Source organism: Aricia agestis, chromosome 5 (genome assembly GCF_905147365.1).
Source record: "Aricia agestis chromosome 5, ilAriAges1.1, whole genome shotgun sequence".
Taxonomy (NCBI): Eukaryota; Metazoa; Arthropoda; class Insecta; order Lepidoptera; family Lycaenidae; genus Aricia; species Aricia agestis.
The window spans coordinates 8,500,271-8,616,681 of NC_056410.1; the positions used below are offsets into that span (position 1 = coordinate 8,500,271).

The 116,411-nt window shown below is 37.9% G+C and overlaps 5 protein-coding genes and 1 long non-coding RNA gene across 6 annotated transcripts; 2 read left to right on the forward strand and 4 right to left on the reverse strand.

The window, feature by feature from the left end:
- Positions 1 to 1,490: 1,490 nt before the first annotated feature.
- LOC121727077 (geranylgeranyl pyrophosphate synthase-like) lies at positions 1,491 to 26,473 on the reverse strand. The gene is made up of 7 exons (XM_042114755.1): positions 26,429 to 26,473; positions 23,871 to 23,991; positions 23,440 to 23,579; positions 2,524 to 2,559; positions 2,244 to 2,343; positions 1,990 to 2,117; positions 1,491 to 1,568 (listed from the first exon to the last, which is right to left on the reverse strand). The coding sequence occupies exons 1-7, from the start codon at positions 26,471 to 26,473 to the stop codon at positions 1,491 to 1,493; spliced, it is 648 nt and encodes a 215-aa protein (XP_041970689.1).
- Positions 16,768 to 18,340, reverse strand: LOC121726848 (geranylgeranyl pyrophosphate synthase-like). Its single transcript, XM_042114449.1, has 2 exons — positions 18,218 to 18,340; positions 16,768 to 16,903 (listed from the first exon to the last, which is right to left on the reverse strand). Exons 1-2 carry the CDS (start codon positions 18,332 to 18,334, stop codon positions 16,781 to 16,783), a joined length of 240 nt encoding a protein of 79 aa, XP_041970383.1. The 5' UTR covers positions 18,335 to 18,340; the 3' UTR covers positions 16,768 to 16,780.
- A 6,121-nt stretch (positions 26,474 to 32,594) lies between the features above and the next one.
- LOC121727078 (geranylgeranyl pyrophosphate synthase-like) lies at positions 32,595 to 43,267 on the forward strand. Its single transcript, XM_042114756.1, has 9 exons — positions 32,595 to 32,642; positions 34,769 to 34,926; positions 36,106 to 36,250; positions 38,262 to 38,382; positions 40,340 to 40,479; positions 40,574 to 40,609; positions 40,845 to 40,944; positions 41,327 to 41,454; positions 43,181 to 43,267. The coding sequence occupies exons 1-9, from the start codon at positions 32,595 to 32,597 to the stop codon at positions 43,265 to 43,267; spliced, it is 963 nt and encodes a 320-aa protein (XP_041970690.1).
- Positions 43,268 to 49,527: 6,260 nt separating this feature from the next.
- LOC121726846 (geranylgeranyl pyrophosphate synthase-like) lies at positions 49,528 to 61,678 on the reverse strand. Its single transcript, XM_042114447.1, has 9 exons — positions 61,534 to 61,678; positions 60,848 to 61,005; positions 58,384 to 58,528; positions 55,238 to 55,361; positions 54,080 to 54,225; positions 53,925 to 53,960; positions 52,301 to 52,400; positions 51,390 to 51,517; positions 49,528 to 49,617 (listed from the first exon to the last, which is right to left on the reverse strand). The coding sequence occupies exons 1-9, from the start codon at positions 61,579 to 61,581 to the stop codon at positions 49,540 to 49,542; spliced, it is 963 nt and encodes a 320-aa protein (XP_041970381.1). The 5' UTR covers positions 61,582 to 61,678; the 3' UTR covers positions 49,528 to 49,539.
- On the forward strand, positions 58,597 to 78,441 carry LOC121726850. The gene is made up of 3 exons (XR_006035585.1): positions 58,597 to 58,669; positions 69,085 to 69,089; positions 78,429 to 78,441. It is a non-coding gene; the product is annotated as an uncharacterized LOC121726850 (long non-coding RNA).
- Positions 78,442 to 94,671: 16,230 nt separating this feature from the next.
- LOC121727079 (geranylgeranyl pyrophosphate synthase-like) lies at positions 94,672 to 103,171 on the reverse strand. The gene is made up of 8 exons (XM_042114757.1): positions 103,124 to 103,171; positions 102,314 to 102,471; positions 101,256 to 101,400; positions 100,836 to 100,956; positions 96,493 to 96,632; positions 96,064 to 96,099; positions 94,975 to 95,111; positions 94,672 to 94,720 (listed from the first exon to the last, which is right to left on the reverse strand). The coding sequence occupies exons 1-8, from the start codon at positions 103,169 to 103,171 to the stop codon at positions 94,672 to 94,674; spliced, it is 834 nt and encodes a 277-aa protein (XP_041970691.1).
- Between the last annotated feature and the right edge of the window lie 13,240 nt (positions 103,172 to 116,411).

Genomic DNA, 116,411 nt, shown 5'->3' on the forward strand with positions numbered 1-116,411 from the left:
GAATAGAGAAGCTCAGACAGCATTTTTGGAGTCGCTACTCTCAAGAATACATCTATCAACTTCAACAAAAACAGAAATGGCACACTTCTTTTGGGAAACTACAAATTGGAGATATGGTGCTCATCAAGGAGTCCAACGTGCCACCTTTGCTTTGGCTCTTGGGTAGAGTCACAAGGCTAACAAAGGGTAGCGACGAAGACGGTCGAGTTGCCGAAATACAAACAAAAAAGGGCACTTTAATTTGGAGCTTCAATAACCTGTGCCCTCTTCCGATTCATCAATAACCAAGACAACATTGAAGATCATACTTCAAGGCCCGGGAGTATGTACGCGATTCCGCGATTAGAATAACCATACACGGTTATTCCCTTTTTAACGGTCAAAACACACAAGCAGTCCAGCATCTGTCAAGACGTAGCAACCTGCAACACAGGACTTCCGTCAACTTAGTAATCTGTGCTTCAACTTGACAGTTGACACTTGCTTCAATGAAACCACCCCGGCTGGGGTGCAACAGTTTCTTTTCTTCAACGTAATAACCTTTTTTATATTATCTTCTATTTTTACATCTTAACGTCGAATACAGTCCACAAGTTATTAACACAAAAAAAAACCTAATACCACGACGACGCGTTCTGGCAATCACAAAAATACCATAACGCGAAATTCGTGTCGTGGCTGATATTATGCTATTCGTTTTTCTTGATATTTTGTTCTTGATTGATTAATCGTCCATAGGTAAGTATAGAAGATTATATTAATTTGTATTACTACGCGTACTACAAAATATTTTTTCTTTTATAAAATATCCATAGTTATATCCATTATTAATTTATAAAATATCCATAGTTCCATACTATCATACTAATATTATTACTGTCTGTCTGTCTGGCCGCTCTGGCGCAACACAGTTGCGGGCATCAACTAGTAGTATTATATTGTGTAAGTGATTATGTAAAAGAAAAAATATTATGTAGTACGCGTGGTAATTCAAATATAATCTTCCATACCTATGAACGATTAATCAATCAAGAACAAATCAAGAAAAACGAATAGCATATATCAGCCACGACACGAATTTCGCGTTATGGTCTTTTTGTTATTGCCAGAACGCGTCGTGGCCGTTTTCATTAGAGCCACGACGCGAATTTCGCGTCGTGGCTGTTTCACTGTGACCACAACGCGTTGTGAGCTATTTTTTCGCTCACTGAGCGATTTCGGTTTCTGAGTGTAACATATATATATATATATATATATATATATATATATAGATGAATAATCAGCATAACGATGTGAAATATTTTAATACAGGTAAGCAAGTACCTATAGTACTTAATACGGAATAAGCCATAGAATAAATAAACAGAATTTTCTGAAATAATTTTATTTTAAAATATAAAATACGAGATTGTACCGATACTCCATTTTTTAATTATTTTGATAATACCCACGTGTTTTTCTTTTTCTTTTAAATATCAGCGTACTTCAACCTACATAGTACGTTCATCCCAAGTTTGTAGATCACGAATTAAATCCATTAACATCGGGTTGCCGCCAAGACGCTCAATCTGTAAAAACACATTACATCAAGACGTTTTCCCTCAAGTATTGCATGAAACCTTACTTAGAAAACCAATGACTGGTTGACTGTTAACTGTTAAGCAATGAATAAGTTTTAAAGTTCACAGTTGAAATGTTTTAATCTCTAAAGTCCAGTTACCAAAAAGGGAGGAATTTGGAAAAGACTTCAGTTTTTTTCTTAGGAGCTTTTGAAGGGACAGCTACAGTTGAAAATTTTTACGCCTGGTTGCCCATAAAAATTACAAATTTACTATGACAGACACAAAGACGCCCAAATACAAGAACATCAAACCGTCGCGACTTCCCTCGCGCAAGGACCTTTGCAGAGATAATCTAATGCGGAGCTAAGAAACGACCAATAGGTCTTTTTAGGACCAAAAAGACATCAAATATCATAGTATCTCGCACCTCAGTGAACATTTCAGTTTCCAGCTGGTGCATCAGCTCCCTGGTCTTCTGTATACCGCCGCCCTCCTCCACTAACGACAGCAGGTACTCCTTGGTCTTGATGTCGCGGGTCCGCATTTTCAAGATACCTGGTGATATTAAAATACGTACGTACTTTATTAACAAGATCTCTGTGCAATATTTTCGTTTTTCTTTTTAGAATTGATTGTCTGAATGGTGTTATCATAATGTAAACTTTTCTTAAAATAAATTACCCAAAATGACATCGCGATGTCGGCTGTTCAGCGCCTGTAGGACGGGCGTACTTATCTTGCCCTCAGAGAAATCTTCGCAAAACGATACTTTGGGGAGATCCTATAACAGTTACAAGAATTGTTGTATACAAATAGCGAACTATTTCTTACCAACTTCCGAAAACGGAGGAGGTTCAATTTTCGATATTTTATTATTATTGAAATTATAATATTTTTGCTAAGCTGTTAATTTAAAATACATATGCAAATTGTGAGATATTTTGCAGTATAAATTTCATACCTTCCACTCTGTAATACGCTCCCCCTCTTCTACAGCCTAAAATAGGAAATATGTTTTAAAAACAAATCGAAAATAATAACGTAATGTAAAAATATTTCCAAATTACCTCCGGTTTCTTGAGGTTAACATACTCGTCACGAATTTGATAATAAATCGAGAAAGTTTTCAAAAAATTGTTGAAATCGACCTTACTATCGCTAAATAACATCATAAGATTCACCATCAATGAGATAAAGGCCCCGGTTTCTGAAAAATAATCATTCTTAATGCTGCACTCAGAGACGAACATTCATTACTTAATTGTAATGGAGATTAGCCCATATATTATCTGTCAAATTCTTCATTAAATTGAAGTTTAATCATTATTGAATGTCACTGAGTGCGGTCGATACAATTGAAGCTTCGGTTTTCATTAGTAAAAATAGTTTAGTTGCGCCTATGAAATAATTTAAACATTGTTACATTAAGTTGAACTTACGTTTAAGGGTCATTTGATTGTACTCCTCCTGAGTGACGCGATATTGCATATTTCTCCAGTGTATATTCGTTCCAATACCTCTTAGGCATGTCAAGATATATTTGCAGTAGACCTCAGCGGCCTGAAATGTATGCATATAAATAATTAAAATGTACAGTATAATATTATTTTCATATCAGTATCTATTCCAGCCACGAAAAATGCAGATAACCGCTTGGCTTTTTTAACTGACATCGTAAACAGCGTTTTATAAAGGGGTCATTCTTAATTTTATCTTCTTTACAATATTATTTACGTTTGGATGACCCAACTCTAATACCTCTTCAAGTGCAAGAAACTGCGCTAGCCAAGACGTATTGAGGGTCATCGCTAGGTGTACGCGATTAGAATAACCATACACGGTTATTCCCTTTTTAACGGGCAAAACACACAAGCAATCCAGCATCTGTCAAGACGTGTCGTCTGGCAACACAGAAGGGCTGGCAACACCGGACTTCCTTCGACTTAGTAATCTGTGCTTCAACTTCACTTCCTTCAATGAAACCACCCCAGCTGGGGTGCAACAGTTTCTTTTCTTCAACGTAATAACCTTTTTTATATTATCTTATATTTTTACATCTTAACTTCGAATACAGTCCACAAGTTATTAACACTAGGCCGAACACGTTATGAGTCACCGGAAAAGTGAATCGTCTAAGACATCATCAAACCTGAAAATGGATTTAAACATCTCCTAAAATTTCCTTCCATTGTATCAATACCATATACGAGGTAGAGCTATGCTTCGGCACGAATGGGCCGGGCTGTGTTTCGCCGAGTGAGTGAGTTTACCGGAGGCCCAAACCCCTACCCTATTCCCTTCTCTACCCTCCCCTATTCCCTTCCCATTCCTACCCTCCCCGATTACCCTATTCCCTCTTAAATGGGCGGCAACGCACCTGCAGCTCTTCTGATGATGCTAGTGTCCATGGGCGACGGAAGTTGCTTTCCATCAGGTGATTTCAGGTTCCGTTTGCTCGTTTGCCCCCTTATATCATAAAAAAAATTAGGCAATAGGTGTACAATTTTGTAAACTAAACAATGAAATCTTTTGTTAATAGGTTTAGTATAAACAGAGTAGGTATAATATGTATAATTATATACGAGTATTGTGGTAGAATGAAGCAGTAGTATCAGCTTTAAAATTTAATTTGTTATTATTTTTAGCAATATTCCGCGAAATAAACTTCCACCTTTAAGTAAGTAAGAGACTTAACGGACGTTGTTCGTACTCGTAGAGTCCACATCCTGAGGATGCTCCGGTGTTGGGGCGAAACGCGCGTCGAGGTTTTCAACCTGCGTGGTGGTGAGGGGCCTTGCACGGATTTGCCAACATATTGCTTGTGTGGTGGTGGTGTTTGCAGGTTCTTGCATGCGAGTGTACGCATAGGCAGTGTGGGAGGAGGGAGGTGCTGTATGCATGCTTATGCGTACACTCACTCATTTACTTAAAATTATTATTTTTAGCAATATTCCGCGAAATAAAATTAACAAATTAAATTTTAAGCTATGGATTTCCGCAAAGTAACGCCTGATTTCATTAACTAGTATCAGCTTTGTAAAATGAAATTGAGTACTTACATGGCAAAGGAGTGGTTGATCCTTCTCATAATTTTCTTTATTTTTTCCAGCTTTTCCCTCGGTACATGTAGCCAATTGTTCAAGCATTCACTTAACTTCGTCGGCACAAAATCATACGCAAGTACTTGGAGTATGTAATCGTATGGTTTGAGCAAAATCTTTAAAAAATGCATAGAAAATATTATAATAGATTGGCAACGGCAATAAATTATTAAAAACATTATTAAGTATGTCAACGAATTCTAGGTAAGTACTTTTTCGGAGGAAAAAATTCTTCTTCATTTCCGCTTCGTCGTAAGCGGGCTTAACGCAGGTCGAGACATTCATTGCGTAAGTTCCTGAAAAACTAGAAAACTGAACTTTTATTAGCTTGTAACTGGGCGTTATTAAGCATTGGTACACTATCCCACCAAAAAATTACGTATTGAGTTATGAATGCACTCATGTTCTTAAGATGATTTAGAACAAGACTTCATTCATAACTCAACAAATAAAATGTGGGTTAGTAAACAATTATGCTTAACGGCGACCAACTAAGTTGACTTTTTTGGAAATATTTTTAAGAATATAAGTACCTACTTACTCGTCCCGCGCCGGATGTACCTACTCGAGCTTGCTGTAATAAGACAGTTCCTCACTTGTTGCATTTATATACAACAGTCTTAAGCAATTTACTTGATTTTTAATCATTATTTTTAAAGCACTTAAATATTATGATTACTTAAATAAGTATTTGTATGTACTTTAAACAAATTTAACCAGGAGTAATGTACGCTACACTCGTCATCTTCGAATGCATAAAAACGCATAATGCTACGGACATTCTTTTAATGCAATTTGTTTATTTTTGTAATATTTATTTTTGTATTATAAATTATAAACTCCTATGCGATCCTTAAATTTATGTAAGAGGTAGATACTAATACTAAACACAGAACAGAACAGGTAAAAATAAGAATAGGCGCAGAATTAATAAATACATTTTTATTCAGGATATACTTAAGGTAATTCCACTACCACATTATTGAATCCTTAACTTATTAATGTACGATCAAATAAATTTTTCACAGGCCGATGGTGGACCTACGTCTTTTAGTCGGATAACGGTTTATATCATTTCAATGTCAATCGTGATCTGTCGGCAGTCGGCACGTTGGTCAGGTTTGACGCATATATACTTAAGATACCTCGCTAGGTATATTAATAATATACTTAATAATAATATCTATGGACACTTCACACCACGTCAGTCTGGCCCCGTGCTAAGTACCTGAAGGACTTGTGTTACGGGTACCAGACAACGGAAATATATTTAATACTTTTATACTATACATATATTTAAGATTTTTATTATATTATACACATAATATTTAATACACATCCACGACCCAGGAACTTTGAAAAATTTTTGTTCCGTTGGCGGGATTCGAACCCGCGACCCCCGGCTTGAGCTACCGATAGCCCACCAACTGAGCCACAGAGGTCGTCAAACTTTATGGTTTGACGTAACGCAACCGAATTATGTTGGTTTAACATATTATGTCAATTCAGTCCACGGAGCTAATATGTAGGTTTAACATAGTATGTCAATCCAGTCCACGGAGCTAATATGTTGTCAATCCAGTCCACGGAGCTAATATGTTGTCAATCCAGTCCATGGAGGTAATATGTTGGTTTAACATAGTATGTCAATCCAGTCCACGGAGCTAATATGTTGGTTTAACATAGTATGTCAATCCAGTCCACGGAGCTAATATGTTGGTTTAACATAGTATGTCAATCGAGTCCACGGAGTTAATATGTTGGTTTAACATAGTATGTCAATCCAGTCCACGGAGCTAATATGTTGTCAATCCAGTCCACGGAGCTAATATGTTGGCTTAACATAGTATGTCAATCCAGTCCACGGAGCTAATAAGTTGGTTTAACATAATATTATGCCAATCCAGTCCACGGAGATAATATTTTGGTTTGACATAGTATGTCAATCCAGTCCACGGAGCTAATATTATGTTGGTTTAACATAGAATGTCAATCCAGTCCACGGAGCTAATATGTTGGTTTAACATAGTAGGTATGTCAATCCGGTCCCCGGAGCTAATTGTATTAGCTCCGTGATCCGGTCACATCACATTGAATTGACATAGCCCGACCAAATGACGTTGGTCCGCTATCACCTGTAAAACAATTTCTCTGATGGCTCATTTCTTTTCTATACTCGTTCATTCCAAGTTTGTAGATCACGAATCAACTCCACCAACATCGGGTTGCCGCCGAGACGCTCGATCTGTGAAAAACACATTGTGGCTAAGGGACTTTGCCATAAAGTACGTCACATGATTTTCATGATTTTTAGACCCCGTCACAGGTGGTCCGCCCTAGTGTGACGTCACAAATTTGCAATTTTACGTCATCTAAAAATTAAAAACACCTCACACTTTTGAATTTTGCTATTTTTATTAAATTTAAAATGTGATGTCACATAACTTAGGAATTAGGACCCTCCCCCTCCTTGTCACACGATGTCACACTTCGTCGACATCCTTTAGATGTGACATACTTTATAGAATGACCTCTAATCTGATTTTATTTTACGTTTCAAACAAACAAATCATTATTTTTAACTTAAATTTTACAGGATTATCTTAAACAATCACTGATCTCCACACTAGGATTCCCTGTATCGTGGAGACTAGTCTCTTCCATCATGCACAAAATACATTAGATATAAGATATAATAATTATTATACACTGATGAGAGTAAGTCAACATTATCGAGTGGTCCATGTTAAAAAAATACGTCGCGTTGCGGTCTGAATTGACCCTAACCCTATTTGTTTTAAGTTCACTCAAATTTGACGCTATCTTGTTTCCATGCTAAGTGAATGAGACAGCGTATTTATAAATAAAAAAATAATAATTTTATGTTTAAAAAAATATTAAAATTGTAATAAAATAAATTAATAAAGTGGAATAAGTGCATGAGAAGTGTATATTAAATATTTATTACTGTGAAAAAATCGTTTATCGCGTAGGAATCGTACATTTTACCGGTATATAATCCTTTGCCCTTTTCCCGGGACTAAAAGTCCCGTCTCCATACCAAATTTGTTTTTGTTTTGCCGTGTTTGGCCGTGAAGAGGTAACAAACAGACAGACACACTTTCGCATTTATAATATTAGTATGGATGTCTCACCTCAGTGAACATGTCAGTTTCGAGTTGCTGCAGCAGCTCCCTGGTCTTCTGTATGCCGCCGCCCTCCTCCACCAGACACAAGAGATACCTCTTGACTTTGTCATCGCGAGACCGCATTCTCAAAATACCTAATCAAAAGATACAATAAGATATAAAACACTTTATTGTCAACCAAGTAGTAATAATAATAATAAAAAATCAATAAAGTACAATATTGTATTTCAGTTTAAGTTTTCTGCGTATTTACTCGTAAGTACAGTATTTTCTTGCTTCATTTAAGAATTGATTGATTGATTATTAAGGAAGGTAAGTTTTAGTTAAAAATATTACCTTATTACCTTTTATACTAAAACTTACCTCATTTAACAATATTTAATCGATCAATTCTTAAATGTTTAGGCTCAATATCACCAACGATTGTTAAAGCGCTCGAATTTGTATCACGGTATCTCTTTCGTTTTTCATATGAATGAAAGACATGACATTTAAACAAGCTGTCAACACTAATACAGACGTTGGTGATTAAACATTTCAAAGGATTTGTACCTAAGATGACATCGCGATGTCGGCTGTTCAGCGCCTGCAGGACGGGCGTACTTATCCTGCCCTCAGAGAAATCTTCGCAAATCGATACTTTTGGAAGATCCTGCAGCGACAACAATGAAAGTTATATTTAGTATATTTAATTATTAGCAAGTCTAAATAAGTAATGTGTGAAATCATTTTTGTAAATTTTACTGTGATTATTTTTCCGACCCAAATATCGACCAATAGAATTGCACCATTCGACGTCACGTGGTACAACCTACATGGTATTATACTGATAATTTTTTGAAAATTTTCTCTGGTAGTTGCTATATATAAAAAACAAATTCTAATTCTATTGGCCGACATTTGGGACGGAAAAATAATCTCCCGAATACCACACGAGCTTCAAAATTATCTGGCATTTCCCTCAAGGTTCCCTGCAAACAAATAAAGTCGTCAAGTTTTTCAGGAAAAATCACTCGCGCTTCGCGCTCGTGATTTTTTAACCTGAAGAACTTGACTCCTTCATTTGTTTGCAACGAACCTATCGGGAAATACCCGATAATTTTGAAGCTCTTGTGGTATTATAAGTGAAAGTTCCATACCTGCCATTCTGTAATTCGTTCTCCCTCTTCCACAGCCTAAAACATAAAATATAATATAAGTAACGTACAAAATAAGAAATTATACAACTTTTACAAAATAACAAAAAAAATCAAAAAATAAATTGTATAATAGACTCCAAAGTTACCTCCGGTTTCTTGAGGTTAACATATTCGTCACGAATTTGATAATAAATGGAGAAAATATCCAAAAAAAATTTAAAATCCACCTTGCTGTCGCCAAATAACTTCATCAGATTCACTAGCACTGAGATAACACCGCCAGTTTCTGAAAAACAATAATTCATTTGAGCAACAGTTACTACAGGGAATGTTACGCTTAGGTCGGATCAGCGATCTCTACTAGCTCTAAATACTAATCCTATGTTGCATACTTCATATCAGAATATTGACAGAAATGTTGTCAAATGTAGAAAAGAGCTTTTTGTTTAATGTCTATACTGTAGTACGGGAGCCCTAGCACAATTTTTTTTATTACTAACAGGTAAATATTTTTTTGTGAGTAACTTTATTTTGAACCCGAAGCAAAAGCGAGTTTAATCAACAAAACTTGGTTGACTACGGTACCCTAAAACGGAACCCTAACCAGCAGATTTTTTGTATATTGGTAGGTTAATTATAGTTATATAATTGTATAATTTAAGAGTAACACTGTCCTACAAATAGAACAATCCATATTTTAGGACCATCAAATCAAAGTATGAAATCCCTTCTATCTCTGTTAGCTACCACTTTCAAAATTTTGCGCAGACAAAAATGTTGTTTGTCTTATTAAAATAAAGCTACTCACAAAAAAATTGCTTGTTAGTAATAAAAAAAAAATTGTTCTAGGGCTCCCTGACTACTAGTGCTGCGACAAAATATTGCTAATAAAAATGTTTTGAAATTAATAAAAACATTTAGAAGAACCTACGGTTGATTATCATCTGATTGTATTCCTGCTGAGTGACGTCACATTGTGTGGCCCTCCAGTGTATACTAGTTCCACTGCCCCTCAAGTACGTCAAGATACCTTTACAGTAAACTTCTGCAGCCTGAAATGTAAGGTTATAAATACCAGCGTCACGGCCGGCACTCAGAGGCATTTAATAATCACTTAACTTGAGTATAATGAAGAAATTACAAAATGGATGGAGATTTATTTCAAAACTTTCAATAAATAAAAATACTTTTATTTATTGAAAGTTTTGAAATATACCCATACGGGTAAGGATACATTTGTGAAAGCTTAGAGAGTAGACATTACTACAGTTAAAATGAAATATGATGGCACCAACGGTCATTAACCTTTCTATAATCTAAGAGTGCTGAGTAAAATTCCAGCGCTTATAAAACGAGTTGTATATTAAAAAAATAAAACCAACTTTAAAATTATTGTACATACAATTCCTTATCTCAAAAAGTACTGAACCGATTATGATGAAACTTGAAATATTCTTCCAGTTGAACAATACCTAGTACAACAAAAAAAGAATTACTTAAATCGGACTATAAGTGGTCCCGGAGATATGCGAACATATTACACTTTTAAAATTTGGCACATTTGTTCAGGCGCTGATTTAGAGTAACATAATATACCATAACTGGGCATTTCTGGTAATATTGAATACATACGGTTCGAATCAATAACCTCCTCTTTTGAAGTTGGTTAAAAAAGTAACGTATCTGCAATGGTTAATTAGTTACTAGTTAGGTACCTTAGGATGCCCTAGTTCCAGTATTTCTTCCAATACTAGAAATTGCACATACCAAGACGCATTGAGGGTCATTGCTAGACCGAATACGTTATGGGCTACAGGTTGATTGCGCCGGAACTGTGTGTCGTCTAATACATCATCAAACCTGAAAAAAATAACGTTTGGCACTCGGGGACTGCCGCGGTAAAGCTATTGTATTTTTTTAATAACTTATGCAATTAAAATCCGCATACGATTATTCGCACGCACACAAATTGTGCCGAAGCCTGGCAACGGCGCACCGACCGGCACAGCGTGCGGCAGTCGGAGTGGGGCGTGTTAGGTTTTTTCGTTACGAAATTTCTTGATTCAGGATTCGGTCGCTGCGCCATCCGCGATAAATGCTATGCGATAGCTTAAACATGTTCTATTTAAAATATGTATAGGTAGACTTAAAATACATAAAAATTGGCAAAACATGTAAGTTTTTATTAGGAAGTTCTGCATTATAAACAGTGAAGTAGCTAATCGCTTCTAAAAACATAAAATTAGAGTGAAAAAAGAAAGATTTGAAGGCCTTGATTAAGTGCGATTCCACCAACGAAACTGAACGCGGTTAATGCACATTGAACCGGTTTTAAAGGTATAAAGTATAAATGTTTATAGCACTGAATTGCATTTCACCAAAATAAACTTAATGCGTTTATAGCAAAACCGAGTTTTATCGGGGTCAAAAATTACTTTTTTAGACCACAAAATTAAAAAATAACAAGTGCAGTTTATGAAATCAAGTAACATGCGAGCCAATTTAGATTAAGTAGGTGTGAGTACTTACATAGCAATTGAATGGTTTAACTTTCTCATAATATTCTTTATTTTGTTCATCTTTTCCCTCGGTACATTGAGCCAAAAGTTCAAACATTCACTAAATTTTGATACCACAAAATCATACACACGTACTTCGAGTATGTAATCGTATGGTTTTAGTAACACCTTTAAAGCAAGTAAAATAAAAAATAAAAGCAATTTGTTAAATACTAAGGTAGCCCGTAACCTGAGCCGTAACCGCAGCATTTTTCAGTGAGGGTTAAATCAGACCGAAACGTGACGCGTAGATGCTTTAATTCTAAAGTATGGATTTGACAGATTTGCAAGAATTGCAAGACGTCTTACGCAATTGAGATGTGATCAGTACAAGAAAAAAGAAATTCATCTACGTGTCGCGTTGCGGTCTGAATTGACCCTAGGATGTTTAATGCGACGGTTGCGGAGCTTACGGTGTGGCCAAAGTCCAAACTATAATAAAGTAACTAAAAATATCCGCTTTAACTAATAAAAGATGCACACCATATAACTTACTAGACGTTCCGCGCGGCTTCGCCCGCGTAAATTAGATGTTTCACAGACAAATTATTAGTCCTCAAAAAATAGCCTATGATATCCTTCACATGGAGACTTCTTATCTGTGCCAAATAACAGAAAAATTGCTCCACTAGTTCGTGAGATAAGCCCTTTCAAATAATTTCCCTTAATTTTTCCACATTTTCCTCTATTTCTTCGCTTCTATTAGTCTTAACGTGATAAAATATAGCCTATAGCCTTCTTCGATAAAATTGGGCTATCTAACACTGAAATAATTTTTCAAATCGGACCAGTAGTTCCTTAGATTAGCGCGTTCAAATAAGCCCTTTTCAATATTTTTCCCCCGTTTTTTCCACATTTTCCTCTATTTCTACGCTCCTATTAGTCTAAGCGTAATAAAATATAGCCTATAGCCTTCCTCGATAAATGGGCTATCTAACACTGGAAGAATTTTTCAAATCGGACCAGTAGTTCCTGAGATTAGCGCGTTCAAACAAACAAACAAACTCTTCCGTTTTATAATATTATATATAGTAAAGTATACTCGTAGATAGGTAATGTACAGGAGTTTCACTTCGTTCACAGTTTTGCCTGCACGTTCGAAAAGTCTAGTTGCTATACCGTGTAACAAAACAAAGATGAAAGAGATAATATTTTAGGATTAATTTGTACCTATATTGTGTCACGTAAATAGAGTTCACTTTGAAAGTACCAGCACTGAAAGAGCAAATTTTTTTAAGTGAAAACTTCTTTAGCGGCGTTGAGGCGACGTTTTATACGTGGGAGAGCCATGCTTCGGCACGAATGGGCCGGCTCGACCGGATAAATACCACGTTCTCACAGAAAACCGGCGTGAAACAGCGCTTGCGCTGTGTTTCGCCGAGTGAGTGAGTTTACCGGAGGCCCAATCCCCTACCCTATTCCCTTTCCTACCCTCCCCTATTCCCTTCCCTTCCCTACCCTCCCCTATTACCCTATTCCCTCTTAAAAAGCCGGCAACGCACATGCAGTTCTTCTGATGCTGCGAGTGTCCATGGGCGACGAAAGTTGCTTTCCATCAGGTGACCCGTTTGCTCGTTTGCGCCCTTATTTCATAAAAAAAAAAAAAAAGTTGAGCACTTTTGTGGGATGGGTAAAAACTGTGAAACTCGCGTCAGATTCTCGTGCTGATCGAAAAACCGTAAGACGGTTGGACAGTAGTGTTGTAACATCGAAATCGATTAATCGAACAATCGATTGTCGATATTTTTTAATCGATTGTAATATTAATTAAAAAAATCGATTTTTTTTAAAATTGATTTTCATAAAAAATGGGTTAAAAATTTAATCGATTGTAAGGGTTTCGATTAATTAAAAAAAAACGATTTTTTAAAAATCGATTTTCATAAAAAATGGGTTAAAAATAATGCACAACGTTAATAATCAAGTTTTCACTTCTGCCGGCACTCCCGGAGTGCAACCCGTCTTTTTTTTGGATTTGTACGGGGCCGAGCGTCATGACTCATGACATATTCAAAAGTTTTATAAAAAGTTACTCTTGCAGCGCTGCTACTTTCACTGCAAAATCTACATAGAGGAGCTGTGGGGACCCATACACATTACACACCCTTATTATCTATTATTATCACTGCCGCACTCAGAGTGGAACATTAATAATAATTATTATACTATGTACTTAATAAATTTAAAATTTTGACATTTACGCCTCATACATTATTAATTGTCAAAGTCTTCATTAAATTGAAGGTTTATCATAATTAAATATCTCTGAGTACGGCAATAATTAGTTTTGTTACATCCAGTATACACAAGCAAAAACGTTGTTAAAGTTTCTCGCAGATTGTGACGGAGCGCAGTAGGTCGGGTCGCATTATTCATTCAAGTTCCAATCCATCGCCCAAACGGAAACACAAACATGACCGTAGCCTGTGGCCAAGACGTTTTCTTTATAGCTTTTTTATACAATCGCTGATCGAAATGGGAATTGATATAACGTCAACGTCATATTAACGAACGCTTTAAATGTCAACTCCATATATTTTGATCAGCGATTTTAGAACGATGAGATAAAGAAAAAGTCTTGGCTACTTGATGGGCCTCGTCTTGGGCCTTATCCTGTTAAGCTAAGTACTCGCATACGGTTTTGCTCGATAGTTTTACTCCAAATCGAGCAATAACCACCGTGTGGACCGCAAAACTGACAGCTCGAAGGCTCGCTTCGAGTCGGCTCGATGGAATTAAATATGTCAAATATGTTATTTCCTTCGATTCGGAGTAAATATATCGAGCAAAACCGTATGTGAGTACTTAGCATTACTTTAGCGCGTGAATAATTTTCTATTTACGATGGGGGTAAACACTTGTTTACCGTTAAGTCACCAAAAAATTATGTACCTTCTCCATTTCCGCTTCTACGTAAGCAGTTTTAGCAAAGGTCGAGACAGCCATTATTTTTCTTCTCAAAAACAAAACTTTTGTTAATAACTATGTTGACACTTGACTTATTTTGGAAAGATATTCTCCGGAAAATACCTTATTTAGAGGTGTCGGAAATAAGACTTACCTTACCTCAGAAGTCAGTTCAATTTATGCAACCTTTATAAGAAAATTGTTTGGACCTTTGGAATTTTTTGTAAAACAGTCAATAATTATGATTATTATATTTTCAAATGAGGTCGAAATGGAATGAGGATAATACTTTATAATATTATGTACATAAATTATAGAAGTAATTACGTTTGGCAGAAAGAGCGTTTGGTTAAGCTCGTAAGCAAAATGGCGAGCGCTGGTTCTGTTGTAAATTATGGTCAAAATAGTGGACTGTCGTGCTATAATACGTGGGAGAGCCATGCTTCGGCACGAATGGGCCGGCTGGGCCGGCCCGAAGGGAATAGGGCCTCCGGTAAACTCACTCACTCGGCGCAACACAGCGCAAGCGCTGTTTCTCGCCGGTTTTCTGTGAGAACGTGGTATTTCTCCGGTCGAGCCGGCCCATTCGTGCCGAAGCATGGCTCTCCCACCATGGGTATTTCTATACCATACCATACCATACCATAATATTATCTATTTAGGTAGCTTTATACATATAAACTAAATTTCGATTAAGTAACGATTCAGGGTTGTTTTTAAAACTAGCATTTCTTAAGGTCCAGATGCAGAAAAATGTATAAATTAGTAAACCAAAAATGGGTCTTCACACGTTAACTACAACCGTCACGCGTCGGTTAAAACAGCTGACTTTGCAAAAAGTTTCCTAAAATCAACCCTTCTCAAATGTATCAAATTTTTTTGAAAACTTTGATGGCACCCAACCCAAAACGTTTAAAGATTTTAGATTAAAATTACTTATTAGAAATTTAAAAAAAAACTTTTATTTAATAATTAATTGTACTTTGAAATATGACAAAATTTCTTAAAATTTCCATATTTAGTAAAATAACAATTTTAACTAAGTATAATATTTAAATTAGATTATTTTTTCGGATGCGTGTCTTTTTACTAACTTGTGTATCTACCTAACTATATTTAATCATGAAGTTTTACGAGTTACGAGTTAGGTTTCAACAATTACTCAATTAAAAATGTTAATTACTAAAGTATTTTTCTTGCATTAAATATAAATTATTTAGGTATTTCTGGTATAAATATATGCATTTGGAATGTTTGCACCAGCCACCACAAATACTTTGAACAGATATGAGGGTAATTTAGAGGTAAAAATACATTTAAAAGATATATTTTCCTAACATTGGCATGTAAGAAAGAAATAAAAGAAAAACGAGAAAACACAATAATTTATAATTTAAGTATTTTTATTTTAGATTTCGCCCTGAACCTTATCCACTATAGGGTTGCTGAGGATTCCTCTTCCTCTTCCTCATAATGAGGAAGTTCCGCAATAATTTGGGTTCTTCAACCGTTACCGCATCCTCATAAATAAAAATACAAAAATCCTCTTCCGCTATCGCTTCCTCAAAATTTAGGAGGAATTTATGAGGAATTTCACTGCGCATGCGCGTCGCGTATCCAATCATGGCAATGCACACGCCAGAGCGCGATGCCGGACCGAACGGGCGCTGCTGTTCCTTGTTCCTTGTCTCTCTTGCCACCCGCGCTGTTCCTTGCTTGTTTGTTTTAATTTTATTGACATAATATAGCAAGCGTTGTTTTGTTTACGCGTGTACGCACTACGCAGCTACGTACGCAGTGCGAATAATCTAATAATTTGATTTCTATCGAAAACCGAAATGATACCGAAGTGTAGTGCTATATCAGGGGTTCCCAGACATTTTTGTCCACTGCCCACTTTGAGAACAAAATATGTTTTAGTGCCCCCATTGTTTCACCTACTTTCTTTTCCTAATTTAAATTAAGGGGCTTTTGCCCCTTAATTTGTCGGTAATATTAGCCCCCACAGCATCTACAAAACGCCGCCATTTTTTCTGAGTCCCACACTGCCCCCCTTTAGATCTTCAGCGCCCACAAGGCGGCGTAATCACCCACATTGGGAAACGCTGTACTATATGGACGTACTTCCTCTTCCGCTTCCTCATCCGCATCCTCTTCCTCAAAAAAATATCCTCTTCCTCATCCGCATCCTCTAAATTTGCGCGTGACAATTCCTCTTCCTCCTCCTCTTCCTCATAATCACTTCCTCAACAACCCTAATCCACTACAGCTACACCAACAGCATGTTTTAAATATACTTACTAATAAAATACATTTTTTATATCGATAGATTGATCCCTTTAAACCTGTCCTAAAATAACATATTTAGTTAGAAGTTTGGTTAGTATTATAACATCCTGTCAATGATGTCTTCTGTTCACGTTCGTCCCATGTTTGAAGATCGCGAATCAGCGCCACCATTTGCGGGTTTCCTCCTAAACGTTCAATCTGTAAAATATTGTATTTATCAATAAATTAATATTATATAATATGCAAAGAGTATAAAATAAGTAAATTTTCTCTTTAAATATTATAATACTAGCTGTCCCGGTGAACTTCGTGTCACTTTAAAACCTTCCCTGGACTTCTACGAATATTTTAAGACTAAAATTAGCCCAACCCGTTCAGCCGTTTTCGAGTTTTAGCGTTACTAACATAATTGAAAATCCATTTTATATATTTGACTTTTAAGTATTATCACAAATCTTTTGTATAGGAGTATAGAAAAGTGTTGTTTTTAGACTTTTTCAGGAAATTTAAAATTTATTTTTTTAGAATTTTTCTCTCCGTAAGAACCATCCTAGTACTTCAAGGAATATTAAAAAAAAAGAATTAGCGAAATCGGTCCAACCGTTCTCGAGTTTTGCGCTTAGCAACACATTCAGCGACTCATTTTTATATTATAGATTATGCAGAATGTAGATAAAAGGTAGGTGAAAATAATAACCAAAAGGTAAGGAAAATATGGCCCGTCGATTAAGTATTATTGAAGTAGCCGGACGTATTATAGTCTGTAAAGAAAGTCATGACAGGCGGTAATTTTTTTTAAATGAAATAAAAAATATGAGAACTTTATTAATTCGAGATAAAAATGTGCAAGGTGACAATATTTAAAATGTAATAAGCGTTCTCTGTGAAAATACAAAGAAAAAAATACACCTTAAGAGGAGTCCACACCGCCGTTTTTCCATACAAACGTTGTCCCTTGTTTCCTCCCTGGATAATGCCGGTAGAGTTTAAATGATTTTTTTCCTGAATATCTATGGCCACTATTAGCATGTCCCTATGTTTTCTTTTTTTTCATAATTTTATAATTAAAAAAGATAAGAACGTCCAAAAACCCAAAAAATGGCCAGATTTTCCTCTGTGTTCAAACAGCCAGAAAACAAAACTGGCTAAAATATACAAAAAAAAAATAAAACATAGGAACACAGCTCAAGCCTTGCTTTAATTCTTAATGAAAAAAGTACTTAAATCGGTTAAGTTTTGGAGAAGGAATCAGCGGACAACGAATAGAAGATTTTCTGTTCTTTTATTAAAACTTCTCTCTATCGCGCTCTGCGGTGGGAGACTTGAGATTGGTGAGACAGCAATACATTTTCAAATACCTATTTTCAATTTCTCTCGCCCCTGGTGTATCCTCTTAACCGTGATTACGTTTAGAAAATTTTCCCGCCTGTCATGACTTTCTTGACAGACTATAATGCTACGAGTATATTATAGCGTACGAAGGTTCTAACGAAGAAGGAGTGGTCTCTTTACCTCACGGAACATTTCAGTTTCCAGCTGGTGCAGCAGCTCCCTGGTCATCTGTATACCACCGCCCTCCTCCACCAGCGACAGCAGATACTCCTTGGTCTTAATGTCGCGGGTCCGCATTTTCAAGATACCTGGAATATCATGCCTTGGTTATTAAAATATTTAGGCAGCGGTTTTTCGAAGTAAAACTTGTTTACGCTCGCTTGACTTGGGGAGTAAGGCTGGCAAATGCATGAGTCGTGACGAGTCACGAGAGTGTGATCGATTGAGGCGAACGGAGAGGTGCGCGTGCACATTTTCCCAAACTTACGTACGCATGCTTGACTTGGGGAGTAAGGCTGGCAAATGCGTGACGAGAGTGTGATCGAGTGAGGCGAACGGAGATGTGCGCGTGCACATTTCCCCAAACTTACGTACGCATGCTTGACTTGGGGAGTAAGGCTGGCAAATGCGTGACGAGAGTGTGATCGAGTGAGGCGAACGGAGAGGTGCGCGTGCACATTTTCCCAAACTTACGTACGCATGCTTGACTTGGAGAGTAAGGCTGGCAAATGCGTGACGAGAGTGTGATCGAGTGAGGCGAACGGAGAGGTGCGCGTGCACATTTTCCCAAACTTACGTACGCACGCTTGACTTGGGGAGTAAGGCTGGCAAATGCGTGACGATAGTGTGATCGAGTGAGGCAAACGGAGAGGTGCGCGTGCACATTTTCCCAAACTTACGTACGCATGCTTGACTTGGGGAGTAAGGCTGGCAAATGCGTGACGAGATTGTGATCGAGTGAGGCGAACGCAGAGGTGCGCGTGCACATTTTCCCAAACTTACGTACGCATGCTTGACTTGGGGAGTAAGGCTGGCAAATGCGTGACGAGAGTGTGATCGAGTGAGGCGAACGGAGAGGTGCGCGTGCACATTTTCCCAAACTTACGTACGCATGCTTGACTTGGGGAGTAAGGCTGGCAAATGCATGACGAGAGTGTGATCGAGTGAGGCGAACGGAGAGGTGCGCGTGCACATTTTCCCAAACTTACGTACGCATGCTTGACTTGGGGAGTAAGCGTGTAAATGCGTGACGAGTACGCTTAGTATTAGCTCCGTGCGAGTACGTTACGAAAGTGTGATCGAACGAGGCGAACGGAGAGGTGCCCCCGCACAACTGACCTCTATAATACACTGGACAGGCTATGCCGTACAAAATGACAGCTATTTTTTGTGCCGATTTGAAGCGCCGCGGTGAGCGTACTGTTTTTTTAACCGCCATTTGCAAAATAGTAGTTCCAAGTACACTCACTACTGCTTTCACATAGCAATCAGCGCCAATATGGCGATTTTCAAATAGGAACATTTTATTGATAGCGATCGCCTGTCCAGTGTATTATAGAGGTCAGTGGCCCGCTCATCTTCTTCTTCTTCTTTCAATATACATACACTAGCTGACCCGACGTTGTCCTGTCTTAACGGTGATTATTTAATTAGAATTAATTATTATTTAAAGCACACGCGGTTTTTTTTTAAATTAAATAAGGGGGCAAACGGGTCACCTGATGGTAAGCAACTACCGTCGCCCATGGACACTCACAACATCAGAAGAGCTGCAGGTGCGTTGCCGGCCTTTTAAGACGGAATACGCTCTTTTCTTGAAGGTTTGCAGGTCCTATCGGTCCGGAAATACTGCTGGTGACAGTTCATTCCAGAGTTTTACAGTGCGCGGCAGAAAGTTACGCGAAAAACGCACTGTGGAAGACTGCCACTCATCAAGGTGATGAGAATGGTATGTTTTTCGCGTGGGACGATAGCGAAAAGTTGCAGGTGGTATGATTCCGAACAATTCCTCAGAGCACTCCCCGTGATACAACCGATAGAGGATGCAGAGTGAAGCTACATCTCGGCGTAATTCCAGGGGGTCCAAGCTGTTTGAAACACTATGGCAGTCAACAATTCGAGCGGCCCTTCGTTGGATACGATCCAGCGGGAGCAGTTGGTATTTTGGCGCCCCTGCCCAGGGATGAGAACAATATTCCATATGAGGCCGAACCTGCGCCTTGTAGAGTTGTAGGCGTTGGTCCGAACTGAAGTACTGTCTCGCTCTGTTAAGAACACCAAGCTTCTTCGAGGCTAATTTGGCCTTACCCTCTAGATGATATCGGAACTGGACTTCACTCGATAATATGTAGACGCCAAGTATCTCAATGCTAGTGGAGATGGTTAGAGATGTGCCCTCGAAACGAGGATAAACGACCATTGGTGACTTTTTAGTGGTGAACGCGCAGACCTGAGTCTTGACGGGGTTGAATTGGACTAAGTTACGTCTACCGTATTCAGAGACCTTCTTCAATGAATTCTCCACCTTAGACACAAGTTCGTTTCGACTCTCAGTGATATTTTGCCGAGAAATATTAGGGGAGCCAGTATATACAGCATCACCTGTACTATCATCCGCATAGCAATGAATGCCGTTGGTTTGTAACATGTCATTGATATGCAGTATGAATAGAGTAGGCGATAGCACACAGCCCTGAGGGACACCAGCATTAACAGACTGAGTTTCCGAGCATTCGCCGTCAACTACGACCTTTATGCTTCTGTCTGCTAAGAAACTAGTGACCCACTTACATAATTTCTCGGGCAGCCTGTATGAAGGCGCTTTATGCCAAACCCGATCAAAGGCCTTCGCAATGTCCCAAAGCCCAACGATGAGTCAGGTATGCCAAGAGATCACCAGCCGAGTGACCCTTACGGAACCCGTATTGTTTGTCGCTTAGCAATCCCTGGCCGTCCAAGTATCGAAGAAGCTGGCTATTGATAATGCATTCCATTATCTTCGAGAAGAGAGAGGTTATAGCGATTGGTCTGTAGTTAGAAGGATTTGAGCGATCACCTTTTTTGGGGATCGGGTGCACCAAGGCTGTCTTCCAGGAAGCCGGGACGATGCTAGTGGAATAGGAGAGCCGAAAAAGACGCGTCAAGACCGGAACCAACTCTGGGGCACACTTTTTCAACACAATAGGCGGGATTCCGTCAGGCCCACTCGACTTTTGGATATCAAGGGAACAGAGGACACAAAGGGCTTTTCGCACTGAGCGCTGATGAAACCGAACATCCGACATGATGCTCATGCATCGCGGTATGGTCGGCGGTTTCTGCCCCCCGTCATCCAGGGTCGAGTTTGACGCAAAGAGCTTGCCCAGAAGATCTTGGAAGGCTTTGTCTTTTGCGTCCTGGGCCAACGATCCACTTCCTACGTGAAGGGATGGTAGGGTTGGCTTGCAGAAATTTCCTTCAATAGCTTTGGCCAGAGACCAGAATGCACGGGTTCCCGAGGGGAGGCGCTCAAGTCTTTTGCCAATTCTATTGACGTGCTGTTGCTTTGCCCGAGTAATCTCTTTCTTGAGGGACCTAGAGGCAAGGTTGTACTCCTTTTTATATGTGCTGGTATTTAAATTCCGAGCAGACACTGCGTTGGTCCAGGATTGGTAAGCCTCCTGCTTCCGGCGAGAAGCTTTTTTGGGGGATGAACCAAACCAGGGACGAAATCTGCCGTCAGTTGGCACTACAGAGGTCGGAATGAAAAGTTCCATCCCCTGCATCACCACATCGGCAACAGAGTTGGCAGTGTTGTCGGGATCATCCGGCGAGAAGCACACGTGCCCCCAAGGATAGGATGCAAAAAACGACCGCATCCACACACGACGGTATTTAACAGCGCGCTGTCTTAACACCGTCGTAAGTGGCACAAAACTCCTAACAAGGCAATGACCCAAAGAACCTAGTGGTGCGGTTACGGATATTTGGTAGCCGTCAGGATTTGAAGTCAGTAGGAGGTCCAACAAGGAAGGATTCTGACCATCCACATCTGGGATTCGCGTAGGTGTAGTAACCAGTTGTGTCAAGTCGTTTGCAAGGGCAAAGTTGCAGACAGATCTCCCCGCATGATCAGTTTTACTGGAATTGAGCCAGTCGGCGTGGTGGGCATTAAAGTCGCCAAGTATTATGATCTCTGCGGATGGGATCTACTGCTGCACAAAATCTGAAGCAGCTTGCAGGTGCTCCAAGAGTCGGTCCGTCTCGGGGTCACCACTATGGGACCTATACAGGCACGCATAGACGCGAGGGTGGTCGTCGCAATCTATGCGGAGCCATAATTTGATATTGACAACAAGCACATACACATTACACTATGCATTACACCACATTACAACAGATGACAGCAAGACAGCAGTGTCAAAACACACTAGGCTGAAGTTACGCGGCGGAAATTCCGCATAATTACGCCCGCAATGTATTTTAAATTACCGATGACACACTATTCCGTCGCGTTCCGTCCGTATATTGTATGCGTTTGACATTGCGGGCGTAATCATACGGAATTTCCGCCGCGTAACTTCGGCGTGTGTTTTGACACTGTTGTCTTGCTGTCATGTGTAGTAATGTGGTGTGATGCATAGTGTAATGTGAATGTGCTTGTTGAATAAATGTCTATTATAAATAATTATAACTAGCTATTTGGCCGAGCTTTGCTCGGTATTCGATAAAACACGAATAAAAATATGACATTTTCTAAAAATGATTCTTAGCTAGATCGATTTATCGCCCCCGAAATCACCTATATACTAAATTTCATGAAAATCGTTGGAGCCGATTCCGAGATTCCAATTATATATATACAAGAATTGCTCGTTTAAAGATATAAGATACTCGATGTCCTTTTAACGTGACTGTACGCTACGCACTCAAGATAACACTGGTTTCTATAAACGGCTTATTACCTACTGATGGAACGGAAAATAGTGTCATAATAATTTACCCAAAATGACATCACGGTATCGGCTGTTCAGCGCCTGCAGGACGGGCGTACTTATCTTGCCCTCAGAGAAATCTTTGCAAAACGATACTTTGGGAAGATCCTGAAAAAGTTGCACAGGCGTTCGTTAATGGCTCGTAGTGAAATATAATTTTACAATATCCGTTTAAATATACCTTTAATTCTGGAATACGTTCTCCTTCTTCTACAGCCTAAAAGACAAAATTTCTTGGTTACATTTTTGCACGAATATATTTTCAAAATACTAAGGGTAGGTTGCACCAGAGGCGTAGTTATAGTTAAGGTTAAGGTTATCGTCAAATAAGGCGTCCATTATGGGCTTTTACTAGGGATTTGACATTTTGCAAAAGCACGTTGGTGCAACCCACCCTTAAAGTTATAAGACCACAAATTCAAAAATTACCTCTGGTTTCTTGAGGTTAACATATTCGTCTCGAATCTGATAATAAATTGAGAAAATGTTTACAAAATAGTCCAAATCAATCTTGGTGCTACTGAATAACTCCATGAATTTAGACAGCAGAAAAATAACACCACCAGTTTCTGAAAATAAAAAAAATGTATGGGATCGGCTTGCTATTTTATATTTATCTATTACTCACAAAAAGAGCATGTCAGCCACGACACGAATTTCGCTATTTGGTCTTTCTGTGATTGCCACAACGCTTCGTGCCCAATTTCATTGGAGCCATAACACGAATTTCGCGATGTGGATATTTTACTGCGACCACATCGCGTTGTGAGCAATTTTTCTGCACACTAAGCGTTTTCGATCTTTGAGTGTAACATAATTATATAAAAATTATTGTTATTTTTTTAAATTTGTAAACTTACGGTTGATAATCATCTGATTGTATTCCTCCTGTGTGACGTCACATTGCGTGTTTCGCCAGAGTACGTTAGCTCCGCAGCCTCTCAGGTACATTAACATGTATTTACAATAAATTTCTACAACCTGAAATATGTTAAATATTGAGGAAAGTCTGTACATCACCGACAAAGATTCAACTAACATGCCACTTACTAACCTAGGCCAGGTTTCATTTAGCTCTACGCCACTACAAAGCAGTGGCGGCATGTAAAACGTAGTGATTATATTCTCTTTGGCGGCATGGGTCGCCTAACCAATGTCGGTATAAAATGAAACCTATAGCCTAGGTCAGCATTTCCCAAAGTGTGGATCGCGACCCACTGGTGGGTCGCGGGTAGATTTTGGGTGGGCCCTGAAACTATAGGACGATTGTTGTACTTATGAACTGTACGTTTTGAAATGGGTGTGGTGAGGAGCTTTAGAAAAGTTCCAAGTCCAGCAGTGAACGTCAGTAGGCTGACGATGATGATATGGTCAGCGGCAGCAACATACCGCTTTTTGTCTTAATGACACAAGGTGGGCCGCGAACTTTCAACTTTCTTGTAGATCGGTCGCGGTCCCGACTCCCGACAAGTTTGGGAAACACTGGCCTAGGTCATGAAATGACCTAGGCCATGATTTTTGTCGGTGACGTCCCGTTGACGACGACAGTGGACAAACGGCCAGGGTGATCGTACCGAAAACGAGGCGCGACTAAGCGGTGCACGAGAGCAATATAAAATGGGGCGATTTCACCATAGACATTAAACGCGTTCAAAGCACCCTGAACCGGTTCAAAACGTATAAACGCGATTAAAACATCGAATTGCATTTCACCAACATAAACTGAACGCGTTCATAGCAGTAGAGGAGGGGAGGGTGCTATTTTTGTAGTCACTCGAGCGTCATGGAAACCTAGTAGTTTTTGTACATTAGGTAAGGCTGATAAAAAAAAAAATAAGAGCGTTTTTTTTTATTTTAGCGGTGGGTTCAGAAACTGCAGCCATTTTAAAGTTTTGAAAAAGAAAATATATTCAGAAAATTGCTTTTTTAGGTAAATTATTATAAATATATTTTAGACAACAAGGACTAAATCATTTAGTTTAGAGCAAAATAAAATATCTGCGAATCTTAGTCAAGAAAATATGAAGCTTTATTTTTTATATTTTAAAATGTCCCTAGTCCCTACAGGCTTACCTAACCTTTGAATCGTCAGTGCTTTATATTAAAGCTTCTTTGGGGTATACTAAACATCCCCTATCTTAATCTGACCGATCCGACGATATTTCGATATTAAAAAAAATATTTTTTTTACCCACCACGTGGGAAATCTGATGTCTATACCATCATAAGTTATGATTCATAACTAGACACATGTTGGAAGCCTATGCAAGCTTAATCTGACACGCTCGAGCTACTCCCGAAATCCCCTTTTCCCCGTTCTCAACTCGATTTTCGACTCAACTTCTTATTGATTTTATGAGTACCGTACTGATCCTAATTTTTTAAACGATGTTACCTTTGGGTGGTCCAGCTGTAGTATTTCCTCTAACACAATGAATTGACCATGCCAAATCGTATTAAGAGTCATTGCTATTCCGAATACGCTTTGAGCTGCAGGGCGAGTGCGGCGAAAGAGGGTATCGTCCTGTAGATCATCGAACCTGAATGGACAAAATTAAATATTAATGATCTATATCACACAAATAACATAAAATAAAACGTTTAAAGGTGGACATTTGGACCACTTTAGTTTATTTTCTTTTGTACGAAATTCCGGGCTTCGCCATGTTGATTGTCGTGTATTCATACTTAATATTATATCCATTAACCTAATATTATAAGGAAATAGGCCTGTCTCTCTGTTTCTACGTCTTCTAGTTTATTTCTTTCCTGCTTTCCTCTTAAAGTTTATTCTGATTTTTTTTCTATAGACCTCACGGAGCCCGATACCTTTCCAACGAATGTAAAACCGTGGAAATCGGTTCGTGCGTTCTGGAGGTATAGAGTCAGGAAGGAAAACCCGACTTATTTTTTATATATTAGATTAAAAGGTCGGAAGGTTACAACTTACATTCACATGTTCCGTTCCGGATATAAATTTTGAATACTCACATAGCTATTGTAGTGTTAAGTCTTTTCATGATGTGCTTTATTTTGTCAAGTTTTTCCCTCGGTATATTAAGCCAATAGTTCAAACATTCGCTAAATTTCATCGATATAAAATCATACGGTCTCGCCTCATCTATGTAATGATATGGCTTAAGCAATATCTATGGAGCAGAAAAAGAATTATTATATCACAAGATGAGCCGGTGAATTTCGTATTACTTTCTTCGTAATAATATGATCCCTCCCTGGACTTCAACGAATAATTATTTCGAGACGAAAATCAGCCAAATCGGTTCAGCCATTCTCGAGTTTTAATGATTATAATTATCATAAAAAGAAGGCTTACCTACTGCCTTCTAGTGTATCGTTAGAGGGTGAAAGGTAAACGCAAACAATAATATTAATAACAATATTATTACTAGTTACTTACCTTCTCCATTTTTTCCTCGTCGTAGGCTGTTTTTGTCCAATTCATCATGTCGTCGGTAAAAAAATCTTCTAATACTATCAAATAAAATTAAAGAAAAGAATTAAATTAAAATAGGTAAGTATATTAAGTTTATGAAATATTTTACAAGAAGTTGTACCAATGATACAACTTACCCTTTCCAAATCAAGAATTTCTAAATCCTGGTTTAACTTAAAAATATGAATGTATGATTACTATATTATACTAGTATTTATATACGATAGCTCAAAACGATTTCCATACCAATTAATTTTCGGAATAAAAACACAATAATTTAAATATACTAAAGTATATTTAAAATAATTTCAAAACTCATAAAAAGTACTGTAATTGGATATAATTATTGAAGTTACATCAAAATATCTAATTCGAATTTATTAAAAAATAATTTCAAACACATAAAAAGTACTGTAATTGGATATTTAAATTGAAGTTACATCAAAATATCTAATTCGAATTTATAAAAAAATAATTTCAAACACATAAAAAGTACTGTAATTGGATGTAATTGAAGTTACATCAAATCAAAATATCTAATACGAATTTAACAGGCAATGTAATTAAAATATCTGAATTATATTGTTTGTAGGTGTAGCGTTTGCGTAGCGTAAAAAGCATAATAGATGCTTTTTACGCTACGCTAAATAGCGATGCCTAATCGGCCAAGTGCGAGTCGGACTCGCGCACGAATGGTAGTCCGTAGGCACAGCCTAGGCCCTAGAGACAGACGGACAGACATCTAAGTCTCAGCAATACATAGTCCCGTTTTTAGGGTTCCTTAGTCAACCTTGTTGACTAAGGAACCCTTATAGTTTCGGTCTGTCGGACGGAGTCCGTCGTCTGTCCGCGGTTTTGCTCAAAGGCGGACCTACTACTAAGCTGTAATTCGGCATAAATTCACATATTAATCATGCCGACAAAATGTATATAAGATCTTTAAAAAATTTTTTTGAGGTCTGCCCTACACATCATGATGGGGATGATTTTATTTTCGCGCCTACCCCACCGTGTGGGATGTCGTTGGATAGACAGGTTTTTAAAAACATTACGAGTATTCATAGATCATTTTCCGATTTAGGGATCCATTTGTGAAATATGAAGTTTTAAAGTAGAAAAAATCGTTATAGTCAAGTGTCCCCCCCTTCTATCAGCTAAACGGTTGCTTCTAGAAATGTGCAAAAATTCACGAGAGTAGGAAATATGCTAAATTTAAAAGGAATATTATCACGGCTTAAGAATACTTCATAAGTTTTTGAGTAGATTAATAGTCGATCAACTAAAAAAAATGTATTCGACGAAGTATAATGGAACTTTTCGTTCAAATTTCTTTGAACGTAACTGAGATGATGTTGTTAGTAGGGACCGTGCAGAGCGATGACACTGCCACTAGTGACGAGTAGCCGAAACTTTTACGAAAATTTTATCGTCAAGCTCTAGTCAAGCTACGGAAAATTATAAGATTTCTTGAGAAATTTGAGTATTTTCAAGAATTATTTCAGTGATTGTTGTATATACAGAAAATAAAGGCAAATCGAACGATGTAAGATTTTACTATTTTCCTGCCAAAAGTATTCACATGCCTTGACTTATTGAAAAACGAAAGAAATGGATAAAATCCGGTAAAAACATACGTAAGCATTTAAAAAGTTCCATGAATGTTATGTGTAGACTTGTAAAAACACTGAATTTTGTAGATTATAAACGTAAATTCATTTTTGATGAACATAATATGAACATAACCTCGATGCTTCTTTCAGTAAACATCCAAACTGGCTTCCATCTAAATTGATATAGGTACATACATAAGCACCGCTTATTTAACCCTAGAAGCCCAAACATATTTTTCCAGCTATAAAGCCCAATCATACGTCATAACGACGTGTATATAGTGAAGTCACTCGATTTCACCTTTTTTTTTTAGATTATTTATTTAAAGTATGTTAAAATGGAATGAAAAAATGCAATTTTAAAAATATATAATTTTTATTAATACTACAATAGACAAAAGAACAAAAAAAAATAAGAAAAATGAGATCCTCTCAGGTTTTTTTCTTATAATAATAAAATTTGTGTATAAATAAACTTTTTAAATGTTTCTCCTAAAAATTAAATCATCTCCTATCAATAATAAATAAGAAAATGTATGTAATTCAGTCTCTAAATACATTATTCACAAATGTCAATATTATGTTCTCCGCATACCGCTTATTTGCATTTCAAGCACTGCGATTTGGTCATCCGCCTTTTTTATAGGAACAAAACCCACGATATCGTCGATTTATTTGGTTCAGGCTCACACATGATGTCCCTGGTGTTGTCTGTGGTGCAGGTTTTATTATATTCGTTAAATTTTGTCGTAAATTCTTCTGCAAAGTAGGTGTCTCCAAATGTTTTGCCATCCACGGTTCCGTCAACTGTGTGCTCAATATCTTCATAAGATTAGGTTAAGTTAGTCTTTACGACTAACTGGTTTTTCCCTTTGGCTTACTTTGTTATGACAATATTTAATATAGGAATTCACAAAAGCCATGTTAAAATACCATAGAAGACCGCTATTGGCTACCTATAAGTTTTCCTATAAGAACTAAACTAATTCCGGAAAAGATGCAGGATTTTGTGGGTTTTCTGGTCCATTTTCTGGACTTGTATTTTCCACGTAGTCCACCACTTCATCTTCTACGTCACTCATAACATCTTCATGAGTAACACAATCTTCATCTTCAGATTCTGTATCAAGTGTCTCATCATCATCTTCATTTGCCAAAATAGCAGCAATTTCATCTTGATTGAGCTGCCGACTGGACGTCATGGTATGGTGTGAATATCGAATGGAAAACCACTCAAAACAAAATATAATTAAATAAAAATCAGAATAATAAATCATCAAAGCTATTACCAAAACTTACAAAAAGCCCAAACATACGTCGAATCGACGTGCAACATGTGTGTAACAACAAAATGGCGGAGCTTACCGAAGCGAAACTTCCGTCCCCTGTTTCGTCTCGGCGGCTACTAAGTTGGTTCGGGAGTTTGCGGCGATCCGATCTTGCGCGAGAAAGAGAGAGCAGATTTTCGTCGGAGTATACGTCGAAACGACGTAGATTGGGCTTCTAGGGTTAATTGGCATAAATTTGCATCAAAAGTAAGGATAATTTGGAGAAGTCCTGCCAGGAATTCAACACTGAGGATAGTATTGACCTTGAACCATCTTGTCAAAGTGTTGGTTCTCAAAAGGATGATTCTTCAAGTAGGAAAAAGATTAATAGTGCAGTCTTTGTGTGTTTTTTAAATAATACTTATATAGTGTTGGCACTGATGAGGTACACTAGTTAATAACCCTCCCGGCAGTCGGGTGAAAATAGTGACAGACAAAAGTTGTAAAGATGGTATCGGGCGAATCACAGAAGGTTGATGAAATAAAAGCATTTATTTTAGTGAACTTGTTTTATTTTATTAATCCACAAGCATTTTCAGTAATTATTATAAGTATTTTTGCATCTTCATTATTTTATTGCAATATTTGTCAAGTTTTTACTTTCTATGCTGATGGATGATACTAATTACTTTTTCAGATATTTTCTTAGATAACTAGATAAGCCTTATACATTTTTATTCACGCTTTCGTTCTTTGTTTACGGTTAGAAACTCATCCATACTCAATATTATAAATGCGAAAGTGTTTCTGTCTGTTAGCACTTCACGCCCAAACCGCTGAACCAATTTTGCTGAAATTTGGTATGGATTTACTTTGAGCCCCGGGAAAGGACATAGGATACTTTTTATTCCGGGAAAATGTACGGTTCTTGCGCGATAAATGATTTTTGGCGCAACGGAGTTGCGGGCGTCATCTAGTCTTTTACTTTAATCCTTCGATCGCGGATTCTTGGAAATACCGCGGCCGCATGTGGCAACTTGGGAGTGTAAGTATTAAATCATTCTATAGTCTAAAACATAAAAAAACACTTATAAACTAGCCGGGGTCAAAGAGAATGCGAAGCCAAAGTCACTCAAAAGTTACTTCTTTTACTCGCATCGTGTCGCTGCTGTCGAATTACGACGCCCTCTATAGTTTCTGCACGGTCCCTGTAGTGTAAGGACGTTATAAATGTCCTGTCATTGACCAATCAAAAATTATCGGTACTATGGAACCCTATATCGCGCGTGGCCCGACACGCACTTGGCCGGTTTTTTACCCTTTGGGTACGGAACCCTAAAAATAATTACAATGTTTAAATAAGAACGATTAATTTTATTAAGTGTTTAAAAACCACGCCAAATAATATAATATACTCAATGAAATTAAATAATATCTTGGAAATCTATTCATAATTTAATTGAGCTAGTTTTTCCGTAACAATTTATTAGTAGCTAGATAATGCCCGCAGCTCCGTTGCGCATAAATTTGCTTATGCGCGGGAACCGTACATTTTTCCGGTATAATAGTCTATGTCCTTTCCCGGGACTCAAAGTATCTCCATACCAACTTCCAGCAAAGTCGGTTCAGCGGTTTGGGCGTGAAGAGGTAACAGACAGACAGACACACTTTCGCATTTATCATAATATTAGTATGAAACAATATGACATTTGTTAGCAAATTGTCCGGGATCGACCGTTTCCGGCGGGACCCGTAGATCGCACAGGGCAACGGCTTCTGTCTATTTCCAGCGCCTTCGACCTGCCCTCGGTGAGAGCATTAGAGCGATGATGATGATGGATGGGTTTTGATAAAAACACTCGTTACTTCTCCTTGCAGGAGGTGAGCAGGGATATTTCCATTGCTGGGCGCAGTTGGCGAGTGAGTTAGGACTTAGGATATATTATGGCGGCCGCCAGTTTTAGCTTTTAGAAGTTTCCATTCCTCACCCCAAAAGTTTAACATGACGTGTAGAATAGTCCTATGAGCGGAATTAGTGTTTGGGCTCCTGCAGGTAATTGATATAAACCGTGAAAAGTAGCAAAAATGCAATGTTTAAGTAAGTAGCAAATGTAATTTAAATTTTAAGGGCTACTAAAATAAAATATACTTTTTGTGGTATTTTGTTAGTATCAAATATAATTATTAACTAGCTATTTCACCGAGCTTTGCTCGGTAGGTATTCGATAAAACACGAATAAAATTACATTTTCTAAAAATGATTCCTAGCTAGATCGATATATCGCCCCCGAAAGCCCTATATACTAACTTTCATGAAAATCGTTGGAGCCGATTCCGATATTCCAATTATCTATATCTATATCTATATCTATATCTATATCTATATCTATATCTATATCTATATCTATATCTATATCTATATCTATATCTATATCTATATCTATATCTATATCTATATCTATATCTATATCTATATCTATATCTATATCTATATCTATATCTATATCTATATCTATATATAATTATATAAAACTTAAAGGTGACTGACTGATTGACATAGTCACATCAACGCACAACCCAAACCACTGGACGGATCGGGCTGAAATTTGGCATGCAGGTAGATGTTATAACGTAGGCATCCACTAAGAAAGGATTTTGATAAATTTCAACCCCAAGGGGTTCAAATAGGGGATGAAAGTTTGTATATAATAATAGTTCTTAACGCGAGCGAAGCCGCGGGACAAAGCTCGTATATATACAGAATTGCTCGATTAAAGATACAAGATTAGGTATAATAAAAACCCATGAGTTGTAATAGTTAAAGCGAGTACTTATCGAATAGTTTTTGAGAATCACAAACATGTAACATTTCTTTACAAAATTTTGGAATCACTTTTTGTATTAAAATATCATCATCAAATTAAAATTCTGAAATTATGAGCAATTTAATGCAAGTATTGCTAGTAATGCACATTTTGCTTCAAAGAAGTATGTAATTAATTTTAATAGTTTTGTGTAATTGCACAAATTTAATGAATAAGTACCAATTTTATGCAAATTGACCACTCGCTTTTGCGCCCGTCAAATTGCCGTTTGCCATTTAAATAGATTACAACATAAAAGGAGGACAGAACAGGCAGTACTGCGTGAGATACAGCTCATATTGTGTCTCCCGAGAAAAAAAGAGAAAATAGTGGCGTTGGAACGACATACAGCATCAGTTGGTCTTGTCATTAGTAGAGTCTCAGAGGAATGACTAAGTGGACCAAAAAATCTTACGATGAGGAGGAGATGGAGAAGGTAAGAATTTTTAAGCAGTAGTTGGATTTTTAACGACTTCCAAAAAACGAGGAGGTTATACAGGGTGTAACAAAAACAAGTGATAATACTTTAGGGTGTGTACGTGTTCCCTGTAGAGATTTCACTGTGAAAGTAGCAGCGATGAAAGACCAAAATTTTTTTTCACTTTTGTATGGGCAAGGGCCCGAGCGTCACGAGTTTCCCCATACAAAAGTGAAAAAAATTTTTGGTCTTTCAGCGCTGCTACTTTCACAGTGAACTCTCTACACGGAACACGTACACACCCTAAATTATTATCACTTGTTTTTGTTACACCCTGTATATTCGGCTGTGGATATTTATTTTTTTTGTATGTTCGACCACTACTCCGCCGTTTGTGAACCTATTTTCAAAATTTTTGTTTTGTTATATTAGATTTCACTCATATTTGGTCCCATTTTCACTTTGTTTGGAAATATATGGTGATTTTGGTTTTATGAGAAGCATCCTAAGCATATGCTACCAAAACGCAAGATTATACCTTATACTATGGTTCCGAAGATACTAAGAGAACTCCGGATTCCTTATAGATACAAGTTTGGGGGTTTAGGCGTTGTTTTAAGAACTGAAAGCATATGTTACTATGCAAATTACATTCATAATCATCATCATCATCATCATCATCACTACCATGTCAGGGTCACCAATGTCACAACTCACATGGTTGTATATGAATACAAAATACACACAACACCATAAAATATCATCAGTCATCACTTTATGTCCTTATCCTAAAATACGTGGGAGAGCCATGCTTCGGCACGAATGGGCTCGACCGGAGAAATACCACGTTCTCACAGAAAGCCGGCGTGAAACAGCGCTTGCGCTGTGTTTCGCCGAGTGAGTGAGTTTACCGGAGGCCCAATCCCCTATTCATTTCCCTACTCTCCCCTATTCCCTTCCCTTCCCAACCCTCCCCTATTATCCTGTTCCCTATTAAAAGGCCGGCAACGCACTTGCAGCTCTTCTGATGCTGCGAGTGTCCATGGGCGACGGAAGTTGCTTTCCATCAGGTGACCCGTTTGCTCGTTTGTCCCCTTATTTCATAAAAAAATCTATTTGGTACCTTTCAAAGCGATTTTAATACAAAAAAAATATACATAATGTTGTTTCAAAATACATAATATTTCAAGTACCACAAAATTGAACATAAGTAACAAATTCAACCTTTACTTCAGAGCGTAAGGCACACATTTGGGTTGGACTAAAGGAAACGGGGCACTATGGAAAAAAGACAAAAATTTTCTCGGGAGGCGCAGCCCCCCGCCAAAACAAAAACAAACACAATCCAGAAAGTCCAAAAATAGGTTAGGTTAGGTTGGAACTTAGACCACAACACCTAGAAATAGGAGCCCCGCGTAGCGGGCTCCGTCGACTTTCTTTTGTAGTAGTTTGTCGAATAAATATAGGTACATAGTTTATAGGTACAATAATTGCCTAGCGGCTAGCACGTGTTTACTGTTCACTTCGATTTGTTTAAATGTATTGTTTAAAATTATCTACCTGATATTTGTGAGCACGACGTCTGACTCTTAACAAATTGTAATAAGAATTAAGATACGTAGAATATTAAATATACGCGATGGTTTACTAGGTAACTAAAAAGAGTGAAATTATTATTTTTAACAAAAAATTAAAACCGACTTCCAAGGTAAAAAAAACAATAATAACACCCTTATAATATGAACTAAAAAGTATTAAATAATTTTTCCTATCTAATAGTGCCTTTTTCCGAATTCGGCTAAACCTCAACTATTTCTGTACTCAATCTTCATAATTTTGAAGTCGGTGCCAGTTCCAAAAGTTTCAAATATTCTGTCAGAGAACTAAAGATTCAGCTATCTGGTACCGACTTCAAAATGATGAAGATTGAGTACAGAAATAGTTGAGGTTTAGCCGAATTCGGAAAAAGGCACTATTAAATAGGAAAAATTATTTAATACTTTTTAGTTCATATTATAAAGATGTTATTATTGTTTTTACCTTGGAAGTCGGTTTTAATTTTTTGTTAATTATAAGATTTGTTTTTATGTCACGTTTAACTCTTCAGTTATTTACCACAGTATATCTATTAATTAATATTTCAGAAGCTGCTCGAACCGTATGAATATTTAGTTCCGTTACGTATCTATGGATTTGTAGTTTCTAAGCTGCCCGAGGCATACAATTATTGGCTAAAAATACCGGAGGACAAACTACAACCGATACAGAAAATTTTGGTCAAGCTAAACAACTCATTCGCTATGTAAGTATAACACACTAACTAGACGCACGGTTTGATGACGTCATTTCGGAGCTCGCATGTTATTGCATTCCAGCGATGCGTCAAGTTAATGTGACCGTGTTGTAAACTTTTAACGATTAAAGGTAGCCTTTCGAAGCGAGCGTTTTTTCAGTGACGCCGCGACTGTGCCGCCGCGACAAAGTGACAAAAAGATGCAGATGTATGAAATTCAATGCATATAAGTAGATGCTCGCTATGAAATCCTACGTTTAAGGCCGCGCTACACGGAATGGCAGCGGCGAGGCGAGCACTTTCAGCGTCATAATATGATTTTAAACTTTATCTTCATTATTGTAATACATAGTATCGCTTGAGAAGTCTAAGTCATCTTAAGGTGACGCCGCGTTAAAGTAAAAAACCGTGTTGGATATGTTTTAGATTGCTTGTTTTCTATGAGGAGCCTGTCGTTGCACGTTGAGCGGGTCAGCCGTGCCCGTCGCACTATTTAAGAGGAGTCCACACCGCCCTTTTTTCCATACAAACGTTGTCCCCTGTTTCCTCCCTGGATAATGCTAGTAGAGTTATAATTTTTTTCCTGAATATCTACGGCCACTAGTACAATACTTTTGAAAAATATTGTAAAAATGTTATGTTATGTAATGGTTCAGAAAATAAAGAAAGATTCGAAGATTCGTAGTACAATGTCCCTATGTTTTCTTTTTTTTCATAATTTAATTATTAAATAAGATATGAACGTTCAAAAACCCAAAAAAATGGCAAGATTTTCCGCTGTGTTCAAACGTCCAGAAAATAGATTTGGCTAGATTATACAAAAAAAAGCAAAACATAGGAACACAGCTCAACCCTTTTTTTAATCTTTGAGGAAAGAACTACTTAAATCGGTTAAGTTTTGGAGAAGGAATCAGGGGACAACGAATCGTTGATTTTCTGCAGTTGTCTCTATCGCGTTCTGCGGTATAGGCTTGAGGTAAGGGAGACAGCTATAGATATTACACGTACTCTTTTTTCATTTCTCTAGCCCCTGGTGTATCCTCTTAACTATGGCGAGCGCACGGCGCGGGCGCCCGCGACGGACAGCAGCGGCGGGCACACGCTCAACGCCCTTAAAGAGCGGAAGTGGGCCGTTTAGATAAGTATTTTTTGAAAGATATTTATTAAAGTTTTTATTTTTATTTTCAGGCAAGATGACGTTCAAGACGAGTCGCTGTACAGACGCTCGCGGCCCACCGCACACAGGGTGTTCGGGAAAGCGCTTACTATCAACACCAGTATACATCTGCAGTTCCTAGCTCTGAAGGACATCACACAACTAGGTCACCCCAAGGTATTCTTTACCACCATAATAAAAAAAATCGGCCAAGTGCGAGTCGGACTCGCGCATGAAGGGTTCCGTACTATTATAGAGCAAAAATATACCAAAATTTGTATTTTTGTATGGGAGCCCCCTTTAAATTTTTATTTTATTTTAATATTATTATTAATTATTGAAGTAGACATATATAATTAATAGTCTGAGCGATAAGTTGCGAATGGCGAAATATAGAGATAAGGGTCATAAAAATACGTGCGATAGCTCATTAGATTCGGGAAGACGTCTAGAAAAATGTATCGGAAGTGTGTATTAGCATACAAAAATTGCAAAAGTTATAATCAAATTAGGTTGCAAAAAAGGTATTAAGTTTTTTGTTAAAAACTCCAAAACTATTAACATTTAAGAAATTTAAAAATAAAGATTCTTAAAGAGGAGGAAATTTTCATAAGAAAACTCCAGACTCCCGGAATTCTATCTCTATTATTTATAATTCTAATTTAACGCTGAAAGTAAGCCTCCGCGTGGCATTTTTAAGTAGCGCACGCGGCTTCAAAACCGAGAACGTCACACTGATTACCTATTTTTTTAAAGGTATTAAATATTAATTTAAAAATTTCAAAAACTTGTGGTGTATTCCGAAAACTTCAAAGAATTTGCTCCCGTTGGAAATTTAACTTAAAGTTAATTTTTCAACAAATAAGACAAAATATGTTAACTAACGAAATTTTTTCGAACTTCCGTCCTCATTGCACTTAAAAAAAATGTTTAAATAATTTTCACTTATAATACCACAAGAGCTTCAAAATTATCGGGTATTTCCCGATAGGTTCCCTGCAAACAAATGAAGGAGTCAAGTTTTTCAGGTTAAAAAATCACGAGCGCGAAGCGCGAGTGATTTTTCCTGAAAAACTTGACGACTTTATTTGTTTGCAGGGAACCTTGAGGGAAATGCCAGATAATTTTGAAGCTCGTGTGGTATTCGGGGGATTATTTTTCCGTCCCAAATGTCGGCCAATAGAATTAGAATTTGTTTTTTATATATAGCAACTACCAGAGAAAATTTTCAAAAAATTATCAGTATAATACCATGTAGGTTGTACCACGTGACGTCGAATGGTGCAATTCTATTGGTCGATATTTGGGTCGGAAAAATAATCGTTAAAATTTTTCACATCGTGGAGCCCTTGATATAAACATACTTAACAAGATCACGCCATAAAAGTTAGAATTTTTTTTTTATGAAATAAACGAGCAAACGGGTCACCTGATGGAAAGCAACTTCCGTCGCCCATGGACACTCGCAGCATCAGAAGAGTTGCAAATGCGTTGCCGGCCTTTTAAGAGGGCATAGGGTAATAGGGGAGGGTAGGGAAGGGAAGGGAATAGTTGAGGGTAGGGAAGGGAATAGGGTAGGGGTTAGGGGATTGGGCCTCCGGTAAACTCACTCACTCGGCGAAACACAGCGCAAGCGTTGTTTCACGCCGGTTTTCTGTGAGAACGTGGTATTTATCCGATCGAGCCGGCCCATTCGTGCCAAAGCATGGCTCTCCCACGTATGAAATAATATACCTAATCATTTTTTAATTTGAACAAAAAACTGGAAATCCAAGTAATATTGTCAAAAAAAATTTGTTTCATTTATTATCACGTAATAGCTTTAATATCAATGAAGAACATGTATTAACTAAAAAAAAAAATTTCCGCCATTTGCTAATAAAAAAATTATACTTAAACCAATGGACTATTTCGATGCTTTAAAAAAATACCTTTAATCTCTTGAAAATATTATGATTTTTACAAATGACGATGGCGACGAAAACGAATGAAAAACGATGACGAAATTCGTTATCAAAATGTATTGACATAAGTCATCACTAAATAACATTTCGCTTGCGAAGACTAATGTCAAATCCCATACATTTTGATACCGAATTTCTTTATCGTTTTTAACGAAAGGGACTTTGGCTACGGCCCAAGATCTAAAAGTTCTAAAAGTTTGACACTACGATCATATTCATTTCAGTGTGTGGAAGTTTTCTGTAACGCTTATCTCAGACTGGTCCGAGGAGCCGGAGCGGCGATCTACTGGAGAGACCATCAATGTGACGTCACACTCGACGACTATTTCCAAATGGCCATCAACCGTAAGGGCGTTTGTGCACTACACGGAATTTTACCATCCGGCGCGGCGCGGCGTCCCGATTTCTTACGTTTTGATATGGCAAATGTGAAAGTTATGAACGCTGGACGGTAAAATTCCATATAGTGCACAAACGCCCTAAGTTAGATTTCTAAATTCTGAGTTAAATTTCTGATAGATGAGCGGGGTCTAGTACAAAATGTATAGTGCGCGGTTCGAATTTCTGATCAAAAAAAATTCTACCATCCGATCGACGGCATCTGAGACTCATCGGAACCGGACCTCAGACACGTGAAAATTCTGATAGAATATGGAGTAATAAAACATATGAGCAGAGTACGGTTCCGGCGGGGCGTCTGAATTTTTCTGATCAGTAATTCTTATAATCCCCTGTGAGTTGTGACCAAAACCCCGCCTCCCTCTTTCTGAATGTGCTTTAAGGGGGCGACTAACCCTAAAGTGTCGATTTTATAGTTCATTTTTATACTTGAAAATAAGCTCCGAATTGTTTTATTTTCTAAAATAAGATACTACATTATATTTCTGAGAATTCGATCTGAGCAAAAACACGATATCTTAAAATTTTCTCGATAGAAAAAAATCACAAAGATGCATCTAATTTTCACGAATTTTTCATTTATTGCCATAACCGTGCATTGAACTAAGTTAATATTTTAACACATTGTATAAAATTCTATCATTGAGAGATCGACCTAGCAGATTTTTAAAATGTTGTATATTTATCGAGTTATTGAGAAAAAACTAATTTGGCGATGAATCCGCGTCGTTCTTTTTCACCTGGTATATGAAAGACGGGCGTGAGTGTGAAGAGAGAAGGACGTTGTTAAATTTTAGGGGTTAGTCGCCCTCTTAATTTAACTCTACTTACTGTATTAATAATAGGTAGAAAAGTATCCAATAATGTCGAATGAGCTTTTCATGCACAATGTAAAGCAAACTGATTTCAAGATCTAGACAAAGAAAATTACGTTACATCACTGCAAAACTTACGCCAGGATGTGATTTCTTTGGCGCACACGATGTAGCAATTGGTTAACTAATTAAAATTCCTGCATAGTAAGTATGTAATTTATTAAAGGAAATTAGAGTCGTTGTCATGGTCGCGTCTCTCAAATGCTGCCTCCGTCCACTCCGACTCGGTCCAGTAGTTTAGAGCGTGGCTCTTGACTTGGAGGTCGTGGGTTCGATTTCCGCGTTGGAAACATGTTATTTCCAAGTTTGGTTAGGACAATGAAGGCCGATCACATTGGGCACTATAAAATTACTCCTGCGTAACTGGCCCCCCGGTTTACAATAAAACCGGCCACCATCACCGAAATCGGTGTGGGAGTTATTATTATTTTCAAATTGTTTTATTATATATTACCTCTACGATATTTTCAAATTGTATTGTAAAAAAATTTGTGACGTGGGAGAGCCATGCTTCGGCACGAATGGGCCGCCTCGACCGGAGAAATACCACGGGTTCACAGAAAACCGGCGTGAAACACCGTTTCGCTGTGTTTCGGCGAGTGAGTGAGTTTACCGGAGGCCCAATCCCCTTATCCTACCCTTATCCCTTCTCTACCCTCTCCTACCTCCATCCCTACCCTCCCCTATTCTCTTCCCTACCCTCCCCTATTACCCTATTCCCTTCCCTACCCTCCCCTATTCCCTTCCCTACCCTCCCCTTATACCCTATTCCCTCTTAAAAGGCCGGCAACGCACCTGCAGCTCTTCTGATGCTGCTAGACGTGTCCATGGGCATTGCTTTCCATCAGGTGACCCGTTTGCTCGTTTGCCCCCTTATTTAAAAAAAAATAAAACTCTGATTATTATGTTTTTGTCCCTATACGTACTTTATATTAGGTAAAAGGTATGTTTGTTTATATTACGGCTATGCCGCAGTGTAAGTTGAATCTTAATAATAATCTGAAATATTGTAACGTTTATTATTTCAGAATCAGGGAGTGAATTGATTTTTTTACCTGAGCTCATGCAACTGTTTAGCGAGAACAAAACAAGTTACGAATATTTGGCGAAAATGTTCTCAATTTACTATCAGTTGCGGGATGAGTATGTGGACTTGAAGAAACCGGAGGTAACAATTATTATTATTATTATACTGTCAAAGCTTTTTACCTGATTATTCCACTAAGGTAATTCATTAATTAGTCAAAAACATTTTATTGTAGGCTGTTGAAGAGGGAGCGCGAATATCGGAGCTTACGGTAACTAATAAATAATATTTATTTCCTTTCTACATTTTATATTATGTACTATCAGAAAAATTGATTTATAGGTAAGTAGATCAGATAGGGTAGAACTACATAATTTGGTCGGGTTTTTCGACAACTTGACTTGACTTGACTAGGGATAAGCAGTAAAACGAGCAAATATCGTAGGTGCCTGCCTTTGAATTTATTTACCGATGATATATTTTATAATCTAATTTCCACATTTCAGGGACTTTCCACGCTGACGTTCTGCGACGACTTCACTGAGGGTAAATTTAGCGCACCCGTCATACACGCGCTGAAGGGGCCACATCGAGAAGTCATCTTAGGTAAAATATATACTATCAATGTGACCACTGTACAATTAGAGCATCATCTAAAAAAATACACAAATCAACAAAAATAAAAAGGTATAGTCACGTGGTCGAAAAGGTACTTCTATGAAAAGTCCGAAACAATTTTGCTATTATCGTTATAACATCATGCAGATCTATTTTAATGCAGATATTTTTTCTTGACCTCGTGCCAGCCTCAGCACCGGTATTGTTAGAGCGCTTATAGACGAACGGCACTTGTCGACGCGTGCCGTCGACAAGTGCAGCCGTTCGTCTGTAAGTAGCCTTAGTCACCCTGTCAGGAAGAGTAAAACGTACGACATGTAAATTTGTAATTGTTTTTTGCTTAAGAAGATAGTAAGTATTTTTGTCACAGGTATACTGAAGATGCGCACACGCGACATTCAAGTAAAGAAGTACCTGTTGTCGCTCCTGGAGGCCAGCGGTAGTATCGCCAAGACGAGGGAGCTGCTGCACGAGCTGGAGGCTGATATTTTGACCGAGGTACCATCGAAGAAATTGACTTATAGGCAGTTGACGGGTCTACGTCATTTGGTCCGACTATGTCAATCCAATGTTAGCTGTTAGTGTCTTATCACACTGGCGATTAGCGAGCGATTTGAAAGCGACGCGACTGCGCAGTGCACACGCCGCGATTGCGCCGCGTGCATGTCGCGACAGCGCAGCGTCGTCGCGGCGTGGTGTGGACGCCATTTTGTACACTCGTCTACACAGATTATTATTATATATAGTATACTCGTCTAGGGAGTGACGTCAGAATCCATTTTGCTGCTGAGTGTCCAAAACGCCTAAGGCAAGCTGCGTGCACGCCGCGCAATCGCGGCGTCATCGCGGCGGCGTGTGCGCTGCGCAGTCACGTCGCTTTCAAATCGCTCGCGAATAATTACTTAAAATTGCTATATGAGACAATTTTATGGTTAATTCAAACGAAAATCGCCGTCAGCTGAATATTTGCAGGTGGAAATGTCGTCTACGCGACGCCCTAGGATACATTGAGCGCGAAGTAGGGCTATATTGGTTATAGCTTATATCGCTGGCTGACGGGCTTTCCACCCGCATATTAACAACTGACGGTGGTCTTTATTATTAAAAAGGTATCAAGATTCACCTGTATAAATTTTGTACGGTATGAAATGACTTTATATTTAATTTTTTTTAAGATAGTTCAGTAACGCGACTGACGTTGAATCCCCCGTCTGCGATACAGCTGATGGTGCATTTTTGGTTAAGCATGGCCTCAATAATCATCCATAAAATTTTCATTCGGTATAAAATCACTTTTCGCAATTATTTTTTTTACAACTTTGAAATACTCTCCGTTAACATCCCACCACGGGTGCGGCGACTGACGCTGATTATATTGATTGATAAATATTAAGCTACCGCTGGATAAAAATTTCGTCGGTATAAAATGACTTAGCAAACGATAGCACTACCTCCCCTACTATTAGTGTCTAAACACTAACAGCAAACTAGGCCGAAGTTACGTGGCGTAAATTCCGCATTATTACGCCCGCAATTTATTTTAAATTAGGTACCGATGACGCACTATTCCATCGCGTTCCGTCCGTATTTTGTATTCGTTTGTCATTGCGAACGTAATCATGTGTGTTTAGACACTTACCTATCGGTTGTGTTTGCAATAACGCAACCAACTTACGCAGGTCCGCCAGTTGCCTATGAATAAATTTCTCTAACAGTATATAGCAATCGTAATGCTGTCGGACACAGGCAGTACTTGTCTCTTTCTTTGTCGCAAAAAATATGTAACGTTACCGCACAAGTGTAACGTTAGCTTGTTTAATTCCACAGGATTACATAGCAATGCAGGAATAAGAGAGACGAAATATTTATCCCCTTTATCAAAATCATTAATTCCACAGTCTACTGTTAGGGCTTATTAGCAGCACAGGGTGGGGAAACGGAATTTAAATATATTTTTTTATACTTCCTAATTTTCCTTTCTGTTTTAAAATTCCTTCCTGTGGCCAAATACAGCGAAGAATAGAGACACGTGGAAGGAGGCAGGGGAGGCCTTTGCCCAGCAGTGGGACACTAACGGCTGTTAATAATAATACTTCCTAAACTTATATAAAATTTTCCCTCCAAAACGGCTGGACTGAATTTAATTGAAATTGTGAGCGGTAGGTTTGAAAATCGGCATTTTATAATTTTTTTCTTTAAATGTCTGTCTTTTTATGTGTTTCAGATTCGAAGATTGGGTGGAAATCCGGTTTTTGAGGCATTGATGTGCGATCTGCAAAGTTGGGATGAACGTACATACTATAGCAAATGAATAATAATATGAAGATGAAAATTATTATTATTGTTATAAAGTATACGTTGTTAAAAATAGTAGAAAATTTAAGAAAATGTAACATAATATCTATATATATATATATATATATATATATATATATATATATATATATATATATATATATATATATATATATATATATATATATATATATATATATATATATATATATATATATATTTTTTTTTTTTTTTTTTTTTTTCAAATGTGTTAGTCGCACTAAAACTCGAAAACGACTGGACGGATTGGGCTGATTTTAGTCTTAAAATATTCGTAGAAGTCCAGGGAAGGTTTTAAAGTGACACGAAGTTCACCGGGACAGCTAGTACTTAATATTTATTTATAAGCTTATAAATTCTAAATAAATGTAACGCATTTTAATTTATTATTTTGTTGTATCCTCAATTTATAAACCTCGATCATTTCTTGTTTGGCTATTAAAACTTTCGATCTATAATCCTATCGAACTATTTTTGCTGACATGCTAGCTTTAATAAAAAGGATGTATGCATGAGTCAGTTCCACCTCTGCGATGTATTAACAGGGTGCAATTAAACCTTTCGGCCATATTTCGATTTATTGATCCTTATTGAAAATCAAAACACACGATTTTTTTCTTTTATAATCACTTAGTACTAAAATGTTAAGAAATAGCATCCGAAAGTTATCCTAAATCAGTTTTTGCCATTTGGCTGCGAAACCCTAAAAACACCACAATTAGTAATGGACACTACGCGCCGGCGCGTGCGCCACCCCCTGCGTCACCCCCGCTCTACCCACCGCCGCGAAGTGACCGTTCTGCAACAATTTTAAGGAGGCTCGGTCCTCCTCCCCCGCGGCCCCCGAACGGTTAACATCGCCTGACGTGCGCTCCGGGATTAAAAATATTTTTTAGTGGTTTAAATCGATAAATGCGTACTGAGTGTGTGTAAATAGCTAGGTAAAGGTGCAATCTACATTTACTGTAAGTTTTTGAAACACATTTGCCCGTATTTTGTTGGATTTAACTTGGTAAGTAAATTTCATTGTTCTTTTTTTGTTGGCGGCTGAAGGTAGACAAAATATTGTGAGTGTCGGTAGCGCGCGCGCAGCGCAGCGCCGGCCGAACAGGTTGAACAGCTGATTAATATTATCACCTATTGCGGATTACCTATATTATATTTAACTTCGATAAATAGTGTAATTGCCGTTTTCAACTTCAACTTTACACAATGTCGCGCCATAACAATATTCCACCAGATAAGAACACTAATCCATTTAGTAAAAGTGACATAATTTCTCGCTCACCACCCACTTTGTCTAGCAAACGTTTATTGTCAGACTTATCACCTTCTTCGCTATCACCTGTCGAGAAGCGACACCAACCCACTAGGGACGAGCCACTATCCCCCGTAATATCACTGCTAGACACAAGCCGCGTATCCGATGATTCATGCAATTATTATGAATTAGTTAGGGAAGCTTCCTCGTACCTAGCTAAAATAAACGAGTTTGCCAACGACACCATATCGCGTCGCAACAACTCCACTAATAAAGCTGAAATAATGAATATGACACAAAAATTAACTACCATTATTTCACTTTTGGCACTTAAAAATTCGTCACTGGAGAACAAAGTCGCAAATATTGAGCGAGACTTGATAGCAACTAAAAATGCATCTCACGCCGTACAATCAGCCCCCGCAGCACAAAATGCCTCTTATGCCGACGCGTTAAAGTTCAAACTTGCTAAGTCGGTACCGCCAGTCGAGATGCGCAAACCGCTCCCGTGCGTCATAGCATATCCGACGCAGGAAAAATCTGCCGAATTAAAATCGTCAACTGAAACGAAACAGGCATTAATGAAAGCTATTAATCCCTCGGACGGCTTCCAAATTCACGGCGTAAAGAAAACCGCAAACTCGGGTGTTATTTTAAGGTTAACTAGTGAGTCACAAATTAAAAAACTAAAATCTGTCGACGCACTAAAATCAGCCGGCCTGCGCCTGGAAACACCTAAAGGTGTTTTATTTAAAGATATACCCGCGTATTTTAATTAAAGATGTACCGCAACATATTTCGGACGAAAATTTTCTAATGGCATTATATAATCAGAATATTAAGGATGAAATCAATGTGTCTGAAGAGGAATTTAAGAGTACGACAAAAATTATTAGGCGCCGTCTTATCAATAATAATTATAACAGAAAATGGATGGGCCTCGAATTGCAACCTAAAGTTCGTAAGCATTTAATCGAAACGAAAGAAAAAATTTTTAAAGATTGGGCCATGTGTCGTTTTGTAGATGACGTCGAACTAGTGCGCTGTCTCAATTGTCAACAGTTCGGTCACATTTCAAAATTCTGCCGCGAGTCTGACCCGTGCTGCCGTCATTGCGCAAAAAAACATAAATCGAGCGACTGCTTAATAATAAAGACCTAAAAGATTTTAAGCCGGTGTGCGGCAGCTGCATCCGTTACAAGAAGCCTAGCGACCACCCCACGGGCTCCCCCGACTGTCCAACTTACAAGGCAAAAATGGAACAATTAATTTTAACAACTCACTATGAATAGACTAGTCATAGGACAGCTGAACCTTCATAACAACAAGCACGCGACGTTAGAACTGGAAACATTGGTGTCGGATTATAATTTAGGCTTGGTTCTCATACAAGAACAATATCAATGTAAGTCACTACGGCCGAAAGTCATACAAACTGACAACCTAGCGCGAGCCGGCATATACACACCTCAGTCTAAATTCTCAATTACGGCCCTAACACACCTTTTGACGTCTCACTGTGCGGTGGCGGAGGTCTCGTGTCGATACTTCAGACTGTACGTAGTTAGTTGTTATTTCCAATATTCCGACCCAGTAGGTCCCCACTTACACCAGCTACGACGCGTCATACAATCTCTCGATGGAAATAAGATAGTCATAGGTGCCGACGTGAATGCCTCGTCGCCCTTATGGCATGGCAAACTTAGGTATATTGACCGCGACCGACGTAGTGCGGTAGAAGATTTCATTGCAGAGTTTAATCTGCAAGTCCATAACACCCCTGATGCACCACCTACTTTTAGCAGCCCTTCAGACGAATCTTCCATCGACGTCACGCTTTCTAGCGCGTACGTCCATTGTAATAATATTATTAACTGGCGTGTCATTCCAGACGCGTCGTGCAGTGATTCTGTGATTGAGTCGAACGATTTTAAATATAATGTAAAAAAATTTAATTGGAATTTATTTAAGAACCTTGTGGCCGCCAATTCCAGAGACTTCACTCGACCCGACCTAAATTCTAATGATAGTGCTGAAATAATGACCAACACCTTTATTTACTGCGCCGATATTGCCCTAGGTCGGAAACCGATTAAGACGGACAAAAGTTGTAAATGGTGGCACGATAATTTATACAGCTTACGCAGGGAGTTTAGAAAAGCCAGACGTAAAATTAAAATCATTCGTAGACAGGGACTCGGTCCATCAGACGTTTACTACATTTCTTGTTTAGCCGACCTTAGGGCCTCAAGGTCGCGTTATCGTGCCGCCGTCGTGTTGGCGAAAAATAATATGTTACGTAACGCCGCCAACAGACTAGATAGGGAGGGCCCGTGGTCCTCTTTATATCGAGAATTAAAACCGAATAATACGACAGCTCCACACTTTATCTCGAATATAAAAATTAATAACACCTTTACTCATAGCTTAGAAGACACCGCTAAGGCCTACATAGACGTACTGATTCCTGACGACGAGCCGGACTTGGACGACGATCATCACCGTGTAATTCGACATCGACTATCTGACCCCGTAAACTCCCCGGTTTCTGACTTACCTACTCTCGATGAGTTTAATAAAGCCGTAAATTTATTACCTACAAAAAAGTCCGCCGGCGAGGACAAAATCTCTAATATTATGATTAAGCAGGCTTGTCGAACGGCTGGACCAGCGATTTTAGAAGTTTACAATAAATGTATTGCGGAAGGCACGTTCCCAAAAATTTGGAGAATCGTCACAATTAAATTAATTCCAAAAGCCGGTGATAAGCCACCTGACGACCCGAAATCTTACCGACCTATAACACTTCTACCATGTTTAGGTAAATTATTAGAACGTCTGGTTGTGCCCCGCCTCCTACCTGGCGGGCTGAAATTTAATAACCACCAATTTGGATTTACCGCCGGAAAATCGACGATCGATGCGGCAATCGAAGTCAGAAAAATAGTGAACTCATCGGAATGTAATTAGGTGGTAGGTATATCTTTGGATATCGCAGGGGCTTTTGATAATGCCTGGTGGCCGATGATACTACTAAAGCTACGGAACAGAGGTTGCTACCGCAATATTTATTACTTACTACAATCGTATTTCCGTTACGGCATAATTAAACTACGATTTGGTCACTACATCTATGTCAAAGATCTAACCCGCGGCTGCCCACAGGGGTCGGTGCTATCGTCATACCTGTGGAACATAAGTTTTGACGATTTACTGTGTATTCCTTTACCGCCTCTCTGTTATCTGGTAGGCTATGCTGACGACGGGTTCCTCCTTGTTGAAGGCAATACGCGAACGGAAATAGAGAATAAGGCTAACAAGTGCCTAAGCGTAATTGCGAGTTGGGGTCATAGAAATCGTCTGGAATTTGCGGCGCATAAAACTTATCAAATTCTTTTAGAAGGCTCTCTTATATCAACTCCCCGCATTAAACTTAACGAAACAAACATCAAACGTACACAATCACTCTGTTATCTTGGACTGATTTTAGAAAATACATTCACATTCTTAGAACATATTATACAAACGTCTGAGAAAGCAAAAAGAAATTTCTATAGTTTTACTAAAATATCGACGTCTACATGGGGTCTCTCGTTCAAAACGTTAAAAATTATATATACAGCCACGTACTTGGGCAGAATATGCTACGGCTCACCGGTCTGGGCAGATAGGCCTACGATAGGCGCAGCCCGGCGTAAACTTTTACAAAGCCAACGTCTCGCATTGATATACTTATGTAAGGCATATAGAACAGTCAGTACTGAAGCACTCCCTGTCCTTTCGGGTGTTTTGCCTGTAGATTTAGAAATACAAAGCCGAGCTGCGTTATATTACAAAAATAAAAAAAATTACGACCCCAGATTTCTTAAGCATAAGAGACAGAAATAAAGTGAATAGATTATTTGAAACACTAGACGTTACACTACAAAATCTTATATCCGAGTGGCAGGATCGGTGGGACACCTCGATCAAAGGTCGTCACCTGTACAATTTCTTCGCTTCGGTTCGTGAACGACTCGCTATGCATTGGATAGAAATAGATCACTGCGTTGCGCAATTCCTAACTGGTCACGGCAATTTTAAAGCTAAACTTCATGGATTCAAGCTAGTTCCATCTCCTCTTTGCGAGTGCTCGACCGAAGGCAGTCCACAAGAACAAACTGCTCATCACATACTCTGGGAATGCGATCTCTGGCATGAGGAAAGAACCGATTTGCTAAACAGCATCCAATGTATTTCCGGAGCCGTATACTACGATGATCTCGTAGGCAGCGCAAAGAATTTCCGTGCTTTCAAACGTTTTTGTCATAAATACTATTGGAAACAATCGAACACAAGTTTGCCATTATAAATATATTATATAATTTTTATGAAGTAGGCATATTGTATTAAGTATATTTTTTTCCCGTGGTGCTTCCCCCTCTTATTCGGACATTAATTGTCATTACAAATTGGCTGTCTCCCGCTTTGCTTGGGGAGGGAAATTGGATATCTCCTACTCCTCCTACCTTTAAGGTCAAATTGAAAAATTTCAAAATCTTGCCAAATAATAATCCTATAACAGCGATAAATTTTTAATGTAGTGACTAGTGAGTGACCCCCTCCAAAAATTCAGGCTGCGACCGCGCCTGATTTTAAGTGGAATAAAATATAACGTTATTGTAAAAAACACCCTATTTTTTTGGTTAAATGGACTCTCCTAATGATAACTAAGGCCTTAAAAAATTGTCAGGTAGGTTTAATTGCACCCTATGACCCTTTATCATAATTATTGTATACAATACCTGACTACCTTACGACTTATTTTATTTCTCTCGATATCAATAATGGATAAAGAATAACACGGACTTAATAGTATAGAAAATCTTTATTAAAATACCCTCATAAAATAATATACTTACTAAAAAAGGAAAAACAACAAAATCCTTTCTCACAAAATTACAAAACCCAATCTAATCTTTAATTTTTACACATTTTTCATTTTCTTTTCATTCGTCCTGTTCATCCCAACTGCGCAGATCGCGCATCATTTCTTCAAACACTGGATTATCGCCTAAGCGCCGAACCTGCAATAAAATTTTCAGCTGACATTCCGACACACTGCAGGTGCTTGGTCTATCTGCCCGCTTAGCATAGCCTTTGAAGATTTGTTTCCGGCCTTCGTAGAGAAGAAATAACTAAGTATAGTTTCTTCCATAAAAGTTCCTGCTTCAAAGTAAATAAGGTCGTAGATGTAACGAAAACAGAAATCATTTTTAATGTAAGTTTTACGAGCATCTCTTACGACCTATCGTTTAGCGAACTCGGATTCATAAAATATATTTTATAAAATGTTACACATTTTGTCTAGCACTTTGGCGGTGTAGGCTAATCGAGGGTGGAATTATTAATTTTCCCACGTTAAACAATGGGTAGTGAAAATGGTTTACAAAATGCACTTATAAATTAAATTACGTTGACGATGAATCTGCGAATTTTTTGCATTTTTTTCCGAGAAATTAATAATATGGTTATTTATTCTCTACGAAGACCGGAAAAAAATCTTGAAACGTCATGCTAATCGGGCAAGCATTGTTTGGTGCTACCATACCGTAAGGTACACAACAACACGCTCCTTAGTACCATATTATCGTCACAACAAAAATAAATTTAAACAAAAAAGTTTTTGAAAAAAAGTTTTTATTTAAATAAGAAGAAGGAAATAAATTCTCCTTAAAATTTTTAACTATTAAGTTATAATCCTGACACAAAAATATAGTAATTTAAATTCTGAAAAAAATGTGTGTTAGTTAAGGATCTAACACAGTGGAATTTATATTCCATTACACAATATCATGAACTTCACTAGATAGAAAAAAATCCCAAAGTTGGTCACCTTATAACTTACATAGGACTACGATGCGGCTAAACGTGGGCCGCCTTATTGAAGAACGTATCGCAATTACAATCCGGCTAAACGTCGACACGCCGCATTACAAAACGGCGCCGTTTTTTAAAACGACTAGCCGTAATGTAATACGGCTAAATATACAATGTGCCTCCGACACATATATTTGTTTCAGAATTTAAATTACTATATTTTTGTGTCTACTGTCACTTTTAAATCTTGAAAATCGTCCGTTTCTGGGAATACAGGCCCTTAACAATCTATCACTTGATAAATTAATAAAAATAAAAATATAATATCAATTTACTCAGTTAAATTAGTGCTAGTTTATTTACAAATCGCGCGACAAGCTTTTATTATCATGCAAATTATATAATATATTGAGGATTATAACTTACTAGCGACCCGCCCCGGCTTCGCACGGGTAAAAAATATAATATAGCCTATGTCACTCACTGAAAAAATGATTATAATCGATTCAGTAGATTTTAATCTTAGATACTAATATTATAAAGAGGTAAACTTTGTTTGTTTACTCATGGATCTTCTACTACTACTCGACTAAGAGCTGACGACCAAATCAGTCATGTAGCTTCAGCTGTGTTAAAACTCCGTTAGCTACTTCCCTGAACAACCCTTTCTAATAATCTGCGTGCTGGCAAGCCGTGGGCGGTGGGTGTGGGAGTGGTGGGGTGGGAAAAAATGAAAAAAATATGACTGTCTGTCTGACTGTATGACTCCAGGCTGTATCACAAGGACCGCTATAGATAGACTTCTGTATTTTATATCTATAGATAGACTTCTGAAATACGGAACCCTTATATAGATATGTAGTTGTCATAACAAAAAATGTAACTCTGAGAGTTAATATTTTTGATTAAAATACAATATGCTTAATGCTTATTCAAATAAATCAACAGCAACTGTTTTTTTACAAGGTGCTCCAAATACCTCAGCGAGTATATCAGCTTCTATCTCTCGCAGGATCTCTTTGGTCTTCTGAATGCCGCCGGCCTCCTTAAGCAGTGACAGAAGGTATTTTTTCGCCTTCAAATCGTGTGTGCGCATCTTTAGAATACCTAAAATATAAATAGCTAATTAGATTTCAAAATCTTAAAATCACATTTTTGCCATCAAGCATTGCCGTCATTCTGTATGTACGCAAAATGGCACAATTTTCTTGGAAATGTTACTTCTTTCTTGCCTGTTTAAATGCTTATTATAACTCCTATAAAATGCATAATATAGGGGGCGTCTATTTATTGTGTGCTTTGCGCTGCAGCTAATAGTGAACTATATCGCGTAACAACGGTTTCCGCATTATGGCACGAAAGTAATAGTCGTAAGTCCCAAAAATGTTTTTGATGATTACTTAAAAATTTAATACAATACTAATATTTCCTTTAGCCATTATTTTATAACGCGTGTGATTTCAGTAGTGCAAGTTATTTAATTATAGTAACTCAAAAAGTATAATAGATATTTGTTGAAATACCCAGAAAGATTCATAATTTCGAAAAATATAACTATCGAGTCAAAATAAGTGAGTCGTGTTTTCCGTTAGGCAAATATCAGATAAATATACAATGATTAAATAAATTTACTTTCATTTAAGTCATTCGTCTACCAGAATCATAATACTTATTGGAAAACACAGCAAAATTTGGCAGCCCGCTCTTAATTTGTTTTGCTGCTGCTCAAACTTGCTGGAAAAAAAAACCTTTCCCCTAAGTGAGATTTGGAAAGATTTAGCTTGATGACACACGTTAATAATATTATTATGAAGTTTCGTATCAATTATTTAAGTTTTTGTACGATCTTTTAATGTAAATTGTAGGTAGTGAGTTAAATAAAATAAATACCGAGAATGACGTCGCGGTGTGGGCTCTTCAGCGCGTGTATGACGGGTGCGCTCATCTTGCCCTCAGTGAAGTCTTTGCAGAAAGTCATGGTGGACAGTTCCTGGAATGCCCAAATTTCATAATATTATTTTTACAACTATAGTCAAAATAATTTAAGGCGGCACCAGCGATCGTTGACCTATTTAGTCTAGGTCCTAGGAACTATGTTGAAAATGTTCGCACTGCTTTATATTGTTATGAAAAAAATTGAACTCTTATAAAGACACAGACCTTCATTGGAAAACCTCATGGTAGCTCTTAGAATGATAGTCTTCAAATATTTATTAGTTCAAAGTGATATATTTCATACTCAATTCACACCAATGGAGAAGTTGTATATGTTACGAGTTACGACGATCTCGAATACTTGTATAGCGCGATTCAGGAATGAAATGAATCAGGAATTAATGAACATTAGATGTTGGCCGATTTAAGACCCACACAGGGTAATCATACAATCGGTCCAGACGTTTCAGTGGAGTTTGGCAACGAACAACGAGACACGAGAATTTTATATATAAAATTAAATTTTAAATTATAAAACAACAGCTAATCTCCATGCTCGTAAACACGACATGTCACGTATCACGACAGCTGAGAGACGGCCAGTCCACACGGCGCGTTGCGTTAGGGTCAAAGCAGACCGCAACGTGACGAGGGGAGGCGCGAAGCGACGCGACCTAAATTTGTATGGATTTGACAGACGTCGTCAGCGTGAGACGTCTTGCGAATCTGTCAAATCCATACTAATTTAGAAATGCATCTACGCGTCACGTTGCGGTCTGAATTGACCCTTAGCGTTACGTCGACGCAGCGCTGCCGTTGCATTGTTTTACATACAAATAACCAAGGTGTTCACACGGCGCGCTGCGTCCACACATGATGGACAGTAGCCCCCGAGACGATGCGGACGTTAAGGCTGCTTCGTAATAACGCCGCGCTGCGATGACGCAGCGCCCGTTTGGCCGGCTATGCGTCAAACGGCAGTGCTGCGTCGACGCAACGCTGACGCAATGCCCGTGTGCTTCACGGCATTTTGTCGTTGCAACGTGGTGTGGTTGTGGTAAGCGTGGGTTGACCCTTAGGCCTCAGCTTCGAAATCATGCGGGGCGCGAGCGGTGGCGGCAGCGCGGGTAGCCGTCTAGTACGCCGCGCGCCGCTGTCTGAATCAATTCAGACGGCAACGTGACGTTCAGATGGATATTTAAATTTGTATGGATTTGACAGATTTGCATCTGAAATCTATCAATTTAGTACTTTAGAAATGCACCTACGCGTCGCATTGCGGTCTGAATTTACCCTGAGGGTTAAATTAGACCACAACGCAACGCGTAGATGCATTTATAAATATGTACTGAATTGACAGATTTTAATTGCGTGAGACGTCTTGCTAATCTGTCAAATTCATATAAATTTAGAAATGCATCTACGCGTCACGTTGTGGTCTGAATTTACCCTAGCGACCTCCATATAAATTGGAACGCGTTTCTCCTGCGCCGCCGCCGCCACCGCCCCCGCTGCCCGCTGATTTTGAGACTGAGGCCTAAAGCATAAATATCAGAACAAACAAACAAGAATATCATACCTGTAGCCCCGACATATGCGTTCCGATTTCCACAGCCTAAAAATAAATAAAATTTATTCTGGTTACCATGTTAATATTATAGTAAATAACTAGATACTTTGAAGACGATAATTATCTAGGTGTTTTTTTTTGTAAAATCTTATTAAAATATATACCTCAGGCTTCATTAAGTCCACATACTCATCTCTTAACTGCACATAAACTGCGAACATTTTCGACAAACATTCATAATCTCTTTGGTCTTTGTTGTCACTGAACAGTTGCATTAGTTCTTGCATCATTAAAATTTCGCTTCCTGTTTCTGAAATATAAATAAAATAATCAGTCAGTCATTTAACACGTTTTAAATGAATTTCAGCAAAAAAAATCTACATTAAGTGGCACAGAATACGGAATATTTGTTTTTTTAGGTAAGTATTTAGGTTACAATAATAAAGACCGGATTGATAAAAAATATCAGTCCGGTGTCTATAAGATCGATTGTCCTGAATGCTATAGTGTATACGTGGGTCAAACTGGACGCAGCTTTGAGACTCGGTATAAAGAACATATCGTGGCGTATAGGAATGGTCATCCTGATAAGTCACATTTTGCTAAACATCTTTTAGATAGTAATCATACTGTGCCCGATGGCCATTCCTATAAAGTTTTACATAAATGCGATAAAGGTTTTCGGCTGAGCGTGTTGGAACAATTAGAAATCATAAAAGAAAAGAAAAATAATAGATTTGCATTGTTGAAACTTGAATTACCAAACTTGCTTGACTACGTCACCGCTTATTAATATGTTCGGGGGTACTGGGGAGGGTAGTGGGGGCAGTGGGGACAGTAGTAGTAGCGGGGCTCGATATGGTATAAAAGTCGGTGATTTGGCCGGTGGAGGTCCTTGGCGGACGTTGTTTGTACTTCGTAGAGTCCACATTCTGAAGATGATCCGGTGTTGGGGCGAAACGCGCGTCGAGGTTTTCAACCTGGATGGTGGTGAGGGGCCTTGCACGGATTTGTCAACGTTATTGCTTGTGTGGTGGTGGTGTTTACAGGTTCTTGCATGCAAGTATACGCATAGGCAGTGGGAGGGAGGTGCTGTACGCATGTCTATGCGTACACTCACTCATTTATAGTCCGTCAAGAAAGTGAAGAAATTAAAAAGTGGCAACATCGTAGTGTATTCCTTTCAAATCAATGTAAGAAAAAATACCATGACACTACGATGTTGCCACTTTTTAATTTCTTCACTTTCTTGACGGACTATACTGAAGGTTGAGTCTAATTGTTTGATTTTTTTGAAGTTGCATAGTGTGAGCTTTACATACGGTTGAACATCATTTGGTAGTGGTCTTCGGGTTTGACGTCCCACTCGTGATGCTCCTGCCAGTACAAAGCTGCGCCGGTGCCTCGAATATACTTCAGATAGTTTCTACAGTAGATATCTGCACCCTAAAATGTACATAATATTCTGAGTGACAAATATTTTCAAAAATAACAATGTATTACAAAATATAAATCAAGCATCAGAGTCCAGAGTCATACGATCAAAAACTTTCTATTGTTTAGTCGTTAGAATTAAATGGATTTTATGTTTAAAAAAATACTACAGTCGAATAAGATTTTTTCTGAAATTAATTATAATCAGATTTTATTTAGAGGGGGTCATAAATATAGTCTGTCAAGAAAGTGAAGAAATTAAAAAGTGGCAACATCGTAGTGTCATCCCTTTCAAATCAATCTAAAGAAAAAAGGGATGACGCTACGATGTTGCCACTTTTTAATTTCTTCACTTTCTTGACAGATTAGCATAAATTCAAAAACTCGACCAAATCCGACAGGTGTGCTAGCCGGCAGCCGCCATATTGGTTTGAAGGTCAAATCTTTTTTTAGCCATATCTCCTTTATTATTTATTTTTTTAAGAAAATGAAAAGGATCCAAAGTGATCAAATTTGATTCTCTACAACTTTATAATTTTTATTGTGAAATCAATATTTACGAAAATAACTGCAAAAAACAAGTCAAATTATACTTTCGCCTGTTCGAACTGTATCGCGATTATTGTCAAAATATACATAAATAAACTTGTAGATCATTAAATTAACCTCAATTAAAATTAAGGCTTCGCTGTATGTCTCCAGGCTTTAAGAACGGTGATATACAGGGTGCAATTAAACCTACCTAAATTTTTTTTGGGCTTAGGTATCATTAGGTGAGTCCATTAAACCAAAAAAAATAGGGTGTTAATTTTTTTACAATAACATATTTTATCCCAAAAAAAAATCGATGCACAATGGTCACTTCATAAGTTAATAATAATTGCAATATTGCGACCGAGCTAGTACATCGCGCCGCACAGATATCCAGTTGAGACCGGCGGGGCTAAAATGGTCACATTTAGCAATTCCTCTCAATCGATTCAGCAAATGAATTGTCAAAACTGTCAAACTGACAAATATGTCAAATCAGTACAAAAATACAGAAATGAATTGCAAGTAGAGTTGCATTTTGCGATTTTAGAAAAATGAATCGTATTGTGATTTTTTATTCTTTATAAACACCTAGCTTATGAAAAATCTGATTTGCCCCCCCCTGGCCCAGAACCTGGGTGATTTGCTCCCCCCTGGCACCAGAACCTGGGTAATTTGCCCCCCCCTGGCCCAGAACCTGGGAACGCCCATGGATCCAAGCAAAAATGTGTCTAAAATAAGGCTTTTTGTAAAAAAGAAACTATCGAGCATTTTTTGAGTAATCGTGTTTTCGTCTTGAGCATTTAATCCTTATGAACTGAAGTTACTTTTGTCAAAAAATCCGTTTTCTAATCCTTACACATTTTGAGATCTAGGTTAAAGTATGTAGTCAAGTTAGGTTAGGTTATATCCAAATGTGGCAGGATGGTTAAATTGCATCCTGTATAATTTATATGACTTGAAATTTTCAGATATTATATACTTATTTCGTTTCCTGCTATAACAACGGTAGGTTTGAGAATCAGCTACTGGCTACTTTTTATATTGATAAGTGCATTTGTTGAATAAATAATAGTAAATTATTAAAACTCGAGACTGACGGCGACCATTGTTAGTGCGACGGGAAAGCGATGGACGTTGCCATGGTGTCTTACTTATTTAGTCACTTCCATAAAATAATATGGATGAAATACTTTATATGGCAAAACAACGTTTGCCGGGACAGCTAGTATAATATAATATAATAAAATATACTGATAAAGATAATAACAAATACTAGGCATACGTGATACGATATATTATCCTACTTCCTACTATCCTACTAATATTATAAAGGCGAAAGTTTGTTTGGATGTATCGATGTATGGATGTTTGTTATTCTTTGACTAAAAAACTACCAAACGGATTTTAATGAAACTTTACGAAAATACAGCTTACACATCGGAATAACACATAGGCTACAATTTTAACCGACTTTCAAAAGGTGTTATGTTCGTTTTTTTTATGTTCAACGATTACTCCGCCGTTTGTACATCGATTTTCAAAATTTTTCTTTTGGTATATAGGGTATTGAGATGATACCCTATATACCAAATTTGTATTATATTCACAAAAGTGGTGATCTGATGAAGGATCCATAAGTAATCGAGGGAACTCCTCAAAATTTATAGGGAAACATGTGGTGACTTCAGTTTCGTGAGAAGTATTCTCTAAGCTAAGCATATGCTACCAATGCGGCTAACGCACCCGTTGGATTTGGTCGAGTTTTTGAATTTAAACTATTCATGATCCCTTATAATATATTTCAGATAATTAATTTCAGGTTTCCATACACGGCTGAACTAACTCTACTGGACTAAAACCGACTTCAAAATTGTACGTAATAATTGAGGAATATGATTCTCCCTCTCAAAAACTACTGAACCGATTTTGATGAAACTTGCTGTATTGTATTTCCTAAGTTGAACAATACCTAGTAAAAAAAGAGTAACTTAAATTTCCGGAGATATGCGAACACAAACATAAAAACATACATACACTTGGCACATTTGTTCAGATGCTGATATTATAGACTAACATATCTAATATTATACGAAAAACTAAGCAGTTTTGAAAATATTACACACATACGGGTCGAATTGGTAACCTATCTTGATATATATCTGTGTTAACGTCCTTTTTTAAGTCAGTTAGAAATGTGATGTATCCATTGTCTGTCACTCTCATGATTAAGACGAGACTGAGTTCTAATCATAAAGTTAATATTACCGATAGGTAATATTAACTCTATGGTTCTAATAGGAGTTCTAGCTCAAATGTGACGAGCTGAAACATACACAAATACTATGTACTATGTTACATTTTGATAAATGAATAACATAAAAAAATCAGTAAAATTTCTGAAAATTGTCCTCTCCCATCTTTGCATCCGCGTCACATCGAACAAGAGGCGGTAGTATATAATATTAGAGTTTTTAACTATAAGAAATAATTATTAAGGTACCTTGGGATGTCCAAGTTTATTGATGTCTTCTAGAACTAGCAACAGCAGATGCATGCCGGTGTTGCTCGCAAACGGCTTCCCAAACACCCTGTGGGCAGTAGGCTGCGTTCGCCGGTAAAGAGAATCATCCTGTATGTCGTCCAAGCTGTAAGTATTTTACATAAAAAGTAAAAAAAAAAGTTATTACTTAATCAAGTTTCATGAACTTTATAAACCGGCTATGCGTCAAACGGCAGCGCTGCGACGACGCAACGCTGACGCAACGGCCGTTTGGACAGGCTCTAACGTTGCTGGATGCCCGTAAATGCAAAACTTATTATTATTAACGACCTCTGTGGCTCAGTTGGTGGGCTGTTGGTAGCTCAAGCCGGGGGTCGCGGCTTCGAATCCCGCCGACGGGACAAAAAGTTTTCTAAGTTCCTGGGTCATGGATGTGTATTAAATATGTGCTTATATTATATAATAAAAATCTTAAATATATTATGTATAGTATAAAAGTATTAAATACATATAATATTTCCGTTGTCTATTACCCGTAACACAAGTCCTTCAGGTACTTACGACGGGGCCACACTGACGTGGTGTGAAGCGTTCATAGATATTATAATTATTATAATTATTAATAGTGATTTTAATTGGACTCTATTGTGCCAGTCTGGACTATTGCTAATGTTCTTCGTTTCTGAAAATATTATCATACCTTCTCTTTTTCAAATACGAAGATGAAGTGTGACAGTGCAATCAGGGGCGTTGCTACCGCCGTATAAGCCGTATCAATTATACGGGGCCCTCGGGCTACAGGGGCCCCCGACGTGCGCAAGCAAAAATTAATGAACTCTTTAAATTTTTAAATTAAGGTCAATGTGTCGAAGTCCGTCTAGGAGGTAAGTCCGTCTAGCGGCAATAACTTCCACATTTGAACGACTAGTTTCATATGGCTCAGTGGGTAAAACGATATTGCAAAGTTAGTTTGACCTAAGAAACAGACATGTCGCTACCAACTACCTGTTACGAAAAAAAATATCTCAAAATTCGCAGTCGGAGTGTAAGTCTCTGCCAAAACAATAAAAAAAAGTGGAAATACGAAGGAGTTTTTGGGGTATCTTGGATTACATAAGTAACTTAGTGATCCTTTTACTTATTACTGGTGTTCGATTCGTTAATATCCCTTTAATTTCGTTATTATCACCTGCAACATGTGTCTAACCTAAAATTGCAATAATTGGGAAGTCCGTCTAGTTTTCATAAGGAAAGGCCGTCATACGCCGGTCTTGCCTCGAATCAGATATTGTCAACCTTTTCAAATATACATGTCTTTATTGTAAATTTGCATTTAAACTTAGGACTACTAAATCATAGCATTGCCCAAATTTTACTGCTCGAAAAGAGCATACAAGAGGGGCTGATAAAAATTGCAAAAGGTATAAACAATAAAGTAAAAAAAGAAGGGTATGGTTTTTTTAATATTCCAAAAACAAAAATTATTTGAGATAATTAAAATTTGAAAAAAGATCCTTAAAGAGCAGGAAATTTCCTTAAAAAAATCCTACCTCCCAGACCAACCCTTATAATTTTAATTGAGCGGCGAAAATAATGTTAAAAACGCGTAACTTTCGCGTGCATGGCCCGAATCTGCCACGTAAACTAAAAAGTTATTTTAACTAACTAAATATTAATATGACGGAATAAAAAAAATGGTACTAAGTATACATATCAATAACAATAATCAAATCAAAATTAAGTAGGGGAGTATGTTGAAAAATGTCTTATCCCATAAATGATGATGAAGCAAAGTTGTAGATTTTACCGGCACTAGTTATTATATTTTTGTTGTAATAAGCATTTATGTTTATAGTTAGTGTTTAATTGTTCAAAAAAATCACTACAATTTTAATGAAAATGTTTGCAACCACTTAGACTCACGATATGCCGGACTTGCCTTAAAATGATATAAAATTATTTTTCTCTGGAATGCGAACCTTATTACTGACACCCTAAACACATATTTGAATGGCCGTTTTGCGGCTTTGCTAGAAACCGTTGCCATGCATTTTACTTCACAAGTTAGGGCTATACTGCTGCTAGACGGACTTACCTCAAACTCCGTCCGTCCGTCCGTCTACACGCCGAGATTTTAAAAAATACTACGTTAGTAAAAAAATACGGCAACTAAGATTATTTTTAGATCATTATAGGTCTAATTAATATATAGCCTATAATTTCCGATGACACAAGTTACTTTAAAAAGCGAATTTCGTAACAATAAATTATGTTAAACTTTAATTTTAGAAAAGTATGCCGGACTTCGACACATTGACCTTAAATGACAAAGTCAAAAAAGGCAAACCTTCTTAAGGGCCCCAAACAAAATGTTATATGGGGCACCGCCAAGGCACGCTACGGTTCTGAGTGCAATATTACTAATATTAACTTTGTCAAAGAGCAGAAGTCAAGAAATACTTACATAGCAAATGAGTGGTTCAGCTTCACTAGGATTTCTTGTATTGCTTTTAGTTTGTCCTTTGGAATGCGAAGCCAATAGTTGTAAGATTCAGGCAATTTCGTAGCCAAGAAATCATAGATGCGCAATGGTTTCAGATACTTGTATGGTAGGAGTATTTTCTAAAAAAAAAATCATTAGCAATAATAGTAGCTATAATAAGTATATTTTGTTACTATTTATTAAAATTGATATTATATTATCTTACGCTCAAAGACCGAAAACGCTAAGTGAGCGAAAAAATGGCAAAGCGTTGTGGTCATAGTAAACACTTGAGCGCTATAAAATTACTCCTGCGAAACTGGCCTGGTTTCAGAACGCGTCGCGTCGTGGCCGTTTTCATTAGGGCCACAACATGAATTCGCGTCATGGCTTTTCTCGATTACCACAACGCGTTGTGGTCGAATGGCACGTCAAGCACGACACGACTTTCGCTGTGTGGTATTTCTGTGATTACCAGAACGCGTCTCGGCCGTTTTCATTAAGGCTACGATGCGAATTTCGCGTATTCACTATGACCATACAATACATATTATTCAACAGCCAATATAATGTTAGTCGTAATCACGTGTTCACGACTAACATTAAATTGACATAATTCGACCAATTGATGTGGTACAATTAGGTAATTGTAAGAACAAAACTCATACCTCTTCCATTTTATCCTCATCGTAAGATATCTGAGTCCACTTCGACATTTTTTTTTTAATTTCTCAAATAAAAAAAGGCGGAAATTATGTGGTGGTGTTATCACTAAAAACGGTGTCTTTTATTATTCCCGAATCTACAAGTCTATTATTTTTTGTGGTCGGAATGCAATATATTATAATTATGCGTTGGTTCTAGTTTCATAACTCACCGCCAAGGTTGTTGTAACTCGTGAAGCTCTTTGCGCTTTCTTATAAATGATATTTTTAATTGATGTTTCAGTAGATAATTAGTGGAGACTTTCCTAAAGTACCTACTTAAGGAATTTTAGCGTTGCACGTAATTATGTCCTCAAAATATAGTAATAATACCCACCAGGTATGTCTAAATTGCACCATTATTTTAATTAAAATATATACCGCAGCCCGTAATTATCACATAGAGGAAAGTAACCAAATAAATAAATAAATATCAGTCATATAGTCAAATTACCAGTCATACATTTGCGCTTAAATTATGAACGGTCTTGTTTAATATAATAAGGGGTTTTCCAATAAAGACTAGACAACATTTTTTTAAATAAAATTAAAACTATTTGCGATAATATTTCAAAAATTTTAGTATCGGGTTGAAGTACAATGAAAAAATTTTTGAATGGAACTCGACTTCGCTCATATTATTATGGCCACCGCAGGCATGTTTGCAGCGGTGACTCGTTGAACCCAATTTTCTATGGTTCGGCTACAGATTTCGGCTATTTCGCGTTAAATTTTGGCTCTGAACTCTTCCAACGTCGTCGGCTTATCCAACGACTTGACGCAGCCCCAAAGAATAAAATGAAGAGGCGTTAAATGGCACGAAAGAGGCGGTTAATCGACTTGTCCATTTTTTGAGATAACACGCTCATCAAACTTGCTCTTCAATAAACTGATTGTAACGTGTGCTGTGTTTGATTCGATTCAATGATATTATAATAATAAAAAACTCAAAGTAGATAATATGTTACTACCGCGCGCGTTGTGAAGCTTCAAATACGACCCAATTGGGTCGTCTTTTATTTAGTATGTCTCTTTTATGTAAATGGGATTTCGTATCTTTTGTTTCACTTATCTGTCAAATTTGTCAATGTCGTTCGGAAGAGATTTAAGCCGGAAGATAGTATGAACGTAACAGATCTGTATAAGTAGAATATCATGGATTCGATTGAAATCTCATTCAGCCCAAGATATGGATCTTCCAATCCGGGCCAAAAATAACCCACAGTCATAACTCATAGCCAATCTGCCTGTCTACAAGGGCGAGGATTACGATTGAAAATTGGAGTTAACGCTCTTAAAGTACTCCGAATTTCTGAAGTAAATTTTTAAGATTTGCAGTCGTTGTTCGTTCGTGTGCTTCATCATGATAAAAATGTTATGTCTACTGAATAAACTGACAGTGACGATAAATAATTTTGCCTACTCTGGTGAAAGGGTGCGTCCACAAACTAAATTCAAAATGGTCAAGTCCCTAAATGGGGAAAAAGTTTCTTCGCATTTTATATAAAAATTTAAAAGGCTTTTTTATAAAGTTTATTTACAATTGACTAGAGTATTATATAGTTGCCATTTTGTTCGATAACTTTTTGCCATCTTGTTGGTAGGGAGTGGGAATGCAAATCTCGCGAGATTGGGGCTCAAGCGAGATCCCGCGAGTTTATGAATACTATACCGCGAGATCTCGCCAATTTCGAGATCTCGCGAGATTAGCAGTTTGGTGGGTTTTTTTGCAAATAATCACAATATCTTATATCTTTAAACGAGCAATTCTTGTATATATATATAAATATATAATTGGAATCTCGGAATCGGCTCCAACGATTTTCATGAAATTTAATATATAGGGGGTTTCGGGGGCGATAAATCGATCTAGTTAGGAATAATTTTTAGAAAATGTCATTTTATTCGTGTTTTATCGAATACCGAGCAAAGCTTGGTCAAACAGCTAGTTTGAATAAATTACGAAAAAAAAGTAATAAATATTGTAAGTTTTATAAGATTAACATTCATTTTCACGATTTTTTTCAATAGAATTTTATGCATCAAACATTGTTTGATGTATCTGTCTATAACTTTTAAGTAGTAAACTTTGATATACGTATCTACTATCTATCAAATAACAAATGAAAGAAACAGCCAGTCTTGTCTTCTCTTCTAATACGCTTTTATAATTTTGGACGTGGCCGGTGGCAGTAATATCGTGGACGTCCGCGGTAAAACGATAACATAGGAAGTAAAATGTATGGAAATATATGAAGACACTTAGATTTCCGTCGACGATAACTTTTTAACGTGCACGTAACAGGACATCACAACGTTTACACTTCTGAACCGCACAAAACGTCCGCGGTGCGTAAAATCAAAAGGGCATTTAACGTACACCCAACGTTTTATCGTGGAAGCCGGCGTCCACGATAACGTGACGTCCAGAATTATAAAAGCATAGCACTATCAAACACAAATCTTTTAGTAATAAAATAGTTCTTTTAAAACTAACAAAACAACGAGAAGTCAAAATTCAGTAGGCCTACTACGAAACTGTTTTGAGACTCAAACAATCGGACGAGAATGTTGCGTCCTGCTCTAACAACGGCATTTTCACGTTTGTTAGAGCAGGACGCGGCATTCTCGTCCGATTGTTTGAGTCTCAAAACAGTTTCATGGTACAAGGCCAGGACCAGAATCACAGTGCACAGTTGCTTAGGCCAGTTCCTCTTTGTTTTAGCGTTATCATGGTGAAAAACCACACCCCTTCTGTTGATTGCTTCCGGCCGCTTGCCCTCAACTTCTTGCTTTAATCTCATCAGTTGTTCGCAGTACCTACCGTTTAGAATCAATGGTCCTACCTGGCGGTAACAGCTCATAATTAATAATGCCCTTCCAATTCCACCACACACACAGCATCTCAGTAGCCATTATTAACCATTAGTAACATTAGTAACCATTACAGTTCATTACGTTCATGATAGATTTTCCTGAAACATATAGACCTTACCTTAAAAAAATATCTTATAGAGCCATAAATGATATTATTGACTAGCTGCACCCCGCGGTGCTACCCGCACCTTAAGTGAAATAATATTATAAAAGACTATGAAAAATACCAATAATAGTATCATACTGTGATGATACAATATGATGTAACGGTAGTGACATGGTGTAGTGGTATTTAGACTTAGTACTTGTTCAAGAACAATATCAACTCACGTCGCTACGGTCGAAAATGATACAAGTTATAGTCCGTCATGAATGTCTAGGAGGCGAAACTTTTTTTTTTGGAACAGCAACACTTTTTTGATATCTGTCCCTTTATTGTATCTGTCGCAGGGAAATTATGATATCAGGGATTTCACGAAATCCCGGTAGATGCCGAATATCTATAAACTATAATAAATCTCGCGCGGGCTATCCTTGTCCCAGACAAGGAGGCCCCGTTCGAGAGGGACGGACGTATATCGGGGGGTGGCAAGGTAGTATAAATATTGAGAAAATAGATTTTTGCGTATATTTCGGTAAAAGCTTAAAGTATTGTACAAATAAAACGAATGTATATTTTGTAAAAAAATGTAATTTTTGTGGTTTTTCAAAAATTTTTCCAACCTAGGAGGTGAGGCATGGAATGTTCTAGAAGCTGGGTCCCGGGGCCAATATAAATATGGGTCTAGGGCCAATATAAATACTAGGTACGGCACTCGCTCGCAAACTTTGCCCAGCTTCGGAACTCCTGTGTGCTTGCTACCTGAACAGAACTGAAAAAGTGTTTTTATCGTCTCCTTCATTAAGTATCGTCATCATAATCACCTCATCACTGAAGAAAAAGTGACCTGGGCGAACTACGGGGAAATTGACACAAGCTGGTCCCCCACAGAAACATATAGGTATTACACATATTTTTAATATTTACTAGAATTCGCCCAATGGTCGAAATTCGACCTTAGTTTCAAGTGAAGTGTGATAATTATATCTTAGTATATTCTAATACTATGCTATAATATATTATAGTATAGTATTGGTATAGCTTACTGTATGACATTAACTTTATGCTTATTTCCCAATGCGTCCAACGTTGTTCCGAATATTGTGGCGTAACTTCTTAATAATTATTGTACCACCCAAGTAGAATAAGCTAAGTAATAATTTTAAGTGAGATTAATTATTAATAAAGATGCATCGGAGGAGACAAGTCTTTTTTATTTAATAACTCTACAAGTCTAAACTCTTCATGGCGAGCCTGCCAGGATCAATACCAAATGAAACGTCTACCCATGGGTTTAAAAATTTCTCCAAGTGCATTTAGTAGAGTAATGTCTGTAGCAATGTCAGGTCTTGCATTTGAGAAGTGTTTTATTTATTTAGATGACTTAATAGTTTTTGGTAGAAATTTAGAAATTCATAATAAAATTTGATTGATATTTTTGAGAGACTTAGAAAAGTTAATTTAAAATTAAACCCAGGTAAATGTCAATTTTTAAAAAAACAAATTTTATATCTTGGACATGTTATTTCGGCTCAAGGCATATTACCTGACCCCGAAAAAATTTCAGTTTTACAAAATTATCCAGTTCCTAAAAATTCTAATGAAGTGTGACGATTTGTAGCATTTTGTAACTATTACAGAAAATTTATACCATCTTTTGCTAACATAACAATACCTCTCAATAAATTAACTAGGAAAAATTCAATATTTGTTTGGAGTGACGAATGTCAAAAATCGTTTGATATTCTTAAAGAGTCCATGATATCTCCCCCTATTCTTCAATATCCTGATTTTTCCCCAGAAAATGAATTTGTGCTTCACACAGATGCTTCTGGTATTGCAATTGGTGCAGTTTTGAGCAATAGTAATTTAAAACCTGTTGCATATGCAAGTAGACCGTTAAATAAAGCTGAATTGAACTATCCGACCATAGAAAAGGAACTCTTGGCAATAGTTTGGAGTATAAAATATTTTAGACCGTACTTGTATGGCAGATATTTTACTATTAAAATTGATTATAAACCATTAGTTTACTTGTTCGGTATGAAAGATCCGTCAAGTCGTTTAATTAAATTCAGATTGACATTAGAAGAGTATGATTTTAAAGTAGAATATGTAAAAGGTAAGGAAAATGTAGGTGCCGATGCATTGTCAAGAATATGTATCACATCAAATGAGTTGAGAGGCATGAATGAGCAGATTATGGCTGTGGTAACAAGGAAACAAAAGAGAGAAATGAAAAAAGTTAGTGAAGGATGCGTAACTGATGAAACACCTTTCCTTAATAATTCTAGAGACGAAAGGCCTGATCAACCAAGAGTCGTGGAGTTATTAAGAAAGCCGTGTGATTCAGTGGAAATGAAATTAGTAAAAAGTAGTGAACTAAATAAATTACGAAAGGCTAATATGATAATTAATGAATATGAATGTTTCTCCTACTGTCGTAGTAAAAAAATTATTTACATTAATCTCAGCTTTCAGCTCGCGAGTCGAATTTGTGACACTGTTGAGTAATTATTGTAAAAAGTTAAATATTAAAGAAATATGCCTTATAAAGAATAATATGAATGAGCAATTTATTAATGATTTGAATGATGAAATAAAGTCGACTAATATATAGTCGAGCGCTATGCGGAGGCGCATGGGCTCAGGTACAATACTGACAAGAGCGAGATAATCGTGTTCAAGGCGGGAACCAAGAGTTACTCAATGCCGAGCGTGACTCTGAACAACGAGCCGCTCAGAAGAGTCGAGAGAGTAAAGTACCTGGGCCACTGGATCACCGAGTCGCTTGCTGATGACCTGGACATGTCGAGGGAACGAAGGGCACTATCAGTCAGGGCAAATATGTTGGCTCGTAGGTTTGCTAAATGCACGGCAGAGGCGAAGGTTACTTTGTTTCGCGCCTACTGTCAGGCATTCTATACGTGCAGCCTATGGGTCAAACATACGCTAACGGCTTACGAGTATAGTGCCCTGCGGGTCCAATATAATAATGGGTTTCGGACACTGATGGGGCTGCCGCGATTCTGTAGCGCGTCAGGGATGTTCGCGGACGCCGGAGTGGACAGCTTTGCTGCAATAATGCGAAAAAGATCCGCATCCCTGATGAGAAGAGTACGCGGCAGCTCCAACAGTTACCTGCAACTCATTGCGAGTCGAATGGACACTGAGTGTCCATTCATGAAGAAATGGACACAAATGCATGCACGTAATTTGTAATCAGGTATTTTATGTTGTGCATTTATTGGGATTTATATAATTTTTAATATGGACTATGATTATGCGCTGTCTGAAATAAACAATTTGAATTTGAATTTGAATTAATATGTGGTCCGGACCACGACTTTGTATATTAAAAGGCGTAAGTAGGATAGAAAATGATGAAGACAAATCATTTATACTAAACGATTTTCATTTACTACCAACTAGCGGTCATGCTGGTATTCGTAGAATGTGTAACAATATTAAAAGACGATTTTATTGGCCAGGACTTGAATCTGACGTTAAGAATTTTGTGAGAAAATGTGCCAAGTGCCAATTTTCTAAGCATTGCAAATACGTCAAAGAACCTATGACTCTAACAACAACTGCGTCTTACGCATTTGAAAAAATATTTATGGACATAGTGGGCCCACTACCAAAAGATTACGACGATAATTTATATATTTTAACAGTTCAATGTGAACTAAGTAAGTTTATAGAGGCTTATCCGATTAGGAATAAGGAAGCAGTTAGCGTAGCTCGAGCATTAGTTAATAATTTTATTTTAAGATACGGTATACCTAAGATTATTGCAACTGATAGAGGAGCAGAGTTTACATCTTCAACTATTATTGAGCTATGTAAGCTATTAAATGTACAAAATATAGTATCAACTGCATATCACAATCAATCTATAGGTGCATTAGAGAATGCTCACAAAAATTTAGGTTCATTTTTACGAATCCACTGTGACAAATATATACAATCTTGGTCTTATTGGTTACCTTACTGGTGTTTTAGTTTTAACAATACAGTCCATACCGAAACAAAATACCAACCGTTTGAATTAGTATTTGGTAGGCAATGTAATATTCCTAATAGATTGAGTAATGCTATAGAACCACTGTATACTCCAGAAAATTATTGCAGTGAACTTAAATATAGGTTGCAAGTTGCTTTTTAGGATGCTAGAAATAATTTATTAGATAGTAAGTTTGATCGTAAAGTAAAATATGATAAATATGTAATCCCTATATCCTACAATAAAGGTGATTTAATTTTAGTGAAATCTGAAACTAGTGGAAAGCTAGATAAGTTATTTCACCGTCCATTTAGTGTTGTAGAAGACATGGGACCTAATGTTAAAATAATTAAGAATAATAAAGTAGACATAATACATAAGAATAGGACAAAAAAGTTTATAAACTAAAAAAAATATACTTTGAAAATTATTATAAAAATATTAAAAAAAAATAGAGATGTAATTATAATAATTAGTATTACTAGTAACTTAAAAAATAAGTATAAATATTTTTTTTTCTTTTCCCCCGGAGGTGAAGTGTGATAATTATATCTTAGTATATTCTAATACTATGCTATAATATATTATAGTATAGTATTGGTATAGCTTACTGTAGGATATTAACTTTATGCTTATTTCCCAATGCGTCCAACGTTGTTCCGAATATTGTGGCGTAACTTCTTAATAATTATTGTACCACCCAAGTAGAATAAGCTAAGTAATAATTTTAAGTGAGATTAATTATTAATAAAGATGCATCGGAGGAGACAAGTACGTTTTTATTTAATAACTCTACAAGTCCAAACTCTTCACAAGGACATTAGAGCTACTACCTACCTATCTAATCTGTCATCTTCTTGAGTGTGCGTATTGTAGTGTGTGTAATGTTTTATTTGTTAAAAAAATGTATGATAAAAGCATAATTTCAAAATAATATTAGCTCGATGCACTCCTTCACCATATAAACTATAACTGCGCAAAATTTCATGCACCTACGTTTCCCCATTTTTCGTGAAAAGGGATACAAAGTTTTTCGTTCACGTATTAATATTGTTACGGAGACGGACGTCATGTAGTGCCATCTAGCGTCAAACCACCGCAACTAATTGAAAAAACGCAGACAGCGTAAATCCGCTATTCGATACTAGATGGCGTTAGGCTTCTAGAAATATTTCACGCTTGTTTACGCAAGCCTTGTACATTTGGGAAAGGAATGTTATCGTACAGTCCAGAATTCGCCTCGCCCCATATAAATAGTCGCAGGCAGACGGACCGTCAATTCAGTTCGATACGAGCTATCATCAAGGCGACTTCGAAGTGAGAAACAAGTGATCAAAAAGTGATTCTAGTGGAACCTACGACTTAGCTACGACCTAGGACAGTGATAGTGCTTAAGTGTTTGGACTTAGTGCTTAGTGTGACCGTTGTGCTAGTAAATAAAGTCTTCAAGAGAGTCAGCAGGTCTTTCTCTCAAAATCCTTCGAACCCTAGCACGTATGAATTTTAATAAAAATATATTGATTAGTGGTGGGCCGAATGTGGTTTGAACCGAATACGAACTTCGGCCGAACATTCGGTAAAAATGAAAAATTCGGCTGAACTTCGGCCGAACTTCGGTTCAACTTCGCCGCGCTTTTTCGTGTTATGACTTGTTTACGCACTTGCTGCAAATATTGCCAGATGTGCCCCACCCGCACTCCGCGCTTCCCCGTGGTGCCGTTAGCCAGCTAGTCATTTGTAAAGTAAAAGTACGGTACTTAAGGTCAAATTTTTATTTTTTTGTTTAAGTAAGTAAAAGAGATTTCTTAGACTTGTTGAGAAGGACAGTAAAATTTTGTTTTTTGATTTAAAGTTAGTAAGAAAGATTTCTAAGGCTGGTTGGTTAGTAAGAAGAGCGGTTTAATTTTGTGTTTTGTTTAAGTACTTAACCAAACATTTTTGAGACTGGTCGTTAAAAAGACCAATTAATAAAGTTTTTTGTTTATCATGTATGATTACTTTTTCTAATTCAAATAAGTAAATGACGATGAATGAGTAAGTAGGTACTTATATAGTTCTTGTATTAGACTATTTCATTTCACTGTTACTACAGATATGTATTTTTCATTAATTCTATTATGATAGTGCAAGTATATTTAGTGCCGAATGTTCGGCATTTTAAAACCGCCGGCCACACTTTTTTGTAGTTATGTCGCTTCCATCTGTTTCCTTATTCATTGATATATATATACGAAATATGTGTACCGAACACATGCATAAATATGCATGTATTCGGGTCACATTTTGTAGCCTTTTGGTGCACTTTTTTTGACGGAGTTACTCTTCCTTAGTTTTTATTATTCGTAGTTCTTTACAAACACTTACTTAATAGATGGCTTTACAAACATTAAGGTAGGTACTTAATGTTTGGAATAGTTAATATAGTATGTCAAAAAAGTGAAGAAATTAAAAAGTGGCAACATCGTAGTGTTCAAGTTAATCTAAGAAAAAAGACACTAGGATGTTGCCACTTTTTAGTTTCTTCACTTTCTTGACGGGACTATACAATTACAGTTTTCGCTCACAAGGAAATGTTTTTATGATAAAATCTACAATATGTTCACTGTTAGGTACGCATTTTAATTTATATTTTGTTGTATCCTCAATAGGCTACTTGACCTTTTTTTTTCTTCATGCTAATCGCTTCTTAATCATTCATTTTCACAATAGAAACTAATATTTTAATATTTAACACAGTAGAAACCCATAAAAAATTGATTGAAAAATATGCCTTATAAATGGCGCCGAAAACACTGTCCGCCATAATGTGACGTCATACATTTTGTATTTTAAACTCTCTTTATTGAACATTTTTTTATGTGCTAAATGTACGAGTCTAAAAGTGCCCAAAAATTATAAAAGAATTAAATAAGAAATTAGAAATCATTTGCAATGTTGAAAACTTTCGGAGAAAAGTTTTGGCCATTTCATTTCCCGTCTAAAATAAATGGAGATAATATATAAAACTGATGTTTCATTTGATTTATTCAAGAAAATATATTTTACAAATCTTTCAAGGCTTATTCTTATTATTTATGTACAAATAAACTTACATAATATTATTACGTGCCCGATAAATAAAAGATATTAAATTACTAGTGTGATGACGTCACAACCAAATCGGAAGTACCGCAAAAGCGTTTTCGTCAGTACAAATCATATTTTCATAAAATCATATTTTCAAATCGACTTTATTTATCAATCATAAGCTTTTATTTGATGATAAGGGAGAAATACGTTTTCCTAGGCCAAGTTCTACGCGAAATATGTATTTTTTCAATGAAATTGAATATAGGGCAAGTAGCCTATTCATAAACCTCGATCCTTTCTTGTTTGGCTATTAAAACTTTCGATCCATTATACTATCGAACTATTTTTGCTGACATGCTAGCTTTAATAAAAAGGATGTATGCACTATACATTGGTCAATTCCACCTCTGCGAATTGTAATATTATATCAATTATTATTTTATACAATTACCTGACTTCCTTACGACTTATTTTATTTCTCTCGATATCAATAATAGATAAATAATAACACATACGTAATAGTGTAGAAAATCTTTAATAAAATACCCTCACCAAAATATACTCCTTATAATCCTTTCTCACAAAATTACAAAACCCAATCTCATTTTTACACATTTTTCATTTCTTTTTCATTCATCCTTAAGTTCATCCCAATTGCTCAGATCGCGCATCATTTCTTCGAATAGTGGATTATCGCCCAAGCGCCGAACCTGCAATAAAATTTTCAGCTGACATTCCGACACACTGCCAGCAGGTGCTTGGTCTATCTGCCCGCTTAGCATAGCCTTTGAAGATTTGTTTCCGGCCTTCGTAGAAAAGAAATAACTATAGTTTCTTCCATAAAAGTTCCTGCTTCAAAGTAAAAGCAACGACAACCGAAATCTTTTTACGTGCATCTTGTACGACCTATTGTTTAGCGAGATCGGATTTATAAAATACTAGATGACGCCCGCAACTCCGTTGCGCCAAATTTCGTTTATCGCGCAGGAACTGTACATTTTTCCCGGATAAAAAGTATCCTATGTCCTTTCCCGGGACTCAAAGTATCTCCATAGCAAATTTCAGCCAAATCGGTTCAGCGGTTCGAGCGTGAAGAGTTAACAGACAGACAGACAGACAGACAGACGGACAGACAGACGGACAGTACACAAACAACACGCTCGCAAGGAACATAATCTACACTACTATTATAAAGAGGAAAGATTTGATTGTTTGTTTGTTTGTCTTGAATAGGCTCCGAAACTACAGGACCGATTTGAAAGATTCTTTTACCATTGGAATCCTACATTAATTCTGCTGAACATAGGCTAAATTTTATTTTGGAAAAAAATAAGGTTCCGTAAGATATTTGGGATTTTCGGACGCAAGGTGTAAAAAATCATATTTCAAATCGGTCCAGTAGTTTCGGAGCCTATTCAAGACAAACAAACAAACAATCAAATCTTTCCTCTTTATAATAGTAGTGTAGATATTGTAAGCTTTATAAATTATAGACTCAAAGTGATGTACTAGAGTCTTATAAGTTATAGAGGACATTAATATCAACGTAAAAGTCCGCGATATCGTATGTCTGACTATTACAATTATTATCCTACTTTTTAATCTAAAAAAAAAATATCCACAGCCGAACATAATTATAACCTCCGCCTTTTTGGAAGTCGGTTAAATATATGCAAAAAATATGTCCACCCATGCGAAGCCGGGGCGGGCCGCTAGTATATTAATATTATAACAGAAAAAAAACCTTTAAGATTTTAAATAAACAAATTATTCTCTAGTAATGAAGAGTTTGAATCGATTTTTGTACCAGGTAGCTACTCAAATAGACTTATAATTCAACAAAAACAATGTGCAAAATATATTTGCAGGTGTTAAAATAAAATTAAAATAAATACGAATGAAACTCTGAGAGATAATATTTGCTTACAATACAAGTACTTATTCAAAAACAACTCAAGAGCAGCTGTTTTTAGGGTTCCGTAGCCAAAGAGTAAAAAGGGGACCCTATTGCTGAGACCTCGATGTCTGTCCGTCTGTCTGTCTGTCTCCAGGCTGTATCTCAAGATCCGCTATAGCTAGACTTCTGAATTTTTTATAGACTTTGTATTTCTGGTGCCGCTTAACAACAAATACTTAATATGGGCTCCCATACAACAAACGTCATTTTCTGGCCTTTCTGGCTCGTAATCTATAATGGCAACATGTATCTAAGATACACTTGAAAATTTCACAATATCCTCAATTATATGTGTACTTTAATATTTAATTATAAAATAAAAATAATAATTAAGGGGGCTTCCATACAAAAAACACAAATTATTCCCTACTTTCGCTTTATAATAGTACGAAACCCTTAGTGCGCGAGTCCGACTCGCACTTGGCCGATTTTTTACAAAGCGCTCTAAATACCTCAGCGAGTATATCAGCTTCTATCTCTTGCAGGATCTCCCGGGTCTTCTGAATGCCGCCGGCCTCCTTAAGCAGTGACAGGAGGTATTCTTTCGCCTTCAAATCGTGTGTGCGCATCTTTAGAATACCTAAAATATAAATACGTAGCTTATTAGGTTTCAAAAATCTTAAAATCACACTTTTGTCCTAAAACGTGTTTTCCCAAAAAAGCGTTGTCGTCATTCTATAATGTACGCAAAATGGCACGCATTTCTCGGAAACTTGCTACCGCCTTGTTGCCTATTTAAACGCTTATAATATTAACTCCTATAAAATGCATATTACCTATATGTAAATAATATGAAGATTCGCAATTCGCGTCAATTTTTAAAGTTTTTGTATCATCTTGCTTCAATCTCAAAACCAGCGGGCAGCGGGGCGGGAGCGGCGCGGCGCGTGACAATAATATTAAGATTTTGGATTTTGTAGACAGGCCTCGAAAAACGAGCGGCGGCGCGGCCACAACACTGCGTTGCGGCGTCGTATCGCAAAAACAACGTGCGTTGTCACAAGTCACAACGCAAAAATGTCATCGGAAATCTCGCTGTCGCATGGCTAATTTGAACGATGGGTTCTGCGACGTCGTAGATTTTTACGATGCGACGCCGCAACGCACTGTTGTGTCCTGGCCCTTATTAAATTTAAAATCTCCTGCTCTCTCGCTCCCGCCCCGCCGCGCTGCCCGCTGGTTTTAAGACACACTCACACTCACACACTCAAACTCACAAAAATCACAGTAGTGAGATAAATAAAGTAATAAAGTAAATACCGAGAATGACGTCGCGGTGTGGGCTCTTCAGCGCGTGTATGACGGATGCGCTCATCTTGCCCTCAGTGAAATCGTCGCAGAAAGTCATGGTGGACAGTTCCTGGAATGATTATGTCCAAATTACTTAATAGTATTTTTATATTACAATTTATATTGTGTCATATACAGCTGTATACAGGTGTATCAAAACTAAGACGTGATAATAATTTAGGGTGTATATGAGTGGGGACTCATACACTCATACACACCCTAACTTTTGTAGGTATTTGTAAATGCATGACACTGGAGCGCGTGCCATAGGTACACAAGTCACAAAAAAAAAATGTTCTTTCGGCGCTGCTTGTTTTCACGTAACATTATAATACGAGTATAAAGGACATAATAACATATTACACACCTTATAGTATTATCATTTATCACAATATTATAGTTTTGTTAGACCCTGTATAGTTTGGGAATAATCTTGAGCCCACGTTGTTATGGAGACGTTGTTTATGTTACGACGATTTCGAATACTTGTATATAGCGCAATTTAGGAATGAAATGATTCACGAATTAATGAAAAATAGCTGTTGGCCGATTTTTAGACCCACACAGAGTAAGCATACAATCAGTCCAGAGGCTTCAGTGGAGCAACGAACAACGAGACACAAGAATTTAATATATTTTCCAAGCGCGTAAACACGACATGTCGCGACAGCTGAGTGACTAAGCTTCTTACAGAAGAAAGGCACTTATCGACGGCACGCGTCGACAAGTCCCGTTCGTCTGTAAGCGCTTTGGCCTCAGCCTCGAAATTAGCGGGCAGCGGAGCGGGAATCGCGCGGCGCTCGCTGCGATGCACGCTGGTGGTATCGAGGCAACTTCCATATAAATCTATACATTGAAAGTTGAAACGCGCCTCTCCCGCGCCGCCGCCACCGCTGCTTGGCTTTCGAGGCTGAGGCCTGAAGCATAAACATTAAACTACAGAACAAAAAACAAACAAGAATATTGTACCTTTAGCCCCGAAATAGGCGTTCCAATTTCCACAACCTGAAAATAAATTGAAGTTATTCTGGTTACCCAACTGATATTGAAGTAAATAACTACTTTGAAGACATGTACAAGTATTTTTTTTTCTAAATTATTATAAAAATATTGTATACCTCAGGCTTCATTAAGTCCACATACTCATCTCTTAACTGTATATAAAGTGCGAACATTTTCGACAAACATACATAATCTCTTTGGTCTTTGTTTCCACTGAACAGTTGCATTAGTTCTTGTATCATTAAAATTTCGCTTCCTGTTTCTGAAATACATATAAATAAAATCATCAGTAAGTCATTTAACACGTTTTAAATGATTTTCACCAAAAAATCATGTTTTGTTCGGTATTAATGATGACAATAAAATTTTAAAGAAAATAAATTATTAAACTTTTTTTGCTCTATAATAGTACGGAACCCTTCGTGCGCGTCCAACTCGTACTTGGCTGATTTTTTAAGTATTTAAGTTACGCTTAGACAATACTAGATGACGCCCGTGACTCCGTTGTGACGAAATTCTAAAACTACAAGTCCGATTTAAGCGGGCGACTAACCCTAAAGTGTCGATTGTATAATTCATTTTTATACTTGAAAATAAACCCCGAATTCTTTTATTTTCTAAAATTAGATAGGTACTACATTATATTTCAACACGATATCTTAAAATTTTCTCGATAGAAAAAAATCACAAAGATTCATCTAATTCTCACGAATTTTTCATTTATTGCCATAACCGTGCATTGAACTAAGTTAATATTTTAACACATTGTATAAAATTCTGTCATCGACCTAGCGGATTTTTAAAATGTTGTATATTTATCGAGTTATTGAGAAAGAACTAATTTGGCGATGAATTCGCGTCGTTCTTTTTCACCTGGCATAATATGAAAAACGGGCGTGAGTGTGAAGAGAGAACACCGCATGTTTGATTAGTCGCCCTCCCTACGGAGAACCGTATTTAGAGCCTTATAAACTCATTTTTTAATGAAATAAGGGGGCAAACGAGCAAACGGGTCACCTGATGGAAAGCAACTTCCGTCGCCCATGAACACCCGCAGCATCAGAAGAGCTGCAGGTGCGTTGCCGGCCTTACAAGAGGGAATTTTCATGAGGGAGGGAATGCCCATTCGTGCCGAAGCATGGCTCTCCCACGTCTAAAAATTTAAAAGCTACAGAGCTATAACAAAAATACAGCAATAATCTTCAGTATCTTAACATTCCTTTCCACGTTTAAAATTTTCTATTTTCGTTTATTATACTCATGGTATCAGCTTCCAAAGTAAAGCCAATTTATTCAGCATCTCCTTAGTATTTATAAATTACTTTTATTTTAAACACACGCCAATAGATCGAAAATATCATAAACTACATAATATTCCCCGTTTTAAATTTTTTTTAGGTCAATTTTGAAGTAAGATAAGTAAAAAATAGGGTTTTGGTGCGATCTCGTTAACGCGGCAAATGTATGGCCAAGGTCGTTTGCTCGGGGGATGGCCTTAAGTAACTCCTTTATTGTACTAAGATTTGTTCAACTTAGGGAATACTGCAAGTTTTATCAAATCGGTTCAGTAGTTTTTGAGATAGGGAATTTGAAGTACAATTTTGAAGTAGATTTTATTTTTTTAATATAAAACTTGTGTCTTCTGTTGTTTAATAAGCACAGCTCTAATACAAATTACGACACGGGATAGGGTTCACCCATAAAATAGGTAACATCTAAAGAGGGGGGAGGGGGTCGATGAAGTGTGACATGGTATGAAAAGGAGAGGGGTGGGTCCTTAGTTTTGTAACATCGCATTTTAAATTTAAAAAAAGTAGCATGAATATTGAGGTGGTTTTAATTTTTATTATAAGCATTATTGGAACGAAGTTCCTTGCCGCGTGTTCGGCGTAAATCTGAAGGCTAGACAGAACGATATTTGACCTTGATTTGACCTCGACACTTTTTTATTAGTACTTGCATGTTAGGGGCAGAGGGCGTTGATAGTAAGTATTTCTGTGCGTCAACTAGATGGCGTTTTTTTTTAAAATAAACAGCGACGCGTTGTTAGTATTCCTGGGCATCAATAGACGGCGTTTTTTTTTAATTTTTTTTTGAGTGTATAATATGTATATATATACAGGTTTTTTGAACATAAGAAATAACTTCGTTCCATTCGGATATCCCTTGACACCTCTCAAGTTTTTATAATTGCAAATTCGTGACGTTACACTACAGAGGGTATTACAAAATATGTGACACCTATATGTGTGTCTGAAAATCACGAAAATCGTGTGACGTACTTTATGGATGGTATAATATATCAGTGATTTTTTTGAAGTTGCATAGTGTGAGCTTTACATACGGTTGAACATCATTTGGTAGTGGTCTTCGGGTGTGACGTCCCACTCGTGATGCTCCCGCCAGTACAGAGCTGCACCGGCGCAGCTCGAGTATATTTCAGATAGTTTCTACAGTGGATATCTGCACCCTAAAATGTAAAAAACATAATATTATGAGTGACAACTATTTTAAAAAATAACAATTTTATTAATCGATCACCAGACAAACAAAAACAGTCTATTGTTTAGTCGTTATAATGAAATAGTCCGGGTTCCCTAGAACATTTTTTTATTAATGATTACTATCAAGCTAATTTTTTGTGACTAGCTTCATTTTGATAAGACGAACAACATTTTTATCTGCGACAAATCTCGAAAGTGGTAGCTAACAGAGATAGAAAGGATTTCATACTTTGATTTAATGGTCCTTAAAATATATGGATTATTCTATTTAGGACAATATTACTCTTAAATTTTAAAACTAATGACCTTCCAATATACAAAAAATTAGGGTTCCGTTTCAGTGTTCTGTACCTAATCAACAAAACTTAGTTGACTACGGAACCCTAAAACGGGAACCCTAACCAGCTGATTTTTTGTATATTGATAGGTTAATAATTATAACAATAACTAGCTGTTGCCCGCGACTTCGTCCGCGTGGACTTCAGTTTATAGCGCGCGATGTCAACAAAATTGGTGTCAAAAGCTTTTATAAAAAAAACCCTGGTACCCCTTAAATCAATACAGCTGTGCAGTGTGCAAACAATAAGTACTTCATTTTTGTATGTTAAACTTTATATACCTATTATGCCAAATTTTAAAGCTTATTTAGCCCCCCAATTACACAACTTTACCCATAAACTATTTATCATTGATAGGTTTAGCCCCAATTTCACCAACGTCTGTTAGTGTTAACAGCTTGTTAAAATATCCTGTCTTCTCTTTCATTCATATGAAAAACGAAACAGCTAACGTGATACTAATTCGAGCATTAACTTTAACAGTCGCTGGTGAAATTTGGTCTTAAGGTTACGTCACTGCCTGCACAGATAAAGTACTGAGTTATTTAATACCGTAGAATAGATATAACAATCGAAAAAAATCGAGACTTAAATTTAAGATGATACCACCTCTTATAGAAAGACTTTTGAGCAAGCGTCAGCGCGATGTAGAAGACGCACGGCGCCATCTATTATGAATTTTTTGAACAAATTTACGACCCTTACAACCCTTTTTTCCAGTAAAAAAGTAGCCTATGTCCTTTCTCAGGCTTTAGACTATCAGTATACAAAATTTCATTACAATCGGTTCGGTAGTTTTGGCGTTTGGCGTGAAAGCGAGACTGACAGACAGACAGACAGACAGAGATACTTTCGCATTCATAATATTAGTACAGATTATGTGCACACTGCACAGCTGTTTTTGGGTATTTTGATTAATTAAGGGCCGCGCTACACCGGAATGGCAGCGGCGAGGCGAGCACTTTCAGCGCTGCCATTCCGGTGTAGCGCGCTGCGCGGCCCTAAGAGGGGTACCACTTACCAGGGTTATAAAGTTTTTAAATTTGACACAAATTTTGTTGACACCGCGCGCTATAAACTAAAGTCCACGCGGACGAAGTCGCGGGCAACAGCTAGTTATGAATAAAAACAATAATATATAATAAAGTAGGTATGATTAGTTCTGTTATAATAATGAAGTAAAAAATAAAGCGCCATCTGTTTTCATATATTAGAATTAAAATGTAAAAATATTTTCTGGATGGAATATAGGCCAACACAACACACTCGAACTCCTTAGAAATGCAGTAGGAGTTCTATAAGATAAGATAGATTGATTATTATTATAGCAAGTGATAATATTATTAAACATAATATTCTAACGTATTAAAAACTATAAACAAAAACATAATAACTAATAAGTATGATTAGTTCTATGTTACAACGAAGTAAAAAAAAAAAGCGCCATCTGTTGAATCGTATTAGAACTAAAATGTTCATTGCATCGCGTCGATATATTTCTGGATTTTTTTATAATATTATACATAAAATATATTTAAGATTTTTGAAATATTATTTTAATACACATCCAAGACCCAGGAACATTGAAAACTTTTTGTTCCGCCTGCGGGACTCGAACCCAGGACCCCCGGGATGAGCGCTGGCCACGCGCAATGCGAAGTAATTTTCATCGATATTTTCATGGAAATAAGATATTTTCCCACATCAAAATGTAGCCTATGTCCTTTCTCAGACTCTAGAATAACTGTGTACAAAATTTCATTGCAATCGGTTCAGTAGTTTTGGCGTGAAAGCGAGACAGACAGACAGACAGACAGACAGACAGACAGACAGAGATACTTTCGCATTTATAATATTAGTATAGATTTAAGAGTGTCCTACAAATAGAACAATCCATATTTTAGTACCATCAAATCAAAATATGAAATCCTTTCTATCTCTGTTAGCTACCACTTTCGAGATTTTTCGCAGATAAAAATATTGTTTGTCGTAAGAATCAAGATGCAGCTATGAGCTACTCATAAAAAATTAGCTTGATAGTAATAAAAAACATTACTCTAGGGAACCCTGACTAAAATGGATTTTATGTAATGTTTATACGTGGGAGAGCCATGCTTCGGTACGAATGGGCCGGCTCGACCGGAGAAATACCACGTTCTCACAGAAAACCGGCGTGAAACAACGCTTACGCTGTGTTTCGCCGAGTGAGTGAGTTTACCGGAGACCCAATCCCCTACCCTATTCCCTTCCCTACCCTCCCCTATTCCCTTAACTTCCCTTCCCTTCCCTTCCCATTCCTACCCTATTCCCTCTTAAAAGGCCGGCAACGCACCTGCAGCTCTTTTGATGCTGCGAGTGTCCATGGGCGACGGAAGTTGCTTTCCATCAGGTGACCCGTTTGCTCGCTTGCCCCCTTATTTCATAAAAAAAAAATGTAAAAAATATATAAAACCGACTAAAGAATTGTACGTAAGAGAATTCCCGTTCTTAAAAACTACTAAGCCGATTTTGATGAAACTTGCTGTACGAGTATTCCCTGAGTTGAACGACACCTAGTAAAAAAAGAATAGTAGACTTAAATCGGACTTGTAGTTCCGGAGATATGCGAACAAACATTATACTTAAAGTTAAGTATAATGTTTGTTCGCATATCTCCGGAACAACAAGTCCGATTTAAGTTAAGTAACTTAACATATACATATTATACTTACACTTTTGAAATTTGGCATATTCATTCAGACGCTGATATCATAGATAGTTTATAGTAATAGGCATGATGACTATTTTTTTTTCTTATCGGTAATTGAAGGACACTTAAAAAATAGAAACGTCGTTGAAAGAATGACTCTGATAGCTTAAAAATTCACCAAGATATGACAATTCAAATATCTCAAAAAAAGATCTGCCCGAAACGCTCCATACAAAGTGCTACGAAAGACTTGACGTCAGTCTTTCGTAGTTTGTACGCATCGGGAGACAACTTTGTTCGACAGGTATATTAAATATTGCGTTTATGAAAGTGGTTTTATAACAAAAATTGTTTTTAATTGCATAAGTTATCGAATTGTATACAAATATTATGAAATTTAATTGAAAAAAAAATCGACTTGAATATCCAACTTTAAAGGCGCATAACAAAAAAAATACAAATGCTATCAAGCTGAAATTTTGGGAACACTTATTTTTTACCGTGATTTCTTTATTTTATTAACAAAATTCGCTAATCTTTGACCTTGTCATCATCCCTATTATAGTATACAGGGTGCAATTAAACCTTACGGCCAAATTTCGAAATATTGATCCTTGTTAAAAATAAAAATACACGTATTTTCTCTTTTATAATCACTCAGTACTAAAATGTTGATAAATAGCTTCCGAAAGTTTTCCTAAATAAAAAACACCACAATTATTGGACACTACGCGTCGCCGGCGCTTACGCTTGCCTGTGATACTGTGATCCCGCTATTTTTGAAATTTACAGTATCGCTGCAATTTTTGTAATACATATTATAGCACAAGTCGTCATTTTGTTTTGTTTTCGTTTGCGACGAAGTGAAAACGTATGTAATAAGCCGTGGAGTGATTTGCATGCGACTGACGACTTTGGCGACATGTGCCACGCCCCCATAGCATATCTCTTACTTTTAAAATCTGAGGGTTTAGATTTTGAGACATACATAATATATTACATTTTGATAAATTATTTATTTAAAAAATCTGTAAAATTACTGAAAATTGTCCTCTCCCATGTCATCCGCGTCACATCAAACAAGAGGCGGTAGTATAGAGTTTGTAACTTTGAGAAATATATATTAAGGTACCTTGGGATGTCCAAGTTTAATAATGTCTTCCAGCACTAGCAACAGCAGATGCATGCCGGTGTTACTCGCAAACGGCTTCCCGAAAACCCTGTGGGCAGTAGGCTGCGTTCGCCGGTAAAGAGAATCATCCTGTATGTCGTCCAAGCTGTAAGTATTTTACATAAAAAGTAAAAAAAGGTATTAATCAAGTTCATAAGGCTTTGTCTCGAAATCAGCGGGCAGTGGGGCGGGAGCGGTGGCGGCGCGTGACAATGTACAGATTTATAGTCTAAATAGTTTTTATTATTCGTAGGTCTACGTTGGAGACTTATACGTGGGAGAGCCATGTTTCGGCACGAATGGGCCGGCTCGACCGGATAAATACCACGTTCTCACAGAAAACCGGCGTGAAACAGCACTTGCGCTGTGTTTCGCCGAGTGAGTGAGTTTACCGGAGGCCCAATCCCCTAACCCCTACCCTATTCCCTTCCCTACCCTCCCCTATTACCCTATTCCCTCTTAAAAGGCCGGCAACGCACTTGCAGTTCTTCTGATGCTGCGAGTGTCCATGGACGACGGAAGTTGCTTTCCATCAGGTGACCCGTTTGCTCGTTTGCCCCCTTATTTCATTAAAAAAAAAAAACACACTAGGCCGAAGACCGAACCGCATGATTACGTTCTGCATGATTATTGATTACGCCCGCAATGTATTTTAAATTACCGATGACACACTATTCCGACGCGTTCCGTCCGTATTTTGTATGCGTTGACGTAGACATGCGGAATTTACGCCGCGTAACTTTCGCCTAGTGTGTTTAGACACTTTATAGAGTCAGTTCACATGTACCGAGGCGATGAACTGCGATACGTTTTAATTTAGACATTTCTGAAATTTATTGACTAAAGCTATACACTAGAAAGTACACATCGAATCTCCTAAGTACATATTTGCCACTCATGTTGTTGGGCTGTCTATTCTAATTTTCGAAATTAGAATAGACAGCCCAATAGAAAGCTCATTTGAAAATGCATCGCATTTCCTCGTAACGTTGCTAGATGCCCGTACCTAAATGTAAAACTTCTCTTTTTCAAATACGAAGATGAAGTGTGACAATGCAATATTCCTACTACTAACATTATCAAAGAGCAGAAGTCAAGAAAAGAAATACTTACATAGCAAATGAGTTGTTCAGCTTGACTACGATTTCTTGTATTGCTTTTAGTTTTTCATTTGGAATGCGAAGCCAATAGTTGTAAGCTTCAGGCAATTTCGTAGCCAAGAAATCATAGATGCGCAATGGTTCCAGATACTTGTATGGTAGGAGTATTTTCTAAAAAAATTACATTAGCAACAAAAGTACCTAGCTATAAAATTTGTTAGTACTTTATAAAAAATATATAGGTACATAAATAATTGTTATAGGGAATGCAATACCGGAATACCGGGATCCCGAAATACCGGGATCCCGCATGCATTTTGCGGGACTAATCCCGGTCGAAAGCTGAGCAAACTTTTTCAGTTTGTTGTGTTGAATATCAGGAGCCGTTTGGCAGACGACACAATAATTAATACCTTAATATTTTTAACATACTTTTATATATAAGTTGGTTAAAAAGTGTATTTTAGTTATACCTTTTTTTTAACAATTTTTTTACGTAGCTATTTTCAAGAAAAGTTTAGTTGTTTATTATTTTCATATCTAAAGTCTGAAGTATACTCTTGTAAAAAAAGTGTCCGACAATGTTTGGTTTATTTATGTTTCTAAAAATAAAAGGAGTTCTATCAAGTAAAGTCATTATAACGATTTATTTTAAAAGTTTAAGTCCACCCTGCGGGATCCCGCAAATACCGGGATCCAGCGGGATTGTGACGGTTCAGTCCCGCAAATACCGGGATTGAAATTATCCTGCGGGATTGCATTCCCTAAGTTATAATGTTTATAATCCGCGCGCGACCAGAATGGGATCGGAATGACAGTTTTGTCATAGTAAGTATAATGAGGGGAAGTAACAGTAAGTTATCTTCATACAAACGCACCGCGCGCGGCTTTGTATGTCTGTGTAAGCCATAGACCCCAAAGTATATTATCACACACCGAAAATATACATAGTATACAACAACGCACCTGCAGCAACTCTTCTGATGTTGATCATATTATGTAGATACATAGGCGACGGTAGTTGCTTTCCATCAGGTGTTCGTCTTATCAAAATGTAGCTGCTCACAAAAAATTTGCTTGATAGTAATAAAAAAAATGTTCTAGGGCTGCCGTACTAACTATTATTGAAAGCGCCAAACAAAAGTTGAATACAAAGAAGATGACGAAAATTGAAGACGAAAGCGCATAGCTTATGACGTAGATCCGTCAACTAACTATGAATCAATTTCTTCGATGGTACAGTTAGGTAATTGTAAGAACAAAACTCATACCTCTTCCATTTTGTCCTCATCGTAAGATATCCGGGTCCACTTCGACATTTTTTTTTTAATTTCTCAAACGAATAAAGGCGGAAACTTTGTGGCGGTGTAAACAAAAAACGGCGTCTCTTAATATTCCTGAATCTACCAGTCTGTTATTTACTTTTTTTGTGGTCGCAATGCAAAATTGCGTTCTAGCTTCTTATCTTACCGCCAAGTCTGGTTGTTGTAACTTGTGAAGCTATATGTGTTCTTATAAATTATATTTTTAAATTGGTGTTTCAGTGAGGACTTTCCTATGGCATGTAAGTAATTTTAGGGTTGCACGTAATTATGTCCTCAAAATATGGTAATAAAACTTACCAGGTATGTTTAAATTGCACTATTATTTTAAAATATTTCCGCAAATATTACATAATAATATTTGAAAAAATCTCTTACCAAATTCCAGATTATTAAAAGATTCCAAATTTACAATTTTAATTGTAATATTATGCAAATATGCACTGTGTTACTAGTAGTTTTAAAACACACGGTTTTGAAACATAATATATAATAAAAACGGAGTATAATATTCTTTTTGTATTTTAGAAAGCGCTGTCCTTTATTAAATCTGAGAAACAGATTTAAATTAAGATTTAATATATTAATACATTGATTTGTGGCAAAATAATCCTATACCTATCTACTTAGTTCAATTTCTTGGTTGTAATGTTGTTTGCCTCTTTCAGAACTACCATGAGAGTACATAATTAATAATTATATCATCTATGATTAAGAACATAATTATTAATTATTTTATACGTGGGAGAGCCATGCTTCGGCACGAATGGGCCGGCTCGACCGGAGAAATACCACGTTCTCACAGAAAACTGGCGTGAAACAGCGCTTGCGCTGTGTTTCGCCGAGTGAGTGAGTTTACCGGAGGCCCAATCCCTACCGTATTCCCTTCCCTACCCTCCCCTATTACCTTCCCTACCCTCCCCTATTCATTTCCCTTCTCATCCCTATCCTCCCTTTTACCCTATTCCCTCTTAAAAGGCCGGCAACGCACCTGCAGCTCTTCTGATGCTGCGAGTGTCCATGGGCGACGGAAGTTGCTTTCCATCAGGTGACCCGTTTGCTCGTTTGCCCCCTTATTTCATAAAAAAAAATCATTCCATTTACCTTCGACTAGATGACGCATGCAACCCCGTTGTACCAAAATTCCTTTATCGTGCGGGAACCGTACATTTTTCCGGGATAGAAAGTATCCTATGTGAAGGACACGATCCGATACTTTTTATCCCGGGACTCCAAGTGTACCCATACTAAATTTCATCAAAATCGATTAAGAGGTTTGGGCGTAAAGAGATAACAGACAGAAAGACAGACAGACAGACACACTTTCACCTTTATAATAATAATTATAGTATGGATACTAATTAGCCTTTGTTCTTAGTAGGTACCAGGTACCTTATAAGTTATGTTACTATATTACCTAAGAGTAACCACATATTACTCCTAAAAGATAGTTTTATACTTTACTAGCTGTCCGGTGAACTTCGTCTCACTTTAAAACCTTCCCTGGACTTCTACGAATATTTGAGCCCAATCCGTTCAGCCGTTTTCGAGTTTTAGAGTTAATAATACAATTGAAAATCCGTTTTTATATATATATATATATATATATATATATATATATATATATATATATATAGATTGCGAATATTGGGCTTATATTATTTATATCGATACATTAACTTAAATATATTTTGTAGCATGTCATCAATTGAACTTCTAATAGTCTATATATTTTTTGGTTGTTCGTCCCAGCTGTGTAGATCGCGCATCAAATCTTCAAACACTGGATTGCCGCCCAAGCGTCGAATCTGTAAAATGTTAATAGGATTATAATATTATATGAATACTGCAATGTTATCACGCTAGGGGCAGCACCAGTATAGACAGTAAACAAAAAGTTTTGTTCAACGTTTCACAACGTATCTTAATCTGATATGGCGTGTGCATCACGTCGGATTTTCGTCGGATTATTTTCTTTATGTGCTAGTAGCGCCCTCTAATCCGTGTTTGCGTAATATTCCCTATTTTTAAGAAATATTTTTTTATACAATAGAAAGAAAAAAAAGATACATACAGCCAAACGTATAACCTCCTCCTTTTTGGAAGACCAGAATATTAGGTACTAGCTGTTGCCCGCGACTTCGTCCGCGTGGACTTCAGTTTATAGTACTTTATAGCGCGCGATGTCAACAAAATTGGTGTCAAAAGCTTTTATAAAAAAACCCTGGTACCCCTTAAATCAATACAGCTGTGCAGTGTGCACACAATAAGTATTTCATTTTTTTATATTAAACTTTATATTTTATGCCAAATTTTAAAGCTTATTTAGCCCTCCGATTACACAACTTTACCCATAAACTATTTATCATTGATAGATTTAAGGTTACGTCACTGCACAGATAAAGTACTGAGTTATTTAATACCGTAGAATAGATATAACAATCGAAAAAAATCGAAACTTAAATGTAAGATGATACCACGTCTTATAGGAAGACTTTTGAGCAAGCGTCAGCGCGATGTAGAAGACGCACGGCGCCATCTATTATGAATTGTTGGAACTAACTTAATTTGAACAAATTTACGCATTTTCACCCCCTTACAACCCTTTTTTCCAGTAAAAAAAGTAGCCTATGTCCTTTCTCAGGCTTTAGACTATCTGTATACAAAATTTCATTACCATCGGTTCGGTAGTTTTGGCGTTTGGCGTGAAAGCGAGACTGACAGACAGACAGACAGACAGAGATACTTTTGGCGTTTGGCGTGAAAGCGAGACTGATAGACAGACAGACAGACAAAGATACTTTCGCATTTATAATATTAGTATAGATTATGTGCACACTGCACAGCTGTTTTTGGGTATTTTGATTAATTAAGGGCCGCGCTACACCGGAATGGCAGCGGCGAGGCGAGCACTTTCAGCGCTGCCATTCCGGTGTAACGCGTTACGCGGCCCTAAGAGGGGTACCACTTACCAGGGTTTTAAAAAGTTTTTAAATTTGACACAAATTTTGTTGACACCGCGCGCTATAAACTAAAGACCACGCGGACGAAGTCGCGGGCAACAGCTAGTTAGTTAATATTAATGTGTATAACAATCGAAAGAATCGTAAAACCTACCTTAACATGGTACCACCTCTTATAGAAATACGCATGAGCAAGCAATAGCGCGATCTAGGGGACTCTTGGCGCCATCTGTTTTGAGTTTTTTGGAACTAAGTTAATTTAACCAAATTTACTCATTTTCACCCCCTTACAACCCCTTTTTCCAGTTAAAAAGTAGCCTATGTCCTTTCTCAAGCTTTAGACTATCTGTGTACAAAATTTCATTACAATCGGTTCAGTAGTTTTGGCGCTGTTGTTTTTGAATTTGATGTCTAAGTTGGTAGGTGAGTTATTAGTTAATAACGTGTATAACAATCGAAAGAATCGAAAAATCTAGCTGAATATGGTACCACCTCTTATAGAAATACGTATGAGCAAGCAATAGCGCGATCTAGGGGACTCTTGGCGCCATCTGTTTTAAGTTTTTGGAACTAAGTTAATTTGACCAAATTTACGCATTTTCACCCCCTTACAACCCCTTTTTCCAGTTAAAAAGTAGCCTATGTCCTTTCTCAGGCTTTAGACTATCTGTGTACAAAATTTCATTACTATCGGTTCAGTAGTTTTGGCGTGAAAGCGAGACAGACAGACAGACAGACAGAGATACTTTCGCATTTATAATATTAGTATAGATAATATTCTAACGTATTAAAAACTATAAACAAAAACTTACTAACTAATAAGTATGATTAGTTCTATGTTACAATAAAGTAAAAAATAAAACGCCATCTGTTGAATCGTATTAGAACTAAAATGTTCATTCCATCGATATATTTCTGGATTTTTTATAATATTATACATAAAATATGTTTAAGATTTTTGAAATTTTATTTTAATACACATCCAAGACCCAGGAAAATTGAAAACTTTTTGTTCCGCCTGCGGGACTCGAACCCAGGACCCCCGGGATGAGCGCTGGCCACGCGCAATGCGAATTCATTTTCATCGAAATTTTCATGGAAATAAGATATTTTCCCACATCAAAATGTAGCCTATGTCCTTTCTCAGACTCTAGAATAACTGTATACAAAATTTCATTGCAATCGGTTCAGTAGTTTTGGCGTGAAAGCAAGACAGACAGACAGACAGAAGACAGACAGACAGACAGACAGAGATACTTTCGCATTTATAATATTAGTATGGATTAAACATCATATTCTAACGTATTAAAAACTATAAACAAAAACATACTAACTAATAAGTATGATTAGTTCTATGTTACAATAAAGTAAAAAATAAAACGCCATCTGTTGAATCGTATTAGAACTAAAATGTTCATTCCATCGATATATTTCTGGATTTTTTATAATATTATACATAAAATATGTTTAAGATTTTTGAAATTTTATTTTAATACACATCCAAGACCCAGGAAAATTGAAAACTTTTTGTTCCGCCTGCGGGACTCGAACCCAGGACCCCCGGGATGAGCGCTGGCCACGCGCAATGCGAATTCATTTTCATCGAAATTTTCATGGAAATAAGATATTTTCCCACATCAAAATGTAGCCTATGTCCTTTCTCAGACTCTAGAATAACTGTATACAAAGTTTCATTGCAATCGGTTCAGTAGTTTTGGCGTGAAAGCAAGACAGACAGACAGACAGACAGACAGACAGACAGACAGACAGAGATACTTTCGCATTTATAATATTAGTATGGATTCATGTTCAAATTTTTTCTGCCGCGTAGTGTCGCTTTACTGTCTCGTCCATAAAGTTAATATAATAATAATAATATCTATGGAAGCTTCACACCACGTCAGTCTGGCACCTGAAGAACTTGTGTTACGGGTACCAGACAACTTTTTTATACTATACAATATACATGTAATTAAGATATTTAATACACATCCATGACCCAGGAACTTTGAAAACTTTTTGTTCCGTCAGCGGGATTCAAACCCGCGACCCCCGGCTTGAGCTACCAACAGCCCACCCACTGAGCCACAGAGATCGTCGAATAATATCGTCATGATCGTAGAATAAAGACTGATGTTTTTATCGACTGATTATAAAATTTTATAAAAAAAATCCACTAAATGCCTGATTTATAGACGACGACGGATTTAATAAATCCGTCGTTGTTCTAAGGACTTATTTTTTTGGTATATGATTTTAGTATTTACACCGATTAAGCTTTATAAAAGTAACTATATTATAAGAGTCAAAACTCTTCTTTATTTTTTCTGTAGGTACTTTTTTATTGACGGAATTAACCAATCGTCATTATTCTATGGATCATTTAAGGGCATACCGTATGAACCGTCACTTTTCTATGGATAGATGCTGGTTGGATTTGCATATCCGACGTTATTCGTGGCACACAATTTAACATAGGTCGTTTTTTGCTAAAAAATTATAAAGATATAATGACATTTTAAATTGTAATTTGATTTAACCGTTAGCATAACGCTTATTTTGATGCTATTTTTTTCATTGATGTTTAAAATTTCTAATATTTATACTTTTTGAAATTATTTTCAAAACGTACAGCTTTGATAAGTTTCATCTTAAGAGCCGCACTGCCTTATATCACTCTGCAATCCCAATGTCACTTATGCTTGTCTTGTATAGCATGACATATTGTAAGAGTACAGAAGAAAAAAAAGTAAGTTCTAGGTAGGCACCTAGCACTTACATATATTTTTTAGCGGAGCAGACTCCTGTAATGCAATGGCGTTATAGGTGTCTGCTCCGCTAAAAATACCTACAACAACAATATTAATAATTTAATACATACATATTTTATACTGTATGTATTAAATTATTAACATTGTTGTTGTAGGTATTTTTAGCGGAGCAGACACTGGTCATTGACTGAGTCGCAACGGTTCCATCTCGGGGCGTGCCAAAGAGCGATGGAGCGCAGCATATTGGGAGTAAGATTAACAGATAGAATAAGAAATAGCACGCTGCGCTCCAAAACTGGTATAACAGACATAGGCATAAAGGCTGCCAAACTGAAATGGGATTGGGCGGGTCATATTAGCCGTATGCATCCTGACCGCTGGGCAAAGATCGCCACAGACTGGGTACCTGATGATGGACGACGCCGCCGCGGTCGACCTCGCAAAAGATGGCGCGATGAACTTGACACATACAAGCCAGGTTGGCCGACGGTGGCAATGGATCGGGATGAATGGAAGGACTTGGGGGAGGCCTTTGCCCAGCAGTGGGACAGCATAGGCTCTTAAAAAAAAAAAATATTTTATACTACAATATTTCAGCAGATCCTTGTGGTAATGACCACAAGGAGCAGCTGAAATATTGTCAACTTAGCAAATGCAAGATGTATGGAATTATGCCTTTTCAGAAGACGTGTTCAAGAACCATCTCATAAAGGTAAATAATATCACCAAGATAAATTAATTGCCTCCATTTCTATTCCTGAATAAAATGACGATCCTTTTATGCCTGCAGGTGAAATGACGCCTATTGGGGCAAACGAATTTCCTCAATCAGAAACCTCACAAGTTCTCAGCAACGTTAGATTCTCAACAACGTTCACTCCCATTTTTAGTACTTTAACTGAAAATATTCAAGATTCTCAAGTGTTAGTAGGTACCCAAAACTCCAACTGCAACACCAGTAAAAAGACATGTAAAATGTGATGACCCGTTTTGTTGCCAACATGAAACTGATGATTATTTCTGCCCTTCTGTATCTAGTATTAGCAGATACTTGAATGCATCATCTCCATCGTGTTCAACAATCTTAAAAAACGAAAAAAAAAGAAAAGTGGAGGGAAATAAAACTAAAAGCTTTAAAAAACTTATGCAAAACGTATGTATTAAGAAAAGGGCGTATAGTCGATGCTAAAACTATGAAACCTCCATGCCAGTGCAAATTCCAATGCACTACTAATAAGATTTTCACTAAGTTTTGGCAACTTGGTGGCAAAAAACAGCAACGGTTGTATGTAGCAAACTATAATATGTAAATACTATTTATTATTATACTTTAACTGTCGTCTGAATGTTCGGTTTTTCGGTCTTCTATAGTTAGCTACATACAACCATTGCTGTTCTTTGCTACGAAGTTCCCAAAACTTTGTGAAATCTCAAAACGCTCTGCGTTTGAAATTTTAGACGTGGAGGTTTCACGAACACGATGGAAATGGTTGGTTCGAGTTCGGTTCAAGCCAATAGTAGATACAGAAGGGCAGAAAAAATCATCAGTTTCATGTTGGCAACAAAACGAGTCATCACATTTTGCATGTCTTTTTACTGGTGTTGCAGTTGGAGTTTTGGGTACTAACTAACACTTGAGAATAATCTTGAATATTTTTAGTCATTGAAGATGATGAAGTATTAAATTAAATTATTTTTTACTAAGATTGATGAGTTCATATTAGGTTTAAAAATCTTACCACGAAACGGTTCTCTCTATTCTAATAAGTATTTTACTTTTTTAGACAAGTACTGTTGTTTTATTTTAGAAGTTATTGCATTTTTTTATAATAATATTTATTTTTAAATATATATTGTACCGTATAATAATGCACGTGGAAGAGCCATGGTTTTGCACGAATGGGCCGGCTCGACCGGAGAAATATCACGGGCTCACAGAAAACTGGCGTGAAACAGCGCTTGCGCTGTGTTTCGCCGAGTGAGTGAGTTCACCGGAGGCCCTATGGCCTATTCCCTTCCCCACCCTCCCCTATTCTTTTCCCTTTCCTCTTCTATTCCCTTCCCTACCCTCCCCTTTCCCTACCCTCTTCTATTCCCTTTTAATATGCCGGCAACGCACCTGCAGCTCTTCTGATGTTGCGTGTGTCTATGGGCGACGGAAATTGCTTTCCATCAGGTGACCCGTTTGCTCGTTTGCCCCCTTATTGTATAAAAAAATATGTGTTATTTTTATATAAACATATTTTTTGTAGAGGAATTAAGATCATTAAGTTTTTAAAAAGTTCTAATACATCAAGAATTTGATTATATATTATTGTTATTTCTTACTAAGCTTACTAAAAATATTAATGTTTTTATTCCATTTCCTAGACCTATAGTTTTCAAAATTGACCATAAAGTTAAAGACATATCCCTAGAATATTGACGGAATGTTTCAACCGTCATGAATCTAAAAACAAAACTCCATACAATAACGTCGGTTTATTACATACGTCACATTATACTCCAGGAAATAACGACTGATGTGACTTTTTAAAAAAACTACACAAATTAGGTATTTGTACTGTGAATCACATTATAAAATTCATAAAACCAAACCATATGCCCAAATTTCACGTCAACTAAATTACTAGTTCTAAAAATATGAAACAAAATACAACACAAAATCTTTGAAGGGCTCTCCTGTAAACGATTGCGACGATATATTAAGTATCTAGCGGAATAGAGCAACAATCTCGAGCTGTCAAACGAACCCGAAATTGATATACGTCTGTGTGTAAAAAAAATTTATCATCTTTCTAAGAGATTAAATTGTCAAAGTGCCGATAAGTGCAGATTGGACGACAAACAGATGAAAAAAATTGGTTCTGCTGTCATGTATCACACCGCACACGTCTCTTTTTACCACACAGTGACATCTCGCTTGCTCAGGCCTTTGTTCCTCTATTATAGGTAATTAATAATTATATTAACTTTATGGCCTCACCTTAAATTATATTTTTTGTTTTACTGTTGTAATGCAGCACGTCAAAAATCAAAATAGGAGTAAACCGCTTTTTGTAGGTACACATTTTTGAACTTTATCTTTCTATCCTTACTAATTAGAGAGAATGAAGAAACGTTATAACTTGTACCTCTGCATGTATATCAGCTTCTATCTCTAGCAGGATCTCCCGGGTCTTCTGAATGCCGCCGGCCTCCTCCAGCAGTGACAGAAGGTACTCTTTCGTCTTCAAGTCACGCGTACGCATCTTCAGTATACCTAAAGTGAATTGTTTGCAAAATTAACAAAAATCTAGGAAATTTATCAGCACGCACGCGCCGAACGCGCTGCATTTTAGAATGGGCATTGTCCAAAAAAATCACATGTACTTTTTTTTTTTTTTCGTTATAATAGGGTATTTTAAGAATATAAATTAAATAATTTTGAAATTCATTGGCTAGTTTTTTCTCAATAATTTTTTAAAGTTTCGCTCTGACGTCATCATCGGCCGCCAATTGACCTCTGCATATGTTTTAAATTTCCTTTCAATCTTATTTATAATGGCTGGTTCGTCAAATGCAAGTTCTCATCATGTGAAAGCTGATACGAGAAGCTTACCAAAAGTTCGAAACGTAATGTTGGTCGAATTTATTGCTAATTTAACGCCATTGAAGGTCAAACAAAGGTTAAACGTATTTGTTAAAAAATATAAGTAACTAATGGGTATTTTTTTCGTTTATATACAGAAAAATGATCACTGACCTTATTCCTCGAAATATTTTTGTAATGAGCAAAATTAAAAAAAAAATGGACAATTCCCATTCGTTGTAGAATTTCTCCGCGCCGTACTTGCCGCATTTCTTTTACTATGCGCCATGCGATGCGTAGGTACGACGCGTGCAGCGCGTACGACGCGTGCAGCGCGTACGATGCTGACTTTGCGATCAGCTTTATAATACGTTAATCTTTCTTTACCACCATACTAACATAAAGGTGTGCTTGTCTTTGCCTGGCACATTGGCATAGTCATATTGTGACTAAAGAAACAGTGGAAGGTCCACTGTTTTTAAGAAAATACATACTTATTTTAAGAAAAGGGGAAAAAACATATTTTATGCTTTGTTTTCGGGAGGTACCGTAATGGTCAATTCGAACGCAACGCGACGCGTAGATGCATTTCTAAATTTGAACTGAGGTTACTTGAGTTACGTACGTCTTGCAAATCTGTCAAATTCATACAAATTTAGAAATGCATCTAGGTACCCGTCGTCGTGTTGCTGTCTGAATTGACTCAAATTACCAAGAATAACGTCGCGGTGTTGACTCTTTAGTGAGTGTATTACGGCTACGCTGAACTTCCCCTCCGTGAAGTCGTCGCAAAACGTCATTGTGGAGAGTTTCTAAAAACAATTAATTAAATATTATTAAGAGCCTGTCCAGATGAGGCGTTTTACGCGCGAGTGAGCAACTCGCGCATTTTACGCGAGTACCCGAGATACTAGAGCTACATTATTAAGTTACTAGCTATTTGACCGACCTTTGCTCGGTATTCGATAAAACACGAATATAATAAAATTTCCCAAATTTGATTCCTAGCTAGATCGATTCATCGCCCCCGAAACCCCCTAATTTACTTACTAAATTTCATGAAAATCGTTGGAGCCGATTCAGAGATTCCAATTATACAGGGTGTAACGAAAATAAGTGATAATACTTTAGGGTGTGTACGTGTTCCTTGTAGAGAGTTCACTGTGAAAGTAGCAGCGCTGAAAAACCATAATTTTTTTTCACTTTTGTATGGGGAAACTCGTGACGCCCTTGCCCATACAAAAGTTAAAAAAAATCGTCTTTCAGCGCTGCCACTTTCACAGTGAACTCTCTACAAGCACCACGTTCACACCCTAAAGAATTATCACTTATTTTGGTTACACACTGTATATAAATATATATACAAGAATTGCTCATTTAAAGATAATATAAGATATCGCGTCCACGTACGCGTGTTTTGTTACTCGCGCGTCAAACGCACGAGCGACGCGTGAGTCGAGATACTTGGGTGCCATTGCAGCGACAGCTAGGTAATACGGGTGAGTCCGTTGCGAATGTACGTATTTGCCTGGAGCGTGATAACTTCAAGTCCATGTTAGTAGCGTAAAAACGCGTAAAACGCGGTATCTGGATGCAATAGAAATTGAAACGCGCGTATGGACTTCGCGTGTAAAACGCCTCATCTGGACAGGCACTAATTACTAATTAAGAAAATTTGCATATTTTAAAAGATAGTAATGTATTGACGAAAGGCGGAAATATCACTAAATTAAAGTACAGTAAGAGAGGGGATAAATTTTTTACCTGAAGCTCTGGAATTCGCGTCCCTTCTTCAACAGCCTGAAAATATATGCAATAACGATATTAATTGATATGTATGTTCCTATGCAATATAATAGGTACGTTTATTTTTATATTTAATACTAGCTGTCCCTACTACTATAGATTGAATAGTTTGGGCAAAAATTATATAAGTTTATTGTGCGGGAGCCGTACATTTTTCGTGTCCTTTTCTGGGACTCAAAGTATCTAGATACCAAATTTCAGCAAAATTAATCCAGCCGCTTACGCGTGATGTCGTGAAGGAATTTATGGATTCATTTTTATTTATATCTAAGATATTTTTATAGTTATTTGACATAACAAGAGTAATAAAATTGCAAATGCTTGCATTTTACAAAAAGTTTTATTATAAAACTGATCAACATAATAATATTATTATTATGTACTTACCTCCGGTTTTTTCAAGTCCACATACTCATCTCGTATCTGATAGTAAATTGAGAACATTTTCGCTAAATATTCGTAGTCTGTTTTGTTCTCGCTGAATAACTGCATCAGTTGAATTACGAATACGATGAGACATCCGGTTTCTAAAAAGCAAAAAAATTGTTATACTAGCTGACCCGGCAAATGTTTTTCCATATAAATTATTTCTAGAATCAATATAAAAAGTAGGTAATAATCGGTCAAGTGGGAGTCGAAGTGGCGCACGAAGGGTTCGTACCGTTATAGAGCGAAAATAAGGAAAAATTTGTGTTTTTTGTATGGGAATAATTATTTATTTCATTTTATTTTAATGTTATTATTTAATATTACAGTATACATATATTTGAGGATTTTGTGAAAGTTCCAAGTGTCTATTATGTTGCCATTATGGATCACGAGCGAAAAAAAACCAAAAAATAAGGTTTGTTGTATAGGAGCCCCCTTTAAATATTAACTTTGTTTTGTTTTTATAGCGGTTATAGCGGCACCAGAAATACAATAAATCTGTGAAAATTTCAGAAGTCTAGCTATAGCGGTTCTTGAGTTACAGCCTGGAGACAGACAGACAGACGGACAGACATTGAAGGCTCAGTAATAGGGCCCCTTTTTGTACCCTTTGGGTATGAAACCCTAAAAGTAGATAAAAACCTATTCTCAGACCTAACGAATGTACTATCAGAGAAGTTGATTTATAGGCAGATGGCGGACCTAAGTAATTTGGTCGCGGTCAAACTCATCCGACCGATCACAGCTATCATTGAATTGACATAAACTGATCAAACCACGTAGGTCTGTCAACTGCCTAGGAATCAATTTCCTCGGGTATACATATAAAAATTAATACAAAATTGCCCCCCCCTGGATCATGTTGACGTCCCTACTAAGTATCTTATCAAGTACCTACTTTTAAAGAAAACTTATAAAAGATATGACCGATTCTTTCACAGAAGACGTAATAAATCGATTTGCCGAAGACCCTCGAAAATTACTTATATTTGTATAATGGTATAATGTTTTATTCTGTACTAGCTGTTGCCCGCGACTTCGTCCGCGTGGACTTCAGTTTATAGCGCGCGATGTCAACAAAATTGGTGTCAAAAGCTTTTATAAAAAAACCCTGGTACCCCTTAAATCAATACAGCTGTGCAGTGTGCAAACAATAAGTACTTCATTTTTGTATGTTAAACTTTATATATTATGCCAAATTTTAAAGCTTATTTAGCCCCCCAATTACACAACTTTACCCATAAACTATTTATCATTGATAGGTTTAGCCCCAATTTCACCAACGTCTGTTAGTGTTAACAGCTTGTTAAAATATCCTGTCTTCTCTTTCATTCATATGAAAAACAAAACAGCTAACGTGATACTAATTCGAGCATTAACTTTAACAGTCGTTGGTGAAATTTGGTCTTAAGGTTACGTCACTGCCTGCACAGATAAAGTACTGAGTTATTTAATACCGTAGAATAGATATAACAATCGAAAAAAATCGAGATTTAAATGTAAGATGATACCACCTCTTATAGAAAGACTTTTGAGCAAGCGTCAGCGCGATGTAGAAGACGCACGGCGCCATCTATTATGAATTTTTTGAACAAATTTACGACCCTTACAACCCTTTTTTCCAGTAAAAAAGTAGCCTATGTCCTTTCTCAGGCTTTAGACTATCAGTATACAAAATTTCATTACAATCGGTTCGGTAGTTTTGGCGTTTGGCGTGAAAGCGAGACTGACAGACAGACAGACAGACAGAGATACTTTCGCATTCATAATATTAGTACAGATTATGTGCACACTGCACAGCTGTTTTTGGGTATTTTGATTAATTAAGGGCCGCGCTACACCGGAATGGCAGCGGCGAGGCGAGCACTTTCAGCGCTGCCATTCCGGTGTAGCGCGGCCCTAAGAGGGGTACCACTTACCAGGGTTTTAAAAAGTTTTTAAATTTGACACACATTTTGTTGACACCGCGCGCTATAAACTAAAGTCCACGCGGACGAAGTCGCGGGCAACAGCTAGTTATGAATAAAAACAATAATATATAATAAAGTAGGTATGATTAGTTCTGTTATAATAATGAAGTAAAAAATAAAGCGCCATCTGTTTTCATATATTAGAATTAAAATGTTGATTGCATTGATATATTTTCTGGATGGAATATAGGCCAACACAACACACTCGAACTCCTTAGAAATGCAGTAGGAGTTCTATAAGATAAGATAGATTGATTATTATTATAGCAAGTGATAATATTATTAAACATAATATTCTAACGTATTAAAAACTATAAACAAAAACATAATAACTAATAAGTATGATTAGTTCTATGTTCCAACGAAGTAAAAAAAAAAGCGCCATCTGTTGAATCGTATTAGAACTAAAATGTTCATTGCATCGCGTCGATATATTTCTGGATTTTTTATAATATTATACATAAAATATATTTAAGATTTTTGAAATATTATTTTAATACACATCCAAGACCCAGGAACATTGAAAACTTTTTGTTCCGCCTGCGGGACTCGAACCCAGGACCCCCGGGATGAGCGCTGGCCACGCGCAATGCGACGTAATTTTCATCGATATTTTCATGGAAATAAGATATTTTCCCACATCAAAATGTAGCCTATGTCCTTTCTCAGACTCTAGAATAACTGTGTACAAAATTTCATTGCAATCGGTTCAGTAGTTTTGGCGTGAAAGCGAGACAGACAGACAGACAGACAGAGATACTTTCGCATTTATAATATTAGTTTTTGGCGTGAAAGTGAGACAGACAGACAGACAGAGATACTTTCGCATTTATAATATTAGTATGGATTAGTATAGAAGTATAGATACATAAAATATATTTAAGTAAAAAATAAAACGCCATCTGTTGAATCGTATTAGAACTAAAATAAATTAAAACGCCATCTGTTGAATCGTATTAGAACTAAATTGCATCGATATATTTCTGGATTTTTTATAATATTATACATAAAATATATTTAAGATTTTTGAAATATTATTTTAATACACATCCAAGACCCAGGAACATTGAAAACTTGTTCCGCCTGCGGGACTCGAACCCAGGACCCCCGGGATGAGCGCTGGCCTGCGCAATGCGAATAAATTTTCATCGATATTTTCATGGAAATAAGATATTTTCCCACATCAAAATGTAGCCTATGTCCTTTCTCAGACTCTAGAATAACTGTGTACAAAATTTCATTGCAATCGGTTCAGTAGTTTTGGCGTGAAAGCGAGACAGACAGACAGACAGACAGACAGAGATACTTTCGCATTTATAATATTAGTATGGATTAGTATAGAAGTATAGATACATAAAATATATTTAAGTAAAAAATAAAACGCCATCTGTTGAATCGTATTAGAACTAAAATAAAATAAAACGCCATCTGTTGAATCGTATTAGAACTAAATTGCATCGATATATTTCTGGATTTTTTATAATATTATACATAAAATATATTTAAGATTTTTGAAATATTATTTTAATACACATCCAAGACCCAGGAACATTGAAAACTTGTTCCGCCTGCGGGACTCGAACCCAGGACCCCCGGGATGAGCGCTGGCCTGCGCAATGCGAATAAATTTTCATCGATATTTTCATGGAAATAAGATATTTTCCCACATCAAAATGTAGCCTATGTCCTTTCTCAGACTCTAGAATAACTGTGTACAAAATTTCATTGCAATCGGTTCAGTAGTTTTGGCGTGAAAGCGAGACAGACAGACAGACAGACAGACAGACAGACAGACAGAGATACTTTCGCATTTATAATATTAGTATAGATAATATAACACCTATCTTATTCCCTCCCCCGCCCCCGATGCGAATTATGCGAATTGCCCCAGATCTGTCTCAGATCAAATGTAGTTGTAAATATCATCTGAGGCTTTCTTATCTGCCCATTTTGCATTACAATATTGTTGCATCTTCTGACAATTTTTGATTATCGATCACCATCGTTGATTACTGAGTCCATCCTTGTAGCTTCACCAAAATACATGATGATGGTGAACAATAAGATTATTTTGCTTTTAAAATAAATTATTTCAGTTTGTAAAAGTAATCTTTCTTGGTCAACTCAACTTAAATAAATTAAAATAAATTAAACATTTATTATTATACAACCTATATGTACACTTAAAATATGAATTAGTGAATGTCATAACTCATAATCAATTGTACTTATAGATTTTAAGACTGTTTCAAATGTATTTTATTGTGATAGTGTTAATTTACTTACTCAAATAAACAGTTAAAAAGTTCTTAATCAAAAAGTAAAACTTACGGTTGATCGTCGTTTGGTTATAGTCGTCCAGCGTGACGTCACATTGGTGATCTCGCCAGTAGGTACTCAGCCCCTGTCCTCTTGAAAAATTAATATAACACTCGCTGTACAACTCTGCAGCCTAAAAGTTATGGACGTAATAGGTTGTTAAAGGAATAGTTCAAACTCAAGCATTAAATATATTGTATGATAATTAATTTAATATATAATTTATTAATCAATTTACATGTAAATAAAACTTGCAAAATTTATTTTTATGTGAAATTTTCTTCTTTAGACTTTTACTTCGCAATTGGTTCGATAGAGTGAAACTTAATCGCGTAACAATTATGTGAATTTTGTAGGTAATTATGTCCATACTGCCGATACTATAAAAATATATGTATTAAAACACAGTTTTTTAAAACAAATAATAAATACCTTAGGATGTCCTAATTGAATGATATCCCGTAGCGCTAGGAACTGCAGATGTATGCAGGAGTTAATCGCCAGCGCTTTGCCGAACACCCTGTGTGCGGCGGGCTGCGTGCGCCGGTAAAGGGACTCGTCCATCAAGTCGTCTTGTCTGTGAATATATTTTATATCTTTATCGATTTTATAATTCATTTTTATACATGAAAATAAGCCCCGAATTGTTTCATTTTCTAAAATTAGATACTACATTACATTTCCAAGAATTCAATCTGAGCAAAAACACGATATCTTAAAATTTTCTCGATAGAAAAAAATCACAAAGATGCATCTAATTTTCAAATGTTGCATAGTTATCGTGTTATTGAGATAAAACTAATTTGGCGATGAATCCGCTTGGCGTTGAACTTAACCCTTTCAAATAATTTTCCCCGTTTTTCCACATTTTCCTCTATTTCTTCGCTCCTATTAATCTTAGCGTGATCAAATATAGCCTATAGCCTTCCTCAATAAATGGGCTATCTAACACTGAAAGAATCATCAAAATCCGTTGCGTAGTTTTAAAGATCAAAGGGACATGAGGGAAAAAAGCTACTTTGTTTTATCATAAATATAAAATTCTCGTGTCACAATGTTAGTTACCGTACTCCTCCGAAACGGCCTTACTGATTTTTACCAAATTGTATATTCATATTCAGTAGGTCTGAGAAACGGCTACTGGGTACTTTTTATATTGATAAGTGCATTTGTTGAATAAATAATAGTAAATTATTGCAACTCGAGACTGACGGCGACCATTGTTTGAGCGACGGGATAGCGATGGACATTGCCATGGGCCATACTTATTTAGTCACTTCAATAAAATAATTTATGGGCGAAATACTTTTTATGGCAAAACAACATTTGCCGGTACAGCTAGTAATATGTATAGATAAGTACTCTAGTTTGCGAAAACTAAAGTCGGTAATCGAAATGCTTGAAGTGCAGGACAATTCTGTCCCCCTTCAGCGTGGCATTTTCTTTCAGAATAATATAAGTGATTCTCTCCCGTGATTGTATGTACTTACATAGCAAACGCGTTGTTTATTTTGACCAAGACTTTCTGAATAGCCGTGAGCTTGTCATTGGGTATGTTGAGCCAATAATTGATAGCTTTGGGCAGTTCACTACCCACAAAACCGTAGATGCGTAGAGGCAGCAGATACGTATGTGGCATAAGGACTTTCTGCAATGATAGATTAAAATTAAGTTTAGTATGTGCCAGAATTATAGACTGAACTGTTACTCTTAGGTGTTACGTAGTTTATATTCTCTTTGGTTTTGGGAAAAACATTATAATATTATGTATCTTTTTTTTTAAAGTTTGAATGTATATTTTGTCTAGATTATATCTTTAAACGAGCAATTCTTGTATATACCTATATTTATAATTGGAATCTCGGAATCGGCTCCGATTTTCATGAAATTTAGTATATAGAGGGTTTCGGGGGCGATAAATCGATCTAGCTAGGAATCATTTTTAGAAAATGTCTTTTTATTCGTGTTTTATCGATAATCAATAAACTAAAAAATACTTCCTGACATCTATTGGCGAATAATAATACTATTTTGTGAGCAACTAATTGCTTTAACGACACAACAACAGCTAAAGCTATTCCAGCAGATGGCGTTGTTAAGTAACACGAAGTCAATGAGTGTTTGCTACACCGAGCAAAGCTCGGTCATCCAGGTACTAGATATTTGATACAGATTGTCGTTGTAGAGTTATGTTAATCCAAAAATCAATTGTTATGTGCGGCTTACAATAACATGTTAATGTTCTTTCATTTTTGTTAGTATAACTTTGGATTAAATAATTTAAGTCACAAAAATCTCACCTCCTCCATTTTCGCTTCGTCATACGATTTCTTAGTCCATTTCGCCATGTTTTTCTCTGTTCAGATTCTGTAAATAATAAATAATAATTTAAAATATTATTATGAAGAGCGACACCAAGAGAAGTGTAAGCATCTCATTAAAATCTAATTGAATCGTTATTAAGTAAGACTAGAACCTAATTTTTTTTTAATTATTTAGGTTTTAGACACTTTTGTGTCTAAAATAATAAAAAAAATGATTATTCTTACCTATTTCCACTAATAAAATAAAATAGAAGATAACAAATTTCCCAATATGTCCGCTTATATTCAATTATACTTATGGCATGTGGCGTGTTCTGCTCCTACTAATATGTACTTGAGAATATAAATGCGTAGATAAAATTCTAAAAGTATTTTGGAATGCAATTATTGTTTACATTTTTATGTTCATACCTACTTGATACTTCGTTTTCAGTTACTGTGGAATTTCAGCTAGTTTAAATTAAGGGAAACTAGTCAGCAAACATGTAGCCTTCAAAAATTTCCATTTAGAGTTATTTAGGACTGAGAGTATTATCATTGGCATAAGGTTTTTTCAGACGTAAAAACTCTGTGTTGGACTAGTATAATCCGTATTCAACTTAAATACAGCTTGGCCCAATTTTTACTATATCTACTAACGTTCATTACCTACCAACTCGTCCTTCTCTGGTAGACAAGTGGCAAGCGATTATCGTAAACGCTAACAAAATGTATGTGATTTGACATATATGACATTTGAATAATAATGTCAAATCCCATACATTTTGTGGCGTTGCGTTGGCGTTTACGATAATCGCTTGCCGCTTGTCTAGGCCCCGTGTCTGTCGTGATGTACCAGTAACGAACGCCAAATCACTGATCTCTTCATCTCCAGGGCCCAATCTAGCTATTTAGCAGCTCCGGGTAAAGATAATTTTCGCCGTCCTTTACATACAGAAAACCATATAAGTCATAAGCTAGTTTTGTCTGGAAAGGTGGAATATATAAGTAAATCCAACCTAAAGTAGGATGAAAAGTAAGATTCTTAAACTTGGCTGGTGGATGGCTAATTACAGCTGTGAGCTAGGTTGGAAGATTAAGGGCCTGTTTCACCACTTCCTGATAAGGCTATCCACAAATTAACTTGACAGATCAAGTATGAAGAATCTGCCAAAAAAGTTGTGAATAGCCTATTAGGCACTTTATCAGAAAGTGGTGAAACAGGCCCTAAGTCAATTTTGCCGCCCCTCATCTTTTGCCGCTCTGGGCGAATGCCCGGCTCGCCGTTATAAATGCCTATAGCTAGATGGATTGAAATATATTTTGTGTATTACATTGTTGTATTATACATAAACTTTACGACAGTATATAAATAAGGCTATGGTTATTATACAATATACATGTTACGTTACAAGAGTTCAAATTCCTAGCAAAATCGAACCCTTGCAATTATTTTCAAAAATATCGCTTCGTGTTTTAGTGTGAGCTTACCCTTACCAGCTTATATAAATTTATTCAAACTATTTACGTCAAGAGGCATATGGTACACAAGTTTATATAGCTATTTACACGAATTGCATAATTTTAAAGTTTTAGAAATTCATATAAATAGAAATAGCATCTTCAGGGCAACGACTTCTTTCAAAATAACGTGCTAGTAACTCACTGCCGCACTCAGAGACGAACATAAAGGCGGGGATTAATCTCAATCCAAAACGATAACCTTGCACACAACCAAAGACCAAGCGTATACGCATCGCAATAAGATTCATTTTAGCTTAGCATAAAACTGTAGGTTATCGGGCGGATCTTCTCTGTTTTTCATGTTTTTTTTTTAATTTATTAAAATGTCTTTGGAAATAAACATTAAGAAACAAAATTGTTCGGTTAAGGGCATTTTAATAAAGATTTACTAACAATTTATTCAAATAAAATGTATAATTATCCTAGTTAATACTTATATTTCGATGAAATAGATTTTTATCGGAGGTGAGTTTGTAAATTAATTACAGCCAAAGTATTACGTTTTATTAAAATGTTTATGGTTTAAGGTATTTTAAATATTGTGCTTTATATCTCATATTTTTAACACTTCGTTATTATATTATTGGAACTAGGTAAACCGGGAGTCACGGAATAACAAATTGGGGTTTATCCTCACCTTAATTACTTAACTCTAATTAAATGAAGATTTTGATACTGCAAGCCCAATATTTCTTTTTTCGAGTTTAATAATCAACTAGCTATTTGATCGAGCTTTGCTTTGGTATTCGATAAAACACGAATAAAATGACATTTTCGCGTATTTTCGCGTGATTTTCTGCCGCGCACTGTAAAACTCTGGAATGAACTGTCACCAGCAGTATTTCCGGACCTATACGACCTGCAAACCTTCAAGAAAAGAGCGTATTCCCTCTTAAAAGGCCGGCAACGCACCTGCAGCTCTTCTGATGTTGCGAGTGTCCATGGGCGACGGTAGTTGCTTACCATCAGGTGACCCGTTTGTTCGTTTGCCCCTTTATTTAATAAAAAAAAAAAAAAACTAAAAATGATTCCTAGCCAGATCGATTTATCGTTGCAGCCTATAATCTTTTTTTACTAACCCATCGATCGTGGAAAAACGAGACACAAGCTTATCTATTGTTATCGCGGCCGGATGTGGCCGCTTAAGGCTTCATGAATTAAATTCTAAGTAGGTATTGCACTATATTATTTTAACTAATATAATGCAATACCTACTTAGCAATTAGCATTAAAATTTATGATTATGATAATGACCATAATCATCACAAATTGGTAATCATTATGAAACCATACTTAAATAATTATTACATTCACTTTTTTAAATATTTGTTATATTAAATATAAATAAAATCCGAAAAACGCAAGGCACAAAACTTAATTTTTTTGGAAAATTATAATACTCGGTGCGTCATAGCCTGTATTGACGTCATATTAAATACTCAAGATTGAGTGATGTGTAAATTAATTATTATTACTGCGTTATTATATTAAATTAACATAAAATTAAAATAAAATTAATGTTTTAAGTAAAACCGTTTTATAATATTGCAATAATAATTGTTCATAACTTTCAACTTCTTTTACTGTTACCTACGAATAATAAAAACTGGGTAGGCTGGGTTTTTTTTCCGATATAAATAAAATGTTACCATAATATTTAAAAAAAATATATTATGAAAGAATTTAAAAAAACATAAGCGGGCGCGGCACTACGTTTGCCTACGAGCCTCTCCTGCTACGAGCGACTCGCTAATGGCGCATCCACACATGCCGCCGGCTTATACCGCCGGGTTTGTCGCCGGCTTTCAGACTGCCTTGCCACCGAAGCCGGCGGCTTGTGTGGATGTCGCAGGCACATTGTATAATTAGCCGTTTTACATTACGGCTAGCCGTTTTAAAAAACGGCGCCGTTTTGTAATGCGGCGTGTCGACGTTTAGCCGGATTGAATGAGGCTGAATAAAAAACCGCCGGAATGCATTCGGCGCTATACGTTATTCAATACGGCTAGCCGTAATGTAATAAGGCTACAGACAATGACATAAGAAGTGTTTCTTATGTCATTGGTTAGAGACTAGTCGCCTTACTTTAACGGCTTAGTTTAACGGCTACGGGCTACAAGCGACGGGTTACGAGCTACGGGCTACGGGTTACGGGCTACGTGGTCTGGGTTATCTATAAAAAAATAAATAAAACAAATTAATTTTTATTCAAAATAGGTATCATGAATACACTTTGTGAAAGTCGGAAGAACGTAGAAACTATGATGCCTACCACCGGTTCGGGAACTATGGGCTACAGGTTACGGGTAAAAACTAGAATTCTTTGGCTACGGGCTACAATCTACGGGCTACGGGCTACGAGCTACGGGCTACGAGCTACGGGCTACGAGCTACGGGCTACGGGTTACGGGCTACGGGCTACGGGCTACGGACTAAGGGCTACGGTCTACGGGCTATGAATGGTGAACAGTGCGCGTTTGACTAGACTCCAGTAAATGGACTGTGCATTGGTGTCACCCATGGACACCTGCCTCATGTTGTGCATTAATTATGTGCATTAAGCTAAAGTATAGCTTTTTCGAAATAAAAGTCAAATCTTTCAAAATTCCTTTAAAAGCGATTTATGGTTGTAAATAGCTTTGTCCACACTGTGCCATTTTCTTTTCATCAAGGGCGTGCGTTATAGCGCAGTCAACAGCGAACGTGAGGCATGCCTGCGACGCATGCCCTCTGACCGTATCCAAAAAACAAAAATGACAATGTTGGCGTTGCGTTCGTTGACGTATTCAATTATTGAATGCGCCAATACGAAAGTTGAATGAATGAAAGATGACGAAAATTGAAGACGAAAGCGCATATTATGGACATAGCTAATAGGTAACAGGCAGATTTTCGTCCTTATAAGTGCGCGATAATCAAATGTAGTACCTAGGTACTACTATACTGTATATAACATTAAATACTAAAGAGAATATTATTTCAAAATTAGTTATAAATCATATACTGAAAGCTGTAAACCTTGGAGCAGTAGTAATACTATAAAAACTGCTCGTTTATAATAATAGGTTTATAAATATTTTATTAAAACAATTAAAAACTTTACTTTATAATAATTATAACTAAGTACCTACATATTATATAACATGGAATCAAAAGTTTGTTCTCATATTGTTTGTGAATCTTTAAGAGCAAAATGCTATCAGCTGCCAACTGTACATCAGTAAGTTAATTAAATAAATAAATTAAGGGTGTCAGGACACGTCTCATTGGATTTTTCGTAGATATTTTGTTATAATTTTTTTTATGAAATAAGGGGGCAAACGAGCAAACGGGTCACCTGATGGAAAGCAACTTCCGTCGCCCATGGACACTCGCAGCATCAGAAGAGCTGCAGGTGCGTTGCCGGCCTTTTAGAGGGAATAGGGTAATAGGGAATAGGGAAGGGAAGGGAATAGGGGAGGGTAGGAAAGGGAATAGGGTAGAGGATTGAGCCTCCGGGAAACTCACTCACTCGGCGAAACACAGCGCAAGCGCTGTTTCACGCCGGTTTTCTGTGAGAACGTGGTATTTCTCCGGTCGAGCCGGCCCATTCGTGCCGAAGCATGGCTCTCCCACGTATAATTTATTGTTAACTATTACTTTGAGGGATATTTTAGCCACGTCAGGTGCCACCTGGTGGCAACTAACTTCAACATGCTCTTTTTAACTTATTAACCGGTCATAGACTGTTTTTAAATCCTCTGGACTATAATGTTGCGAGAAAGCCGTTTTTTAGGATTTCGTACCTAAAGGGTAAAAACGGGACCCTATTACTAAGACTTCGTTGTCTGTCCGTCTGTCCGCCCGTCCGTCCGTCTGTCTCCAAGCTGTATCTCAAGAACTGCTATAGCTAGACTTTCGAAATTTTTACAGATTGTGTATATCTGTTGCCGCTATAACAACGATTACTAAAAACAAAATAAAATTAATATTTAAGTGTGGCTCCCATACAACAAACGTGATTTTTTTTGCCTTTTTTGCTCGTTATCAATAATGACAACAGGTAGGCACTTGAAATTTTCACAAAGACCCTAACTATATGTTTACTTTAATAATAATTAATAAAAATATTAAAATCAAATGAAAATTTAAGGGGCGCTCCCATACAAAAATGAAAAACACTTGGGCATTTTTTTTTGCTCTATACTGGTACGGAACCCTTCGTGCGCGAGTCCGACTCGCACTTGGCCGATAATTTTTTTTTTGCTTGGATAACCCTACGATTGATAAAGACTAAACTGTCCCAGACTCAAAAGTGTTTGAAGAGTGGTTACTTCTCTCGGATAATGCTATTTAAGTGAAAATGTGAAGACCTTCATTATAATGTATAATATTTCGAACCAATTTTAAAACTGTTTTTGCTTTTTTTCAGAAGATCTTGTTGCCTTTCAACCATGTTGTAAAAAGAAATGGGGACAGCCTTCAAAAGAAAATATACTTAGCTTTCAATCACTGGCTCAAGCTTCCTTCAGATAAACTTCAAACAATTGTAGACTCAATAGATAACCTGCATTATACACACAAACTGTAAGTAATACTTATTAATATATATTTTTTAATGTATTTATTCAAGTATTTTACAAACTTGTTTCCTTATTCTAAAAACCGCCAAAGTGCATATCAGTTGGTTGGCGAGTTGAGATACCAAGGGGCTGTTTCACCACTTCCTAATAATTCCCGGATAGGCTATCCACAACTTATCTGACAGATACTCCGTCCTCTATCCGGCATTATTATAATATCTAAATTCATTTCATTACATCAGTCACTGCCGCAATCAGAGACATTAAATTTTGGTTAACATTCAATGTAATGATGAGTTTGACAGATAATGAATGAGGTACTTGTGGAATGAGGCTTTTGTCTCAAATGTTTAAATTAATTACATTTAATATTTCACTCTGAGTGTGACAGTAAGTATTCAAACGGTGATTGTTACAATTATTTGTTATGTAATGCGCAAGTAAGTTCCTAATAATAATAGGTATATTATTAAATGCACATCAGAATAATTTTTCAGCACACTACCTTAACTCCGCTAATTAACTGAATGCATACCAGAAAAACTAATGCTGATCAAAAAAAACAATTGATTAACTGAACATATCCTTCAAAAAAAAACTTAAACATCATACAAAACGAGACGACCTTTACAACCGAATTCACACCAAAAATATGGTTCATACATCGGATATATTATTTGTAAAACTAAAATTTAAATTGTTTAAAAAAATACTAACTTGCACTCTAAATTGGACAATCATACAACGGAATTTCTAAAAAACGATATCGAAAGGTGCACCACAATAAAATCAATTTCTATTATCAAAACAAGTCTTTTTTTTTTTTTTTTTTTTTTTTTTTTTTTTTTTTTTTTTTTTTTTTTTTTTTTATGCATTAACGCATTCGACGCAGGGGATGGGGACTCCCGCTGCGGATATGTGGGGCTCGTCGCGGCGAAGATGGTATGTGCCGCGACCCTACCCACTAAAACTCTGCGACGCTCCTCTCGCCACCCAAGACGAAACCACGGGCACGACACACCCACCGCAACTCCGTCAGTGGCCGTCCGACCTTTGTCAGACCACACTCATTTGGGGGCGCTTCTCGCCCCGCAGGCCGACAGAGGCCCCACTTGGGGCTTGCTTGGGCTCTGGTGTCACGATGCACGGAGCGTTTTGTGCATCGTGACCCACTCTGGGACTCGAATTTGATGACGGCGTCCCCACGCCGCCACCACGAGTACCCCGGCTAGGGTGGATCATTGTGCTGGCGTCGCGCACGTCTCCGCCTTAGCCGTCTCGAGGGGTCGACCGCCTCCCTTTCCCTGCTGCGTTCGGCCTCCTCCTTGGCAGCTATAACCTCCTGGGCGAAGGTGTCAACTGCCGTCCACGCGGTCTCGCTACTCAGCATTGCTCGAATGATAGCTGGTAGCGAGAGGTCCTGTCCAATTGCGGCCACGAGGGCCGCACGCTGTCCTGTCCATGAGGGACAGACCATCACAGTGTGTTCGGCCGTGTCCCTTTCGTCGCCACAATGATGACACCTAGTGTCATTCTCTCTCCTTACTATCTCACACAGGTACCGACCAAAACAGCCGTGCCCGGTCAGCACCTGTGTCAGTCGGAAGGAGAGTGCGCCGTATGTCCGGGTGATCCACTCTTTCAGGAGCGGGCGTATGGCCGTTATTAGGGCAACGCTCACCTGCGGCTCTTGAAGCCGCTCCTCCCACAGGATCAATGTCCTTTCCTTCGCCACTTCCCTCCACCGACGTACAGCGTCCGGTAGGGGGTTGCCACCCCCGGCGCGGACCTCTGCGCAACGCCAGTAAACGTCGGAGAGGGCTCTCGCTTGTAAGTCCCAAGGGACGCTTCCAGCAAGTAGGCAGGCCGCATCCCTTGAGATCGTCCGGTATCCGCGAACTGCTCTTGTAGCCATTACGCGCTGAAGCCTCCCAAGGCTTAGCGCATTTTTAGGTGACAAGTTTTCAGCCCATATTGGCGCTCCGTACATGGACATTGAGCGGATAACACCCATGTACAAGCGCCGACAGCCCAGGCTCGGACCCCCGAGATTCGGGAGTAGAGTCGCCAAGGCCCCCGCAGATCTCGTGACCTTTTCGGAGAGCCGACGGAAGTGCTCCCCGAAAGTCCAACGCCCGTCCAATACAAGGCCCAGGTACGTCATCGACGGCGATATGGCAATCCTCGTTCCGCCCACGATAATCTCCAAACCCAGTGGTGGCGCATTCCTGGGCCCATAGAACATAACGGCCTCGGTTTTGTTCAATGCAACTGTGAGGCCCAACGCTCTAATTCGGTGAACTGTCTGTGCGACAGCAGCCGTCGCCCGAATCACCGCCTCTCTATGCGTTCTTGCGCGAACAACCACACAAGTATCGTCTGCGTAACAAACCAACTCGGCTCCAAGTATGAGTACAACACGGAGTACCCAATCGTATCCGATGTCCCACAGGGTCGGACCCAAGGCTGATCCCTGTGGAACACCGCAATCGACTTCCAGCTCCTCCCATCCGTCTTGCGTCGGGTATTGAACCGACCTTTCGGAGAGGTAATTTTTGATGGTCCGGCGTAAATGACGTGGCACCCCGTGGTACTCTAATCCGGCTTCGATGACGCTCCAGGGCATGGAGTTAAATGCATTAGAAATGTCTAAGGACACGGCCAACACAACTCCACCCCGGGACGTCTCCTCCTCGACCACGTCACGCAGACGAGCCACTGCGTCAATTGTGGACCGGCCGCTCCTGAACCCGTACTGGGAAGGACTAAGGTTCGGCCCAGTGCACTCCAAATGGCGATTAATGCGCGCCACAATTACCCTCTCCAACATCTTGCCCGCTTCGTCCAAGAGCACGATGGGTCGATAGGCCGATGGCTGATCTTCTGGCCGCCCGTCCTTGCGCAGAAGAACCAGTCTGCCTGTTTTCCAGCGCCGCGGTACTCGACCCTGGACCAAACATTTGGTCAAAGCGGTGAGTACCTGTGGCTCCATGTGCTTCATTGCTGCACTCCAGACACGACCCGGCACGCCATCCAGGCCTGGGGCCGTGTTCTTCGAGCCCATTTTGTGCACCACCACGGCCAACTCAGCTGACGTGACAGGTGGTACCTCCTCCTCTGCAACTTCAGCCCCGGAGTTCTCCGTTCGTGGAACTATGAGGGGAGAACAGTTAGCCCCACGTGGAAACAAGGTCGACAAGACCCGATTTCGGAGCTCCGGCTCTATCGTCTGCGTGATTGGGGCGGCTGCAGGACGCAGCTTTTGGCGTACCCACTTGTACGGTCTGCCCCACGGATCCTCCTCGAGTGTCCGCAGCCAATCCTGCCAGGCGTCTGCCTTCGCCTGCAGTATGGCATTGCGAAGGGTGAGGCAAGCCGTACGATACGCAGTGTACAAGCCCTCCTCCTCTTGCTGATCCCTTGATCGGCGTCTGCGATACCTCTTATAACGACGACGGGCTGCCGTACACTCTTGCTGTATGCGGAGTAGCTCAGGGCGCCACCAATACATCTGGCGCCGCGGCTTAAAAGTCCCTACACGTGGCATAGAGGCGTCGCAGACGCCTTGCATTGCTTTCCTTAACCACTCCTCACAGTCGTCGACATTCTCGGACGGCAGAGGCACCCAAGATGCAACAATCGCAGCCTCGTCGAGAAGCTCCCGGTCCATCTTCTTCAGAGACCATCTAGGTCCGCCACTGATCGGCCTGGGACTGTCCGACCCTGAGCTGGAGGCGACAACGTCAAACCTTATATAAAGATGGTCTGAGAGCGTCTCGACCTCCTCTAAAACTCTCCAATCCACAATGCGGTGAGCAATAGCTGGGCTGACAAAAGTCAAATCAACTATTGACTCGCCCTGCCATCGGACACAAGTGCTAACCGCACCTTTGTTAGCCACCACTAGGCCCGCTGTCAATAGCCATTCGGCAACCGCCCTGCCTCTGGCATTCGTCGCCGGGGAACCCCACAGCGTGGACTTCGCGTTGAAGTCTCCGGCAACGATTACTGGGTTGGCAGCTCTGCTCACGTAGGTGGTGAGTCGCAGGAGAAAGGACTCATACTCCACGAGAGGCCGGTTTGGGGAAAAATAAACCCCCACCACGGTGAGGGGTCCCAAATCAGCGACGATGAAGCCATGCCCCCTAGTCACACTCCTAATAGAAAAAGGCATGATTCCTGGGCCCAGGACCAACGCCACCGTTGAATCCTCGTCCCCGATCCAATCGCTCCTGGGCAGGACACGATACGGCTCAGCTATCACTGCAACGTCGATCATCCGTTGCGCCATCTCATGCAACCAGAGATCTTGCGCCCGGGCACAATGATTAAGGTTGCCCTGCAGAAACTTAAAGGACGCCGTTATGAGGCGTCCATTGGTGCCGCTTCAGCAACGGTAGTCGCCGTGGATGTTGTGGCGACTGCCTTAGGTGCCTTGCCCTTCTCTGGACCGTTCCTCTTTTTCTTAGGCGCCATTTTCCCGCAGGATTTAACTCCCACGATGTGGTCCGCCGGCCTACCATGGGCCTCACATAGTGCACAATGAGGCGCGTTTTGGCACCCCGCAGACATGTGGCCCGACTGACCACAGCGGAGGCAAAGCTCACTGCGGTCTACCTCGCTCTTGCATATTGCCCGGGTGTGCCCGGCCTCCTGACATCGGTAACATATCATGGGGCGCGTGGTCAGAAGTACCACACGCACGATGGTCCACCCAACGCAAACTTTTACGTTTGGGGCTGTTACCTTCTTTGCCGCCTCAACCGGGCACTTAACCCAGACTGATCCACGACCTCTGCGGTCTCGCCTGATCTCTCCAACCTTAATATCGCCAACTGCGCAACCACCGGGCATTGAAATGGCCCGCGCCACTTCTGCCGGGGTGGCGGAGTCATCCAGACCCTGTAGGCGCAGCTCCGCGCACTTTTGAGGTCGGTGGATGCGGACAACGTCCTCCTCCATTACCTCCTTGAGCTTTTCAGCAAGTTAGCAACCCCTGGAATCTCGAGCAATCGAGCCCCAGTGACTGCCACCTTAAACCTTACAGCCGGGATCTCCAGGCTGACGAGATCGACCCGTTGTTTGGCTTTTTCTAGTACATCTTTGTACGAGATGCCTCTTTTCTCCGCCTCTGGCTGCAACGTTAGAACCACGGCTGCAGTTTTCGGAGTGCGGAGACCTCCATTTTTCTTTTTCTTCCTCTTCTTAGGTACTTTCTTTCCTTCCTCTCTCTTTCTTTGTACCTGTCCTTTTTTCCCTTTGACAACCTGCGACCACTCCTCGGTCGCATGTTGTCTCGCCACAGCTGTGACAGGGGCAGCATCGCGCCTACCCGCCGCCGCCTCCACAGCTGCAGCAGATTTTTTTATCCTCTTCTTTTTCTGTTTCGGTGCTGGACCCGGATTGAGTGGGGGTAACAGAGTCGTCACCATCGGCTCAAGCTCCGAAGTCTTCTCTTTGCCCTTCGACGTAGATGCTATTGGGTCACTTGTGTTCTCCTTCTCTTTTTTCTTATCTGCAGCGAGGGGGGGTCGCAGGCGCGGCTCCGGCAGCAGCCGAGCCTCCAATCCCTCTAACCGCGCGTCCATTCTGGCACTCGCTACGGACACTGCCTCACGCACCGCTCGCTGGACAAGCTCCTCCACATTCAGCTCCTTGTTTACGGGAGTGATTTGTGGCTGAGCTTCGGCCATCCTACGCTTGATGGCCCCTAGTTCCTTTTTCAGGTCTTCAAGCTCCTTGGATAGGCGTTTATTATCGGCTTCCAGTGCTCTTGTCTCCGCCGACGCTGAGTGCTCGAGCAGAATCGCACAGGTTTCCCGTATGGCAAGGGTCGCCTTGTTGAGAGCCGCCACAGACGTTCCCTTGAGGTTCTTTTTCTGGGCTACGCTGCTGATGGCTCTCAGGCTCTCTGTGATGACTGCACCCAGTCTAGCTGAAGTAACCTCCTTGGGCTCTTCCAGCATAGTCACGTCAGAGGAGGATTCCGATGCCCGAGAGTGTGACCTCACCGATGGGATCCTCTTTGTCGCCTCCAAAATCTCGCGCTCCACTTCGGTTTGTAGCGTTCTATCTTCCTGGTCAAGTTTACTTTTCCTGGCCTTGGCTTGGCCAACGTAGCGTCCAGTTGTGGGTGGCCGGCCCCTACCACGCTTGGAGATGGGTTTCCGGGCACCCTCTTCGTCCTTTTCAGGACTGCATTCACCGGGCCTCTTACGAAGGAACCTTTCTCGTTCCTTCTCCTTGTCCGTATCCTTATTTCGAGAGGATGCAGTTTCACTGCCACTCTCCGTGTCATATCCTAGTCCATCCCTATAGAAAAACTTACTAGGGATTGGGCTGCCGGGCGTAGGCGTCGCTGTTTGCGATCCTTCGCCTTCACTCGCTGTCAACATTGCAGCCGTAACAATATGCCTATCAATATCCGTATTCGTGCCATAGTCGTCGTTATCATCTCTCCTCTTCCCCTCCTCCATAGCAACAGGTGCTCCCCCCGTATACGCGGAGCGATCCCCGGCCGAGGCCGGAGTATGGGATTCCCCCTTTCGGAGACCCACCCGGGGATTATTTTTATCCTTATTGCTCTCCATAATTGATCATTAAGGGGTGATTCTGCCCCACATCCTAATTGCGTGGTCACCCACCCGCCATGCACCCCGTCACCGGACGTCACCAGCTTAGGGTTGGAGGCCCACAGGCCCATCCATCTCACAAACACACACTGATTTGCACACACAAACACACACTATTGTAGAGAAGAATTAACTAAACAGGAAAGATAGAGAAGAAAGGTGGTGAGAGATAGAATAACGAAAAACAAAATAACAAGGAAGTGTAAACTACTAAAAAGAGAGTGGAAGACAGAGAAAGACCGGCGATCAGCCACCCTGGGTACCTCGCTCCGTGTAAAGGGCGGAGTGGCGTACCCAGGGGCCCAGGGACACCAACGAGAAGGAACCGGTACCACCCCCATCAAAACAAGTCTACAAATTGACAAATCGTGCAACTAAAATATTTTTAACCTAACTTTATTTTCTTTTTATTTCTCTGTTTTACTGAAAAACATGTCGGGGCCTCTTCATCTAACGCCGCACTCCCTCCTTTGCGCTCGCTTTTTACTCTTTAGCGACCACAGATAAATCTTGATCTATTTCTGTGTTAGCGACAAAGATTTTTGGTAATTATGATGAGATATGGTG

Bases quoted from the DNA above. Each gene is read 5' to 3' on its own strand.
- LOC121727079 (XM_042114757.1), bottom strand. From the start codon at position 103,171: ATGGCGAAATGGACTAAGAAATCGTATGACGAAGCGAAAATGGAGGAG. The intron at 95,112-96,063 runs GTAAAAAATTTA...AATTGTTTTTAG, and splicing joins CGCGAATTCCAGAGCTTCAG to AAACTCTCCACAATGACGTT. The intron at 94,721-94,974 runs GTACCTAGATGC...CCAATGTGCCAG, and splicing joins AGACAGCAACACGACGACGG to GCAAAGACAAGCACACCTTT.
- LOC121726848 (XM_042114449.1), bottom strand. From the start codon at position 18,334: ATGCGGACCCGCGACATTAAGACCAAGGAGTATCTGCTGTCGCTGGTG. The intron at 16,904-18,217 runs GTAAAGAGACCA...AATATTTTACAG, and splicing joins AAACTGAAATGTTCCGTGAG to ATTGAACGTTTAGGAGGAAA.
- LOC121727077 (XM_042114755.1), bottom strand. From the start codon at position 26,473: ATGAATTGGACAAAAACAGCCTACGACGAGGAAAAAATGGAGAAG. The intron at 23,992-26,428 runs GTAAGTAACTAG...AACATATTTCAG, and splicing joins ACGAGGAAAAAATGGAGAAG to GTTGTAGAAATTTATTGTAA. The intron at 1,569-1,989 runs GTGCGAGATACT...GTGTTTTTACAG, and splicing joins AAACTGAAATGTTCACTGAG to ATTGAGCGTCTTGGCGGCAA.
- LOC121727078 (XM_042114756.1), top strand. From the start codon at position 32,595: ATGACTAAGTGGACCAAAAAATCTTACGATGAGGAGGAGATGGAGAAG. The intron at 32,643-34,768 runs GTAAGAATTTTT...TTAATATTTCAG, and splicing joins ATGAGGAGGAGATGGAGAAG to AAGCTGCTCGAACCGTATGA. The intron at 40,480-40,573 runs GTAACAATTATT...ATTTTATTGTAG, and splicing joins TGGACTTGAAGAAACCGGAG to GCTGTTGAAGAGGGAGCGCG.
- LOC121726846 (XM_042114447.1), bottom strand. From the start codon at position 61,581: ATGTCGAAGTGGACTCAGATATCTTACGATGAGGATAAAATGGAAGAG. The intron at 61,006-61,533 runs GTATGAGTTTTG...TTTTTTTTTTAG, and splicing joins ATGAGGATAAAATGGAAGAG to AAAATACTCCTACCATACAA. The intron at 58,529-60,847 runs GTAAGTATTTCT...AAATACTTACAG, and splicing joins CTGAACCACTCATTTGCTAT to CTTGGACGACATACAGGATG.